Below are 144179 nucleotides of genomic sequence, written 5' to 3'. Positions count from 1 at the left end.
ATTTATTGATGCAAAGTGTAAGATGAAAGTCAATTTTTACCTGGTAATTATTTTATTTCCTGTTTCCAGAAAACCAGTGAACCAAAATAGGAAAAAAAAAATCCAAATTGAGGAAATTTATTGTATTGAATTCACTTTAGTAATTAACATACCTCCTGTTCCATAATGGATTTGAGGTGACTTACAAAGAAAAAAAACATACAAGCTAAGAAAATGAAGTTAGAAATAGAAGTTGCCTATTGCGTATCTTAAGGAAAGCAAACAGGACTTCTGAAAGAGTTTGGCTGAAAGGGGCACCTGGGTGGCTCAGTCGGTTAAGCACCGACTTCAGCTCAGGTCATGATCTCAAGGTTCCGGAGTTTGAGCCCCCGCCTTGGGCTCTGTGCTGACATCGCAGAGCCTGGATCCTGCCTCGGATTCTGCGTCTCCCTCTCTCTCTGCTCCTTTCCCACTTGTGCTCTGTCTCTGTCTCTCAAAAATAAACAAACATTAAAAAAAAAAAAAAGAAGAAGGTTTGGCTGAAATACTACCCTTTACCAAACACAAACCTGATTCAGGAAGAGAACGAGGAGATTGGGGCATTACATTTTCCAAGGCATAAACAGTCAAGTATAAAGAACCTTGGTGCACTTCAGTGTAAGGTTAAGACCTGGGTTGGTCTGTTTCTGTCTTGGTGGCTGATCTCATTCCAATTACAACAGTCCTGATGATGAGACAGGGAGATGGTCCGCTAGGACCCTGGGACACCAAGAAGTGAGTCCTAGGTGGGGCCAGGTGAATTTTACTGGTACCTGTGCCCAACTCAATCCCCAGGGAAAAGTAATGAGGCAATTTTGGAGGTCATTACCCATGAGTTTTTAAAAAATGCCTTGCTTTCTAGTAAGCAGGTGTAAGCATCTAGGCAGAGGCCGTAGAAGCAAGTCTGACTTTCTCCGTGCACCTTGCCTACCTCAGCATCTTCCCTCATTGCCTCACAATTCGCCCCAATTCAGGGCCTATCACCCCTTCTTTCTCTCTCCCTCTTCCCTGCCACGCTTTTGGATCTACTGTCCAATCTCCGAACCCTATGTACCACCCAAGAACACCTTTCGAATACGGGATTCCATAGTTACGGAAGATTGAACCCAAGCATCCAACTTTGTTTCCCCACAACACAGAGGCTCTATCTCATGTCAATAAAGGTAATTTCGAGAGATGAAGGCAGAAGGAGAGAGCAAGACAGGAGACAACAACACACAGTTTGGTAGGTGAAACATGGGCATAGGTAAGTGGTAATCTCCTTAGGAAGCCTAAGCAATTCGAATTCTAAACCAGCAGAAAGCTAAAGCTAAAAAAAAAAAAAATAATAATAATAATCTGATTTAAAGCCCAGAATTCAAGAAATAATCAACAGAATTTTAAAGAGACTCAAATAGGTGGCACCAGGTACCTCTTCAGTAGGAGTGAAGAGGGGTGGGCTGATATACAAAATAAATTTCTTAAAGCTTTTTCCGTAGAAGCCTAGATCGCTTTCCTTGACACCAGTGGATGACTTCCCTTCTTCACTACTGTAAAAGGGGAAATTCTAGAGAGGGCAAAATGAAGGGCCTCTGCCTTGGCGTGCAGGAAGCACAGGTGAGGCCAACATACTTCACTGAAACCCAAAGGATTAAGTTTGAATGCTAATCCCCTCCGCGCTCCTTTCCCTGCTCCCGCTCTCCCACCCTTTACTTCCAGGTAGCAGATGGGGAAAAGCCTTCTCTAAGGAATGGGATTAGCCCGAGAGGAAAAAAGCCACTCTGATTATTTCCAACATTAGACTTTCCCAGAAGCTGTGTCCAACCTGATCACCCTACAGTCTCACTGCCAGTCGTATGTTTGGTCCTTCGCTCATATATGATCAGACAACTCATGATTACCGACATCTGGAGACGACCTCCAGCAGGGGAGAAAAGAAACAGACAAAAACAAAGGCAATAAGTAATGAGCACTTTGGAGAAAATATAAATTTCGCAGAGAAAGAAAACCTGAACAGCTAACTTAGGTCTTGAAAATGGTAAGCAAAGGTGTTAACATCCATCAGCTGAGAAGACAACGCAACAAAAAGACGGGAGCTCCATGATATAAAAACACCTCTTAGAACTTACAAGGGTTATGGCAGAAATGAAAACAATAGATATTAAAAAGTGAAACTGATGAAATGTCACATAAAATAGAGTAACAAATGAGAAAAAGAAGTGACATAAAAAAAAAAAAAATCAAAGGACCAGTCTAGGATATGTATCATCTGAATAACAAGTTCCAAAAAGAGAACAAAGACAATAGAGGGGGATATCTTGGTTTTTTGTTTGTTTGTTTTTGTTTTTGTTTTTGTTTTAATTCCAAAGCACTTCTGGCAGCATTGGCAGAGGAGGAGGATCCTAAGCTCACCTTGACCCACGGGTACATCTGGATAACACCCACATCAGCATAAATAACCCAGAAAATGACCAGAAGTCTGGCAGAACAGACTCTCCACAGTTAACAAAGGAGAGGCTATATCAAGGAGGGTAGGAGAGCAGAGGTAGCATCAGGAGCCGAATGGACCCAAAGGACTGTCCACGGGAGAGAAGGACACTGCAGGCAGGGAGAAGGGAGAGGAGCAGACCGCCTGACCCCATGCTAGGCACCCCAGGCACTGGGGACTCAGGCAAGGAAGACGAGTCTCCCTAACATTTGGCTTTGAAAACCAGGGGGTCCTGGCTTCCCAAGTTCTTAACAATCAGTGGGGCTCAACACCTGGAGCTTTAAAAACATCAGTGGGCTTGGCTCTGTGACAGCCAGAGGGACGTAGGAAACGGAGTTCCTGCCCTTAAAGAGACAGCATAACAAACAGCCCTGTGGAGCTAAAGCACAGAAGCAGCTGTTCGAAAAACTCCTGGGGTATGCCTGAGGGAGATGTGCTGAATAATCTCAGAGCTTGTGCGGGAGGGGCATGGATCTTAGGGAGACTTCTCCAGGAACAAGGAGGTGGCAGGTGCCATTTCCCCACCCTGTCCTCAGCCTAGACACCTGTGGGAACCAGCACCCTGTTAACACTCTCCATCTAGTTTGCCAACAGCATGCTCTGGCCCTGTCCCTATCCGCATACCAAACCTTCCAGCCCAGCTGGCCTCAGCAGGGGTTTTCCCAGGGGGCTACAGGTCCCACCTCCAACAGACCAGCTCAGACCTTGCCGGCACCACGGACCCCCGCCTCTGTGTTCTTCTGAGGGATCCCACCCTCCAGCACGCCTTTGACAGGAGTTCAACCAAAGCAGTGCCACAAGTCTGACAGTACGCAAAGAGCCCCAACAGGGGCTGGCACCACTCCAAACGACTCCTATCCTGCGGAGAGAGGAAGACAGGATTTCCTCTCTGTTCATCTTTGTTGAGGGCAAACAGCGAGTGGGACTGCAGGCCTCACCCACCAAAGAAAGCTTCTCAGGGCCCAACACAGGGAGAGCACCCTGCAGTCGGGGCGACCGCCATTCTGGAAAATGCCCAGTCGGACTCAAGCCCAAGGAGGCCCCAGTCTGGCCCACTAACAACGCAGGGACCAAATCCTGCCCACAGCAGACAACGGGAGACATTGTAGATGACTGGGCTCAACATAAACTTGACTCAGCCACAACAACAGGGCACATGCGACATGGATCGGAGACATTCCTAAAGCACCAGAGTCTGGTGAATAGGAGACATTGCACGGCAAGAACCTCTTCTTCATAAAGCCACTCCTTTCAAGAGTAGGCGAGGTAGCTGACTTTTCTAATACACTGAAACAGACACAGAGATTGGCCAAAATGGAGAGAGGGGGGAATATGCCCCAAATCAAAGGGTAGGATAAAATCAGGGCAAGACAAGTAAGTGAAATGGAGACAGTAAAATATGACTAATAAAGAATTGAAACTAATGGTCATGAAGATATTCATGGCACTTGAGAGTAATGGAAAGGAATCAAGCTGGAAGAAGAGAGAAAAATAATAATAACAAATGAAAACAGACTAAGGGAACTCAGCAATACCATCAAGCATAAATAACCAAGATCCCAGAAGCAGAACAGAGCAAACAAGGGGCTGCAATTTTATTTGAAGAAATCATAGCTGAAAACTTCCCAAATCTGAAGAAAACAAATCCAGATTCAGGAGGCACAGAGAGCCCTCACTAAAATTAACCCAAGGAGGACAGCACCAAGATACATAGGGATTAAGATGGCCAAAAGTAGTGATAAAGAGAATTTTAACCCAACAAGGTGATCGTTCAGTAAAGAAAGAGAAATAAAGAATTCCCCAGACAAACAAAAGTTAAAGGAGTTCATCACCCCTAAATCAGCGTTAGAAGAAATGTTAAAAGGAATTTTTTGGGCAGAGAGAAAAAGGCCATAATCAGGATAAGAAAATTATGAAAGGAAAAATTTTCACAGGTAAATGCAAACATAATGAAAGTATTAGATTATTTACTTACAAAAGCAGTAAAAGCAATTATATCTATAAAAATCAGTCAAGAGATTCACCAAATAAAAGGATGGAAAGTGTGACATCATATACGTAAAACATGGGGGGGGGGCAACAAAAGAGTTAGTGCTTTTATAATGGGTTCAAACTTAAATGACCATTAGCTTAAAATAGACTGCGATATGCATCAGATGTTATGTATAAGTCCAACGCTAACAATAAAATCTGGTAATATATTCACAAAAAATAAAAAGAAAGAAATCCAAGCCTATCACTAAAGAAAGCCATCACACCACAAGAGGGCAAGAGAAGAAAAAGACGAACAAAAAAGAACTACAAAAACAACTGTAAAACAAGTAACAGAATATTAGCAAGCCAAATCCAACAATGCATTAAAAAATCATTCAACACAACCAAGTAGGGTTTATTCTAGGGATGCAAGGATGGTTCAGTATTAATAAATTAATCAATGTGCTGCATCACATTAACAAGAGAAAAAAATAAAAATCATATGATCATCTCAGCAGGGGTGGAAAAAGCAACCGACAAAATACAACTTCCATTCACGTTAAAAAATTGCAGTAAGGTAAGAGGGGACATATCTCAACACAATCAAGGCCCAAAATGAAGCAGCCACAGCTAACATCATACGCAACGGTGGAAAACCGAAAGCTTTCTCCCCAAAGATCAGGAACAAGACAAGGATGCCCACTCTCCCAATTTTTATTCCCTTTAGTACTGGAAGTCCTAGCCACGACAATCAGACAACAAAAAGAAATCAAAGGCATCCAAATTGGTCAGGAAGGAGCAAAACTTTCACTGTTTAAAGACGACATGATAGGGACCCCTGGGTGGCTCAGTCGGTTCAACGTCTGACTTTGGTTCAGGTCATGATCTCACAGTTCATGAGTTCCAGCCCTGTGTCAGGCTCTCTGTGGACAGCTCAGAGCCTGGAGCCTGCTTTGGATTCTGTATCTCCCTCTCTCTCTGCCCTCCCCCCCACTCATATTCTCTCTTGCTCTCACACTCTCAAAAATTAAAAAAAAAATTTAAAAAATGTTTAAAAATATTAAAAATAATAAAGATGACATGATACTATATATAGGAAACCCTAAAGACTCCACCAAAAACCTACTAGAATTGGTAAAGGAATTCAATAAAGTCACAGGATATAATATCAATATACAGAAATCTGTTGCATTTCTATACATTAATAATGAAGTAGCAGAAATAGAAAATAAGCAGAAATAGAAAATAAGCCAATAGTCCCATTTACAATTGCACCCAAAAAGAATAAAATACCTAGGAATTTAATCAAGGAGGTCAAAGACCTATACTCTGACAACAGTAAAACACTGATGAAACAAACTGAAGACAATACAAAAACTCCAACAATATTCCATGCTTATGGATTGGGAGAATATTGTTAAAATGTCCATGTTACCCAAAGAAATTACAGATTGAATGTAATCCCTATCAACACTCCAACAGCATTCTTCCTACAAGTAGAACAAAGACTACCGAAATTTATATGAAACCACAGAAAACTCTGAATAGCCAAAGCAGTCTTTAAAAACAAGAACAAAACTGGAGGTATCACAATCTCACATTTCAAGATATACTACAAAGCTGCAGTAATCAAACCAGTACAGTACTGGCCCAAAAAGAGACAAATAGATCAAGAGAAGAGAATAGAAAATCCAGAAATAAGCCCGTGATTGTATGGTCAATTAATCTTCAGCAAAGGAGGCAAGAATATGCAAGGAGAAAAAGATAGTCTTCAACAAATGGTATTGGGAAAACTGGACAGCTACATGCAAAAGAAAGAAATTAGACCACTTTCTTACATCATACACAAAAATAAACTCAAAGTGGGAGACCTGAAACATGTAAATCCTAGAAGACAGCACAGGCAGTAATTTCCCTCCCATCAGTCATAGCCCTGTTTTTCTATATATGTCTCCTGAGACAAGGGAAACAAAAGCAAAAAGAAACTATTGGAATTACATCAAAATAAAAAGCTTCTGAACAACAAATGAAATGATCAACAAACTAAAAGAAAAACTACTGAGGAGGTATTTGCAGATAACCTATTCAATGAAGGGTTAGTATCCAAAATATATAAAGAACGTATACAACGTAACACCAAAAAACCCCAAATAATCCAATTAAAAGTCATGAATGTTTTTTCGAAGAAGACATCCAGATGGCCAACAGACACATGAAAAGATGCTGAATGTTACTAATTGTCAGGGAAATACAAATCAAAACCATAATGAGTTATTACCTCAGACCTGTCAGAAGAGCTAAAATCATAAACACTAGAAACAACAGGTGTTGGCAAGGATGTGGAATAAAAGGAACCCTCAAGCACTGTTGGTGGGAATGCAAACTGGGGAAGCCATTGTAGAAAACAGCATGGAAGTTCCTCAAAAAAATTCAAAATTCAATTACCGTATGATCCAGTAACTCTACTTTGGGGAATTATCCCAAGGATATAAAACACTAATTCCAAAAGATATATGCACCCCTCCTTCTTACTGCAACATTATTCACAAAAGCCAAATCATGGAAGCAACCCAAGTGTCCATTGTAAGGTGAATGGTAAAAAAAAGATGTGGTTTATATATAGAATATTACCTAGCCATAAAAAAGAATGAAATCTTGCCATTTCCAACAATATGGATGGAGCTAGACAATATAATGCCAAGGGAAGTCAGTTAAAGAAAAACAAACACCATATGATTTCACTCATGTAGAACTTAAGAAACTAAAGAGCAAAGTGGGAAAAAAAGAGACAAACCAAGAAACAGACTCTTAACAATCAGGAACTGATGGTTACCAGAGGGGAGGTTGGTGGGGGAATGGGGGAAGTAGGTGAAGGAGATTAAGGGTACACTTACCATGATGAGCACTGAGTAATGTAAAGAATGTTGAATCACTATATAGCACACCTGAAACTAATATACCATTGTATGTTAATGATACTGGAATTAAAAAATTTTTTTTTCCCAAAGCCGAGTAACAGGAGTGTCCAGATTCAATGAATCCGATATATGCTTAGGACAAAAGATGAAAAGACCCCTCTTAAGAATATCTCTAAGCAATTTCAGAACAGTAAGGGCAATCAGAAGATCTGACAAGCTTCCAGAGAAAGAAATATAGGTCACATCAAGAATCAGAATGTCTTCTGCAAAAAATAATATACAAACAGGGAGGGAGGGGCGCCGGGGTAGCTCAGTAGGTTAAGCATTCGACTCTTCCGCTCAGGTCACCATGTCGAAGCCCATGAATTCAAGCCCTGCGTCGGGCCTTGTGCTGACAGCTCAGAGCCTGGAGCCTGCTTGGGATTCTGTGTCCCCCTCTTTCTGCCCCTCCCCTGTTCGCACTCTGTCTCTCTCAGTCTCTGTCAAAAATAAACATTAAAAAGAATAAAAAATAAAAAAAACAGGGAGACAAACCATAAGAGACTCTTAAATACAGAGAACAAACTGAGGGTTGCTGGTGGGGTGTTGGGTAGGAGGATGGGCTAAATGGGCAAGGGGCATTAAGGAGAACCCTTGCTGGGATGAGCACTGGGTATTGTATGTAAGTGATGAACCACTGAATTCTACTCTTGAAATCATTATCACACCCTATGTTAAATAACTTGGATTTAAATTAAAAAAAAAAAAAAAAGAATCAGAATGGCTTCTGCTATCAGAGTTCCTGGGTGGCTCCGTCAGTTAAGCACCTAACTCTTGATTTCAGCTAAGGTCATGATTTCACAGTGAGTTTGAGCCCTGTATCAGGCTGACAGCACCCCAGCCTGCTTGGGATTCTGTCCCTCCCTCTGTCTGCCCCTCCCCCACGCACAGTTACGCATGTGCCTGCGTGCGCGCGCGCCCGCTCTCTCTCTCTCTCAAAATAAATAAACATTAAAAAAAAAAAAAGGAATGGCTTCTGGCTCTCAACTGCAATACTGTGAGCTAAAATATAATGAAACAATACCTTGAAAATTCTGAAGGAAAATTATGTTGTTATATATAAAATTTTACCTTTAGTCAAATATCAATCAAGTATGTACAGAATGAAGAGACAGGGAAAGGCATTTTCAGACATGGAAAATATGACTAGTAGTTTTTCAAGGAAGGAGACTCAAAATAATGGTGGAGTGTTTGGAAGTAAACCAGGGCAAGCAAGCAAGCCAAAGGAAAATGAAAAAATTAATTACAAGAAAACAAACAAAAAATTGCACAAAAAAGAATTATAATTACTCCCTATCTTATACGTAAATACCAGTTACAAAGTTGTAATTAGGTAAATGCTGAATACTGATCAAACCAAAATTACAAAACAACTAAGTATTAGCAAGATAAGAGCATGGAAAGTATACAGGTAGATAAGCAGAAAATACTATGACATATCAACATATCTTAACATATAATATCTAAAGTGGAAAAATAATAATATTAAATCATAAATGACCTAAATCCACCAGTTGAAAGAAATCGGCAAGGTGGATCAACAAACAGTCCCACTCTGTTTTCTACAAGATATCTGCTCCAAATATAATAAGGTAAGCAGTTTTAAAGTCAAAGGATAAAGATCATTTGAACACGAGTTAAAGGAAAAAATGAATTGGCTAGATTATCATCAGATAAAGTAGACTTCAGAGCAAAGACATTTCTCAGACACAGAGAGGGACATTTTGTAATTATAATGGTAACTTACAAACAATGTCTTCCAGCAACAAGATTCAGCAACACCACATGACTAAGTGTGTACAAACCAAATTAACTGGGAAATACATGATGCAAAACTGATACAGCTGAAAAGGAGAAAGGACATATCTAGGATTATGGTTGGAAACTTCAACGCACCTCTTACCATTGATAGAACAACTAGACAGAAAAATAGCAAAAAAACCCGAAGAACTCCATGATACCATCAATTAACAGGATCTAATTGATATTTATAGAACACTCTTCTCAACAACAGCAGGATATACATTCTTTTTAAGTGACTACACACCATTTACCAAGATAGACCCTATCTCTGGCCATCAGACAAACTTCAACACGTTCAAAATCATTTAAGTTATACAGAGTGTTGACTGACCACATTGCAATCAAATTAGAAATCAGTAACAGAAAGAGAACTCTCCAATCTTTGGAAACTAAACAACACACTTATAAATGATCCACAAGTGAAAAAGTCTCAGAGAAAATTAAAAAAAAAAATTATGAAACTGAAAATAGAACATGCCCAAATTTGTGAGACACAGCCAAGTAAGTGCCAAGAAGGAAATTTCTAGCATTAGCGCATATGCTAGTAAAGAGGAAGTCTCTAATAATCTAAACTCCCAGGGAAGAATCCAGAAAAAGTAAAACAAAATAAACATAAAGCAAGCTGAAGAAAATAAAGAACTAAAATAATTTAAACTGAAAACAGCAATAGAAAAAATTAATGAAATAAAGGGTGTTTCTTTAAAAAGATCATTAAACTGAAATGTTTCTAGCAAGAGTGGCAAAGACAAAAAGAGACAAATTACAATCAAGAAAGAAACATGGGGGGCACCTGGGTGGCGCAGTCGGTTAAGCGTCCGACTTCAGCTCAGGTCACTATCTCGCGGTCCGCGAGTTCGAGCCCCGCGTCAGGCTCTGGGCTGATGGCTCGGAGCCTGGAGCCTGTTTCCGATTCTGTGTCTCCCTCTCTCTCTGCCCCTCCCCCGTTCATGCTCTGTCTCTCTCTGTCCCAAAAATAAATAAACGTTGAAAAAAAAAATTAAAAAAAAAAAAAGAAACATGGGCTATTGCACACACCCTTTAGACATCAAAAGAGACTATTATAAATTGCCCTATACACATAAATACGAAAATGTAGACAAAATGGACCATTTCCTTGAATGAAACACAAACAACCCCAACACTTAACATCATTTAAATACACTATAACTATTAAAGAAAGTGAATTTTTATTTTGAACATACACACACACACACACACACAATTCTTAGGCCCAGATGGTTTTACTAGAGAATCCCATCAAACATTAAAAAATTTCCATAAATTCTAAACAATGTCTTCCAGAAAATAGAAGGGGAAACACTTTTTAATTCATTTTATAAAACTATTATTACTCTCATACCAAAACCAGACCAAAACAAAACTACAAATATTCCTCATTAATACAGAAGCAAAAACCCTTGACAAAGTATTAGCAAATAGAATTAAACAATACATAAAATGACCTATAAAAGAGGGTTTAAAAAGAGGGTTTATACCAGGGATACAAAGCTGGCTCAATAGTCAAAATTTAATCAGTATAATTTTTTATATTCTAGAAATATAATCTACCATATTACAAGCTAAAGAACAAAAATCATTTCAACTAAAACATTTGATAATATTCAACACCCATTCGGAATAAAAATTCTCAGAAAATATGAATACAAGAGAACTTCCTTAACTTGATCAAGAGTGTCTACAAAACACATACATCTAACATTATGTTCAAGATTTCAAAAGTGAATGCTTTCCCCCAAGATCAGGAACAAATCAAGAATGCTTACTCTCACCAGTGTTCAATACAGTACTAGAAGTTCTAGCCAGCACAACAGATGGAACAAAAGAAATAAACCTGCTCTTATTTGCAGAGAACGTGATTTTCCGTACAGAAAATCACAAGCAATCTATAAAAACAAAATTCCCAGAATAGGTGAGTTCAGTAAGTTCATCGGATACAAGACAAACATAGAAAAAAATCAGTTGCATTTCCATATACTGGCAGCAAACACACGGACGACAAAAATTTAACAATGGACACAGCACCGCTTACAATTACTCAGAAAGATTAAATACTTAGGTGTCAATCTAACCAAACAGGTCCAAGACTTGTATGCTCAAAACTACAGGATGCTGACAAAGAAATTTGACAAGATCCAAATACGAGAAGAAACATTTATGTTCGTGGACAGAAAGATCGAAAATAGTGAATACATTAAATTTTCCTAGATTTATATACAGGTTTACTTGAGATCCCTATCAAAACTCCAGCACAGCAGCACTCCGGTTGCCCAAACATCAGACTCTTGATCTCAGCTCAGGTCATGGCCTCACAGTTCATGAGATCGAGCCTCACATTGGACCCTGTGCTGACAGCATGGAGCCTGCTTGGAAATCTTTCTCTTCCCTCTCTCTGCCCTTCCCCTGTTCATACTCACTCACTTTCTCTCTCTCTCTCTCTCTCTAAATGAATGCATGAATGAATGAATATTATTTTTAGAAAATCCAGCACAACTTTTTGTATACACAAGCAAAATTATTCTAAAATTTCTATGGAAGAGTGAAGAATAAAACAATTTTGGAAAAAAAAAGTGGGAGGAATCCATCTACCCAATTTCAAAACTTGATGTAGTTACAGAAATCAAGACTATGTGGTGTTGGTAAAGAGATAGACACATAGATAGAATGGAATAACAAACCTTGAAAGAGATCCATACAAATACGCTCAACTGATTTTTGACAAAGGTGCAAAAGATAGCCTGGATAAAAGACGGTCTTTTCAGCAAATGATGGGCAATTGGGCATGCATCAGAGGAAAACAAAGAGAAAATCTTGATCTAAGTCTCACAATTTTATGCAAAACTACCTCAAAATGGATCATGCACTTAAATACGAAATGTAAATCTATAAACGTAAAGGAAAAAAGAAACATAAGAAAATCTTCAGAATTTAGGCATAAGCAAAAGAGTTATGAGACTTGGTACCAAAAACACAATCCATAAAAGGAAAAGTTGATAGATTAGACTTCATCAAAATTAAGTAATTTTGCTTTGCAGAAGACCCTGACAGGATGAAAAAGTTAGTTACAGAGTGGGAGAAAATATTTACAAACCACATATGCAACAAGGGAATAGTATCTAAAATATATCAAGAACTTTCAAAACTCAGCAGTAAAAATCCAAAAATCCAATCTGAAAATGGACAAAAGACACAAGGAGACATTTTGCTGAAGGCAGACGGGCATATGAAAAGATACTCAACAAGTTAGCACATTTAGGGAAATGCAAATTAAAATCACAATGAGAGATCACTATACACATACTAGAATGGAAGACATTTTTTCTTTGAAGAACACCAAATGCTGGCAAAATTATAGAGAAATTGGACCACCCGTTTGGGAGTTTTTTCATACACACACACACAAGCACATCATACAACGCAAAAATTATACCCTTGCGTATTTATACAGGAGAAATGAAGACTTATGTCTACAAAACAACCTGTACGTGAATGCTTACAGAAACTTTATTCGTTATACCCCAAACATTAAACAACTCAGATATCCCTCAATAGGTGAACAGTGGTACATCCACATTATAGACTACTACTAAGCAATAAAAAGGGATGAACTATTGATACATGGAAAGAACCCGGATCAATATCTAGAGAATTATGACGGGTGAAAAAAAGTCAACCCCAAAAGGTCACATACTTTATGATTCCATTAAAACAGCATTGTTGAAATGACAAAAAAAAAAATGGAAATGGAGAATAGATTAGTGGTTGGCAGGGGTTAAGTAGTGGATGGGGGGCAGATGGATGGTGGGTTGGGCCATAAAAGGGCAACATGAAGGATCACTGCGTTGATGGAACGTTCTGTGTCTTAACTGTATCAATGTCAATATCCTGGTTGTGATATTGCACTATAGTTTTACAAGGTATTACCACTGGAAGAAACTGGGTAAAGAGTACATCTGTTCTCCTTGTATTATTTTGCAAAACTATGGGGCGCCTGTATAGCTCACTCAGTTGAGCATCAGACTCTTGATTTCAGCTCAGGTCATGTTCCCAGGGTCATGGGATCGAGCCCTGCATCAGACTCTGTGCAAAGCATGAGGCCTGCTTAAGATTCTCTCTCTTTCTCTGCCCCTCTCCCCAACTCATTCTCATTCTCTCTCTCTTTAAAACAACAACACCACCACAACTGCATAAGAATATACCATTATCTCAAAATAATAAGTTGCATTAAAAAAATAGAAAAAGTACACTTGGGCTAAACATTTTTTTCTCTTCACCTTCAAACTCTTAAATTTATTCGAAGCTCTTTCTAGAACCCATCAAATATCAATGCTAAATACACCAGGGATGTGTCTCTGAAGATGTTGGACTTCGTTGGAAATTATTAAAACCCACTGATGATCTACTCTTCATGTCTTGATCATGATTTATCATGACTTATTTGCCTTTGCAAGTTAGAGCTTCCACTTTTTGATCTATTTTTATGAGCCAATTTGCTCTGGTAAGTAAACACTTTTTAATTTATCTCAATAAAACCTCTAACAACCCTCTGAGGTAATTATGCCTAATTTGCAAAGAAGAAATGATTCTCTCAGAAGAAAATGCTTGTCAGACAAAACCCAGGAAGTGATGAGCCAGACTGTGAGGTTTTTTTTTTCTCATTGTGGCATACTGTACCCATAACCACTTTATCATGGTGTTCCTTCTGCCTGAAATGTTCCTGTTATGTTCCTCCTAGGAAACTCCTCCACATTTTTTTTCTGTTTCCTTTTGAACCAAATATAATTTCTTCTGCTGAGTCTCTCTTGACTGTCAAGCAGAATTCATTACTCTGTTACTGTCCTGAATATCTTGTATATACCTCTTTCAAAGCGCTTTGCACACTCTTACAACTGTCTTTTCCCGAAGACTCTGAGACCCTATAGGGCAGGTACCAGATTTCTTTCCTTTTATTATATTCCTAATATCCAGTGTAGTGTACACTTAGTAAAACCACAATAAACATCTGTTACTTGACAGAAAAACTGGTGAAAACATGTCACAAATTAAATAGGGTAGAATCCAAACTGTCTATGTGTGAAGTACACAATCAGGGAGGACACAGGCATGGGTGTTAATTAGGCCTGAAGTGGAGCTCACCTCCCTTATGAGCCTAATGAGTAACTTCCAGCTATGTTTCTGGCATTGACAATGAGATGGAATTAAACATCTACTGTCTAAGTCTATGTATTCCTGTAGGTGATGCTCTCCAAAATATGTGTTGGATGCTTCCACTTATCTGGTGTATTCCATAAGAGCTTTGTAAACGTATCTCTCTCTCTCTCTCTCACACACACACACACACACACACACACACACACACCAAGTTCACATTACTAGGTAGTGACGTGTCATATCTGTATTTAAACAGAATATATATCCAAGATCAAGCAGAAAACAAACATGCTATACTCTACTCCATCCTCCCATAATGAGGGCAGTCTTACCAGGCTAGGCGGTTAACATAGTGATGAATAAGGCAGTTCTTATTTCAAAGGTGATAGATGACAGGAACTCTTGGGGAAAGAGAGCCATCTCAAGTACTTAGGTCCCCACAAACAAAGGAGAACAGACAATATAGCAAGGTTGGAACACGATCACAACTAATGGCTTAGCTGGTTATTCCTAGGTCATGCCTGTCACATGCAGCCCTCACTGGAATTTGATAACCACTGGCAAGAATATTCTTCTAGCAAAAGTACACAAATAAGGTAAATTATAGGTCATATGACTTTATTTGGTACCCGTATGTGTTAATCATTCCCCAGAACATTGCTGTTTGACTGAAATATTCTCATTTTGCCACTCTCTGAATGGTAGATGTGGGGAAAAACAAAGAAGGCAGTGGCGGTGTGAAAGGATGACTAATTACTGTCCACTTCAAATAAATGTAGTCTCGGGGCGCCTGGGTGGTTCAGTCGGTTAAGCGTCCCACTTCGGCTCAGGTCATGAACTCGTGGTCTGTGGGTTCGAGCCCCGCGTCGGGCTCTGTGCTGACAGCTCAGAGCCTGGAGCCTGTTTCAGATTCTGAGTCTCCCTCTTTCTCTGACCCTCCCCATTCATGCTGTCTCAAAAATAAATAAATGTTAAAAAAAATCCAAATAAATATAGTCTCCAAAGAAAGATGCTTCTCAGCCAGCTTCCATCAGCTTCAATATCCATAAATTACTAATTTTATTTTTGTAGAAATGGGGAGTCATGAATGATGCTAATTAGTTTCCCAAGAATCAACCTTGAGACACTGATTTTTGGCAGAACAACAGACTAGATATTGAGGGACTTTTTGACTAGAAAACACCTACATCCTGCATAAGACATCTTTCAGAGTTATAAGTACTAAATATTATTCACATAAAAGCAAAATTTCTCTGAGGCCCAGATGCCAGTACAGCAATCTAGGGCCAGCAGAACCTATAGAAAGGTGGGTGTGACCCTCAAGGATTATACTCCTCCCTAAAGGAGCTGAAGTGGTTCTAGGTCAGAAGTGCTCCCTGGCTCCCAACAGAAGAAAATCTATTTTATCTCTAGATGAAAATATTTTAATCACTCAAGCTCTTAGAATATTGAATTAAAACATTTTTCCATTAAAATGATTGCCTCTACAATTCAAAATTCTTTGCACAGAGATGTCAAGAGGATCAGACAATTTTACAAGTAAAACCTACTACAAAAATGAAACGCTCAGAAATAAATCCAGCACGAGATGTTTAAAATGGTATGGAGAAACCTAAAACACAATAATAAAAATAAATGAAGATATTCTATGTTCATGGATAGGAAATCTCAATGTTATAAAGCTCCAAGCAGTATACTCAACAGTATTCCCTCTCCAAATCAATCTAGAATCAATCCAATTTCAGTCTAAGTGCCACAGGTTCTTTTTTTTCCCCCTTTGAGAAACTTCCTTTTTTGAGAAATTGGATTCTAAAATTAACATGGAATAGCAAACACATAAGAATTAACAACATGCTGATGGAAGAGAATTTGAGAAATCACTCCCCACCAATGATGATGACATATTGTTAAGCAATAGTTAACGAAGACAGTGTGGTACAGACACTAAAATTAAACTGGTAAAAGAACTGAATAAAGAGTCAAGAGATAGACTAACACACCTACGAAAAATTCAAATAGGAATGTGGTGGTGGCATTGTAGATAACTGAGGAAAAGATCAAGTTTTCAAAACATAATACTGGAACAATAGGCTATCCATGAGAGGGTGGGGTGGAGGGAGATGGATCTCTTCTACATTCCTGACACCACAAAAAATTGAAGAAGGGCTTTTTTTTTTTAAGTTTATTTATTTTTGAGACAGAGACAGAGCATGAACGGGGGAGGGGCAGAGAGAGAGGGAGACACAGAATCTGAAACAGGCTCCAGGCTCTGAGCTGTCAGCACAGAGCCCGACGCGGGTCTCGAACTCATGGACCGCGAGATCATGACCTGAGCCGAAGTCGGATGCTTAACCGACTGAGCCACCCAGGCGCCCCAAGAAGGGCTTTTAAAAGCACCTAAAAATGCTAATCATAAAAAAAAGATTGGTCATCATAATTCTCTTAAAATATTTATTTGAGTACATCAAGACTTTGTAAAGAACATTAAATGACAACCCATCAACTGGGAGAAGACACATAAAATACACGTAATTGACAAAAGACTGGTATTCCAACCTGCTACCTATCTAAAGAAAAATGAACAAATAGAATGATGGGTAAAAGTTATGAAGAGTTATTTCAAAGAGAATGAAGCCAAATTATAAATAAGCACAAAAAAATTCACCCTCATAAGCTTTTCAGGAATTATATTTGAAGATAGCAATGAAATACCATTTTATAAACATTAGCCTGGAAAAGATTAAGACCTGATCAAATTATTATAACAATTTCAAACCAAGAAGGAAGTATGTCATAAATTTGAATACTTGCCTACGAGATAAGCATAAAAATACCACGGTATCATTGTTCACAACAGAAAAAATGTTGGCAGCAACCTGAATGTCCACGGATAGAAAAAGTAATAAATATATTGAGTGATTTTGCATAGAATATGATTTGTCAGAAAATGAACTAACTGCTGTTATATGAAACAAAACAAGAATTTTGGAAACATTGGGTAAAAAGAGAAATTTTCTGTAGACAGCATACATCCCAGAAAAAAAAATGTCATGTTACTTAAGAACAAACAAAACTGAATGTACTGTTAGAGGTACCCAAGATTTTGTGACATTTTTTTTTTAAGTTTTTCAAAGAGGTAATTCAAAGATGAAGCAAACACACAGGTAAAGTCAAGGTATTTGGGGAGGAAGAATTCACAGATGTTTCTTCTATTGTACTTTGTAAGAGGTAAAATATATCTATGTTCTTTTGTCTATATCAAATACTATGCAATATATTTCAATAGTATTAAGATCCTACTGGTTCAACTGAGCAAAGACTTTGAATCCAGTGTTTTTATTAAGTAATTCCAGTCATACTTCATTTGTGCTTTGCTTTTTTTTTTTTATTTTTTTTTTCAACGTTTACTTATTTTTGGGACAGAGAGAGACAGAGCATGAACGGGGGAGGGGCAGAGAGAGAGGGAGACACAGAATCGGAAACAGGCTCCAGGCTCCGAGCCATCAGCCCAGACCTTGACGCGGGGCTCGAACTCACGGACCGCGAGATCGTGACCTGGCTGAAGTCGGACGCTTAACCGACTGCGCCACCCAGGCGCCCCTGATTTTGTTATTCTTGAGAGAGAGAGAGAGAGAGAGAGAGAGAGAGAGAGAGAGAGAATTCCACAAGGAGCAGAGAAAGAGGGAGAGAGAGAAAATCCCCAGTGGGGCTTGAGCTCACACCCAACGTGGGGCTCAAACTCACGAACGGTGAGGCTATTACCTGACTCAAAGTTGGATGCTCAAACTTGGGAGCCCAACAGGTGAAAAAAGGTGTCTCAATGTAGTTTTATTTTTGCAATTTTCTTGATATGAAAGTCACCAAACATCACATGTATAAGGCTGTCAACTTACTAACAGCTTAATTTCTTATTTAACTGTTAAAATTAGTCGTTACCATGTTGACAAAAATAGAGCATGATCCTTGCCACCCAGGCGCCCCATGTGCTTTGCTTTTATAGTGCTTTACAGATAATAGGTTTTTTATAAAGTGAAGAATTGTGACCACACTGCATCGAGCAGGTCTATTGGCACCATTTTTTTCCAACAGAATTCGTTCACTTGGGGTCTCATAGCCAAAATATCAACATTAATGGGAGTGTGGAAGAAGTTGGTTCCAATCCTCATGGAGGACTTCAAGGGGTTCATGACTCCAGGGGAAGAAGTAACTGCAGATGTGGTGGAAACAGCAAGAGAATTAGAATCTTAAGTGGAACCTGAAGATGGGTTTGAACTGCCGCAATCTCATGATAAATAAAACCTTAATGGATGAGGAGTTGCTTCTTAAGGCTGAACGACGACGACAGCGACAAATGGTTCCTGAGATGGAAATCTATTCTTGATCCTGCGAAAATTGTTGAGATGACCACCAATGATTTAGAGTATCACACACACTTGTCTATTACATAAATTCAGTGGCAGGGTTCGAGAGGATTGACTCCAAATTTGAAAGGACTCCTACTATGGGGAAAATGCTATCAACAGCATCACATGTTACAGAGAAATTATTCATAAAAGGAAGAGTCAACGGTCGTGGCAGGCCCTGGCCTTCAGCAACCACCACCCCCATCAGTCAGCCATCAACATTGAGGTAAGAGGCTCCACCAGCAAAAAGATGCTGAATTGCTGAAAGCTCAGATGATGGTTAGCATATTTTAGCAACCAAGTATTTTAAAATTAAAGTAAATACATTGGTTTTCAGACATATCCTATTAAATAGACTACAGCACAGTGTAAATATAACTTTTATATGTACTGGGAAACCAAAAAAAATTTTTTTTTTTTTGCAATATTTGCTTTATTGTGGTGGTCCGGAACCAAAGCCGCGGTATCTCTTAGATGTGCTGCACAAGACCACTTTGTTTCCCAATAACAGCAGCAGGTAGAACACCACCAGGTTAGGGGTCACAAGACACGTGTCCAAATCCCCTTCGTCAGTGAACCAGCTCTGTGAATCTGAGTGAGTCATGAAATTTCTCCGAGTCCCTGTTTCCTATCTAGGAAGTGAAGATTAAAATAAAACCCCGTCCTGCCAATTTCGCAAGCCTATTAAAAGAGGTAATATGATAGCGATTTGAAAATTGTTCAGTGTGAAGGTAGGTAAAGGTCATCGCCCACATGTTGGCGATACTAAAATTCTGATTTTCAGTATTGTAGAAATAGAAAGAACAGCCAATGGGAGGAACTTCTGCACCGAGCAGCAGCTGGAAACGCTCTCCCATAAAAAGGTGATGATTATGAGCTTTGAGGAGACACTTCAAAAAGAAAGAACAAAGTTTTCTTTGTTCTAATGTAAGTAAGAATGTTGAAAATGTTGAAAATGTTACTCTAACTGGAAAGAATGATGGCAGAAAGTATGAAAAAATGAAGCCTGAACCAAGGGTTAGAATCATAAACTCAGCTTCATCAACGAATTAGTTTTGTGATCGTGGGGAAATCACTTAATCTCTTGCGCCTCCTATTCTGCATCTGTAGAATGTGGTTGAAATTAGAACGCTGATGTCTTCTGCAACTTTGACTATTTAATTGCAAGGTTATGGAGAAATTTCTTTGACAATAAGCTGAAATATGCAGTAAAACTGGAGACACTACAAATGGTATCTTGAATGTTTGGCTGTTATAATTTCCTAAGTGGCTTTACACACATCACCTCCTGTCAGAGGTCCTGAAAATTTCAATATTGAAAGGGATATTAAATGGCATACTATCTGATTATCCCTTTACTGATGTGTTTCTTTTCAAAATCAATACTAAATGTACAATCAATCAGTCTATACTTGAATATTCCGGGGACGTGGAACTATTTCACTAAACAGCCCAGTCTCATTTTGAGAATTTCTGATTAGGGAAATTTCCTCAAAAGAATTGTATCTAGTAATGCTGTTAAAACTCAGCCATGTATATGTTCCCTGTAGATTATCTCACCTGATCCTCAAATCAGCCCTGTGATCAAGGCACCATGTTAAAAAATAAACTTTCTTTTGTTCACCAGATATCAGGTTACAGAAAAACCCAGCAGAAAATACAAGAGAGTTCCCATATGCCCTCCATCTGTCCCCTCCACAGATTCCCCTACTATTAATATTTTGCTTTAGTGGAGAACATTTGTTACAGCTGATGAACCATATTGACACATTATTATTAACTACAGTTTATAGTTTACATCAGGGCTCACTCTTGGGGGTACACATTGTATGCATTTTGACAAAGCTATAATGCTAGCTGCCTCCCCTCCCCCCCCCCCCCCCCCCCCCGCCATGAAGCACTTTACAGAATAGCTTCATTGCTCTACAAATCTCCTGTCTTCCCCCCATTTGTCCTCTCCCTCCCTCACCCTGAACTCTTGGAAATCACTGATCGTTTTCCTGTCTCCATAACGTCGAGTTTTGCTTTTTCCAGAACGTCGTAGAGAGTCACGAGGTTGCCTTTTCAGATCGGCTTTTCACTTAATTATAAACGTTTAAGTCTCCTTCCGATCTTTTCATGACTTGACAGCTTGTTTGCTTTTATTGATAGAGAATATTCCACTTTCCAGATGTACTACAGTTTGTGTTTTTATCCATGCACCCACTGAAGGACATTTTGGTTGCTTCTAAGTTTTGGCAGTGATGAATAAAGCTTCCATAAACCTTCATGCACAGGTTTTTGTGTGGACATAGGGTTTTCTGATAGATTTTTTTTCCAGCTTTATTGAAATATGTTTGACATAGAACATTCGGTAAGTTTAAGGTGTACAACCTCGTTATTTCATATACATGTATGTTGCAAAATGATTACAATAAGAGTAGTTAACACATCCGTTACCTTCACATAGTTACCTTTGGTGTGACTGTGGTAATAACATTGAAGATGTACCATCAGCAACTTGCAATTGTACTATACAAAATTGTTAACTATAGTCACCGTGCTGAACGCTAGGTCCCAGAACGTATTTGTCTCATAACTGGAAGTTTGTGCCCTTTGACCGACATCTCATTTCCCCCCACCGCTTAGCAAGTACCATTCTACTCTATTTCTATCAGTTTGGCTTTTTTAGATTCCACATAGAAGTGAGAAAATTCAGCAATTGTCTTTCTCTGTTTTATTTAACTTAGTATAAGGCCTTCCAGGTTCATCCGTGTGGATGCAAATGATAGGATTTCCTTCTTTATATGGCTAAATAATATTCTATTGTATACGTGTTTTCCTTTTCCATTCATCTGTTGATGGACGTGGGTTATTTCATGTCTGAGTATTGTCAACAATGCTTCCATACACAAGGGGATACAGGTATCTCTTTGAGATAGTGATTTCATTTCCTTGAGATATACAGCCAGAAGTGGGATTGCGGGATCATAGAGTAATTCTGTTTTTAACTCTTTGAGCAAGCTCAATAATGTTTTCCATAGTGGCTGCACCAATTTACATTCTCATCAACAATGAACAAGGGTTCCCTTTTCTCCACATCCTCACCCACACTTTTTTTTTTTTTCTGTAGCCATTCCGACAGGTGTGAAGGGCTATCTTACTGTGGTTTTGATTTCCATTTCCCTGGTAAGTGATGTTGAGGACCTTTTCGTGTGTTTGTTGGCCATTTGGGTCTCGTCTTTGGAAAAAATATTTGTTCAGGTCCTTTGCCATTTTTAACTAGGATTATGTGGGGTTTTGCTATTGAGCTGTGTGACTTCCTTGTATATTTTGAAGATTAACCCCCTTATCAGATACATAGTTTGAAAAGGTTTTCTCTAATCCATAGGTGGCATTTTCATTTTGTTCACTGTTTCTTTCGCTGCACAGAAAAATTTCAATTTGATACAGTCCTATTTGTTATTTTTTTTTTTTTTTTTTTGCTTTGGTTCTGGTCTTATCCAAAATACAATTTTCAAGACCAACGTCAGAAAGCCTTTTTCCTAGGTGTTATTAGTTTTATCGTTTCAAAAGTCTTATGTTTAAGTCTTTAATCCATTTCAAGCTAATTTTTGTGACTGCTGTAATATGGGGACCCGATTTCCTTCTTTTCTTCATGAATATCTAGTTTTCCCAACACTTTGATCTTCTTACATGCTGGATTGGATGCCAGAAGTCTGGTGTACAGTTTTAAAAATCTAATTTCTCAGTGAAACAAGCAGGCATATTTTTAAATTCAATAAAAGTTTCTTTAAAGTCTGCTTCAGTAAACTCGGTACCTTTCATATTATGTCTTTTAAGTTGTATTCACTGCTATTTCTTTTTATTAATGAAGCAAAATATATAGTCATTGAATATTTTCTTTAGGCACTTGGGTGGCTCAGTTAGTTGAGCATCCAACTCTTGATTTTGGCTCAGGTCATGATCCCAGGCTTGTGGGATACGAGCCCTTTATCAGGTGTGGAGCCTGCTTAAGACTCTCTTTCCCCCTTTCCCTCACTCATACTCTCGCTCTCTCAAAACAATTTTTAAACATTTATTTTTGAAAGAAATAATGTCTGTAATTTCACCATCAATCGTCTGTCAATATTTTATTGCATTTTGTTTCAGTATATATCTAATTTTCTCCTTTCTCTTCCCCGTCCCCTCCTCTCTCCCTCCTTCCCTCCCTGATTCATTCTGCTTTCCCTCCCCTATACATTTAAAATACTGTTTCACATACCTATGTGTATATGTGTGTATATTTAAATATGTATACATAAAAATATATTTAATTTTAATCTAACATATATAGATTAAAAACAAGTTTAATATATAATTATATACATTACCAAATGTACCTAATTCCTTCTATTTTTATCAATATCTGTAATTTTGACTTAATCCCTGGTTGGATGGCATCCACACTTCCCTGGGAGTTTGAAGTTTCCAACTGTTCAAACTGCATTCACCTTAACTTAAGCCAAAGACCACTCTTCTGAGACGGTCACACGCCTATTATTCTCTCTGGTGTCTCTCCTCCTAGCTTTTCTTCCCTTCAATCCCAAAAGGGAGAAAAAGAAGCTAACACATTTGTGCAATGGCTGTTCTTTCAAATAGCATGAACCTGTGGACTGTCCTTTCTCCAGAGAAGTAACTAACCCTTTCAAATTTTCTACTATTGCCTTCATTATTTTGAGATTTTCTTCTTCTATTTCATCAAAAATGTTTTCCAGTTGTCTCCTTTATGATCACACATAGTTTGAAAATTTATCTGTGTAAAAGAATGTCCCTTTTATAGAATCTAAGTTTAAATCATGTAAGTATGTTAAGGGTTTTTTTTTTTAACACATAATTGTTAAAAATAAAAAGTAGTAAATGTAAAACTGAAGTTGTTCAGAAAATTCATCAAGCCGATTTTTTTGTATTTAATAATGTGAATTTCATGAAGAGTCAAGCTACAATGTCATTTCATTAAAATGGCCAAGGTATCTATGTATATATGCATTTCTTTTACCAGAACATTTAAGACTTCCTAAAATTTGACCCTTGTCACTATTACAGTTGTTGAGTGACATCCCACCGAACCTCAGCACAGGAAATCAATGAATAAATAGCATTAAACTTCTATCCCTCCCAATAAACCCCCTAAGAAGGCCTCACTGTTATGCTGGCGTGAATCCCTGCTTCCTGAAAATGAGCGAAGAAAAAAAGCTAAGTCTCGCTAATTTTGTTACAGTGAATGAGCTCAAGTAACACTTTCCTCTTTCTCATCTTTGGTATTGAAGAAAAGTAAGTAAGAATTACCTCCGAAGTGCCCAGAAACACTTGAGCTCCCGTCCAAGTCCTCAATAACCAGAGGTGACAGAATCCATTTCCAAACTGTTCGCTGTGGTAGGCACGGTGTGAACACCTAACTCCTTCACATTAAATGAAATAAGAAGAACCCCATGAAAAATTATGGCTGGTGCTTACTTTTATTGGGAATTTTCAACTTCTAGGCTGCAAGAAATGCTAACAGCCTTTTCAAAGAAATCTGAATGCTTTAAAAAAGAATCTAAGTTGTCAGCGTGGGCTTTAAGAGAGAACACGTAGTAGTCGTAGGACTGGTCGCTGAAACAAGATAATAAGGAAATGAGAGTCCATTAGCCAGGCTAGCTTATGCCACATTAACAAGCAATCCCTAAATCTCTGTGGCTTAAAACCAAAGAGCTGGTTTCCTATTTGGGCGAAATCCCTTGCGAGTCTGGGCAACGCTCCAGCCCATTGGCTCCCGGGTCATCTCCAGCACGTGTCCTCCCTATCAATTCAAGCTTCCACAATTCCTCAACTGGAGGCAAAGATTCTAGACAGTTCTATACCTGCAAGTACATGCTCCTCCCTGTAAGTGATACACATTATTTCTGGTGCTACACGTTGTTCCCCCATTGCAACAGGGTGGGGGATGGGAGTCCCCCGATGGAGAGGCGGCAGATACAGGGTTAACACTGCCATAAGGTTAACACCCTCATAAGGTGAGCCCCAGAACAGGCCGCACGTTCCCACTCCTGATTTTTGCAAGTGAACCTCCCCCGTTATAGATTCAGTCTCTATATTGGCAACTCACAGTAACAAACCTAAGTGAAATAATTCAGTTTAGCTCACTTTCAAACTTGACTCTTCATGCAGAAAATAAAAATTTAGCAGATGGATTGTAGATCCCTCCAAAGCCAGCAGAAGCAGGGACCATGACCCTGCGAGTGGACAATATGGCTACTACCCAGCTCTGCTTTTCAGTGACTGAGTTCTCACAAGCCAATTACCTAAGCGGGGTCGGTCTGTTTGTTTGAGCCGTCTGAAGATTCCAGTTCTACTTTATTCTTCCATTTATGAGGTTACAAGGATACAAAAGGCAGGCCTAGAAAGGTGCTGGGCTCTCCACATAGGACCACTTCGCAGCATGGGGCCACCTCTCAGATCATGGCACAGGGTGGGAGGGACTGGGTGACCAGGGGGCTGCCATCAGCGGGAGCTGCAGTTGTCACAGCCTTTTACCTATGTGCTTTCATGCAACAATTAAGATAACGTATTACTAACAAAAATGTCAGAATCCTCATTCTCGGGCATCCTAAAACCATTAGTCTCACGTATCAATGGTTTAAGGTTTAGATTATTGACAACGGGGGTGCTTATGCTTCCACTCTTCCAAAACTAGCCTGGACGAGTTACTGTTTGCTTTGGTCTCCTTTTCAAATGCGCTTTTAGTTTATTTATTTCTTTTGAGAGGGCAGGGGGAGGGGTGGGGGGAGAGAGAATTCCAAGCAGGCTCCATGCTGACAGTGGGGCCGGATCTTTCGAACTGGGAGATCATGACCTGGGCCAAAGTCAAGAGTTGGAGGCTTAACCAACTGAGCCACCCAGTCACCCTGAAATTCACTTTTCAGTGTCCTTTTCCTTCCTACCTCTTCCCACAGGTACCCAAGCCCTCAGGGCGTCCTCTGGTTATACGCTACCACGCCACCCAAACTTGTCCCAATGGAGAAGTAGTCAAGGGCAAGAGCTTTGAGAAGAACATTTTAGGAGACAGGACATTGCCAACCTGCCTCAAATATGCCCATGTATCATGGCTGGTCTTGTGCTCCCAGACACACAAAATCTCTTTTTCTTCTGGATAGTAATGCGGTAGTGGTTAAGCCTCTGTTTCCACCCCTGTATCAGTTGTTTTCTTTTAAAAAGGATTAGCAAATTCCAGAGATCTGCTGTACAACCTCGTGTCTATAGTCAACAATACTGTGCTGTGTGCTTAAAAACTGCTTGAGAGGGTAGCTTTCCTGTTAAGTGTATTGACCACAGGGGCGGGATGGTGGTGGTGGTGGCTTCAGAAACTATGTAGGAGCTTGGATTGAACCCTTTGCTCTCACTGTCAAGGACAACTGGTGTGCTTCAAGCCTTTAGAAGCAAGGAAATTAGAGACTTGAGGATTTGTCAACACTCACTTTTCTATTAATATCCATGATTCTTAGAATCCTCATTCCTATTTTCTCCGTATCCTTTACAATTTTTCATTAGGTATTACTTCATAAACATTTCTTCTCCCAGCTACTTCATACATATCAGCTCCTCTTTTGCCTTATACGGAAAAGTAAAAGATCTGTAATATAGCAGCAGGCTCATCACAAGGCTACAGTCACACACAGTAATTGCCAACGCAATCCTGCTCAAGACCAACAAAGTTGGAGGATACCTTATCTGATTTCAGAAAGCATACACTCAAGGCGTGCGACACTGGCAACAGAACAGACACAGAGATCAATGAAACAGAATAGAGAACCCAGAAATAGATCCATACAGATATAGCCCACAGAGTTTTTGAAAAAGGCACAAAGGCAATTTGATGGAAAAAGGAGGTTTTTCGACAAATGGGGCTGGCACAATTGGACATTCGTAGGAAAAAAAGAAAAAAAAAGAACCTACACCTAGACCTTAGATCTTTCACAAACATTAACTCAAGGTGGGTCATAGATCAGATCACTAAACAATACAATTTCCAGAAGAAAACATAAAATACATCTATAGGAGTTTGGGTGTGTTGATGAGGTTTTAGATTTAACACCAAAAGCGCAATCCATGAAACAGCATATTGATAAATTAGACTTAATTCAAAGTAAAAACTTCTGTTCTGCAAAAGACACTGTTAAGAGAATGAAGAGACAAGCCACAGGTGGGGAGAAGATCTTTGCTGCAGTGCATAGCTCTGATGAAGAACTTGAATCCAAAATAGACCAAGAACTTTCAAACCTCAACAGGAAGAAGACAACCCGATTTTTATGAAGGGGAAAGCACTGAACACACACCCCATCAGCAAATAAGCATATGAAATGATCTCTGATATCCTATGTTTTGAGGGAAACAAATTAAAGAATAACTCCACCACCACTAGCATAGCTAAAAATTAAACTGATGATACCAATTGCTGGCGAGGATGTGAAGCGACATTACTGATGAGAAAGCAAGTGGCATGGCCCCTTAGGAAGACTCTCTGGCAGTTTCTCACAAAGCAGAACACAGTCCTACTGTATGACCCGGCCATCTTGCTCCTGGGTATTTACCCAATGGATCTGAAGACAGCCTACTAGAAAAACCTGCAGGCAAATATGTTCATAGCGGCTTTACTCGAAATCACCAAGAAACTGGAAGTAACAGAAATGTCCTTCCATAGAATAAACTGCGATACATCTGTATGATGGGATATCAACCTGTAATCAAGAATGAACCATGAAGGAGCACCAAGACAGATAAATCTTAAGTAAATATTGCAAAAGACATCAGTCTGTGAAGACTACATACTACCTGATTCCAACCATTTGACTTTCTGGAAGAGACAAAATTGTCAGCCAGTCAACAGATGGGGGGTTGCCAGGGGGTTGTGGGAAGTTTGAGGGAAGGGGGTAGTATTCAACAAGAGAAGCAGAGAGGTATTTTGCCAGCAACGCTCTTCTGTATGATCCTGCAAAGTCAAATGCGTGACACTAAGTTTGTCCAATGCTACAGCAATTAACCTCGCAAAGAGTAAACTTTAATGGACTGTTAGAGAAAATGAGGCACACTAAAATTTATGAGTTTATCTGTGCAGCCATGGGTTCAAACTGGGCAGCGCCTCACTGGGAGTGGCTGCGAGCCCTCCACCGACAGAAACCACAGGAAAGGTTTTTATAGAGGAGACGCGGAAACAAGTCAAGGAAATTATTTGATTGCTTATAGCTTAAGGGGAGTGATGCTTTCCTCCATTATTGCTAAGGGAACTTAGCTATGTCCCCTGCATGTGACAGGTATCAAATGGGAGTAAAAATCCACTGCAAAGCGGAAGGGCGGGCTAATAAAGTAATGAAATGAATACGGAGATACTTTATTTTTACTTCGCCATTAGACCAACTCTTGGGAGCAGGATGTGGCCAAGGCCATAGCTGGAAAGACGGCTGTGTGCCTGCACCCCGGGCAGAGCCCACTGGCAACGCTTTGGGAGGAGAGGTGCTACCTTGTACAGGGCAGGGCAGGGGCAGGACGGGCTGAATGGAGAGACTGGACAAACGTCCACGCGGGAAAACAAATGGAAAGGTTATTACCCTGCAAAGGAAGTTCCTCCTGTGCTCTGCTCCTCGATTCACCTCACTGGAGTTGGGCAATCTTTTTTTCCTTTCCAAGAGGAGAGAAACTGGTTCTGTTCCATCCTAAACCGTCTTGATAATGTTCTGTTGTGATGGACCCCAAGCGAGGGAGTGGGAAGAGGGTCTCTGCCTCTGCAAATCAGCCTGTCAGCTCCAGCGGGTGAGGTGTGGAGGGGATCTGCAGTTCAGGGCAGTTTTCTAGGGTAGCCAAGTGGGAGGCTGGCAGCAAAGCACCTGAAATCCTATCATCAGGCTCTCGCCAGCCGACAGTCAACGTCCCACACTTTCTCTCTAGGTGTGAACACAAGTTGGAATTAGTTCAGTATCATCTCCCGTTTTGCAGCAAAATCTAGCCAGAGCTGGTTTTAAATTGGATTTTCTGTCTCTTCCGTTGAGACAGGAATTCACAGTGTCCTCTCGTCTCGTCAGGTCACTGGCACCGCCAGAAGCCAGAGTCTTGCTCCCTGGAAGTCAGCCTCTCCTTTCTTCTTCTGTGTGGATCACTACATCATCCTCTGCAGGCAAAGGCACACAGGCTCTTTTCCGCGATCAACACCCACTGTTTCTACAGATCTTTCTGGCGCGTTAGGGTCATGCAAAGAGGGGAAAGGGGCTCAGTGAGGGCCAGAATGAGAAAGGAAAGCGGACGAATGGGCATGACCTGTTCTCGAAGATCAAAATAAATAATTTAGGAGACGATTAATTACCGATAGGCCGGCTGCTGAGAAAAGGAGCTTATTTTTAGTTTACAATGTAACCGTGCAAGACAATAATTGGAACCCCTGACTTGGTGTGTGTAGGCTACATGCTCTTCTGGTGACTTTTGGACGCTTATATTAACTTTCGTAATAACCACAATGTAGGTATTGTCAGGGACGGCACAGCATAGTGCAGGGGTGAGCAAAGGCGGAAAGGGCCGGATACTGAAGTATTTTAGGTTTTGTGAGCTATAGGGCCCCTGTTGCAGCTCCTCAACTGTGACCTTAGAGCGCAAAAGCAGACATAGGTGGCACGTCGATGAGTGGTTCGGGTTGTGTTCCGATACAACTTTACAAAAACAGGACGTGGGCCAGATTTGGCCCAGATCAGTCATTTGAGAATCCCTCGTGTAGTAGCGAAAAGCTGAGATCCATGAGCCAGACACAATGGATTTGATTTGCTAGTCTACCTCTTACTAACTCTAGTATTTCCTCTCTCTTTGCCTCAGTTTTCTCATCGGTAAAAACAGAACTTAGCCTGCACAGTAAGGGCCTCGTACATTGTTGGTAATCCATCCACATTTGATACCCGATTCCGAATTAGGCTAAATATTTCTATTTTCAAGTACATTCTGTTTTTCAACTAAAAATGGGAATACAGGGATGGGATTGGGATTCAGACACGTTAACACAGATCTAGTGAAATCTCTTTCCAAGTGTTATTCCACCTTCATTCTCACCGAGGACAAAAATCTCCCTGAAATATATTCAACTATATTCAGAGGAAAAGTAAACAAACCATTTTTAACACAGAAGATGACGAGTCAGGAGTCCGCTTTCATAGGCCATCAGAATGGGTAGTTGGATGGTCAAGACGTTTATTAAAGGGAAACCAAACAAAAGGTTGCCTGCATGACCACTGCATTTGTTGGAGAGAAAGCTAAACAAAAGCAAACAACAAGGAGGAAAAGTAAGAACAGAACTAGAGCAGAAATAAATAAAGAGAAAAATAAAAGAATCAACAAAAATATTTATTTGAAAATATCAATCAAACCAACAAACCATTAGGGCAACCAGAAAAAAAGTGAAAAACTCAAGTTACTAAAATCAGGACTGAGAGAGGAAACATCACTACTAATCTTACAGACCAAAAAAAAATACATTATAATGGAATATTATGAACTATATGCAACAAACTAAATAATAGAAGATATGGACAAATTCCCAGAAGGATATAGAGTACTGAAATTGACTCAAGAAGAAATGCATAATCTTAACAGACCTCTAAATCAAGGCATCAGCAGTTTTTATTTTTTTAATGTTCTTAATGTTTATTATTTTTGAGAGAGACAGAGTTTGAGTGGGGGAAGGGCAGAGAAAGAGGGAGACACAGAATCCCAAGCAGGTTCTAGGCTCCAAGCCATCAGCACAGAGCCTGACATAGGGCTTGAACTCAGGGACCAAGAGATCATGACCTGAGCCAAAGTCAGACGCTCAACCGATTGGGCCACCCAGGTGCCCCAAGGCATCAGCAATTCTTAAACTTTGACAAAACCTAAAGCAAGCTACAGATTCAATACAATCTCTATCAAAATTCCAATGGCATCTTTTACACAGAAATAGAACAAATAATCTTAAAATTTTGTACGGAACCACAGAAGATCCCAAATAGCCAAAGCCATCTTGAGAGAGAACAAAGCTAAAGGCATACAAACCTACAGTCATCAAAATAGTGTCATGTTGGCACAAAAACAGACACACAGATCAAGGGAACAGAACAGAAACCCAAAATAAACCCACATACACAATCAATTTATAACAAAGGAGCCAAGAACACACAATGGGGAAACAATAGCCTCTTAAATAAATGGTGTTGGGAGAAGTGGACAGTCACATGCAAAAGAATAAAACTGGACCTGTATCCTACACCATACACAAAAATTAACTCAAAATAAAGACTTAAATATAAGACCTGAAACCATAAAACTTTTTTCTAGAAAACATAGGCAGTAAGCTCCTTGGTATCAGTCTTGGTGATGCTTTTTTGGATTTGACACCAAAAGAAAAGGCAACTAAAGCTAAAATAAGTAAATGGGACTACATCAAACTAAAGTGTTTGCATAGCAAAAGAAACCATCAACAAAGTGAAAAGGCAACCTGTAGAGTGGGAGAAAATATTTGCAAATCACATATCTGATCAGGGGCATTAATAGCCAAAATATATAAAGAACTCCTAGAAAATGACTGGCGTAGGAGGACGCTGGTCTCAACGCTCATCTCGCTGATCACTTAGATTCCACCCACATCTGCCTAAATCACCCAGAAAACCTCCAGAAGACTAGCAGAACGGAGTCTCCGGAGCCAAGCCCAGACGAGAGGCCCACGGAAGAGGGTAGGAAGGGCGGCGAGGTGATGTGCACTCCATGGACTGGCGGGAGGGAGCCGGGCGGAGGGGCGGCCCGCCTGCCAAGCAGAGCCCCCGAGTCTGGCTGGCAAAAGCGGAGGGGCCGGACTGAGTGTGTTACGACAGCGAGCGGGACTTAACATCTGGAAGGTTATAAGCTAACAGCTCTGCTCGGAGAATGGGAGGGCTGGAGGACAACGGGAGGGAGAGGTGTTGAGCCCCGGATGACAAAGCTCAGCTTGGCGGGGAACAAAGGCGCTCACCAGCGCCATCTCCCTCGCCCATCCCCCAGCCAAAATCCCAAAGGGAACCAGTTCCTGCCAGGGAACTTGCTTCCACCGCGCAAACACCCAATGCTGGCTTCTGCGGATCCATCCCTCCTGCGGATCTGACTCCCTCCCGCTGCCACAGGACCCCTCCCAAAGTGGATCACCTAAGGAGAAGCGAGCTAAGCCTGCCCCTCCTGCCACGGTGCACCTGGCCTACCCACCCCAGCTAATACACCAGATCCCCAGCACCACAAGCCTGGCAGTGTGCAAGTAGCCCAGACGGGCCACGCCACCCCACAGTGAATCCCGCCCCTAGGAGAGGGGAAGAGAAGGCACACACCAGTCTGACTGTGGCCCCAGTGGTGGGCTGGGGGCAGATGTCAGGTCTGACTGTGGCCCCGCCCACCAACACAAGTTATTCAAGACAGCACAGGGGAAGTGCCCTGCAGGTCCGCACCACTCCAGGGACTATCCAAAATGACCAAACGGAAGAATTCCCCTCAGAAAAACGTCCAGGAAATAACAAAAGCTAATGAACCAATAAAAAATGATTTAAACAATATAACAGAAAATGAATTCAGAATAATAGTCATAAAATTAATCGCTGGGCTTGAAAACAGTATAAAGGACAGCAGAGAATCTCTTGCTACAGAGATCAAGGGACTAAGGAACAGCCAGGAGGAGCTAAAAAATGCTATCAATGAGTTGCAAAATAAAATGGAGACAACTACAGCTTGGATTGAAGAGGCAGAGGAGAGAATAGGTGAACTCGAAGATAAAATTATGGAACAAGAAGAAGCTGAGAAAAAGAGAGATAAAAAAAAATCCAGGAGTATGAGGGGAAAATTAGAGAACTAAGTGATGCACTAAAGAGAAATAATATACACATAATTAGTATTCCAGAGGAGGAAGAGAGAGGGAAAAGTGCTGAAGGTGTACTTGAAGAAATAATAGCTGAGAACTTCCCTGAACTGGGGAAGGAAAAAGGCACTGAAATCCAAGAGGCACAGAGAACTCCCTTCAGACGGAACTTGAATCGATCTTCTGCATGACATATCATAGTGAAACTGGCAAAATACAAGGAAAAGAGAAAATTCTGAAAGCAGCTAGGGATAAACACGCTCTAACATATAAAGGGAGACCGATAAGACTCTACTGAAAGTTGGCAGGCCAGAAAGGAATGGCAGGAGATCTTCAATGTGATGAACAGAACAAATATGCAGCTGAGAATCCTTTATCCAGCAAGTCTATCATTTAGAATAGGAGGAGAGATAAAGGTCTTCACAAACAAACAAAAACTGAAGGAATTCGTCACCACTAAACCAGCCCTACAAGAGATCCTAAGGGGGATCCCGTGAGACAAAGTACCAGAGACATTGCTACAAGCATGAAACCTACAGACATCACAATGACTCTAAACCCATATCTTTCTATAATAACACTGAATGTAAATGGACTAAATGCCCCAACCAAAAGACATAGGGTATCAGAATGGATAAAAAAACAAGACCCATCTATTTGCTGTCTACAAGAGACTCATTTTAGACCTGAGGACACCTTCAGATTGAGAGTGCGGGGATGGAGAACTATTTATCATGCCACTGGAAGTCAAAAGAAAGCTGGAGTAGCCATACTTATATCAGACAAACTAGACTTTAAATTAAAGGCTGTAACAAGAGATGAAGAAGGGCATTATATAATAATTACAGGGTCTATCCATCAGGAAGAGCTAACAATTATAAATGTCTATGCGCCGAATACCGGAGCCCCCAAATATATAAAACAATTACTCATAAACATAAGCAACCTTATTGATAAGAATGTGGTCATTGCAGGGGACTTTAACACCCCACTTACAGAAATGGATAGATCATCTAGACACATGGTCAATAAAGAAACAAGGGCCCTGAATGACACATTGGATCAGATGGACTTGACAGATATATTTAGAAGTCTGCATCCCAAAGCAACAGAATATACTTTCTTCTCGAGTCCACATAGAACATTCTCCAAGATAGATCACATACTGGGTCACAAAACAGCCCTTCATAAGTATACAGAATTGAAATCATACCATGCATACTTTCCGACTACAATGCTATGAAGCTTGAAATCAACCACAGGAAAAAGTCTGGAAAACCTCCAAAAGCATGGAGGTTAAAGAACACCCTACTAACGAATGAGTGGGTCAACCAGGCAATTAGAGAAGAAATCAAAAAATATATGGAAACAAACGAAAATGAAAATACAACAATCCAAATGCTTTGGCATGCAGCGAAGGCAGTCCTGAGAGGAAAATACATTGCAATCCAGGCCTATCTCAAGAAACAAGAAAAATCCCAAATACAAAATCTAACAGCACACCTAAAGGAAATAGAAGCAGAACAGCAAAGGCAGCCTAAACCCAGCAGAAGAAGAGAAATAATAAAGATCAGAGCAGAAATAAACAATATAGAATCTAAAAAAACTGTAGAGCAGATAAACGAAACCAAGAGTTGGTTTTTTGAAAAAATAAACAAAATTGATAAACCTCTAGCCAGGCTTCTCAAAAAGAAAAGGGAGATGACCCAAATAGATAAAATCATGAATGAAAAAGTAATTATTACAACCAATCCCTCAGAGATACAAGCAATTATCAGGGAATATTATGAAAAATTATATGCCAACAAACTGGACAACCTGGAAGAAATGGAAAAATTCCTAAACACCCACACGCTTCCAAAACTCAATCAGGAGGAAATAGAAAGCTTGAACAGACCCATAACCAGCGAAGAAATTGAGTCAGTCATGAAAAATCTCCCAACAAATAAGAGTCCAGGACCAGATGGCTTCCCAGGGGAGTTCTACCAGACGTTTAAAGCAGAGATAATACCTATCCTTCTCAAGCTATTCCAAGAAATAGAAAGGGAAGGAAAACTTCCAGACTCATTCTATGAAGCCAGTATTACTTTGATTCCTAAACCAGACAGAGACCCAGTAAAAAAAGAGAACTACAGGCCAATATCCCTGATGCAAAGATTCTCAATAAGATACTAGCAAATCGAATTCAACAGCATATAAAAAGAATTATTAACCATGATCAAGTGGGATTCATTCCTAGGATGCAGGGCTGGTTCAACATTTGCAAATCAATCAATGTGAAACATCACATTAATAAAAGAAAAGAACCATGTAATCCTGTCAATCGATGCAGAAAAGGCCTTTGACAAAATTCAGCACCCTCTCTTAATAAAAACCCTTGAGAAAGTCGGGATAGAAGGAACATACTTAAAGATCATAAAAGCCATTTATGAAAAGCCCACAGCTAACATCATCCTCAATGGGGAAAAACTGAGAGCTTTTTCCCTGAGATCAAGAACATGACAGGGATGTCCACTCTCACCGCTGTGGTTTAACATAGTGATCGAAGTTCTAGAATCAGCAATCAGACAACAAAAGGAAATCAAAGGCATCAAAATTGGCAAAGATGAAGTTAAGCTTTCACTTTTTGCAGAAGACATGATATTATGCATGGAAAATCCGATAGACTCCACCAGAAGTCTGCTAGAACTGATACAGGAATTCAGCAAAGTTGCAGGATACAAAATCAATGTACAGAAATCAGTTGCATTCTTACACACTAACAATGAAGCAACAGAAGACAAATAAAGAAACTGATCCCCTTTACAATTGCACCAGGAAGCATAAAATACCTAGGGATAAATCTAACCAAAGATGTAAAAGATCTGTATGCTGAAAACTACAGAAAGCTTATGAAGGCAATTGAAGAAGATATAAAGAAATGGAAAAACATTCTGTGCTCATGGATTGGAAGAATAAATATTGTCAAAATGTCAATACTACCTAAAGCTATCTACACATTCAATGCAATCCCAATTAAAATTGCACCAGCATTCTCAAAACTAGAACAAGCAATCCTAAAATTCCTATGGAACCACAAAAGACCCTGAAGAGCCAAAGTTATTTTGAAGAAGAAGACCAAAGCAGGAGGCATCATAATCCCAGACTTAGCCTCTACTACAAAGCTGTAATTATCAACACAGCATGGTATTGGCACAAAAACAGACACATAGACCAATGGAATAGAATAGAAACCCCAGAACTAGACCCACAAACATAAGGCCAACTAATCTTTGACAAAGCAGGAGAGAATATCCAATGGAAAAAAGACAGTCTCTTTAACAAATGGTGCTGGGAGTACTGGACAGAAACATGCAGAAGATTGAAACTAGACCACTTTCTCACACCATTCACAAAAATAAACTCAAAATGGATTAAGGACCTGAATGTGAGACAGGAAACCATCAAAACCCTAGAGGAGAAAGCAGGAAAAGACCTCTCTGACCTCAGCCGTAGCAATCTCTTACTTGACACATCCCCAAAGGCAAGGGAATTAAAAGCAAAAATGAACTACTGGGACCTCATGAAGATAAAAAGCTTCTGCACAGCAAAGGAAACAACCAACAAAACTAAAAGGCAACCAAAGGAATGGGAAAAGATATTTGCAAATGACATACCGGACAAAGGGCTAGTATCCAAAATCTATAAAAGCTCACCAAACTCCACACCCGAAAAACAAATAACCCAGTGAAGAAATGGGCAGAAAACATGAATAGATACTTCTCTAAAGAAGACATCCGGATGGCCAACAGGCACATGAAAAGGTGCTCAACGTCGCTCATCAGGGAAATACAAATCAAAACCATACTCAGATATCACCTCATGCCAGTCAGAGTGGCCAAAATGAACAAATCAGAAGACTATAGATGCTGGAGAGGATGTGGAGAAACGGGAACCCTCTTGCACTGTTGGTGGGAATGCAAATTGGTGCAGCCTTTCTGGAAAACAGTGTGGAGGTTCCTCAAAAAATTAAAAATAGACCTACCCTATGACCCAGCAGTAGCACTGCTAGGAATTTACCCAAGGGATACAGGAGTGCTGATGCATAAGGGCACTTGCACCCCAATGTTTATAGCAGCACTCTCAACAATAGCCAAATTATGGAAAGAGCCTAAATGTCCATCAACTGATGAGTGGATAAAGAAATTGTGGTTTATATACACAATGGAGTACTACGTGGCAATGAGAAAGAATGAAATATGGCCCTTTGTAGCAACATGGATGGAACTGGAGAGTGTGATGCTAAGTAAAATAAGCCATACAGAGAAAGACAGATACCATATGGTTTCACTGTTATGTGGATCCTGAGAAACTTAACAGAAACCCATGGGGGAGGGGAAGAAAAAAAAAAAAGAGGTTAGAGTGGGAGAGAGCCAAAGCCTAAGAGACTCTTAAAAACTGAGAACAAACTGAGGGTTGATGGGGGTGGGAGGGAGGGGAGGGTGGGTGATGGGTATTGAGGAGGGCACCTTTTGGGATGAGCACTGGGTGTTGTATGGAAACCAATTTGACAATAAACTTCATATATTGAAAAAAATAAAAATAAAAGAAAATTTAAAAAATTAAACAAAAATAAAAAATGCATAATTATGTTGCCCCCTAATTATAACAACTCTATGCCCAATGACAGTTATTTAGTTTGATCTCTCTACTTTTTCTTAGTATTATTCTGTAATTCAGTAGACTTCCCCATTGTTGACTTTCACGTTATTTTTTAATTTATTTTGTATGTATTGAGTAAATATTGGTAAGAGAGGCAGATTGTAATTTCTAGTTTAACTTTTTTATTAGATACCTCCAGTATGTAATAAATTTAAAAGATTAGGAAATTAAAAAAAAAACTCCTACATTTGAATAGAGAGAAATCTGATTTTTAGAATGGGCAGATAATCTGAATGGGTCTTTTTTTAGAGAAGACACATGGATGGCCAACAGGTACATGAAATACTCAACATCACTAATCATCAGGGAAATGCAATTCAAAACCACAATGAGATATCACCTCACACTTACTAGAATATTATGAGAAAGACAAGAAGTAACAAGTGTTGATGGAAATATGGAGAAAAGGGAACCTTTACGCTGATAGCAATGTAAATTGGTGCAGCCACTGTGGTAAACAGTATGGAATGGAAGTTTCTAAAAAAATAAAAATAGAAATACCGTATGATCCAGCAATTCCATTTCTGGATATTCAAAGGAAAAAAAAGGCATTAATTCAAGAAGATATCTGTACTCCCACATTTATTGCCTTATTTATGAAAGTCAAGTATGGAAGCAACCTAGGTGTCCATTGAAAGACGAATGGGTAATAATGTGGTATACATACACAGTGGAGTATTATTCAGCCATAAAGAAGAATTCCTGCCATTTAAAACATGGGTGGATCATGAAGTCATTACACTAAATGAAATCAGATAAAGACAAATACTGTATGAGCTGACTCCTATATGGAGTCTAAAATAAAAAGAAACCCATAAAACAAAAAACTAAACTCATTGATTCAGAGAACAGATTGGTGGTTGCCAGAGGGAAAAATTGGTGGTTTAGGGGGTGGGAAGTTGGCAAAATGGGGGAAGGTGGTCAAAAGGTACAAACTTTCCACTGCAATACAAACAAGTCATGGGGATGTAACATACAGCATGGTGACTATGGCTAAGTAACACCATATTGCTTATTTGTAAGTTGCTAACAGAGATCTTAAAAGTTCTTAACACACACACACACACACAATTTGCAGTTATGTGTGGTGATGGATGTGAACTAGATCTATCATGGTGATCATTTCACAATATATATAAATTGTAAATTTCTACGCTGTTCACTTGAAAATAACACAATGCTATAGGTCAATTATATTTTAATTTAAAAGTTTGTCAGGGGGCGCCTGGGTGGCGCAGTCGGTTAAGCATCCGACTTCAGCCAGGTCACGATCTCGCGGTCCGTGAGTTCGAGCCCCGCGACGGGCTCTGGGCTGATGGCTCAGAGCCTGGAGCCTGTTTCCAATTCTGTGTCTCCCTCTCTCTCTGCCCCTCCCCCGTTCATGCTCTGTCTCTCTCTGTCCCAAAAAAAATAAACTTTGAAAAAAAAAATTAAAAGATTTTCAGTTCTTCAAAACATTCAACATACTTTTACTGTACAACCCAGCTATTCCACTTCTAGGTATACATCTAAGAGAAAGAGAAACATACATCAGCACAAAATCTTCTACACAAATATTAATAGCATCATTATTCACGGTAGCTAAAATGTGGAAGCAATCCAAATTTCATCCACTGATGTATAAACAAAATGCACGTCTATACGGTGGAATATTATTCAGTCATAAAAAGTAACCAAGTACTGATACATGCTGCAACATGGATGAAACTTGAAAACACTGTGGCAAGTGGATGAAGCCAGGCACAAAAAATTTACATATTGCAGGATTCCATTTATGTGAAATGCTCAGAATAGGCAAACATATAGGGATTCAAAGTACATTAGTGGTTGCCTTGGGCTAGGGTAGATGGGGAGAACAGAGGTGGGATGGTAAATGGCTGCTAATAGGTATGAGGTTTCTTTTTTAGAGTGATGAAAATGTTCAGAAATTATATTGATGGCTGGACTACCCTGTGGATATACTAATCGTCACTGAAATGTACACTTTAAATGGGTGTATTCTGTGAATTATCTCTCAATAAATTTTTTTTCTTAAAGAATCCATATTATCACTGATGACTTATTAAGAGGACCCATCACTGATTATGATAAACTCATTCACCTGGCTGGTTTTGAACTGTGAAACTACCTTCTCATTCTTCTCCATACTCTACCCACCAGAAGAAATTTCTATGACAGGAGGAGTAGCTCCATAAGTTATCTGGAGATTTGCCTCTTCTCATTTTTATATTTATTCAACAATTTTTTTAATCATTCTGAACTCATGAATGTTTTTTTTTTTTTGCTTTGGGATATAATTCAATACTATATGATTCATTTCATTACTCAAATTGTTCCAGCTTCGGTCCTGGGAACTCTTTTGGTTGGGGCGTTTGGAATTGTAAGTAAACGACTTCTTTACAGTAACTAGTTAAAGTGATCTGGACATGAAAACAAACAGCTGATTCAGAAGCTGCCATTCAACTGAACGGAATAGAATCTCATGTGTGCACTACAAAGTAGCCTGGAAGCCATGAGCATTTCATGCGTGGCGGAATCAGTGAGGGATGTTTTACAGTAGGTGTGGGGAGTGCTTGATGTGAGTCTGAAAGTCATTAAAGAACTTCAACTCGGGGAGGGGCCAAGATGACAGAGCAACATGGAAGTTTTCTGCTTCTCTCATCCCTGAAATGCAGCTAGATCAACACCAAACCATTCTGCACACCTAGAATATCGATCTGAGGATTAACACAACCATCTGCATAAATTGACCCACAGAACTCGGCAGGTATGGGCGTGGAGAAGGGAACTGGAGGAGAGAGAAGTCGTGGAGGGCGGGGCACTGTTTTGGGGCCAAGAGGACAAGCAAGGGGGCAGAGTGCAGGAAAAGCGCTCCTCCCAAAAGTAGCTGGAGAGAAAGAGTGGAAACACCCGCAAGTGACTGAACAAGAAAGGAGGAAGGAGAAAGGAGAGGGTTTTAATACCACTAGGACTCTATAAACAGGGCAGAGAAGCATTGGAAATTCCACAGCCCAATACCTGGCAGCGTTCTGGTGGGAAGGGTGAATTCCCAGGAGCAGGCAGCAAGGTCTAAGGGGTCTGCAAACCATACAGGGAGAAGCAGTGTCCCTGTTAGGAGGGCATTTTGTAGAGGCCCTATGGCCTCCCCACAGGCAAAATTCCCAGCACACCCCAGATAACAGCCATGTTTGCTGGTATTGGAACAAAGACAGCAGGGTGTGGTGAAACCCGGCACCAGCTCTGTGTTGTGATTCACCTTAATCCCAGAACTGCTGCTGCTATGCAGTCTCATGAACTTTTTCTGGGGCAAACTGGCCCCCAACCACAATATCTGAGCCTCTGTGGCAGTACAATTGCAAGAATATTCCCGGGGGCAAGCTGGCACCTGGCCAATGCGTGGGAAGACCCTTCCCCAGAGGGTCAGAGTGGGTCCAAGCCACAGGGCCCTCAGAAGTGAGAGATCCGGAAACACAGCCCCATCTGAGATAAAATTTGGGAGGGAGGTACCGCCTGGCAGGCTGATGGCTTGGACACGGACAGTGTAGAAGCAGGAAGTGGACAGAAACCTGAGACAAAGGAGAGGTGTTTGATTGCTGGTTGGTGAGAGCACAGAGTTCTGGCACTAGAGACTGGGAAGCTGTGTGATGCCATTTGCACCTTTCCCAAACATGCGCATACACATGAATGCACACCGCAATGGTCCACCCTAGTAACCTGAGCAGTACCTAAGCAATAACCTGGTGGAGAATGAAGCCCTTACACCAAGCCATGTCCAACTGCACCAACCAAGTCATGGAGGACCAACACAAGTCTCTCCACCTGCAAAGTGTACAGACTATCAAGTGCTTCATAGTTATCTTCAGCTTCCTCTAGACGTCAAACTTCATTCAGACTTCATTCTGTTCACTTGTCCATCTACTAGTTCTTTTTTTCTTATTCTTAGATACAGGAAAAGAAAAAAAAATATTTTTATTTTCCATTTTTATAAAAAAGTTTTTAATTTTTACTATATTTTATTCTTTCTCTTTTCTGTACATTTTTTATTCTATTTTACTTTTTCTTTGCATTTTATTCTATTTTATTGTATACATTTTAATTTTTACATGTTTTCTTACTTCTTTCTTTTCTTTCTTTCCCTTTTTTCTCTATTCTATCAACCTTCTTTCAACAACCAGACCAAAACACATCTAGGATCTAGCTTCCTTTATTTTATCTTGCATGTGCTGTTTTTAATTTTTTATTTTATTAATTTGTTTTCCTCCAAAATGAGGAAATGCAGGAATTAACCCCAAAAGCAAAAACAAGAAGAAAGGACAACCAGAGACTGAATCAGCACAGATATTAGCAAGATGTCTGAAGTAGAATTTAGAATCACAATGAGAGAATTAGCTGGCATTGAAAAAGCATACAATCCCTTTCTGCAGAGATAAAAGAAGTAAAACCTAGTCAGGACAAAATTAAAAATGCTATAACTGAGATACAATCTCGAAAGGATGCCACAGCAGCAAGGATGGATGAAGCAGTCAATCAGCGGTATAGAAGACAAAATCATGGAGAATAATAAAGCAGGAAAAAGAGAGGGAAACTAAGGCAAAAGAGCACAATACAAGAATTAGAGAACTCAGTGACTCATTAAAAAAGGAATAACATCTGAATCATAGGAGTTCCAGAAGATGAAGAGGAATAAAAAGGGGTAGAAGGTTTATGTGAGTAAATCATAGCAGGGAAAACTTTCCTAACCTGTGAAAAGACATATATATCAAAATCCAAGAAGCACAGAAAACTGTTAAATTCAACAAAAACCAACCATCAACAAGGCATATCCCTCGTCAAATTCACAAAATACACAGACAAGAAAGAATTATGAAAGCAGCAAGGGAAAAATGTCCTTAACCTATAAGGGAAGACAGAGCAGGTTCATAGCAGACCTATCCACAGAAATTTGGCAGGATATATTCAATATGCTGCATCGGAAAATTATGCCGTCAAGAATTCTTTATCCAGCAAAGCTGTCATTCAAAATAAAAGGAGAGATTACAAGTTTCCTAGGCAAACAAAAAGTAAAGGAGTTGAGACCATTAAACCAGCCCTGCAAGAAATTTTAAGGGGGGGCTCTCTGAGGGGAGAAAAGACAGGGATAAAGGAAAAAAAATACCAAAGACAACAAAGACTAGAAAGGACCAGAGAACACCACCAGAAACTCCAACTCTACAAGCAACATAATGGCAATAAACTCTATCAGTACTCACTCTAAACATCAATGGACTAAATTCCCCAATCAGAAGGCATAGGGTATCAGAATGGATAAGAAAATAAGATCCATCTATATGCGGTCTACAAGAGACCCACTTTAGACCTAAAGACACCTTCAGATTTCAAGTAAGGGGATGGAGAACCATCTATGATGCTAATGGTCAACCAAAGAAAGACGGAGTAGCCATACTTATATCGGACGATCTAGACTTTAAAGACTGCAACAAGAAATGAAGAAGGGCATTATATCATAATTAAGGGGTCTATCCACCAAGAGTACCTAACAATTATAAACATTTATGCCCCCAATGTGAAAGAACCCGAATATATAAATTGATTAATCAAAAACATACAGAAACTCAACAATACCACAATAGTAAAGGACTTCAACACCCCACTTACAGCAATGGACAGATCATCTAACAGAAAATCAACAAGGAAACAATGGCTTTGAATGACACTGGACTGGATGGACTTAACATATATTCAGAACATTTCATCCTAAAGAAGAACACACAGTCTTCTCGAGTCCACATGGAACATTCTCCAGATCAGATCACATATTGGGACACGAATCAGCCCTCAACAAGTACAGTGAGATCGAGATTATACCATGCATATTTTCAGACCACAATGCTATGAAACTTGAAATCAACCACAAGAAAAAAATTGGAAAGACAACAAATACTTGGAGATTAAAGAACATCCTACTAAAGAATGAATAGGTTAACCAAGAAGTTAAAAGAGGAGATTAAAAAGTACATGGAAGCCAACGAAAATGATCACACCACAGCCTAAAACCTCAGGGATGCAGCAAAGTGGGTCATAAGAGGAAAGTATATAGCAATCCAGGCCTTCCTAAAGAAGGAGGAAATATCTCAGATACACAAACTAACCTTATACTTTAAAAAGCAGGAAAAAAAATGGCAAATAAAACTCAAAACCAGGAGAAGACAGGAAAGAGTAAGATTACGGCAGATATCAATGCTAACAAAACAAAACAAAACAAAAACAAACAGAAGAGATCAATGAAACCAGGTGCTGGTTCTTAGAATTAACAAAATTGATAAACCCCTAGTCAGTTTGATCAAAAAGAAAAAGGAAAGGACCCAAATAAATAAAATCAAGAATGAAAGAGGAGAAATACAAACAATATTAAGAGGATATTATGAGCAATTATATGCCAATAAATTGGGAAATCTCAAAGAGAGGGATTAACTACCAAAACTAAAACAGGGAGAAATAGAAAATTTGAACAGACCCATAACCAGTGAAGAAATTCAATTAGTAATCAAAAACCTCCCAAAAAACAAGAGTCTAGGGCTGGATGGTTTTCCAGGGGAATTCTACCAGACACTTAAACATGAGTTAACTCCTATTCTTTTGAAGCTGTTCCAAAAAAATAGAAATGGAAGGAAAACCCAAACTCATTCTATGAAACCAGCATTACCTTGATTCCAAAACCAGACAAAGACCCCACTAAAAAAAAGAGAACTATGGACCAATTTCCCTGATGAATATGGATGCAAAAATTCAACAAAATACTAACCAACCAGATCCAACAACACATTAAACGAATTATTCCCCACAATCAAGTGGGATTTGTACCTGGGATGCAGGGCTGGTTCAATATCCACAAATCAATCGATGGGGTACGTTACATTAAGAGAAGAACAGATAAGAACCGCATGATCCTCTCAATAGAGGCAGAGAAAGCATTTGACAAAATACAGCATCCTTTCTTGATAAATACCCTCAAGAAAGTAGGGATAGAAGGAGCATACCTCAAGATCATAAAAGCCATATACAAAAGATCCACCACTAATATCATCCTCAATGGGGAAAAACAGACCTTTCCCCCTAAGGTCAGGAACATGACAGGGATGTCCACTCTCACCACTGTTATTCAACATAGTATTGGAAGTCCTAGCCTCAGCAACCAGACAACACAAAGAAATAAAAGGCATCCAAATCGGCCAGGAGGAGGTCAAACTTTCTCTCTTCACAGATGACATGATACTCTACATGGAAAACCCAAAAGATTCCACATGAAAACTGTTAGAACCAATCCATGAATTCAGTAAAAGAGCAGGATATAAAATTAATGCACAGAAATTGGTTGTATTCCAATATACCAATAATGAAGCAGCAGAAATCAAGGAATCGGTCCCATTTACAGTTGCACCAAAAACCATAAAATACCTAGGAATAAACCTAACCAAAGTAGTAAAAGATCTGTATGTTAAAGACCATAGAAAGCTCATGAAAGAAATTGGAGACACAAAAAATGGAAAAGTGTTCCATGCTCCTGATAGGAAGAATATTGTTAAAATGTCGATACTATCCAAAGCAATCTACATATTCAACACAATCCCTATCAAAATGCCACCATCATTCTTCACCCCACTGGAACCAACCATCCTAAAATTTGTATGGAACCACAAAAGACCCCAAATAGCCAAAGCAATCCTGAAAACAGAAAACCCAAGCTGCAGGCATCCCAATTCCAGACTCAAGATGTATTACAAAGCTGTAATCATCAAGACAGTATACGGTACTGGCACAAAAACAGACACTTAGATCAATGGAACCAAGTCGACAACCCAGAAATGGACCCACAAACATACGGCCAACTCATCTTTGACCAAGCAGGAAAGAATATCCAATGGAATAAAGACTGTCTCTTCAGCAAGTGGTGCTGGGAAAACTAGAGAACAACATGCAGAAGAATGAACCTGGACCACTTTCTTACACCGTACACAAAATAAACTCAAAACGGATGAAAGACCTAAATGTAAGACAGGAAGCCATCAAAATCCTCGAGGAGAAAGCAGGCAAAAACCTCTTTAATCTTGGCCGCACCAACTTCTTATTCAACACATCTCTGGAGGCAAGGGAAACAAAAGCAAAAACGAACTATTGGGACCTCATCAAAATAAAGAGCTTCTGCACAGTGAAGGAAACAAAAAAATAAACAAATAAACAAAAAAATCAGCAAAACTAAAAGGCAACCGACGCAATGGGAGAAGATATTTGCAAACGACATATCAGATAAAGGATTAATACCCCAAATCTATAAAGAACTTATCAAACTCAACACCCAAAAAACAAATAATGCAGTGAAGAAATGGGCAAAAGACATGAATAGACACTTTTCCAATAGACACATGAAAAGACGGTCACATCACTCATCATCAGGGAAATACAAAGCAAAACCACAACGAGATACCACCTCACACCTGTCAGAATGGCTAACATTCACAACTCAGGCGACAACAGATGTTGGGGAGGATGTGCAGAGAGAGGAACACTTTTGCTCTGCCGGTGGGAATGCCATCTAGTGCAGCCACTCTGGAAAACAGTATGGAGGTTCCTCAAAAAATTAAAAATAGAACTACCCTACGATCCAACAATTGCATTACTAGGCATTTATCCGTGGGATACAGGTGTGCTGTTTCGAAGGGACCCATGCACCCCAATGAGTATAGCAGCACTATTGACAATAGCCAAAGTATGTAAAGAGCCCAAGTGTCCACTGACAGATGAATGGATAAAGACGACGGGGTGTATATTTACAATGGAGTATTATTCAGTGATCAAAAAGAATGCAATCTTGCCATTTGCGACACTGTGGATAAACCAGACTGTATTATGCGAAGCTAAATTAGTCAGACAAAGACAAATGTCCCATGACTTCACTCGCATGTAGAATTTAAGATACAAAACAGATGAACCTAAGGGAAGGGAAGCAAAATAATCTAAAAACGGGGGGCGGGGACAAAACAAATTCTTCAATATATAGAACTGAGGGTTGCTGGAGGGGTTGTGGGGGGGATGGGTTAAAAGGGCAAAGGGCATGTAGGAATACACTTGTTGGGATGACCACGGGGTATTAGAAATAGGGGATGAATCACTGGATTCTACTCCTGAAATTATTGCACTAGAGGCTAAGTAACTTGGACGTAAATTAAAAAATAATTTAAAAAAAAAGAGCTTCCCCTCAAATGTTGACTCCTAAAACAAGGTCTACCATGCAGAGAAAAAGTACTGATGCCCCCCAATGCAATTGTCCAATTCTCCTCAGACATGATTGGTTATTACCCAGGCAAAGCATCCTAGGCTTTCACACCACACCTCCTTTTCTCCCCTCTCCTGGACGGCAAAGGACTCAGATCTTCAACAATCCAGACAAACTAACAAGACTTTTGCATTAACGCAACCTCTTTCTAGAACTACAGGTATTATCTTGGGTGAAGAGCACAGCCTGGGCTCCAGAGAGAGTTATTATTCTACTCTGCTTTGTTTCTAAGCACATTTCAGACCCACCCCAAGCTTTAAACAGCAATTTATTAAAGAATCTAAGTAAATCTCAACATCTGGTTGACCTTTGATAAAGTCCCTCTTGGAGAACAGAAGAACCTACTCGGTTGTTTGTTTAGCACGTTAACAGTAATGCTTTCATTTTCGACAGATGCCTGTTCCAGGGGACAGATCTTTCAGGGCAATTATGTTCTATTAGGGAAAATTACACAGAAACTTGAATTTCTGGTACCCAGCATGGGAAAACAGAAGAGCATTGTGAATTAAAATGTTATGTTTCTCTGGTTTTATAAATGTATGTTTATGATAAACCAGCAAGAAGCAATTGGCTTTCTGCATGTTAACTCATTCATGGATTCAGCAGTTATTGAAAATGAACTTTATTTTAGATGCAAGTAGAAATTCTAGTCTACGATAGAAAATAAACCCACGTAAAATATATATTTTTAGGTTTATTTGGAGAGCAAGAGAAAGGGAGGGAGGGACAGAGGGAGAAGGAGAGAATCCCAAGCAGGCTCTGCCCTGTCAGCCCAGGGCCTGATGCGAGGTTCAGACTCATGAGCCATGAGGTCATTACCTGAGCCAAAATCAAGAGTCAGATGCTTAACTGACTGAGCCACCCAGGTACCCCAACAGAAGATATATTTTACCGTGATAAGGTCATGTATCACTGAGGATTCCTGTCATGGTTCAGTTTGTGTGGATGAGCAAGACTTCTCTATAGCCGTGGGTTTGGAGCGGAGCCTTAAAATCTTAAGATCCACTCAAGTGAAAACTGAGAATGGTACCTTCCAGAAAGAGAAGCCAGTACCCAAGGCCTAAGCAAAGTGCACTGGTGCGGAGCGGTGACCAGGATGGGGAGTGATAGGTAATGTTCGAGAGGGAGGAGCCCGACACATCAGGCTTTAGGAGTCTCAGGTAATGAGTCGGGATTTAGGTAAAAATCAAAGACCTAGAGGGACTTGATCTAGAAGTCCAATAATCTGCTTTCTATATTGAAAAGCTCTGCTTACTTGCAGAGAACAAACTGTAGGAAATCAAGAAGAGATGGCAAGGACACCCCTTCACAGACTTGCATTCGTTCAGGCAGGAAAGAGGTGATTGCGGCTTGGTGTTGTCTGACAGAAAAGATGTACTGAAATTGAAAGCAGAGACCTTGCTGATCCATCAGATGTGAAAAGAAGCTCAGAGCTCCTGATTCCGGGGGAATGGCCTTGCACCTTCTAAGATTACCATATCTTCAACCCAGAGTACAGAAAATATCAGAAGTGGGTGGCCACACGGACTGCAGGCGAGGTAGGACCACTTTGCCCAGATTTCCTCACTCCCTAAGAGAGAAATTTACAGTTTTACTAAATGTCCACCATATTTTTCTTGCAGGAAGGGAAGAGGCTCTATTTGAAAGAAGTTATTTTTCCTCAGAAGCTGTACATTCATGAATGTGGGAAACAGAGAGAGCAAAGCCAAATCTGTCCGGGCCAGCATTGTCTTCCCACAGTTGAGCAAAATCAGCTGTGCACTCACCCGGGTGCATAAATAATGCCAACAAGTGCTTGGGGGACAAAAGCAATGAAGCAACAACATGGCTGACCTTCGCTCCATCAGCTGCCCACAGGATAGTTCAGAGTGGAGGCTGAGCCCTCTCCACTGCCTCCCTTTGCTTACCCTGCACACAGGGGAGCCTCACACAACTTTGACAACATCATTATTCTTGGGACATTTAAGAAAAATTTGCCGGTACAGAGGGTGTCCTTGCATAATAGGGGTTTGGACTCAGGGCAGACTCTTAGCAGCAATAGAAATTTGCCCCCATTAAGCAAATTTTTTTTTAATATATGCATTTGCACTTTTAATTATCTTCTACAATAAAGCAGCCATCTCCACCTACAGGGAGGTTCTTCAAGCCATTTGCATTAATTTCCTATTGCTGCTCTAACAAATTACCGCAAACTTAGTAGCTTAAGACAACACGAATTTATCATCTAACTTTTCTCGAGGTCAGAAGACTCCATTCAGTCACACTGGATTAAAGTCAAGGCATCAGGAAGGCTGCAGTGTTTCTGGAGGCTCCGAGGGGAATATCCCTTTCCCTGCCTTTTCCAGCTTCTAGAGGCACCTGCACTTCTTGGCTGGTGGCCCTTCAATCTCTCCAACCTGTTGCTTCCAAGGTCACATCTATTACCGGCTCTGGTCCTCCTGTGGTCGTTCTTATGAGGACCTCGTGATTGCATTGGGCCCACTGGGATAATACAGGACAACCTCCACATCACAAGATGCTTAACCACCTCAGCGACATCCCTTTGCTATCTAAGTTAACACAGTAACACGTTCTGACATGTTTAGGAGGGGGAGACAGTACCCAGCCCTCCGCACCCCCTACAGTCAAATTTCACATCCTGGTCTCTGCAAGGTCCCAGAACTCCGAGAGGTCAGGCAAATACAACTGGAAGTTTCCAACTTTACAAAACCCCAACTTATCAGAAGTAAAAATAAGTCAACAGACAAGAAATTTTAAAATGTGTTCCTCCTGTGTTTAAATTATCTTCAGATTAATTCAGGAGCCCCTTTAGGGCAGTCGGGAAGTTTTTTCTTCTGCCAATTTATCAAAGCTAGGGAATTAAGAGTATTAGAGAAAGGGGTTAAAAAAGAAACTCATCGGGAAATGTAACAAAAACTCTACTATGTTGCCTAGATGGTAGTTTATATTAAAATTCTTTCCATATCCATCGGCTCTTTTGTTCGGTTATTCATACAAAAATATTTGAGTCGTTCCCCCGTGTAGGCCGGGTGTGTGATGTTTAGGGTCCGATAGGCCATTACATGATGGGGCCCTCTGCTCGGAGTTTGATGGGGAGAGTCACTGGAGGCTTTGGAGCAAAAAAAGTAACATGATTAGATGTAGGTTTTAATGGGGTCACCTTGCCTCTTGGGTTGAAACCGGATAAAGGGCGGGAAAGATTAAATGGAAGAGACTCGTGTCAACGGTGTGATGTGTGACAGGTTACCCTCAACAATAACAGGAGTGCTTACTTAGCATATGATGTACTCTCATCAAAAATCAGTGACCCACATGATCTCATGGTTTGTGAGGTCAGGTCCCACCTCGGGCTCCCGGTTGACAGCACAGAGCCTGCTTGGGATTCTCTCCCTCTTTCTGCCTGCTCCCCATTTTCTCTTTCTCAAAATATGTAAAAACTTAAAAAAAAAAAAAAAAGAAATCAGTGACCCAGAGGTGGTTAAATAGCATTTCAAAGGATGCTGTCACAATCTATACCAGAGCGTTTGGTTCCTTAGCAAAATTAACAAAGAAGCAGGATTGTGTTTGTTTAGGATGAGGGAAGGCTAGTTAGAAACATCTGCACAGGCCCCTTACCCTCGCCTGAGTAGAGCAGAAGCCGGCAGGTCCCACACCTGTGTCTTGTGTTGCCTTCAAGGTCCGGAGCTGGAGCCCCACTGAACCCCAATTCAAGGTTGACTAGTCCTTCTACCAGAATTCTATGTTCCCCTTGCAGTAAACCTAAAGACACCCCAAAACTACAAGGATAGGTTGTGTAACTTTTTGTTCCTGTTTGCTAATTAACAGTCATATGTTTGGTAGAATTTGGTCTAAGACTTGCTTTCTCTGTAACAGACCATCTTAATAGGCAGTTATTCAGAGAAGAGAATGTAACACCGCCAACCTTCCACTAAGCAACGAGAAACTATTTACTAAAAGCACGTGGCATTTTTGGAGCGGTCAAGTCAGTTTAGATCCATTTCCATCTAATAAAATGATTCACCTTTTTTTTTTTTTTAAAGCCAAATCTGGATTCTGAGGGCTTGTGTCCCACATTGGAAATTTCTATCTATACTCAAATACAACAATGCTCTGAAGTCTCCCTTTCAAGCCATCTTTACTAGGTCCTAGAAATATAAAAATGACGCATAGAGTTCAGTCCGAGTGTGAACAGTGCATTGGGATGATGGGTGAGTTTTATTCGTATCTCTGTATTTTGATTTTACAAATTTCCTTCAATAAACAGATCTTAAGTTTATGGTCATAAAATACCACTGCCAATTCTTAAACATTTTAAAGAGCAGTAAGTCATTGTTTGTGGAGGTGCCTGGGTAGCTCAGTCGGTTCAGCATCGCACTTCAGCTCAGGTCATGATCACGTGGTTCATGAGTTCGAGCCCCACAGCAGCCTGCTGCTGTCCGTGCAGAGCCTGCTTGGGATCCTCTGTTCCCCTGTGCCTCTCCCCCGCTCACACTTTCTCTCTCAAAAATGAGTTTTTAAAAATAAAAAATAATTCATTTTTGGTCACTTGAAAGTGAACTTAGGCCAAAAGCTTCCATTAGAAGATGACAGAGCTTTTCAGATAACAAAGTATTTAACAGAAAGTTTAGATGATTTTACTTAACTACTTTTTTAGATATAGAACATCAACAAAACATCTTTAAAGAATTATGATATTTTAATATTAGTTATATTTTAAATCCATCCATTGATTTTTAGAGAAAAAATATAAATATATGAACACATTTTCAATTAGTTCTCCTGATAAAACACCATTTAACATTTCTCATAAAATTACCAATTGTGTCTTACAAGTTTCTTTCCCACCTCCCACCCTCCATAAGAGGTCACTTCCTATTAAATCATTTTTAATTTTTAATTAAAATTTTTAACTTTAATAACCATTTAAATCAATTTTAATGATTCTTGTTGGAGGAAGTGGATAATGGGTGAGACAGTTTTGTTAGTTTTTCTCTGAGAATTTGAATACTTTTGATGTTTGCATCTTTGAGTCCTCATCCCTTAAGTTTAGAAAGAAATGGTTGAGGTGAAATTTACTCCAAGATAAAACTTTTGTGTAGAAGTGGGCTCTTTATGCTGATAGAGACTATGATCTTGTCTTTAGGTACACAATTTAAAGGTTACGTTTGAATAAAGCAGGACATCTTTTTTTTAATTTTTTTTTTTTAACATTTATTTATTTTTGAGACAGAGAGACAGAGCATGAACGGGGAAGGGTCAGAGAGAGGGAGACACAGAATCCGAAACAGGCTCCAGGCTCTGAGCTGTCAGCACAGAGCCCGACGCGGGGCTAGAACCCACAGACCGTGAGATCATGACCTGAGCCGAAGTCGGCTGCCCAACCGACTGAGCCACCCAGGCGCCCCTAAAGTAAGACTTCTAAAGCTTCATTTCCCGTCCCTTTCCCCCCCCAGCCCCCAGCCCCACACACAAATTATGTGGCTCTCCAACAACTCTCTGCCCATCAGGCACCTTTTACCAGAGGGGCATCACCTGAACTCACTTTCCAAAGGGGCCTTAAAAAAAAAAAAAAGATTCCACAGGTGATTTTAACTTAATGGCTTAATGGTTGAACTGGGGAAGCGTTTCAAGCACATTCCAGCAATGGCCAGAGTGGCAGGATTCTCTCACCAGGCTTCACGGGGGCCAGATGAGAACGCATGGGCTCTGCAAATTTTCAGGGGCTCTGCACATGACCTCCCGCAACACCTAGCTATCTCCGGGGGGGGGGGGGGGGGGGGGGGTAGCGCTGAATTATCATCTTGTTGTAGGGAGTCCAAGGCGAGCCCTTTTGGTGAAAGCATGAGGGCCACAGACTGAAGACCTGGTCAGGTGGGACTGAGGGGGGGATGTCATTTTGAGGCTACCAGCAGTTTCTCACGCTCTGGAAGCTCTGGAGCCCGGCGTTGGCCTGCAGTTCACGGGGTAACTGCACCCTCTGCTGGGCCCCTTTGGAAGCTATGAAGATTTCACATTGAGCCCCTTCAAGAACTGCATCCTTTTTTGCGGTTCTTGTTTATTCTGCGAGTTTGCATGCACGAGCTGGGGGGGAGGGGAGGGGGGACAAAGAGAGAGAGAGACTCCCAAGCGGGCTCCCAGGTGGGACACGACCCGAGCAGGTATCCAGAGACTGTGGCCCAACCAACCGAACCCCCCAGGCGCCCCCCAAGAGCTGCATCCTTAATCCCCCTCGCCCGCACTCTTTCCGCTGGTTTTTCATTTTTTTCTTTTTTACTTTTATTTTTTTCAAGCTCCCAGGCCGGCTGGCCAATACCTTAGACATTGTGCCCGAGGCAGGGAAGAGCCACACCTCAGGCCTTTGCTCCGTTCCCACGAAGGGGACCAACCCAGTACAGATGAACGTTCTGGCCCCAAGAGGCTTTCTGGGGCACACAGTCGTATCCCCAACCGCGGGGGTCATTGCCACACCTCCAGGGGACGCCTGAAACCGCAGCTGGTACCAAACCCTCCGTATACGATGTTTTTTCCTGTACGTGCCTACCTGCGATCAAGTTTGCTTTACAGACGAGGCACAGGAAGAGACCAACAGTAACCAATAAGCTACGACGACGATAACAACATACTGAAATAAACGTTACGTGACCGTGGCCTCCCTCTCTCTAAACATATCGCCCGCGGGTACTCACCCTTCTGCCTGGGATGCTGCGAGAGGATAAAATGCAGACCGGAGCGGAGGACGTGAGGTGAATAAATACCTGAGGCTTCCTGACCGAACGCAGCGTCGTGACGCAGAGTCAAACGAGGGGCACCTGCTTCCAGGCCAAGGGTAACCGCGGGTAACGGGACTACTGCGGTCCCTGAGCAGTATACCCCACAAAAGCTGGTTCTGCCCCCGGAGGATCTGTGGTTGGGGTGTCCTTAAGCCGGGCCTTGCAACACACAGCCAGTAGGGAAGCCTCCATGAAGGAACTTGACCAGTGGAGAAAATGATAGTGTCCTTGTCTACTTGGGAATGGGGGGAGAGGGGGAGGGGAGGGTGCCTGTATGTGTGCTTGTGTGTGTTTGTGGAGGTGGCATTCTGTTTTCTCCTGTTATCATCAAGCCTCTAGTATTCAAAGACTTTGTTTTAAATATTGCCACTTGATGGTAACAGCCCGAGCAATCAAGGGAGGAGATTCCGTTCAGGTGTTCGGCAGCGCAGGGGTGAGGGAGAGGCAGGGGGTGACCGGAGGGTTGGTGAGTGGTGGAAAGGTGGGGAGGCAGGAGGGGCTTGGAGGAAGCCACAAAGAAATGGCAACAAGCGGTGCTGAGCCCTGTGACTCAGCAGGGAGTGACCCTGCTAAATGACAGCAGGGATGGGTTGGTGGGACCGAGAGAGGACCCCACCCTGCAGTCGTAGAGGTGCCCGAGGAGGACACCTGGTACGCTTGGACCCCACTGTTGGGGACTCACAATAGCCACTGAAAGGAAGCGAGGTCCCCAAAGCTGAGGAGCCTGGGACATATTGTTTTAGGGACAACTACTGTCTACAGACAAGCGATTTATAACAGTTCTATTGGAAAACGCAAGCATATTTGAACGGAAGCAGCTGAATTGATCTAATGTTTCCAGATATTGTATGTACATAGGATTTGTTTAGATAAATGAAGTGCATTCGGTCTGCATGCTATGGTTTAAAATGTGAACAAAAAGAGGTAAAAAGGGCCATCTAGTGGGACAATGGAGAATTAACTTGAAAATATTTACAAGCTGATGTTTCTCTCCCCCCCACCCACCCCCTGCGTGAATGCACAAATAACACGATATTCTGTTGTAACGGAGGTAATAATACCTTATCATACATGGTGGTGATAAGGGCAATGAGGTGATACCAGGGGTAGAGCAGACAGGACCCTCTACAACAGGTAGATGTTGTAATTTCTTATTTGTATTCTTGTTCTTGTTTTTGTTGATCAACATGATATTACTATTACTAATATGACCGATCACTGAATGTTGGCCTCCTGAATTTCATGTTCATGATATCCATTGACAATAAGCCGTTCGCTTAACTCTAGGACGTCAATTTTTACTCCGGGGATAGGATGAAATGATAATGATGTGATAGCCTTCCCTGGGGATTGTTTAAAAGTCTGCTCAAGAAGGTCCTAATTTATTTCAACACACACTTTTCCCCAACACTGAACTAGGAGGTGGACTTTGGAGGAAAGAGGGAGAAGAACATACACCTCCTGAGAAAGGCAGCCTACCCTCGAGGCCGATGGTGTAAAGTGCCTGTGGGTAACGTGTAACACCTCCGAAATGTTTCTAATATGTATGTAGCAGCAGAGGGACATGCTGTGACCAAGGGACCGCCTTCCCATCTGTTATCTGACTTCCTTTCGCGTCCGAAATGGCACCGGGAGAACCAGGCCTTGAAGTGAGAAGATCTGGGTTTTCCAGGCTCCGCTCTTGCTGTAACTCGCGGTGTCAGCCAAGGGAGATCTCTTCACACGCTGGGCTTCACTGCTGCGCAGATGATCACTAGCCTTCCGCCCTCACTATTGTGGGTCCCCAAGAGTTCGTGTGCCAGATGTGACCTTCCACTGGGCTCAAGCATACAGACCCTAGAGCGACTTGGAACTTGATCTTCTGATCCCGCAAGGCAGCAGAGATGGTGCTCTTCACGTGAGGTTTAGTAGGCTGAGCAGCTTGGGGAGGGGGTGAGGCGGGACTGGAAACATAGATATCAATGTAAAAATGCTCGGAATTCGGATAAATTGGAAGAATGAGCAAACTGAGTGCCTGAGCCTGGAATGGAGCTGCACAACGTTTTTATAACCTCCAGCATGGCCGTCAATATGCTGCTCAACTCATGTACTGGTGGCAGGAGGTGAAAGCGGCCGGTCATACCTCTGATTTTTCATTTCATTTCTCATCTATGAAGTAGAATCTGAATAAATAAAAATTAATTTCCAAGTCTGAAAAATAGACCTACCTGGATTGCTGCCACTTTATAGACACATTGAAATATATATAACGCAGTAATATCATTCTTTAATTTTTTTTTTTTTTTTGAGAGAGAGAGAGCACACAAGTGGGGGAGGGTCAGAGACAGGGAGGGAGACACAGAATCCGAAGCAGGCTCCAGGCTCTGAGTGGCCAGCACGGAGCCCGACACTGGGCTCGAACTCACGGACCACAAGATCGTGACCTGAGCCGAAGTTGGACGCTTAACCGACTGAACCCCTCAGGCACCCCCCAGAAATATCATTTTAAAATAGCTTCATTAGGGGCGCCTGGGTGGCTCAGTCGGTTAAGTGTCCGACTTCGGCTCGGGTCATGATCTCACAGTTAGTGAGTTCGAGCCCCGTGTCGGACTCTGTGCTGACCGCTCGGAGCCTGGAGCCGGCTTCAGATTCTGTGTCTCCCTCTCTCTCTGCCCCTTCCCCACTCATGCTGCCTTTCTCTCTCTTTCTCAAAAATAAACATTAAAAAAAAAAAATAAAATAGCTTCATTAATCCTTCCTTTAACTAAGTGAAGTAATGACTTGAAAAATACATCCAAGTCCACCAAGCCAAGTGCAAATCAATAGTTTGTTTATACAGATATTACTGAGGAAGGAATTCTTTGTCTTGGTTTCTCTTCACTGTTTGACCATTCTTATCATGGGGAAAATTATTTTAAGTAGTGGCAGCAGAGACCTGTCAGGAAAACCCCTCCTACATGGTGGTTGATGCTGTTTTCCACGTAATGACGAAGGTTTCGTATTTTGTAGACTTTGTTAAGGTATCTTGCCAAGCAAGATTGTGACCGTGAGCGCCACCCTGGCTGTTCGGACAACCTCCAAGCATTGACCTTACCTACAAATCCTCACAAACGTTACAAATTCCTGCCTGGGCACAGCACAGCGTGCTTTGAGAGTTTCAGTGTGGTTACAAAGTGGGTGCACGGTCGCTGGGGAAGGGCATGATGGGAGAGGTGGGAAATCGGCCTCGGGGAATAAAAGACAACACCGTGTTAGGTAACACACACACACACACACACACACACTTGGACAATTATCATCTCCATCTGGAAAGCCCACCATATAGTAATACATTCGCGACCAAATTGCCCGATACAAGGGAAAAGGGGAGGGAACTACGGAGTAATGACTGGGCTGAGTATCTGTTCACTGAGTATCTGTTTGGTGCCAGTTACTGTAGGACTCATTTGAATAGAGTCTCTCCTCTGAACGTTTGGATGAAATGGATACTGACAGTAAACGATACACTATTCGCGGTATATACTCAACCCGGGAGGCGGGCTCCTAATGCGACAGGACTGGTGTCCTTATGAGAAGAGGGGAAGAGACACGGGGGCAGGAGGCCACGTGAGGACGGAGGCAGAGATTGGAGGGGTGCAGCCAGAGGCCGGGGGCCACCTGGGGCCACCGGCGGCTGGAAGAGGCAAGGAAGGAGCCGCCCCTGATGGCCTCAGAGGGAGTGAGGCCCTGCCGACACCTTCATTGTAGGCTTCCAGTCTTCAGAACCATGAGGGAAGACATTTCTGCTGTTTCACAACAGTTTGTGGCAATTTGTTACAGAAGCCCTGGTAAACAAAAGCCACATGTGAAGAAGGGGAAGCTTGGAGACCCAGAGAGGCAGTGAAGCTGAAGGGAGTGTTAAATATTCATTACATTCTCTCTCTCTCTCTCTCACACACACACACACAACACACACAGAGGTACATCCCTATGGGATGGCTTTGGAAATGGCAGAAATGTTCTCCCAGGAGGGAAGAGAAAGAAGCTGGGACTGCTCTGGTTAACGGGCATTGCACGCACACCCGAGTCAGAGTCGGGAAGAGCCCGAGGACCCCCTGTTCCTGACACAGAGAGAAGCCCTCCCGAGGGCAACAGGCAGGCCCACAGACGTCACATAGGAAGGCCCACTGACAGAGGAACCTACCGTGATGACACGGCGGTCACCATCAAGCGCAGCTGGAACGTCAGTGTGGCTGGTGACCTCTCTGAAGGTGACCTTCGAGTCACTGCTAACCAGGATGTGGAAAATCCTCGGGGCGGCCGGGTGGCTCCATCAGTCAGGGGTCCGACTCTTGGTTTCGGCTCAGGTCACGATCTCATGGTTCGCGGGTTCGAGCCCCGCATCAGGCTCGGTGCCGCTGGTGGGGAGCCTGCCTGGGATTCTCTCTCTCCCTCCCTCTCGGCCCCTCCCTCACTCACGCTGTCCCTCTCTCAAAATAAGTGAATAAACTTGCAAATATAAATTAATTTATTAAATGTTTAAAAAATTGTGGAAAATCCTCTCACAGAAGGAAAGGGGAAGGCCCGTTCTAACCCAGGCTGGTAGAGGGTGTGGAAAAGCACACAGGTAAGGGATGTCAGCACAACAGAGAGCCCAGAGAATGAACAGAGAAAAGGGACTGAACAGGACCAGAGGGAAAAATGCCTCCTTATCAAAAGGGATCAATTTCCCCGATGCTTTAATGCGGCCGAACAACAGGTAAGGCCATAAGTGTGTCATATATAATAATGTATTTTTTGTAAAATCTTTCATAAATCAATGCCTTAATATTATACACGATCCTCATTCCAAAGTAGGGGTTCACGTCCCAGAGTCTGTGATAATGGCAGCCTATGGCCGCCTATGAGAACCAGAGTAGGCCTGGCCGGGTGTGGCCTCATTACCGGCTGTGCAGGAGAGCCACTCATCTGAGAAAGCCAGACAGCTCTAACAAGAGTCGCAACCAACCTTTCTTTGAATGTTCAGAATCAAAATTATTCAAGAAAAGAGAACTTTTAAAATTAGAAGGAATACACCAAACTCTGTTCCACAGAAGAGTACAGCTCCACATGCTTAATATATGTGGGTTAAACCGAATTGAATCAGGGTAATACTACTACTTTAGGTCATTAAGTGCCAGTGCATTCCAGTGTTTCCATTGCAAGGAATAGAAAACCCAATTTGAACTGGCTTAAACACGCAAGGGGATTTATTGCTATAAAACAGGAAAGCCCAGGGCTGGGTCAGGCCTCAGGCCTTCTTTCTCCATGTCTCCGTGGGCCCCAGGCTGGCTTTTCAAGAGTGCTTGACCACAACCGAGATCAGTGCCTCCTCCTTCACGTGGAGGGGGAGGAGAAAGGCATCCTCTGGACAAAATCTTTTTTTTTTTTTTAATTTTTTTTAAGTTTATTTATTTACTTTGAGAGAGAAAGAGTGTGAGCTGGTGAGAGGCAGAGAGAAAGAGAGAATCTCAGGCAGGCTCTGCAGAGTCAGCTCGGAGCCCGACGTGGGGCTCGAACCCACGAAACCATGAGATCGTGACCTAAGCCGAAATCAAGAGTCGGACGCTTCACCAACTGAGCCTCCCAGGTGCCCTGGACAAAGTCTTAAATGTTGCTCAGAGTGACATCTCTGAGCCAATCACAGTAGCGGGGGGGACGTCACGTGCCAGCTGTCTGGAACCTGCTGACTAGTAGACTGACTCCCAAGGCAAGGATACCTCACCAGAGGCACCCAAATCAGGATCCATACCTGGAACTGAGTTAATTCTACCCCCAAATTAATGTCTGTAACATGCAGGGAGGATAGGCAACCAATATTTTCACAGCACGAAGTCACTGTCCAGTTTGAGCCAGAGAAGCTCTGGAACTTTTATTTTCTTGCAAGAATTCTTAACATGTTTATAAAACCGCAAGGATCATGCTCTATTTTTGTCAACATGGTAACGACTAATTTTAACAGTTAAATAAGAAATTAAGCTGTTAGTAAGTTGACAGCCTTATACATGTGATGTTTGGTGACTTTCATATCAAGAAAATTGCAAAAATAAAACTACATTGAGACACCTTTTTTCACCTGTTGGGCCCCCAAGTTTGAGCATCCAACTTTGAGTCAGGTAATAGCCTCACCGTTCGTGAGTTTGAGCCCCACTTGTTGGGTGTGAGCTCAAGCCCCACTGGGGATTTTCTCTCTCTCCCTCTTTCTCTGCTCCTTGTGGAATTCTCTCTCTCTCTCTCTCTCTCTCTTAAGAATAACAAAATCAGGGGTGCCTGGGTGGCGCAGTCGGTTAAGCCTCCGACTTCAGCCAGGTCACGATCTCGCGGTCCGGGAGTTCGAGCCCCGCGTCGGGCTCTAGGCTGACCGCTCAGAGCCTGGAGCCTGTTTCCGATTCTGTGTCTCCCTCTCTCTCTGCCCCTCCCCCGTTCGTGCTCTGTCTCTCTCTGTCCCAAAAATAAATAAACGTTGGAAAAAAAAATTAAAAAAAAAAAACAAAATCAAAAAATTAAAAAGCAAATTCCCAAGTGTAATTTCATAACGTTAGCCAAAGCGGGACCCTCTCCTACGTTGCTAATGGCAGAGACAATTGCCGCAAGTTTTCGAAGAAAAATTGGATAATATGTATCAAATTACAAATTGCAGTCATGCTTTTGGTTTTGTTTTCAGAAATTCTACTTCTGGAATACATGCTGTAAATTTACCTGCATGCATGTGGATGAGTGAAAAAAACTGGAAACCACCCAAGCGTCCATCTGGAGGGGCTGGTGTGTGGAATCCCCGCCCTGGGATACCATATTTTTGTAAAATCACAGACTGAGGAAGCCCTGTCCGTCCCGATCAGAACTATTTCCAAGGCAAAACACTACATGGAAAAGAGAGCAGTGCTGAACAGTATACAGAGCGTGTCATCTTTTGGTGCGGACCAGGGAACCTTCTCGCTGTATTTTTTAGACCTTCTTTCCACGATTTCATTTGTGAACCGTGGGCATATATATACCCACTGTTCAAAGACTGAGGTCTTTTGCAACGTTAAGTCTGACAAAACTAACGTGTGTGCTTTTCTCAAATACTTTCCAGGAAAGACTCTGCAGAAAGCTCTTTCCTCTCTGTCTCTCTTTTAAAGAACACCAAACGTTTATTCAGAAATGGATCAGTGACACGTGTTCCCCTCCAACTTGAAGGCTTCTTCCTCTCCTTTGGAACAACAAAAAGACACAAATGGGGAATGTAAAGGAAAGATGTCTTCTTCCGAGGAATTATATCCTAACGTTTTTTTTTTTTCTTTACTGTGAAGTGTTAGATCAAGACTACTAAGGTAAATAAACAGATAATGAGACGATTATTAGTGCTGTTTGGTAATCTCAATGGCATTCAAGCTTCCGTTCCAGTCCTGTTTGAATCTGCAAGTGTTTCAGATCTGGCCCCCTTATACCACCCTGGCCTTTTTGATGTGGGGTTTTGTTTGTCCTTGGTTGTGTTTTGTCTTCCTCAGCACAAACTCCTTCTTGCCCCAATCTTTGAGCCCGCCCCCAAATGCTCTTTCTCTCTCGTCATAGAGCCCTGTGCATCCCTCTCGGGCCAGTGTAAAATCATTTTATACTTGTGTAATTGGCTTATTTTCACTGTTCATGCTAACTAGACGGGGGCTCCGTGAAAGGAGGGACATAGTTACATATGCTAACCACGGTGTCCTCATGGTTCAGTGTGCTCAATAGATATTTTTCATCTTGGACGAGACGTATCGTTGTTGACACAGGGTGAAAATTGCAGTGGAGACAGTGCAGATTCTGGTCCTTGCACCTCATCAGAAACCATCACCGGGCAAATACTCACACTAAAGGGAAAACCCCAGTACGTAGTATACAGGGAGCTGTTTTGAAGGTAACGAGGGCTCTGTGATAACCATCCACTTGTTCCCAAAGTGGTTTTTCCCTGTAGTATGGATGTATTTTGTATTGAATTCTGTCCAATCCCTTTGTTATCTGTAAAGGTCAATTTGTAAACTTACACCCACAGTGGCAGCTTCTCTTAGGAAGGTTCTAGCTTGCTCCCTTCATCTCTATCAGCCTCCCTGACCCAGAATCATACCGACTAAGTATACAATCCACACACCTATAATTTTCTAGGCAAGTACAACTTTTAAGATCCGTCCCCTAAGACGGGGTGGCTGGGTTACTCGGTTGAATGACCAACTTCGGCTCAGGTCATGACCTCACGGTTTGTGAGTTTGAGCCCCTCGTCGGGCTCTGTGCTGACAGCTTAGACCCTGGAGCCTGCTTCGGATTCTGTGTCTCCCTCTCTCTCTGCCCCTCCCCCACTCATGCTCTGTCTCTCGAAAACGAATAAATGTTTAAAAAAATTAAAAAAAAAAAAGATCCTTCCCCTAAGCTACCACTTCCAGGTAAACTACTACCTTTAATCCTTTCCCATACGGAAATTCTGGAGTCCACATTCATGCTCGCTGATGGCTTATGTCTACCCAAAACTAATTCAGAAACATACTAAAAGGTGAAATGGCACAGATTCCTGATCATTCTGAAAACATGCCATTGAATCTCTCATCAAGTTCCTCCTTTACAGAAGGAGGATACTCACGTAGGCAGAGTACGGATTCTTGGAAGTTGACGGTGACGGTCCTTGTCCCCATTTTCTCCAGCCCCCATTTCTCACCTAACAAACCTCTTTATGGTGGTTGCTTTGGCCATTCTACCCGAGCCTCCGGTGACACAACTCGCTTCTTTCCTGGTATATCTGGCAATCCCTTAATCTTAAAAAAATACCACCGTCTCGGATTTCTTTGGCTCAGTAAGGTGTGATCAAAAGGCAAGAGACTGGATGCTGAAAACAGACTATGATTATCATACAAGGGGAATTGCGGAAATGACAGCTTGTGTCTTTTGACGTGTGGCTCACAAATACCGAGGCCCCTCAACGCCTTACTGTCTTGACCCTGGATCCCGCGGAGGAACATGGCGGCTCGGTGTCTGTCTCCTTCAGTCAAATCAAAACCCTGCTCCCGGGAAGCCTCTGGTTTCCCTTTCAGGGGTCACATGACATCTGGGGACTCTTTCACACCGCTTGAGTTTTCTCCAAAATCCAGTCCACGTACTCAACCACATTGGTGTAAACCCCGGGCCGTTCCCTCTGACCGCAGCCTTCTCCCCAGCTGGTGATGCCCACCAAGTGCCAGACGTCGTTGTGTTTACAGGACAGGGGGCCCCCCGAGTCTCCCTGTGATGGGGGGGAGGGGGCAGAAAAAAAAAAAGGTGCACGGATCGGTTCAGATGCTTCTCGTCTTCAATGCATGGGTCTCAGAGTGATTTCATTTAAAATTCTGTTCTTGGCTCTTTGATAAACTTCAGTGTAAGCAAAACAAATTGCTTACAAATTTACAAAAGCAAAACAAATTGCCCCGTGGTTCCCTGCTCCGGGGCAGAAGACTCCTTCTTAAATGCATTAAACATTCTCATGTGACTATATTCAATGGCCGAAAACACTCTTACCTTACAAGCATCCTTCCCTCCTTCTCGGTAGCCTGCACAGAGCATCTTATTGGTTATTTTGTGCCCTCTGTATCTTGTCTGGCACTCTTCGGTTGTCACCAAGGGCACGTTAGCTTTCTGGAGAGTATTTTGTATTTTGTCTGAAAAAAATTTTCGGTTTGTGACTGGAATAATCATATATATAGTACAAACACGTATGTTTAAAATCAAAAGCGTACCGATACAAAAATCTAGAAAGAAAAAAAAAATACTAGGTTTACCTCCTTGACCTTTTATAACTAGAGTTATAGAGAATATATTGTTTATTAACATTCCGTTTAAAACGAAGCCTGGCTCTGACTGGAATTACCTCCCAGAGAAAATAATTCGATAACAGGCTATGACATTTAATAAAAAGTCCTAGGTTTCACACTAAACTTTCATTACAGGAAATGAGTCATTAAAGAGATTGTCATATTTAAAATTTCCAATCAAACAGACATGGGATCCTCCTCACTTGGGTCATTTTGTCTCTTCATTCTTCATCAGCATGCTTTCTGTAGCTGAAGAATGTGATTATTTTACTCACATTTTAGCTGTGGGACTTGATAGAGCAGAAAAGGTTAAGACGAAACCACGTTCTTTATCTTTAGGGTGGAGCACACACAGAAACATGGTTTCTTACCTCCTAATTTTCTGTACCCCCATCCAGTCACCCAGCACTCAGCATATATTATGCTTCGATCTCCTTTGGAAGGTAGACATATGGGTCTCTGAGCATCTAAATTTTAAAAGTCATAGTTTAGTCATCAGAAACAAAATACATCTTCTCTCCCAGGAGAGACTCTCTTCTTTCACTTTCTATTATGCAGTGTGTTCTCTATTATATTCGGGCTGTGCCTCATCGTCATTCACTTTCACTCCTTGTGTTCAGCATTCTATCACGTATCCTGGGAGGAGGGAACAAGGAAGAGAAAAGGCACAGCCCTCCCTCCTAACTTCATCTCTTTAACCAGGTCTGTTGACCCTGTAGAAATTGCCTACTCATTCTGACCCTTGCCCCTAAAAGGGAGATATAGGTCATCTTTAATATTCCAATATATTATAGAGTTGGGTCATTCTGTGAACCTGAAGAAACCTGGAGAAAACTTAGCGCTTCACCCACACCCCATAGTAAGATTTAACGATCAGGGAACAGCGCCGGTCTCAGCAGACTAAAAGAGTAGCTTAGTAGCCCCTCTCTCATGATCATACCACCTGGAGATTGTGGGGCTCAGGCCATGAACCTGGCAGTGTTAAACAATACATCTAGGCCATCATTGTAGAGAACATTCCATTTAAAATTCGACACACCTGTGTAATTCATTGCCGTTTCCAGTTTCAACAAGGCAATATCATACCCACTTTCTGCCATTTCATATTGATCATGAATTATTATTTCTTGAACCCCAAAGAAAGCCGTGTCCTTTTTAACTTCTGATTGATTTAAAATGCCACTATAGACACGCAAGATTTTAGGTGACTCTAACCTAAGGAATAAACAATAGAGGAAAAGAAATTTTCATTACCAAATGATTCCCAAACATTTGAGCTATACTGTTATTTACCTAGCTATTACTAATATTTTCTGCCGGCGGCAGGCTTTTTGTCGGAAAGAAGTGATTTCATGCTAAAATTTTTCACTCACATATTCCTCCTGTAGAAGGTCCTGGGTGAGCATTTACTATATTAAACACATAAAAATGAATGAATGCTCTTTTCACCCTCCAACACACACACACACACACACACACACACACACACACTCGCGCTCTCTCTCTCTCCTCCTCCCTTCCTCCCCCTGACTCCCCCCCCCCCGCCCCATGAAGAGTTCCGGGTGTCAGTTTCAACCCTACCATTGATTACCTATCAACCTGAGAAATTCACTTGGATTTTCTTGTACTCCATTTTCCCATATGGAAAAAGGAAAAGGTAAAGGAGGCTATTGACTTCAAACATATCTTTGAGTTATAACGTATGTATCAACAAAAACAAACACACAAAACCATGTCCGGAAGCTCTCCTGATGGAGCTTTTAGGTTTGACCAATATTAAAGTTGACCTAAGTAGGGAATCCAATCTGAGGATACGTAATGAACTCTTCCTTCTGTATTTGGAAACATGGCAGTGGGGTTGGGGGGTGGAGAGAGAGAGAGGAGACAGGAGAGAGGAGAGAGGAGAGGAGGAGGGCAAGAAGGAGAAGGAGGGGAGGGGAAGGGAGCAGAGGGAGAGGGGAGAGGAGAGGAGAGAGTGGAAAGATGAAGGAGAGAGAGAACGACGAATTTAGAGAAGGGGAAATTTTCTTTGTGTTTGGCTCTGGACCTGATGCCAAGACAAGCACAGATGATATGTTCTGATGGGAAACAACAAGAACACCCCTGGGCATGTGGATGCATTTAAATGGGAAAGCAGAATAGTATGCCATCATATTCCTACACCTAATCTGATGCTGGTAGACCGTAACTGTTCTTTCTTTTTGCCTTTTTTTTTTAACTACAGAGATTTAATGTAGCAAATGGGGTAATTTACATTTTTAAAATATTTACTAAAATGCTAATGACAGATTCGGTATAGGGGTGACCCCCGGGGAACTAATACAATCAGTAATGGTACTGACCCAATCAAACAGTGAGCAGCTGTTAGTATCCACTGGTTTCCAATGATGGAGCCTCCACACAGGTGTCTCTGGGCAGGTGATGTGATGTGCAGAGTTATCTGCCATGGCCACTCACCATGAACAGATGCCTCTCCTCCAACAATTCTGGGCTTGATTTTGGTCGTACACACTACAACAGAAGGGTTGTAATGAGTGGCTTCCTAAGTCTTCCTTTTCTTTTTTTTAATTAATTAATTTTTTTTTAATTTGTTTTTTCAACGTTTATTTATTTTTGGGGGACAGAGAGAGACAGAGCATGAACGGGGGAGGGGCAGAGAGAGAAGGAGACACAGAATCGGAAACAGGCTCCAGGCTCCGAGCCATCAGCCCAGAGCCCGACGCGGGGCTCGAACTCCCGGACCGCGAGATCGTGACCTGGCTGAAGTCGGACGCTTAACCAACTGCGCCACCCAGGCGCCCATAAGTCTTCCTTTTCCATCAGCAGTTACGTCCCTTCAGGCAGAAAGAGAAGCAAACCTGCCCTCGATTCAGTATCTTATCACGACCTTGACTTGAAGAAATTTTATAATCAACTCAGCAAGCAGAGCTTGCACAGGAAAATTGCATGACTAAGTCACCTTCTAATGACATGCTCCCAAAGAATGTCTCATCCGGTCCTGCGTGGCAGTCTTCTCCTCCCTCATCTGCTAACCCTGATGGTTCTCTTAAAGCAGTTGTCAAGTGTGGCCCTTGGACCCATCACGCCACTCGGGAATTTCTTAGAAATGCAACTTCTTGAGCTCCCCTCAGACCCAGTAGATCAGAAACTTGGACAATGGAGCCTAGTAATCTGAATGTCAACCCGCCCTGCTGAAGTTGGAGAAATACTGTCATAAAGAAAAGTGAGCACCCTCCTCTCAGTTTACAGCTTTCGTCCAATTCCTATCTTCTTCCGCTCAGGCTGACCTTTGGTCCCAGAGTCTCCTGCTCCAGCTGGGCACCGTCCAAGCATGGGCTGCTCTTCTGTCTGTGAACTGCTTCTCCTTTTGGCTTTGTTGACAGTTTGGGGTTCTCCCGGTCCAACCCTTGATACTTTCCAAGCACTTTGATTCACATTTACCCCCTCTGTTTCCTCCTGTCTTAGCTGCCCTGGGCAGGATGGTCGTTTTTGCTCCTACTTCCTGGCACGCCAAATGAGAACCCACCCTCCCAATGGGAGCCCTGGCCAGATCTGCTCCAGTAACCTAGGTGGAATTGGAATGAGGTGTTCCGGGACAACAGTATTCTAGAGCAATGCTTCTCCTACTTTAATGTGCATATGGATCACCTGGTTATCTTTTAAAATGCTGATTCTGATCCAGTTTGGGGGCAGGAGGTTGCTGAAATTCTTTCTAGCAGGCTCACTGCTGATTTCAACATGCTACACCCAGACCACACTTAGACTAGCATGGCTCAGAGGACCAGGGAGGCTTCATGTCCTTAGCTAGAGGAGGAGGAGTGTGAAGTTAGCAAAAGGGTCAGCAGTCAAAAGCCAAGTCCTTGGGGCGCCTGGGTGGCTCAGTCGGTTAAGCGTCCGACTTCGGCTCAGGTCATGAGCTCACAGTTCGTGAGTGCGAGCCCTGCGTCGGGCTCTGTGCTGACAGCTCAGAGCCTGGAGCCTGCTTCAGCTTCTGTGCCTCCCTCTCTCTCTGCCCCTCCCCTGCCCATGCTCTGTCTCTCTCTGTCTCAAAAATAAACATTAAAAAAATTTTGTTTAAAAAGCCAAGTCTTTGATGGTTTGTTCCCTGGTTTTGTGCGGGTGTAGAACAATCTCTCTAGGACTTTCTTTTCTGAACAGGAAAATAGACGTATAATCCTGGGGCAAACGTCAAATAGGAAGAGAGGAGTCTTGAAGAAAACTCTAGTTGGTAGCAAGCAGAGGCAGGAACAAGCTGGGTGTGTTTGTGAAAGCTTAAACAGGCTGGCACATTGAGAAAAGCGTTCTCACCTGAGGGTGGATGGGGTGAGATTCGTTTCAGAGCAACGTTTTGAAGATTTTGACTAGATTCTGGAATTACAGGGAAGCCCTTGTGATTTACGAGGAAAGGCAAAGTTTAGGAAAATGAATGGGTATACAGTAACTAAAATATGTTATAAACAATTCAATAGTGCCTTTCTTAGGGACAAATGATAGGTCTTGATGTTCATTCTATTTTGTCTCTCGGTTCAAACAAAATGCTGCAAATATCTGTGTTTAACATTAGATTTTGTGTTAGGAAACATCTCTTTTGATAGCAATTCCTCTGTATCTTCAGAAAGTTATGTTGAAGACCAATGATGGTGTAAGATATGAGAGTCACCTCAGTTATATATCCCCTCCCATTAGGGTATTATTTCATCAGACGTCGTGCAGGAAAACCTAATTATCTAGTTTCAGAAGGTGCACCAAAATGTCTTAAGATTTTATTTTCCTTTATCTTGTATTCTCTGCCTCAGCTATCAATCTCCACCTGATACATTCTGTAGCCTTCATACACCAGAATCCATACATTCATCAGAGAAGAACGTAGTGAAAGGAAAATGGGGAATGGGTTCAAGTGTTGAGTGCTGGTTCCCATTTTAGAAACTACATCAACATCACTGACAACAACATCTGCCAAGCGTCCCTTCTTGTGCTTCGCAGAACGAAGGCAACAGAATTATCATAAATGCTCCTTCTTAGATAAATATATTGTAAGGAAAACAGAATATAGGAGATACAACTTAATTGGCTGGCTTTTTAAAGGAGTTTGGGCCATCAGATCCCTCTGTACTCCAGGAAGGCATGGTTTCCTCGTTAGGATGTTAGATCGGACACAATATCGTACATGCTACAAAACAAGTTCTCAGAAGTTAAGGATTTACTCTCCTCTCAGTAGAGAACTAATTCTGACACAGAAGATTTTTATACTCTGAAAACTGTTATAAATTATAATCATCACTTCTATATTACTCATTAAATCTCAGTTGAATCTTAAATTCATAATCCATTGTAATATCGGACATTAAGCAAGCAAAAAGTCTAAAACATGTAGTTTTATGTGAATTAGTAAGCACTAAAGTCATCATAGGTTATTATGGTAATTTAGGGAAAAGTGCGATAATGTTCTTTCCTGTTGGAGATTCTGTCTGGAGATCGTTCTATTTGCCTACAAACCATCCCTCAGTACTAGGCTCAGAAATTAGCCCCTAGAATTGGCCACTGCTGATCTTATTTTCAGGGTAATTTGTATCACATTTTACACATATTGTAGGTCTTGTTTAATCTAGAGAATCTTTTTATTTTCTTTCCACCCTGTCATACTCATTGTTCTAAATAAATAGAGTTTTACTGTAAATTTTTGCCAATATTCATAAGTATGTAGAATACTTGCAGGGGATCTGAAAGAATGAAGACCCCTGAAGGGGAGCTACTTTATTTCTTGAATACATACACATTTTTTCAAACATATGGTAGTTGTTTATGTTTCAACTAAATACCAAGTAATGGCCAATGGACAGAAAACAAATAATCTGATTAACCAAATTCCTGACCGATATTCAATCGTCAAGGATTATAAGAAAGATAGTTAGCCTTTGTAGTAGGAATTAAACATAAAAGTGTTGACTGAGCCTGAGTCTCATCATAAACTGTATACATGTGTCCAGTTAAAACCCATACTCAATATTAGGTAATGCAGAGTTTAGTTGAGGCCCAATATTTACCACTAAAACATGGTCAGCCTGGATGACAGGAGTAAAACTAACAGAAAATTGTATCTAAGTTGGTTATTGTACTAATTTTCTCCCCTTTGCGGCTACTATTGACACTGACAGTCATGATATATTTGGTATAAAAATAACTTCTTCAGATGTATTTTCTCGCGTGCCGTTAAACTCACCATTATCCATTTTACATAACCTTAATGTATATCCAGAGACGCCTCCTCTCCCATGAAGTATTTTCGTTGGGGATCCATTTGAAGAGAGTTTTAAGTAACATTTACCCCTGCAGGTGGGAAACAGAAGAGTATAAACATAACACCCCCCCTCAAGGAGACGGGACGGGAGTATCCGTGTAACTCTTTGTACGTCTTACTTCCCTCCGTCGCAAGACTCTGGAGAGGGCGAATAGGTAAAAAACTGGCAGCGGATGGAGTCGGTACACATTTTCTGGCAGGCTTCGTGCCCTTTCACGTCAACAATGTCCAGTTCTTCTCCCAAGAAATCAGTGTCGTGGTAAAATGAGGAATGACAGAACACTAGGCAGGAAAGCACACATCAGGTACGAGACACCAAACTCACCACTAGTCGACCTAGGTTTGTTGACCTTGATCAGGAGACAGTGGCTCCATTGTTTACCTGGGACACTGTGCCTGCAGGTTTGCAGACTGAAACCGGACAGAGCTCTGTCCTTCTTAATGCGTGTACTTGGTAATCCACTTTCAGATGTTTTCAGGAGACAAAGATTTCTAACAGAAAAAAAAAGGGGGGGGGGGAGGAGGGAATATAAATGGATCACGTAACACATATCAAAGAAAAGAACCATTTTTATAACACGTACAGAGTCAATTCATGTTGGTGTGTTTAAGAGTGAACAATTTCTCATTTTGTAAGTGCTCTTCATACATCACTGGGTCAGACCCCATGATCCATAGGTTGTAGACAGGTCTTCAACAGGATACCACTTGCCTCCATAAAAGTTTTCGGAGCTGTTTCTATCGCCAGTGTTCCTACCGTCTTCCTTCTTTCTCTCCTTTCTTTCAACACTCCTCGCCCATTTCAAAGATTCCATAACTTTCATGCTCTGGAGAAATCTGCTATCCAGAGTTGCTTCGGGCTCAGACACGGATAAATGGCATTCATCACAGGCTCCATACAAGCAGACTCTTCTTGGAACAAAACAACTTTTCCTGATTAGCCCCAAATCACAGTCTAGAGCAGTGCTGTCCAATAGAGTTTTCTGCAATGATGGACACGGTCCATGCCCGTGCCACCCAGTTCAATAGCCCCTAATCACATGGGGCTACTGAGCACTTGAAATGTGGCTGATACAGCTGAGGAGATGAATATTTAGTTCTATTTAATTTTAATTAATTTCAATTTAAAAAGCCAAGTCTTGGCTTCTAGCACTCCTGTTCCTCTCTCACCCTGTATTGAGGATCCAGTGTTTTACCCCTCTTATAGGTATTGACCGGGAATGTTATAAAAGGAGTAAAAAAAGAAAATGAGCAGTGATTAGGCATCTTTCTAATTTGTGCCATTTGTAATGCGGTCTTTGAACCCCCTTTCTTCTCTGACTGCATTCAGTCCCTTCAATTACCAGCGGTATGCTAGTGATACCCAGACACAGATCCAGAACACAAACCTCTCCTCTTAGTTCAAGATTTCCCTTTCCAACTTCCAGATCAACATTTCTCTCTGGATGTCCACTGGGCATCTCTTCCCTCTTGAAATCTGCGCCTCATGAAATCTGCATCCCAGTCATGGGTAGTTTTATCCTTTTGATTCCTTGGGCCAAAAGTCTTAGAGCTCTCACTGACTCTTTCCTTCAGAGCAGACAACCAGTCAACAGATTTTATTGCCTCCCCATTGGACAATATATCCCAACCTGATGACTTCTCTATCACTTCCACTCTTGTCCAGGTAAGGCAGGGTTTTCATCTCTTTCGTTCACTAGTGGTATCCCTGGTGTTTAGAACAGTGCCTCGTATGCAGTAGGCACCAAATAAAGTATATCATTGAGTAAATGAAAGTAACAGATATATTTTCATGGGACCAAACTAGTACTTCCAAAAGTCACTCAATGGAAAACCAGGCTTGCTTGATGGACAAGGACCTCAAGGGCCTAACCCAGCTGGATTCTGGGGGACCCATTCCTCACGCAAACAGCCAAGTCAGGCAAATACCGGGGGGGCTCTGAGAATTCCCATTCAGATAATATAGAGTATCGAGATTCTGAAGCACTCTTAAGTGGGGTTTTTGGTTTCTTGTTTTTGTTTGTTTGTTTGTTTTGGTGAATCTTATTAATGAGTAACGACAACCCCAGCAGACATCCCTGTAATGATCAAAGACCTTTCCCACGTTTCAGCATGGTTTCCTGTATTGGTACCCATCGGTAGGAAAACAGCATCTCAATTCTCAACACCCCTCCACAATTATCCCCAATTCCATTCATATAGGCCTTCCTTTCCACCTCTCTTCACTTCGGATTTGACATTGCCGTGATACTCCCAGCCCTTTCTACTCTAGGTTCACTGATCTCCAACTGGGCACTGGACTAAGTTGCCCCTTGAGGGTCATCCTTATGTTCTTTACTCCGTTCAGAACGAGGCAACCCTCCCTTTGCTGCAGGCAGAGACCTCCCTCAGCTCAAGAAAACAAGAGTCCTCGGTAACCTCAGATTTGCGGTCATCAGGTGGCGAATGCAAAGAGAGAGGGGCTAGGCATTCTTCCCGGCAACTTTGGCCTGTCCTCTGCAGACATTTCGATTAAATGTGTAGCTGCTCAGAATTTTTTAAAGGATGGACCTTGATCGGCCGTCTTAAGGCATGAATCTTCATCTTAATTCCTTACCTTTCAGATTCTTTTGGCCATTCTTGGGAAAGGAAGGTAAAAAACAAACAACTGGGGTGGTGAGTACAAATGCGGCGACAGACAAAGACATCCGGAGCCATGACACTGTCGATGTTACTGTCCGCAAATGCCGTACTAGGGAAAATGTCCCTGATACAAGCTGTACAACAGAAGAAACCATGTTTAAGAAATCAACTCCCCAATATAATCAGCAAAATCCCAGCTAGAGTATTTGTAGATTCCATATAAAAAGTTTGTTGCGGGGTGAAGAGGGATGAGTAGGCCCAGCACGGAGGAGGTTTTTAGGGCAGTAGAAATTCTCTGCACGATACCGGGAAGATAGATAGATATCATTATACACTTATCCCAACCCATGGAATACACAACACCAAGAGTGAACTGGAACGTAAGCTGCAGGCTTTGGGGTGATTATGATGAGTCAATGGATGTCAATCGATTGTAACAAATGTACCACTCTGGTGGGGGCGGGGGGTGTTGATAATAAGGGAACCTGTGCATGTGCCCCGGGGCAGGGGTCTATGGGACACCCATACTTTCCCCTCCATTTTGCAGTGAACCTAAAATCTTAATAACAATTCTTTTTACAGTTTGTTTATCCCAAGCTCTTTAAATTTTTTTCATTCGGAAAACTGGAGTGATTATTTTAAACTTTAAATTCAAATAGAGCTCTAATTACATGGGGCATAACGACATTTTTTCACACGAAGAAGGTAAAAGATCATTTGGTCCATTTCACCAGGGAGCGCACATGGGTGTCCTAAGTCAGGCCCCTCATTCATACCAACCGCACCTACTATTTAATGGTTAAACCACCTCGCCGAGAAAGTAACGGTTACCCAGCTTAGAAAGCGCACAGGATTTTAGTGAAAATCCAGACACCACTTTAGTGAGCTTCATTATTCTGGTTGGTGTCCCCATGTGGGTGTACTTCAGCAGACAAATGTTTCTGAATGAAAACAAAAATGGGAAAATGTTTTACTCATCTAAATACATGTAGGAAACAACATGAGACGATACGAATTTCCAGTCTAGAGACTTCCTGGGCTGACAGCTGAGGATCTGCTCTGAAAAGCATCAAGCTGATGCTGGACAGCAGGACTTGAGTCCTTCCTCTGCCAGGACCCGGAGGGCCCCTGAATTTTGTCAATTCTAGTTTTCATCACTTAAATGACAGCTTTGGAGAGATGACGGCCTGAAGAATCGGAGGTAGGAAGTAATGAATTCTCAAGCCCTTCTCTACTCCCCATTTCCTGGCTTGCTGTCCCTGTCGTGTTAAGTCTCAGACATGAAATATGTTAAGAAGATGTAGCTTGCGCTGAGCCAAACACAAAACGTGAAAACTTACTTCTAAATCTGAGCATTCGGTTTTATCGTCGTCGTTTTTGAAAGGAGTGACAGATGCTTTATTATTATTTATATTATTCACCTCCTTGTGAATGTGGAGAGGGGAATGGAAAAACCCAAAGGGGAATCCAAATAATGGTCATTTAAACTTCGTTCTCCTTTTTTTGTTGGGTTCTAGATCAGTGTGGTTTCCTATACAACCCTAGAACATCTCAGAAATTTCTAAATATAAAAGTTAGTGATATTTTTTTCCCTAAAAATTTTTTTTTTTTAACGAGAACACCGATTCATCATTAGAGATCAAGCCATTTCTACATTCTCACACATTTATCTCCAGAATATTTCAAAATCCAGTTTGGGGTGGATTTTAAAACACTTCACATGGGCTTCAGTTATTCTGTCTTAGATAAGGAACTCTTACTTAGAGAGGTCTGAGTAGGTTTTCCCCTCGGTCCTATAATCCTTAGGCTGGGAATGACGCAGTCAGATCAACTGTAACTGTCTCAAAACTTCCAGTTAAGAAACGTATCACTTTTTAAATTAGCCAGGCGATGGGTGAAGCAGATACAACAATGTCAGTAAAAAGACAGAGTCCTTAACATAAAGGGAATGCATTTCTGCTACTTTCTGTGAAGAAAACTATTAGCACTGTACTTATTCTAGAAATGTCGTTTGGGGGCTGAAAACAAAAATTCTGGCATCAAGTCGAGGAGAAATTTTGTTTTCCATCAGACAAGGCGACGATCTACTCACTGTCCGCGGGCTCAGCCTCCGGGTCACTCACCGATGCTCCGTGCTTGGAAACTGCTTCGTTGCATATGTGAAAAAGTGACAGTGCACATCATTTGTGCATCTCTCTTGGCATTCCTGGGCATCCCTGGTCATCAAGCTATTATAGTTCATGCCCTTCATGTCCAGGTCCACGTACAAATTCCTGTGGCAAGCTGGAGACAAAAGCAGACAACGTGGCGGTCTTCCAGACTCCAGAGCCAACCTGAACGGTGCTACGTTAGCAACTGCCCTTCCTGACTTACTCTTTCAACTCTTCCAGTCACTTTTTCTCAGAAGTCCTTTGTTTTCATCTTCATCTGCTTAACTTCTACGCTCACATGGAAGCAGAAAAAGAATGAAAATGCCCTTCTTACGGCGCAATAATATTAGACTTGTAAATTGCTGTGTTAACTTTCTGCCCTGGCCTCCCTTGTCTCCTTAACTCCACTGACTGATTGACCCACTAACCTATTGGAGGATCTTTTGACGGTTAGGTGTCGTCTCAACCTTCCTAGTTGCTCCTTTGATTCGAAGTAATATGTCTAGTATGGACTCCCAGGGGCGCCTGGGTGGCTCAGCTGGTTAAGCGTCTGACTTTGGCTCAGGTCGTGATCTCACGGCACGTGAGTTCGAGCCCCGCGTCGGGCTCTGTGCTGACGGCTCAGAGCCTGGAGCCCGCTTCGGAGTCTGTGTCTCCCTCTCTCCCTGCCCTTCCCCTGCTCAGGCTCCAGGCTCTGTCTCTCTCTCTGTCTCACAAATAAATAAACATTACAAAAATATGGACTTCTATGTAAAACTTTAAGCTGGGAAGAGGAAGATGAATGATGAGAACTGATACAGTAAGGCGTGTCCTTCTAGTTGGGTACATTTTAATGAAGGGGGGACAGAGTGTGCGTGCTAGTTTTGACTCTTCCCTGAAAGAACTTCATTAGGACACTCTAAGTCCACACCGCAGGGTTTTGTTTCATAGCCATAAAAGCATATGTGATATAACTATATATATATATCATAGTAACTAAGTGTTTACGAATTCTAATAGGACATCTTACCACTTATTTGATGTGGGCATTGCTTGAAAGAATATCCAGAAATTGCTCCTGTCATATTCACCCTTGGCAGTGTTTCTGTTACACTGTCTTTCAGGATACAAGTAAACCTGCGTGAGAACTTACGTTTTAAAATAATGGATCTTAAAAGTCAGCACACAGAAAATCAGAGAGAAAGAAACAAACTGCTCTATCTGATGCCAAAACAAATATTTTCTTAGCAAAGCTGTTTGTTTGTTTTTTTCCATTCTAACATCCCTTCACTTAAGAGCTCACGTACAGTTTTCCCTACTAACTGGAAACAGGAGTGAACTATGGCCCGTTGGTCAAGCAGCCCTCTGCCTGTTTTTTGCAGCCCATCAGCTGAGAATGGCGTCTTATTGCTAAATGGTTACATTTTAAATAGTTATAGAAGTACTTCTATAATATCTTTGACTTTGCTTCTGGATCCATCATTGCTAAAATATTCAACCCTGGCTTTGTCACGAAAAAGTTTGCCAACCCTTGTTGTAGACTCTAGAGTAGTAATTTTTTAAGTTCAGGATACTATGTAAATATCTATGAATGCAGCAATAATACACAAACATGTTGATTACTTACCTCTGTAGTAAAGCTTCATCATTGAATGTTCAAGTTCAACATGGAAACAAAAGTGGTGGATGGAATGTCCTAAAAGTTTTTTTAATGTTTTTATCTATTTGTTTTGAGAGAGAGAGAGAGAGAAAGCAGAAGCAGAGGAGGGACAGAGAGAGAGAGAGAGAGAGAGGGAGAGAAACCCAAGCAGGCTCCATACTGTCAGCATACAGCCCAATGTGGGGCTCAGTCTCATGAAAGCATGAGATCATGACGTGAGTCAAAATCAAGAGTCGGACACTTAACCGACCGAGCCAGCCAGGTGTCCCCAAGTGTCCTAAAATTTTTAAAAATATGACTATAGACACAAAACCACTAAATGCAGTTGTGAATCCGGAGCAGACACGGGTTAATAGCTATAAATTATATTTGGGGGACACCTGAGATGTTATAAAGGGGTTCTTGTTACAATCGTTTCCTTTATGTAGGAAAAGGTATGTTGAAAGATTTAGGAGTAAAATGTTATAATGTTTTCAAATTATTTCAAATGGTTAAATAGAAAGATAGAAAGATAGATAGACGGACAGACAGATGATAGATAGACATAGATAAGGCACAAATGGCGAACAAAAAACTTGGCGGTGACAGGGGATCACTGTGCTGTTCTTTCAAACTACATTTATAAATATTTATTTCCTAATAAACTAATTGAAGGAAAAGCACCGGTTGGAATAACATCAAATATCAATAATGAATCAAAAAGCAAGGAACAAAATGATTAAGAGGCGTAATAACAGCGGAGAGAAATAAGTATACCGCTAAAATTCAGACCACAGAGGAGCTAGAAAGTCCACACTGAGAGGCATGTCTGCTCCTCCCTGATCTGCCTGGGCACGATTTTTTTTTTTCCTGCAATACTCAATATTTCAATTGAAGGACCACATGTTTTCCCATCATTAACCTTCCATTTTATAAAATGGTAGATGAATACTTATTGGTAAGTAATCATCCCGGAAAGCTACTCCCTCTGTGCAGAAACGCGAACATTTTACCATCTGGTAGGATCTTCCGACGACGAGTCAGCCATGAAGGTGAAAAGCAGACATCTCGGATGGTGGGTGCAGATAAGCTGACAGTGCGTGGCGCTTGGCGTGAAAATGGTAGTCACGTCTCCGCCTTGAAAGCCGGTATCTGTGAACAGCTTAGTCACACATTCTGTGATGTAATACGTGGCAGGAATTATTGGGGGCTTTAGTTGCACGTATCGAATTAGATAACAATCTCACAAAGGCAAGCCAAGTAGGTCTGCCTCCCAGGAAATGCGCCCGAACTTGGAAATCAGAGCAATCGACCCTTTGATGTTGGTTGATTGGATGAGCAGCCTCAGACAGAAAAAGAAATCGCAAAATGGCACATTTGCCTCGATGGAACTGTGCTTCTGAGGGATTATCTTGGAGATGAGGGTGCTTTGCGGGTAAATGAATAGTTTCTCAGAGCTTTCCTGGCCAAAGATGTTCCTCAGGGTCACATCCAAGTCTGGAACGGGCCGCCTGCTTTTCCCTTTCCCTGTTGCTTGTTTGTCAAAACTCCTTGTTTATATGAAACAGAGGATCCAGAGTGATGGTTTTTCAATAGTGTTTGATGGCCCTGGCTGTGATACACTGTATCACCTCACTATTTAAAATGGGCCCGTTTAGGAATAGGAACTGTAGATTCTCAGAAAAATATCCGAATTCCCATTCCAGCTGAAACCACACACAGGTATTTTTTTAAAACCTAAGTTGGATAAAACCCATTTTTTTTTTTCTGTTTCTACACTTGATCTTAGCTAAAAGGCCAAGAAGCGATTTTTTTTTCCGTCTCTAGAAAGAGATGTTTAATATTCCAGATTATGGCTCTTTGGGTCATTATTACTCAGTCACTGAATAAAAGGTTGTAGTTTTTAATCTTAGTACACTGCCATTAAGAAGACTTCTTAATATCTTTCATATACGTAGCATATGCATGCTATATATATATATATATATATATATATATATAAATGTATACATACACTTACAGTAAAAATGAAATACTTTGGGAAGGATAAAATATAACTCAAATATTTATCGTAGTAACAAACATACCAATGAGTATGTGGGAAAGTACGTAGGTACAGAGCAGTGAAAACTATCACTAAAACTATCACTAGATTTAGCCAGGGTCTTGGAGGGGGAAAATTCCAACTTTATTTTCACTAACCTCTACCCAAAACGTGATACAGCCTTCCATCATTAATGTAACAAACCACAATGTTCATAGTATCTGCTTTGTCATACTAAGATTACAGATTTAAAAAGAAAACATGACAGCTGCCGATATCCTCAAATAACATCACCAGCTTGGTGGTGGTTATTACTTTGCAGTTTTAGACCCACCACTAAATCTTGTTACATCATGTGTCAATAAGAAGGACATCTATTTTTGTATCAGGTTTTGTTTCGTTTCGTTTTTACATTTTCACTAACGATATTGCAATACAATTGATTTTCTTGGCAATCCTTTGTATTTTTACTTTACGCTTTCGAAAACATGACTCTGAGAACGCAGTCCAAAGAGATCTCTGGGGAAAAAGAGGCAAGGATCCCTGCCACAGCCTGTGCTCAAAACCCACCACATACGCCTTCTAACTTACCCAACTATAACCTCTGCATATAGGATAATTTTCTCCAAGATTAGCAGCTACCCAAGAGTGACCCAGAGGTGAGCAGAAACCTGCCCCCTCTCCCCAAGCTCCGGGCAGCTCCCTTGGAGTTGCAAGGCGGCCCCTCATTAGTTAAGGGTCTGTTTGCACCTAGAAGTGTTCTCATGGTCCACGGAAATCCCCCCATGCGATGCAAAGAAAGTAATAATTACCACCAAACTTGTCATGACTGATGCAGATTTGGATATAAACAGAGGTACAGATTTGGATGTGACTTCTACATATGGACCCAGATTACTACTATTATGACCAATTCCTGTTCTTTAATTGCCCTCCCTGTTTTGAAAACCCCTGGAGCCCTTAAGTGAAAAATAAAATGATTTAATGTCCTTCCGTGGAGTAGATGGTATGGGCCTGTAGATCAGCCCTTCTGTTTTCCAGTCTTCAAAACAGGAAATTAAGCTGTTTCCAATTCTTATCTGAGCTTAGGCTCTACTTACCACTGGAAACTGAGGCAAATAAAATGAAATGTACCACTCGATATAATAAAATCATCCTACAAAAAGAAAAATGTGTATGTATTTAGAGCATGCAAAGTGAATTTATAAGTAGTTCACTGACATCAGGGCTCACAAGAAACAGGGAGGGAGAGGAGTGGTGAATTCTACGGTATTTGCAGGTTGTTACGTTAATGCTGAATTTTACCTTCCCCAAATCCTAGGACACTCCCCAGGATGAGTTCAAGACTTTCCTAGTTCTGAAGAACCCAGAGCGGACGGGGGGAGTCCCCCCATCTCTGCTTCCCCAGTGCCTCCAGCTCACCGTTAACCAGATATTTTTCATTGCTGTCATCCGAGCCCTCCCCAATTCCAGTTTTTCCATTTTTGTGTTCTTTTCCAATTTGTTTCCTTTCTTTCCATCTTTGAAGTCTCTCTCTGTACCTCTTGGAAGCTCTAAATGACTTTCTACTTACGACGTTACCATTTAGAAAAGTCTGCTGCAAGTATATTCATAGACCGTCTTCATTACCTATAAACGTACTTATGCTCACAAAGCATTGAACTAACTGCTCTGTGAAAAACTCACTATCAGTGAGACGCACCAAGACTTGCTATTGTTTTAACCTCGATCTTGAAAATCTTTCTAATTTGTAAAATTCTCTATTGTAAAAGATTTGTAAGACCTCCCCCCACCCCCCATGGTAGGGAAAGGCACTTCAAGGAAAATTTGCTGGAGAGAAATCAAAGAATTTTTGAAATCGTACCTGGAAATATTTTGTTGGCCTGTTTGCCACCTTCTCAACAACAGGGTTTCTCTTCTTCCAAAATGGTCTTCATCCTCCTCTAAATGAGCTTGGGCAGGACACGTTCACTCAACTTTAATATTTACTTTTCCCGATTCCTGATGTTGTGTAACGGTGTCTTTTAGTACATCAGTGTCTGCGAGAGCTCTCAAAATCTCGGCGTATCTAAAGCGGTCCAGTTGCTCGCTCTTTCAAGGCAATACATCTTTTTGTCTTATTTCACCGTGTATTTTTCAAAACTTCCCCCCAGAGAGACTGAGAACTTAAATTTGTGTGGCTTAGCAACTGGCCCCTCACACTGGGATGCCTGGTAACCACGGCTGCCCTTAACCACACTGACAAACATCGGCTGTTAATCATTAATTCTCGCCCAACTCGAGGCTCACAGTCTACAAAGAAAACGGGGAAGGTCTGGTGGCTTCTTGATGCGCGGTGTGGCCCCGGGGAACGTCACCTGTTGGGGATGGGGACAAAGGAAGGCGCGGACTGCAGGTGCCCAGCACTCCTAGACTCAGTTTCCCTTTGTATCAAGTCGCCTCCTCCGGGGGTTATGTCGATATGGTCAGTTCCAAGACGCCAACCCCTTTTTTATTCATCTTGCAAACACTGAAAGTCTGACTTAATTTTTTTTAAAGAAAGGGAGAAACATGGGGCTTTCCTGTCTTTCTTTAGAGTCCGCAATCGGAGACAAAAGGGGAGCTAGGAAGTCACGTGTCTCGCTTTTGCAAGCAATCCAAACCCGTCAATTCTCTTTGCCTTTTTTTTTTTAATGTTTTAATCTTTATTTATTTTTGAGAGAGAGAGAGAGAGAGAGAGAGCATGAGCAGGGGAGGAACAGAGAGAGAGGGAGACACGGAATCTGACGCAGGCTTCAGGCTCTGAGCTGTCAGCCCAGAGCCTGATGTGGGGCTCGAACTCACAATCCGTGAGCTCATGACCTGAGGCGAAGGGGGATGCTTAACTTACCGAGCCACCCAGGCCCCTCCCCCCAAAAAATCTGTTTTAAAAGTCCAATTTACATAAATTTTAGTTCCCTTGCAAAACTAAAACCAAAAAAAGTACATCAATTTTTGAGAGATAATTTTATGGTTCAGAGAAGACTTCTAATTCTTCATAGGAAAGCAAAGTACGATTTTAGGTTTACAAATGCAGTCATAAATTAAAAAAAAAACATTCTTGGGGTGCCTGGGTGGCTCAGTCGGTTGGGCGTCCAACTTTGGCTCAGGTCGTGATTTCACAGCCCGTGAGTTTAAGCCCCACGTCAGTCTCTGTGCTGACAGCTCAGAGCCTGAGCCTGCTTTGGATTCTGTGTCTCCCTCTCTCTGCCTCTCCATCCCTCGCGCTCTCTTTCTCCTTCAAAAGATAAATAAACATTAACAAGAAATGAAAAAGGAACATTCTGAAGATGAAAGGAGAAATAAACCTGGAGACAGGTTTGCCTCCATTCGAGATCCTTCTGAAGTTATTGGTATCAGAGGGGATACCAGACTTCGTTCAGTGACAATGCGGTGATAGGAGTGAGATCTTTGGAGCTTAGAAAACGCCACCAGCTTCCTTTGAGCTTTTTAATATTTGGAGACAGAGACCCTCTCATTCCATGTCTGTTACACGTAGGTTGCCATTATCTGAACCGATTCTGAAAGTGTGGAAGACCTAATCCCCAGTGGCCAAGTGCCTGTGAGGAGAGGTGACCCAGGATTAGGAACACTGGACACCGTTTTCCAAATTCTTATGGAAATGGAACTATGGAAAAAGAGAACTTACTGAAGGAGACAGTGAGAGAATAATTAGTGAAGTAATGTAGCTTTGAAGTTTAGCTCCGTATAAACTAATTGGACACTTTTTGAAAAGAAGAGAGAAGACAGCGTTGTGTCCCATGGGGCAGAAAATTAAGGGGGATTTGGACTCAGAAGAGGCGTTCACGCAGAGTGCTAAGGACTACTGTGGCATTCTATCAGGAAGGCGGTTCTTCAGCCATTTTTATTCCATCTGTTGCCAAGATTGGGTGACCTGTCTTGGCAGAAAGAGTCCTTAGTTGCTTTCTTGAGTTTCCCACTTAAACTGAATTACATTCCAGTTACACAAAAAGTGCATATTTATGACACACTGCTTTCTATGAAGCTCAAACACAGCAGGGCAATTTTATGCCAAGGCAGGTTTTCATGGAAAACCGATATGTGGAGTTATATAAGGTCCTTACATCCCTGTATTGTTTACTCCATGAAACCCCATCTCTATCCTAAAGCTTCAATGAAAAGACCATAATGATAACCTTCCAACCCTATTCAGAGAAACAGAAAGACTCTAATGAGAGCAATACTTCATTGGGAAACCAAATAACAGCATCCCAAGTTGGGTTTAGCTAGTTAGTGAAATCTCTAAAGCTTTTGAAATGATATAAAAATTCCAAACTATCTTTGTCCATCCAGGTAAAAGTGGAATAAGGGTCTTACTTGCATAGAAATTCTTTGAGATTAAATAGACCTTCCTTTCAAACTAACAGAAAGTATTCTAAAGACTTCTTTCAACCAATGCCATTGCAGTCTAGAATTTTAATGTCAACTACTTTTATCTTAAAGGCAAAGCCCCCCCCCCCAAACCCAAATAAAATGCTTTTGAAGGCTAATGGAAATGGGGAATTACTAGACAAAATCTTAGGAAGAATCCAGAACTTAGTCTGCAGAGACCCAAGTGCAAGTCAGAACTTAGCAGCATTGATGACCTACAATCCCGTCTGGGACAAAGAAAACCACACAGGCGCACTGCAGTGGAGACCTCTCTTCTCAGTCACGGCCACAGTCAGCTTTCTCTCGGAGCTCCTCTCTCTCTCATCAAGATTTGCTTTGAAAGAGGGCATAGCTTCCCACATCCAACAGCCCCATTCTTGATGTCCCTGAAATATCCCCTTTTCATTATAATGTATCAATGCTGACCTTCGATGGGAGTTTCTCAACCCTGCCATTATCGATATCTGGACCAGATAATTCTTTGTCACGAGGGGCTGTCCTGTGCCCTGGCTTCTATCCACTGGATGTCTGTAGCACCCCCTTGCCCAGGTGTGACAACCAAAAATGTCTCTAAACGTTGCCACATGTCCCCTGAGCGGGGATTGTCTCCAGGTGAGACACTGCTTTAGAGGATAATGAAAATAATGAATGGTGGTTATAATTGCTCCCATGACCCTTTATGAGGCACCCTGATAGGGGCTGGAGACCCAATCTGGGATCTATGAATGCCACGCGCAGTCTGGCTCTGTCCTCGCCAGTGGCCTTGAGTTCATCTGTTCACCTCCTCAAGCCTCCGCTTTAGAATAAAGATGCATTTATTCATTAGACATTTACCGAAAGCCCACTTATATGCTATATGAATGAAAGACAGCCTCCTTCAAATTCGTTCATGATTTGGTGAGGAAACAGTAGTCAACAATAACTAAAAGTTGCAAACTTAAGTTAGAGGTTTTGCACACCTTGGGGAGAACGAGACAGACGCCGGAGGCATGGGCTGACCTCGGATGAGGCGTGTGCCTGTGCTGTGTGTTCCACGCGTGTGGATGAGGCATGTGCCTGTGCTGTGTGTTCCACGCGTGCAAATGCTGGAGTAACAGGGACCATTCCAGTACCCCTGGCTCCGATCAGCAACTTTTAACACAATCATCACACCCCAGGGGAAGTCCACATTTCCAAACCCTCTTCCCGGTTTTGCCGAAAGGAGGTCATCCCCTGACCAGTGGTTGCCCAGCAAGCATTCCAAAGTCCTATTGAAACACCCGTTAGAATTAATCCTAAAAGCCAGAGATGAAAGGTTCTGGTAGCAAGCCACTTATTTTTCCTTTTAAAGATAAAATGACACCCACACAGAGCGAGGACCACTGTGTTTATTGCACGCCAAACTAAACATTGAAGCTGTCTTTATTTTTAATTGTTTCGTGGAACCCAGCCAGCCTTGACAACGTCTAGAACATTTACTTCCGGAGTAAACACTTCCCTATCGGAGGCGGTTGTGAGGAAGGCGCACCTCACGGTTTTCCTCCAGCCCTTCGCCTTTAGCCCTTTCTACTACTTAGCGTGTCTTTCGGTGGGGAGGGAAAAAATATTTTTAGAAACTTCACTTTTCCGTCTTTCTACTTGTTTTGCACAATAGTTTGTAAATGGGCAGCTCTCTGTAAGTGTGAAGTCAGTGTAACTGACTTGGATCCCAGCTACCTGGTGCCGGCTGTGGTCATCGCCGGCACGGCTGGAATTTGGGTCTCATACGGACTTAGGTCACATTTTTCCCAGGGTGACTCCCTGCTACCGTGAATTTACGAGACTGGATTTACGAAACGCTGCATACCTCACGCGTCTTGAATTACCACCGCAGAGCCCCAGAGCCACGGACACCCCCCCACCCAGCCCCGAATAGCAGATTCCTTGCCCTGCTGGAAGGCTGTGTGATACTCGTGTTATAGGAGCTGCAGGCCTGCGAGCCTCTCCTGCACACCCAGCCCGGGGCCGTGTGCCAGTGCCAGGTAACAAGGTAGGAGGCCCAGATGAAAAGGTGCGCTATTCGTGATCTCATGGTTCGCGAGTTCGAGCCCCACGTCAGGCTCCACGCTGATGTGCCGAGTCTGTTTGCGATTCTCTCGCTCTCTGCCCCTCCCCTGCTCACTCTCTCCAGGTCTCTCTCAAAATAAGTAAATGAACATTAAAAAAAAAAAAGAAAAAGAAAAAGAAGAGATGCACTGTTATTCTCCCAGGTTCAGAAAACTCTTTCTTAGAAAAGTGAGTCTTATACAGGTTCCTTCCCTTCCACTTGGCAGAACAAAATGCAAGCTTGCTGGAACTTCACCCCAAGGGAGGCGACCAGTGGTAGGTTTCAATGACCATGCAGATGGGGAAGAGTAGAAATTTCTGTCTCTAAGATATACTGTGATCCAGAGGAGGCAGTTAGACAAGAGTGATGGCAGCACAAGCACTGTGCTAGAATCTGGAGTCCCTTCCCTTCTGTTTCACAGTCAGAAGAAAACACTGCATTTATTTACTTATTTTAACGTTTATTTATTTTTGAGAGAGACAGAGACAGAATGCGAGTGGGTTAGGGGCAGAGAGAGAGGGAGACCCAGAATCCGAAGCGGGCTCCAGGCTCTGAGCCGTCAGCACAGAGCCCGACGCGGGGCTCGAACCCACAAGCTGTGAGATCATGACCTGAGCCGAAGTCGGACCTGAGCTCAACCGACGGAGCCACCCAGGCGCCCCAGAAGAAAGCACTTTAAAATCACATTCTTTTGCCATTTTATGGCACAACAAATAATCACGGAAATGTTCATTTGTTATCTCCCGGTACTCGCGTTATGACTGAATGCCGAACGCCTACTGGTGCAAGACCTTGTCCTCAGCAGCTGCGTATACATTGTCCCTTTTTACCCTCAGGACAAGGACACGAGGTAGATACCACTCTCCATGATTTGGCACATGAGGACCCCACGGCTCAGGACTTGAAGTGAACCTAGGATGTAAAAGCGTAGGCTACAAACTGGGCTCTCTCCCACCTCCAGAAAGCTTCGTCATGCCCGTGACTTCATCAGAGACTGGTGAGCCCATCACCGACCTGTGTTTTCTCTAAAATCCAGTCCACATACTCAGCGACTTTGGTGTAGACACCCGGTTGTTCTCTGCGGCCACAGCCTTCACCCCAACTGGTGATACCGACCAAATGCCATATTCCATTGTGTTTACAAACTAAGGGACCGCCTGAATCGCCCTGTGGCACAGCGGGTGGAAAAATAAAATCACAGAAAAGTATGACAGACGTGCCTTTAAAATTCTCTGGTCACACTGCACGCACCCCACACATACGGTTTCTTATACTTTTGTCGTATGTTCCTCATTGGCTGCTGATGGGATGAAAATGATTTAATTCAGTAGCGTATGCGTGCATTTTCCGTTTTTTCCAACAAGGAAATGTTGACATCATAATCTCAATGTCAAATACATCTAATGCTCTATATGTTAGTACAGTTGTTATATGTACAACTGTGCTCCTTAAACATAGTATATATATATATATGTATACACACTATATTATATTTATATTATATATATTATATATTATTATATATTTATATGATAAAAATATAAATATATATAAATAAAAAATATAAATATATATAAATAAATATAATCAAAATGATATACACTCACTAAAGGTTATTTATGAAATTGCCAGGTTATGTGGCTCAGAATTTTTTAAGAAAAATATAATGAAACATACTATGAGAAATGTATTTTGGAGCTAACTTTCTCAAGCAGGTTACTGTGTGTTCTTTGCGCAATCTAATGTATTACCTTACAGGCATCTTTGCCTCCTTCTTTATAGCCAGCACAGATCATCTGTTTGGTTACTTCATAATCTCTATATTTTTTCTGGCATTCTTCACTTGACACCAAAGGAATATTTGCCTTTTGTAGGATATTTTGGATTTTGCCTAGAAGGTCACCAATATGTAACTTCAGAAGGAAGAAGTAAGATAAATAGGAAACATACTAACGTCTTAAAGCAGATCAGAATAATGAGCTTTTCGTTCAGGTCATTTCTTTGGATTAAAAACAGTAGGGTGAGAAAGTAGCGTTAATCGCACAAACAGCGAGTAACAGAGAAGGAAAATTGAGAAACAAAGAGACAGAGAGACAGAGAGAGCGCGCACGCCATGTTTTGGCCTCTGACATGTAATATTAGGACAACCCTTCCATATCTTCTGTCATTTCATCTCAGTCGATGTCTCTCAGAAATTCCCTCTTATCTCCTCCAACCCAAAAGCTGGAAGTTCTTACCTCTCGGTTTTTGTTTTATATATTCAACATGATCATTCTAAAATATATCGTTTCAGGGGGAGGGGACCACCAGACCTCTGACAGCAGAGGAGTATTTTGCTCTTTGAGTAAGTCCAAATATTTTCCACAAAGAACAATTTATTGAAAAATAACTAAATTTCCACCACTCTCCAGGTTCTCCTTGAGCGTACACTGGGAGCCTTCCTTGTTTAGTTAAGGTGACTTTTACAATTTCTTCCTGTCTTCAGGCACTTATCAAAAATTGGAAAAATTTGAATTCATCGAGTAAAGGAGTAAGTCAGGAAAGAAGGAAAGAGCATGACAAGCTTAAATAGGTAAAGAATGCTGCAAATATTACTCCCTATAATGTCTATCAGGAACATAGTTTTGGAAAGGGAGAATAGTCTGTTTCCTGGAAAATTCAAGGCCAGTTGAAATACACCAACAACCCATGAACAGGGGCTCTTAAATGGGGTTGCACCGAAAGAAGTCACTTGTTCTATTAACTTGCATTGGAAAATACATCTTTACTTTCACCGATATCCAACTGCAGTCTAACTCCTTTCAATTAGGAAGGCAAGCCCCAAGCAAGGGAGTGTTAGCAGAATCTACGGCCTTGCCATCAATAGAGAGCCCAGATATTTGCATGTCACGGTCGCGATATTTGCACATTACAGTTGTGGCAGATAACGGTAAATATCACTTGTGCTCATTACAATTTCTAAATTATGGCAGTTACCTGAACAACTTGCTATTTCATATATTAACAGAGAAACTCATGCATTACTATAGCACATCCTTTGAGAAGTATTTTGAGAGCTCATTTGCAATTTCACTGCTGTCCTTCGGGTTTCTGTGTGTTTTAAGTATTTAAAAGTGGTTCATGGGCTACATCAGATTGCAAGAAGGATGTATTAAAAAAAAAAAAAACCAACAAGATTGACAGCCTGTCAGAGAGATGGTTTGCCTGCCTGTGCTCCAGGTCCTTAACATCAAGGCACAGAGAGATGGGAACACTATTAATACTGAGGACAGGATGGGCTTGAGCAGTCTTGTTAGCCCTGTATGGGACCAGTCCTTTTATGAAGTCCCACAAGTGATCTTTATTATAAAGTAAGATGCTTAAAAGGTTGCCTGATACATTTCCCCAGACCCAAACAAAAATACAGCTCAAAAATCACCGAGTGGGGCGCCTGGGTGGCTCAGTCGGTTAAGCATCCGACCTCGGCTCAGGTCATGAACTAATGGTTCATGGATTCGAGCCCCACACAGGGCTCTCTGCTGACAGCTCGGAGCCTGGAGCCTGCTTTGGATTCTGTGTCTCCCTCTCTCTCTGCCCCTCCCCTGCTCATGCTCTGTCTCTCTCTGTCTCAAAAATAAATAAAAACATTAAACAAAATTTTTTAAAAATCACTGAGTAAATATTTGAGGCAAGAGAAGACTTCTCGTAAGAACATTTAAAATGTCACGCCGTACCTTTTTCTTTCGTGAAGCCCCATCCAGTCACCCAACAATTAGTATACATTGTGTTTGTATCATCTTTGGAAGGCAGGCATATTGGTTTTTGGAATTCTGAAAGGTAAGTTTTAAATTAGAGTTTGGTTACACAAAGGTATGGATATTGACTTTAAAAATACACACCTTCCTCTTCCTGGATTCTCTTTCTATAGGGCAGCACCAAGGAAAATGACCCTTTTGCTTTCTGCTCAGTTGCTAAGGGCAACGATTCAAGAAACTTTCTCATCTCCCGAGTCATTTTCCCATGACGTGTTTGGTGTCACGTCTTCTGGATTCAATCTTAAACCTCAGAACACAAGTTTCTGCCAAAAGCATTAGAGGTTCTCGCGTTTTATCCTGTGGGTGATACTTTGCAGAGTGATAATGGAGAATCTCCAGGCACGATTTTAAGCGCGTTAAAGTATTAACTGACAATTTTTATGACAAACCAATGGGTCATTATCACACTCATTTTACAGATGAGGAGATTTGAGGTGCAAAGAGGTGAGGGCAACGTGCCCGAGGTCATGGGATCGTTACTGGGCGCAGTGGGCATTCACCAACCGTGGACACTATTCCTCCAAAGGCCACACCTCCAACCATCACACTACCGGCTTCCCAGAACCTCCTTCTGCGCACATTCGACCTGGGAATTAGGATCTGGCCCCGTCTGCCTTCCTGTATTCCTAATATGCCCCAGGCAGTGGTAATTCCGCTACTTGTGTCAAAGCGAGCCAGGCTTCCCAAATGGCCATTTCCGATGTTGCATTATTTCAATAACGTGTCAGTGGTCGTATTCCTCCCTGAAGAAGCCAATTGATGTTTCTTGACCCTTAAGTAGAAGCTATTTATCCAGATCACAGATGTTCCCTTCCTTGGCAGTTCTCACCTTTCCTCCAGCCCCACCCACCAGGAAATAAAGACAATCTGTCCGCACGCATTCTGCCCTCTCATTCAAACGGGTGTGAAAATGTAAACCGCTGAACTCAGATGTCTAGCTTCTCCTTGATCGAATACGGCCGCGTACCTGTGTAATTCAAAGGAGGCTCAAGTCTTATCAAGGCAAGATCATCACCACTGTCTGACATTTTGTAATTTGGGTGAATAATCATCTCCTTTATTCGTGAGAAAGGCGTTTCTGTTGTTATCTCGGACAGATTAAAAATGCCACTGTAAACACGCCAAACGTCCTGCAGGGGGAGCCTGGGAGAAAAAAGGAAATACCTATTTGACCCCAGAAAGACTGGCCTTTGATACTGGTCCTTTCTCCTGCCGCTTCACCTTTCAAAAAAAGAACTGGGAAGAAAATACTACGGGTTATCTTTACTCATCTAATTTCGCTTCCTGGCAATTTGTCATCCCCACCAGCAGCGGTACGGAAACTCTGAAGATTTTAGTTAAAAACACTGAGAATGGACATTTCTGTAGTTATTCCATGCTTACTCTAAGTCAAGATAGAAGAATGTTGCTGTCCCAGTTCTGAGAGAAACTGGTTGGGAGAGACTCACAGGTGATTGTGGGAAAATCCTGCTCAGTTCACCAAACCTGAAAGCAGTTGCTTCCATGAAATCCAGAATCCTCAAGAGGTCGGACCCGTGTTACACAAGCCCCCCTACCCCGGCCGCCCCCGCCGCTGGGCAAATTAGGGAGGCTTCAGTGTTATTTAAAATGTATCTATCTAGGGGCGCCTGGGTGGCTCAGTCGGTTAAGCGTCCGACCTCGGCTCAGGTCACGATCTCACGGTTCGTGAGTTCGAGCCCCGCGTCGGGCTCTGTGCTGACGGCTCAGAGCCTGGAGCCTGTTTCAGATTCTGTGTCTCCCTCTCTCTGCCCCTCCCCTGCTTGTGCCCTCTCTCTTTCCCTCTCTCTGTCTCTCAAAATAAATGCACTTGAAAAATAATTATCTGTCTAGGTCTCTGGCTGCAGTAAGGCGAGTGGGAGCCCCAGGCATGGGGCTCAGAGTGGACCTCCAAGGTGGCTTAAGAAAACAGCAGACAAGCCGCCGGGCTTCCCCAAGGTCAAGCTGGAGAACAGAGGGACGCAGGAGAACACCTGCTCACCCGAGACCACGGAGCAGGAGAGGCGGAGTGAAATTTCCTGGAGGATTCCCCACCCCTGTCATCTTGGAGACACCTCAGTCCTGACTTGGAGGACAGCCTCCTGCCAGGTGAACATGAGCGACAAGCTGCGTTGTGAACCCACACCCGGAGCTGAGGCAACCAGCCTGTGGGGCTCTCAGGGGACCCCCGCTCCTACAGCCAATCCTCCAGCTTGCCCTGGGCTGTCAGAGAAAATTATTTGTAAGATTAATGAAAATAAAGCACACCTTGGGGGCAGGGCCAAAGAAAAACCCCACAAAAGTATAATAAAACATAAAAATAAATATAAAATATAAAATAGTAAATTAAAATAGATTTTGAGAAGTATGAACATTTAAATTAACTCTTTAAAATAGAAGTATCTACAGGGGCGCCTGGGTGGCTCAGTTGGTTGAGCACTGACGTCGGCTCAGGTCATGATCTCGCGGTCCGTGAGTTCAAGCCCCGCGATGGGCTCTGTGCTGACAGCCCAGAGCCTACAGCCTGCTTCAGATTCTGTGTCTCCCTCTCTCTCTGCCCTCTCCCACTTGCGCTCTCTCTCTCTCTCTCTCTCTCAAACATAAAATAAACCTAAGACAATAATAATAAATAAAATATGAGTATATACAAAGGAAGTCTAAAACTGTGATCAAAAGCTAAGTCTTATCTTGTGTAAAGATTGGGACATTCTTATCACCATTAAGTGAGAGATACAAGATATATTTGCATAAAACTCTAGAGGAAACCATGCAGATAGGGGCAGAGTGGTTTTCTTTCAATTAAATCCGTGTTTCCGTGGATATTATCTCTTATAAACTTAACAACACTGAGTCTTCAAGAAGGAAGGTTCTTTTTTTTATTATTGTTTTTAATGTTTATTTATTTTTTTTTAATTTTTTTTCAACGTTTTTATTTATTTTTGGGACAGAGAGAGACAGAGCATGAACGGGGGAGGGGCAGAGAGAGAGGGAGACACAGAATCGGAAACAGGCTCCAGGCTCCGAGCCATCAGCCCAGAGCCCGACGCGGGGCTCGAACTCACGGACCGCGAGATCGTGACCTGGCTGAAGTCGGACGCTTAACCGACTGCGCCACCCAGGCGCCCCAATGTTTATTTATTTTTGAGAGAGAGAGACAGAATGTGAGGGGCTAGTGCCCAGAGAAAGAGGGAGACACAGAATTCAAAGCAGGCTCCAGGCTCCAAGCTGTCAGCACAGAGCCCCATGCAGGGCTTGAACTCACGAACCACGAAATCATGACCTGAGAGGAAGTTGGACACTTAACCAACTGAGTTACCCAAGAATGAAAGTTCTTAATGTAAAGTGCTACAGTCACTGTGGAAGACAGTATGGGGGTTCCTCAAAAATGAAAAAATAGAACTACCTTAAGATCCAACAATTCTGCTTCTGGTTATATATTCAAAGAAAATGAAAATACTACTTTGAGAGATATCTGTACTCCCTTCATAACAGCATTATTTACAGTAGCCAAAACATGGAAACAACCTAAGTGTCCCTCAATGGATGAATGCATAAAGAAAATGTGGCATAATATATGTACTATGTCTCCATATACACATACATATACATAAATGTATTATACATAGGCATATAAGTGCATATACACATTTAGGCATGTGTTTGTGTGCGTATGTATACATATACTTATATATAGATATATGATGGAATATTATTCAGCCATAAAAAGAAGGAAATCCTGCAATTTGTAACAACATGGATGAGACTTGAGGGTATTATGTTAAATGAAATAAGTCCGAGAAAGACAAATGTTACACGTTTTCACTTGTATGTGGAATCTAAAAAACTGAACTCATAGATGCAGAGAACAGATTGGTGGTTTTCAGGACAGTGTCATGGCAGGAATGAGTCAAAGTGGCCAAAGGATACAGTCTTCCAGTTATAACACGAATGAAGTCTAGGGACCTAATGTACACCATGGTGACTAGAGTTAACAATACTTGAAATATTTGAAAGCTGCTGAGAGTGTGAATCGTAAAAGTTCTCACCACACACACACACACACACACACACACACACACACAAAGTATTTCTGTGTGGTGATGGATGGATGGACGTGTTACCTAACCTTAATATGCTAATCATTTTGCAATACATGCATATGTGAAATCATTACATTGCACACCTTACATTTATTCAAGGTTATGTATCAATTATATCTCAGCAAAGCTGGAAAAAAAAAAGACGAAAATTCCTGACCCCCAATTGCATGCATTTAGTAAAAAAGGGGACCTACCATTTCCCTTCTCAGGGTCTTTCTTTTCAGGCCAGTAGCTTTCCCCTTAGCAACGCCCATGCTCCGCTAACTGGGGGCCCATGCTGCTAATTGGCAACCAAGAAGGAGCCTTGCTCTGCCCATCCCTGCCACTGACCCTTATTTCAGCAACTGTATCCTCAATCCTGATACATGCAACCCGGGCCCCACCCTTTAGACAGGGGAAGAGGGAGAATTTTACGAAAACAAAACACTTGTTGAGAGACATCAACTATCTTTTATTCTAGAGCTGTTAGTATTTCTTGCTTATTCCTATGCTTTGTCCATTTTTACATTTCTTATTTAATTATAGCTTATTTTTTAAAAACGTTTTATGTTCCAAGTATAGTACTTAGCATTTTAAGTCTGTCACTTCATCTAACAACCTTGTGAATTAGATACTATTCTTATTCATATTTCACAGATAGGAAAATAAAGCTAAGAGAGATTTACAAACCGCCCAGGGTCATTCCTACTTCTGGTAATTGTGAGAGCTGCCCTGTTCTAACTGCAAAGCCTAAGTGTTTTAAAACTTTAAAACCCTGCCACATGTACAATTTGCCCAATAAAGTAGAAAGGTTGCATCAGATTTTATCCTCTGAAATATAGAGGTTACAAACCATCGCATTTTTTGTTTTCACTATTAATGTTATTTAGCGTATTTGTGAATCAGAGGGCTGAAAGTAAATCTCTACAGGCCTGAAAACAAAGTCTTTGAAGAATACATTTAGGGAGCGGTAGATGCAGGTAGCAGCAGACAGGGCATTTTTCGTTTTGCTTTAAAGCAGGAGTGACACCCCCCCAGGAATGTCAGGCATTCCTGCAAAGAGGCCACACTGCGTGCTGATGGCTCAGGTCTTTCAGTGCTCAGACAGGCCCTACCTCGTTGTTCACCATTGTGGATACAAGCCCTCGCTTGAAATGTCTTTTATTCACGAAGAATAAACTTCGATCAATAAACGGACATGATGATCTAGACCCTGAACTTAGAGTTTTCAAAACGAAAAGGCAAGATAAGACCCTGGATAGGACGCACCCAAAACTTACCCATCAAAGCAATGGGCGGCAGTTAGGACCCACTGGTGTCCGATGATTGACCCTCCACACAGGTGGCTCCGGGCTGTCAGCTTCACTTGCAGGCTAACTTGCCAAGGCCACTCTCCCCAGGAGGAGTTGGTCCCTCCAACAACGCGTGTGTCTGTTTTTGCTGAGCAGACTGAAAAGAGAGTGTTAAAGTTAATGGTTGGAATTAGAGGTGAATCAGAGTTCTCTGGAGCCAAGGGAAACAAAGTACACCGTTCTATTGTTTAAGACTAAGCAAGCTATCAAAATAACACAGACAAGCCTTTACAGTTCCATGAAAAAGTGAGGCTTACTCACCAGAACCGTCCCCACTTTTACACAGCCTCAAAGAATAACCAGAGCTCGCTCGTGTCCCGTGCGTAATCCTAGTTGGGGACCCATCCAAAGATAATCGTAAGGAACACTTACACCTAGATAAAAGGATCGGTATAAAGATTAAACCTTCACACAGGAGGATCATTCATGAAGTTGGCTTGCCGACTGTCTGTGAAAAATGAATGTTCACTAACTTCTTTCTTCTACAGTCTTCTGGGAGTAAAGAATAAGTAAAAAACTGACAGCGGATCGTCTTGGTACAAGTCTCTTGGCAAACATTCACTCCTTCAACAAAGGTTACATTCAACTCTTCCCCTTCAAAAGCAACTCCTGAGTAAATTTTGGAATGGCAGGGCTCTGTGTGAATTAGAGACATAAAAAGGCATTAAATGAAAGCAGCAGTTAAGCCACATCTACACAAGTCGTTGGTACACTGAGGATTGTTTCGTTGCTATTACTTGTTAAAAGATCACTATCATCATTGAATCACATTACCAGGCAAACTTTGCTTGCAGGTTAAAAGGCTGTATCCAGATATGGTGTTTTCCTGAGGAGTAGGGGAACTTGGTGTCCCGCTTTTGGAAGTCTTAAGAAAGCAAACGTTTCTATTAACAAAAAAAAAAAAAAAAAGCAAAAGACAGAGAAACAAAATTGCATTAAAGGCAAACACCAGGGGCGCCTGGGTGGCGCAGTTGGTTAAGCGTCCGACTTCAGCCAGGTCACGATCTCGCGGTCCGGGAGTTCACGATCTCGCGAGATCTCGAGTGATCTCGCGTGAGTTCGAGCCCCGCGTCGGGCTCTGGGCTGATGGCTCGGAGCCTGGAGCCTGTTTCCGATTCTGTGTCTCCCTCTCTCTCTGCCCCTCCCCCGTTCATGCTCTGTCTCTCTCTGTCCCAAAAATAAATAAACATTGAAAAAAAAAATTAAAAAAAAAAAAAAAGGCAAACACCAAACAAAGCACCTCGTGTTTTGAAAAGCACCTCTGTAAAATTTATTCTTCTGAGAAACTCCTCTGTTTTTTTAAAAAAAAACAACAACTTTATGTTTTATTTTTGAGAGAGTGAGCAAGAGAGTGAGATCAAGTAGGGGAAGGACAGAGAGAGAGGGAGACATAGAATCCAAAGCAGGGTCCAGGTTCTGAGCTGTCAGCACAGAGCCCGACTCAGGTCTCGAACCCATGAGCCATGAGACCATAATCTGAGGTGAAGTCAGATGCTTAACCGAATGAGCCACCCAGGCGCCCCATAGGATTTTTTTAAGTCCAAGATTTGTGTGCTTTTGTTAATATCCTCAGTGTAGAACCATGAAGCCTGAGTCTCATAAAATTTGAATTGAATAATGGAAAAAAGTAGGCAACATGATTACATTTCAGTGTATTTAGTAATTTTTTAAATGTTTTTATTTATTTTTGAGACAGAGAGAGACAGAGCATGAACGGGAGAGGGGCAGAGAGAGAGGGAGACACAGAACTCAAAGCAAGCTCCAGGCTCTGAGCTGTCAACACAGAGCCCGATGCGGGGCTCGAACTCACGGAGTGTGAGATCATGACCTGAGCTGAAGTCAGATGCTTAACTGACTGAGCCGCCCAGGTGCCCATTTTCAATGAGTTTTAAAAAGAGGGAACACAAAGGCCTTAATTGTCAACAGCCCGACATGGGACTCGAACCCCTGAACGGCGAGATCATAACCTGAGCCGAAGCTGGACACTTAACCAACTGAGTGACCCAGGCGCCCCCAAGTGTCTGACTTTTGGTTTTGAGTTGGTTTCGGCTCACGTCATGCTCTATTGTTCGTGAATTTGAGCCCCACGTCGGGCTCTGGGGAGCCTGCTTGGGAATCTCTATCTCCCGGTCTCCTCTCTGCCCCTCCCCCACTTGCACACGCTCTCTCTCCGTCTCTCTCAAAAATAAACAAACATTACAAAAAAAAAAAAAAGAAAAAAAGAACATAGGTGGAAAAGTCCATGAAGTTCCTAACTAACCTGCACCTGGCGGAAAAGGGCTTGCTGCGGCTTGGAGCGCTCTGCGCGAAATTCCCAGAAGTTCTCAAACACTCAAACTAGAAAATGACAGCGATGACCGGACGGTAGCAAACGTCGCACATTCTTACCTTTGCGGTTCCAGATGCCATGCCTTTGTGTGGAACGTAAAGAAGAGGCAGTTAGGATGATAGGTGCAAATGGTTTGGCATACAAAAGCATCCGGGGTAACGACTCTGGCAACGTCCACATCCGAGAAGGCGAGATGCTGGAAAATGTTCCTGCGGCAACCTGGGAACTCACAGAGGGAAGACAGTCCTCAAACCGCACGATGCTCAGGTGACTGTACTTTGTCATCGTAACGAAAGGACATGATGACTGTTTGTTATGCATAACGCTAGACATCCTCGAGGGGGGAGACTGTCTGTTGAAATACCCTCGGACTCGTTTGTCATTCGGAAGAAGGAAAAATTGGGCTAAATCCGATAAAAGATCGACTCCCATGTCAGAGAAATGAAACAGCTCAACCTGTGTGTCCAGCTCCAGGCCGACCAGTGCAAAATATTTAGGTTACTCAGCCTATCCTCACATTCTCTTTGTGGTACCTCGACCCTGAATTCCAGGCCTTAGGAGCAGAAGGTTTTGTGTGGTATTTTCCCGAATATTATGAAAAAGATCTTAATAAAAAGCATTAACAAAAATATCAGGTGACAAAAAAATAAAAATAAGAGAAAACCCACCTTCATTATCCTTATATAATCTTTTTTTTTTAATGTTTATTTATTTTTGAGAGAGAGACAGAGTGCAAGCAGGGGAGGGCAGAGAGAGAGGGAGACGCAGAATCTGAAGCAGGCTCCCGGCTCTGAACCGTCAGCACAGAGCCCGATGTGGGGCTTGAACCCACAAGCTGCGAGATCATGACCTGAGCTGAAGTCCGGCGATTAACCGACTGAGCCACCCAGTTGCCCCAATATAATCTTAATTCTAAATTACATTTTTATTTGTGTTCATATTATTTACTAAGTTTACTCAATTTGATAACATAAATTTTATTAAAATGATGGGAGCCTGAAGAATAATTATAGCATTTGCAGGAAGGACAAAAGGAGTCCTGGTTTAAATGAACATAGTTTTATCAGGAGAAAGTACCTCCCATGACATAATACCTACATGGGGGCAGTCTAGGAAATGAGGCTTCAACTAATTAAATCTTCAAAAACAAACAAACAAACAAACAACAACAACAAAAAAACCCAAAACACAGATTCTGGAAGCTGAAAGAAAACTTGTGCCAACCTACAACTATATCCCCTGAAGGATGTACGTGACAAGTTGTTCAACTTTTCTGAGATATTTATAGTGATAAGAGCTCACTTCCTCATGACAAGGTCCAATTCTTTTTCTTTAAAAATTTTTTTAATATTTATTTATTTTTGAGAGAGAGAGAGAGAGACAGAGCGTGAGTGGGGGATAGGCAGAGAGAGAGAGAGAGAGAGAGAGACAGAATTGAAATCAGGTTCCAGGCTCTGAGCTGTTGGCACAGAACCCGACAAAGGGCTCGAATTCATGAACCGTGAGATCGTGACCTGAGTCGAAGCTGGGGCGCTTAATTGACCGAGCCACCCAGGCACCCCCGACAAGGCCTAATTCTTTTCTGGACCGTTCTAGGTGTTAGGATTGTTTTTTCTTTCCTTATTTCCTTCATGGTAGCTTCTACCTACATCTGCCTAATGGAGCCACACACATTAGTCTAATCCTTTCTCCAAAGACAGCCCTTTATAAACAAAGAATTCAGGTAGTCATCCTGACTCTTTTTCAGGTTAAATACCTTTAACCTGTCCCTTGAGCCACTTTTTGTTTTCCATTGCTTCTAGATTTCTTACAGTCCTGGTACCCCCTTTTGAAGTGCCCCGGGCATCCATCGCTGCAGAGGAAGTAGGCAACACAGAACTGAATACAATTTGAGTCCCTATCTGACCCATCCAGATGATAACAAGCCAGGGGCTATCTTGTTTGAAAGACCGTTTTCTTTTTCAGAGCTACTTTTCCTGTGTGTTTCATTTGTTTTATCAAAAGCATACAGGATCGATGTGGGAATGGCAGACGAAGGGCCTCTGAAAATCCTCTCTTCCATAAAAGTGATGGGCGCACCGGCCTATTCGTCAAAATCAATGTTTTCGGAACTCTAGAAATTGATCAAATTATAACCGTCCAGGGAGCATTGGTTCAAGAAGAACAGCTGACTCTCTATAAGAACAGTAAGTTTGGGGGCCCCCGGGGGGGTGCTCAGTCGGCTCAGCATCTGACCCTTGATTTCGGCTCACGTCACGATCTCACAGTTCCGAGAGATCGAGCCTCAAGTCAGGCTCTGTGCTGACAGTCCAGAGACTGCTTGGGATTCTCTTTCCCTCTCTCTCTCTGCCCCTCCCCTAAAATAAATTAAATAAACATTAAGAAAAAAGGATAGTTGCATAAGGCTTTGGGCTGACGGCTCAGAGCCTGGAGCCTGCTTCGGATTCTGTGTCTCCCTCTCTCTGTGTTCCTCCCCTCCCCCGCTAGCATTCTGTCTCTCTCCCTCTCAAAAATAAATAAAAAATAAAAAATAAAATTTTAAATGGGGCGCCTGGGTGGCTCAGGTCAGTTAAGCGTCCAGCTTTGGCTCAGGTCATGATCTTGCAGTTCATGAGTTCAAGACCCGCAGTGGGGGTCTTATGCTGACAGCTCAGAGCTTGGAGCCTGCTTCAGATTCTGTGTTTCCCTCTCTCTTGGTTCCTCTTCCACTCTCTCTCTCTCTCTCTCTCTCTCTCTCTCTCAAAAATAAATGAAGGTTAGAAAGAATTTTAAAAACAGAAGGATGAGTTTCGTGGGGTTTTAGTTTGCCCTGTTCCAGTTCTCCCCTCCCCAGCTCCATGAAAGCCGTGAAAACAGCCTCACAATCATGCGGAAAAGAGACCAGCAGTCCCGCAGCCCTGGAGCGGGCAGAATGGGGCTGGGGCTGCTCCAATGTCCCATCTGCATCCCCAGGCAAATGCCATTATTTGACTTGTCTGGAAATTCTTGGGAAAATCCCACTCGCAAGGACTGAGTTTATTTTCCATGGCTCAGAGCTTCTTCAGTGTTAACTAACAGCCTTTTCCTTGCAAATGTTTGTCTAGAACAAACAAACAGGGGCGATTATGTAACATTGCAGCTTCCTAGGGCATTAATCACAGCTGGAACAAACAACAGGCTCATAAAAGATCTTAAAAGGGAAACCAGGGGAAAGAAGGTGGTGGTGAAAATCTTGGACATATTCCTGGGAATCTGGAAGGCCACGTGCAAGTACAGGGCTGTGTGGCATAACCAGGGCTGTGCTTGTGCCCCCCAAAGATTTGAGAAAGTCCTAGGCTCTCAGGCTGGCTGACGTTTCGCCCTGCGTCAGCAGAAAGAAAAGGCCCTGGTAAAGTTGTGAAACGCCTGTCTGAACGTTGAAAGCATGATCCAAAATTCGCAAAAAGCCCCTTCTCAAAGACTGAGAAACTTATTGACTGCAGGCATCTAAGGAAATCCTCGTCCAATCATTAGATAACTATTAAGAAAACTAAGTGGAAACATCAGTCAGTGGTCATATACTCCAAAGAATAAATACTTTACAGAGTTAGTTCAGAAAAGTCACCAAACAAATAGTAACAACAAAAAGCAGTAACAACAGCAGACTCTGGGGAAGGAGGGAACCTGATTTCCAGGGTGACCATATGCTGTTATTTAAAAGGTCTCGGGGCACCTGGGTGGCTCAGTCGGTCAAGCTTCCGACTTCAGCTCAGGTCATGATCTCGAGCCCTAGGTCGGGCTCTGTACTGACAACTCAGGGCCTGGAGCCTGCTTTGGATTCTGTGTCTCCCTCTCTCTCTCCCCTTCCCCACTTGCACTCTGGGTCTCTCTCTTTTTTTTTTTTTTTAATTTATTTTTTTAACATTTATTTATTTTTGAGACAGAGAGAGACAGAGCATGAACGGGGGAGGGTCAGAGAGAGGGAGACAGAGAATCTGAAACAGGCTCCAGGCTCTGAGCTGTCAGCACAGAGCCCGACTCGGGGCTCGAACTCACGGACCGTGAGATCATGACCTGAGCCAAAGTTGGCCGCTCAACTGGCTGAGCCACCCAGGTGCCCCTCTCTTAAAAATAAATAAACATTTAAAAAAAGTTGTAAAAAAAAAGGTCTCAATTTTTTTCAAAAAATTACAAGCCATGCAAAGAATCAAGAAAGAATGGCCCATACGCAAAAAAAAAAAAAAAAAAAGGCAGTTAATATAAACCCTTGCTGAGGAAGTACAAACTTCCTCTTGTACTGTACAAAGACTTCAAGCGAGCTATTTTAAATATGTTCGAAAAACTAGAGGAAGCCGTGTTTAAAAAACTGAAGAAAGTATGAAAACATTGTCTTGCCAAAGAAAGGATATCGATAAAGAGATAGAAATTATACTTTTTTTTAAAAAAAAAAAAAAAGGACCGAATATGAATGTTAAAAGTGAAATATTCAGTAAATTTGAACTGGAAATATGGTACACACCATGGAGGGGGGTGTGCCCGAGGGAAAAGGAAACAGAGAAAGAAACAGGAAAAGGAAAAGGGAAACAGGAAAAGAGATGCACTGTTGACAAGTTCTTAACCTCCTGCAGAGGGGACCTAGCCCAGCACCTGACGCCGATCCTGGCACAGAGTTGGCACTGGATGCCGTGTGGCATTGGCCATTGGTGATTTGGTTTCAGCAACATCTTACCGTTAACGCTCTTGATACGCTAAATCTGGTGGAAGGTCATGACAATTTTCTGGATAATTCCATCGAAATTACCTGAATGTCTGAAACTATAGCACTTTGCTGATTCATTATGGTAGAGTGGGTTCACTAGACAGTGGACACTGCCCGGAAATGACCTTCTTGTTTTCCCCGCAATGTAACTGTACTGGTTTTCTATTGCTGCTGTGACCACTTATCACAAGCCCAGTGGCTTCAAACAACCCAAATATATTAGCTCACAGTTCTGGAAATCAGAAGGCCGAAATGGGTCTCACTGGGATGAAATCAAGATGTCGGCAGGATTTTGTTCCTTCGGGAAGCTCTATAGGAGGACCTGTTTCCTTGCCTTTTCCAGCTTCTAAAGGTTACCATCATTCCTTGGCTTGTGGATCCTTTCTCTATCTTGAAAGCCAGTGGTACAACATCTTCAAATCTCTCTCCCTCTCTCCGATGCTTCTGTCTTCCTTTTTCTCTTATAGGGACTCCTGTGACTACATTGAGCCCACGCACATAATGTAGAACCATCTCCCATCTCAAAATCACATCTACAAACCTCTTTTGACACGTAAGGTGACATATTCATGTGTTGCAGGAAATAAGTGGGGACATCTTTGGGTGACTCTAAGTCTGCTTACTACAATCACACAGGGAACTGGTAGCCACACACTCGTGAGTTCGAGCCCCGCGTCGGGCTCTGTGCTGATGGCTCAGAGCCTGCAACCTGCTTCGGATTCTGTGTCTCCCTCTCTCTCTGCCCCTCTCCCACTCACACTCTGTCTCTCTGTCTTTTAAAAATAAATAAACGTTAAAATTTTTTTTTAGAAAAGAAAAAGAAATAGGAGGCATACAATTACCAATTTCTGAGAGTGCACAGGGCTTCAGGGAGAATCCAGATGCCACGTTAGCCAGGAGCTTTATACTGGTGGGTGTTCCTCCTGCACTGTGCTTTAAAAGGCAGGTGTTCCTGAATGTGAAGAAAAGAGGTTACTTCTCTCCCCAAACTGCAAGGTGCACGCAGAAGCCCATTTTGCGTTGAAAGGATCTATGGTCGGTGGGAAATGAAGCAATCAGAACAATGACTTTGAAAATGAGTGGGTTCGGGGTTTGTATTATTAATCAGAGAGACATCTTTCCGCTCTTACCCAAGGAAGCTTTGGGTGAGAATGGGGTGGGAGACATTATTCAACCAAACCCTCATTCCCCAAGAGATGGAAGTTACTCTCCTTAGAAAAACTGGCAACAAAACTGAGCAAATAAATAAGTGGAGTGGTTAGGTCTAAAAGCCCTGTTTGGTTTTCCACTGGGGGGAGAAAAAAGTTATGAAGCGTACAATTAAATCTCAAAAGCACCATCGGAAAGGACAGACGCAATGAATTTTACTCACCGGTACTCTGCATTGTAAAACGTGTGAGTGGCGTACGTGAAAAATTGGCAGTGAATGCTGTTGGTGCACTTTTTTTGGCATTCTTCAACACTTTCAACCTTAGAGACGTTAAAATTGACTCCTCTCATATCAATTCCTTTATGAATGTCTCGATGGCAAGCTGTACACACAAGATGCACAGAGCAAATTCAGTCCGTTTCCTTCTAGAAGTAGATCATCAGTTAGGGTAGTTTTGAAGGATGATACTCTGTTTTTCACAACTGCCCCGTTAGTTGGGGGATTTGGAGTTTTTGTTACATCCCTAGATGATCAAACTCTGCTTGAAATAAACACATTCCAGTATGTTTTAGAGCACTACCATGGAGAAGGGGTAACTTTGCTTCCCAAATTGTAAAGTACGTGCAAAAGAATACGGGTAATAGTTCACCCTGAAATTAACAATAAGCAGAGGAAGGCAAACGAGGCAAAAAATGGGGGCCCTGGTGATTGTTCTAGGAATTTGCATTGTTATACTAACTGATGTGCCTTTGACTTCCTGCACTGAATGAAGAAGCTTCTCACTTTGCTTACTTCTTGGCTTTCAACCACTCCTGCCTGATGGCGAATTTCCTCCGTAAGCCCTGCCACTGACATCCATGTGTCAAACCGTTATCATAAAAGGTGAACAGTTCTTGTATATTCATGAGGAATCCAATTTTATTCTTGCTTTAAAATTTTGTTAAATTCCACTTAAGCATCCTTTCAGTTGGAATGTATCTTATATACAAAAAATATAGATAATTATTTTAACAGACAGTGAACCAAATTTGTGATTTAGGCTTTTTTTAATTTATTTTTTTATAAAACTTTTTTTTAATGATTACTTATTTTTGAGAGGGAGAGAGAGAGACAGAGTGCAGGCAGGAGAGGGGCAGAGAGGGAGGGAGATACACAATCCGAAGCAGGCGCTAGGCTCTGAGCTGTCAGCACAGAGCCCGACACAGGGCTCAAACCCACGAACCTGTGAGATCATGACCCGAGCCGAAGTCGGCCACTCAATTGACTGAGCCACCCAGGCGCCCCTAGGCCTTTTTTTTTTTTTTTTTTAAAGCGCTCAAATACATTAGTTAGAACCTTGGATAAAGAAACCAGCAGTGTAAACCATAATGTATTGGATGTAATGTTCCACTCCTCAGGGGGATGGTGAAAAAAGGCATAAAACTACATTTAATGGTGGGAAAGACAGAAAATGTACAAACTAGTAGGAAAACAATATATGGAGGTGGGTGGAGCAGTGGATAATCCACAGTGATTCATGCACACAAGAGTCTGTAGATTCTAGAAACGAAGTCTCTTTCCAGTTCTGGTGCGCATGACAAAAGAAACTCACTGAGTTGGAATGGGTTAATTGTAAACTAAAACTTTTCTTTATGATCAACTGAAAGCTATAAATCTACCAATAACTGTTTAAAATTTTTTTTTCAACGTTTATTTATTTTTTGGGGGACAGAGAGAGACAGAGCATGAACGGGGGAGGGGCAGAGAGAGAGGGAGACACAGAATCAGAAAACAGGCTCCAGGCTCTGAGCCATCAGCCCAGAGCCTGACGCGGGGCTCGAACTCACGGACCTCGAGATCGTGACCTGGCTGAAGTCGGACGCTTAACCGGCTGCGCCACCCAGGCGCCCCTACCAATAACTGTTTTAAATGAAAATTGGTCCTGAGCTTAGGGACTTTCTGTCCTTGGGAGCAATTATTCACTTTAATTTGAGATACTTGGGGAGAGTTAGAAGGGAACATTAAATCAAGTTCTCTAAGACTGAGTTTGGGAAAAAATTAACAATGACTACTAGTTATTGAGAAAAGCAAAATATTGTTCTTTAAATTTTATTATGATAACATAATGAAAAATAATGCTTAATTGAATAATTTACATTAAGTTGTATGAGGACATAAATTTGATCTTATAAAATGGGAGAGGTACTCGTCCTCAGGTAAGCCACATATTGGCTAAGTCAGATCCCCATGTTTATAACGAAGGACTGGATACTATACAAACTGCGGATGCATATGCATGAGTATTGAGGGAGTGGTTGGTGGTAACTGGGGAAGGAAGGATAAAAAAAAAAACCCAAAAACTTTAGGGGGCCCCTGGGTGGCTCAGTCAGTTAAGCCTCCAACTTCGGCTCAGGTCATGATCTCACCGTTCATGCGTTCCAGCCCTGCCTCGGGCTCTGTACTAGTAGCTCAGACCCTGGAGCCTGCTTGGGAGTCTGTGTCTCCCTCTCTCTCTGCCCCTCCCCTGCTCATGCTCTGTCTCTCTGTCTCTCTGTCTCTCTCAAAAGTAAATAAACATTTAAAAAAAATTTTAAAAACTTTAAAACACCTGAAATATGAAAGTACAGAATTAACTGTAAGCAGTAAAGGTAAAACAGCAGTGATACATAGTCACAACATGGTTATCTGAAGGTTCTGCCAGCCCATCAATTGAGAGATTCTTTTCTGTACCTTTCACTTTCAGATCAGCTATGTCAGGCAAATGGTTCATTTGCCTTAAATTAGGATAGGGTTGGAAATGTTTCACAAGACATTAGTAGCAATAAGTGTTAGAATTTAAATTTCCTGGCCTCTTAGTCCTCACATTTTTTTTGAAGAAGTCTTATTCTTTTTTTTTTTTTTAAGTTTCTTTATTTATTTTGAGAAAGAGAGAGAGAGCACACATACATGAGCAAGTGGGAGGAGGAGAGAGAGAGGTAGAGAGGATGAGAGAGAGAGAGAGAGAGAGAGAGAGAGAGAGAGAATCCCAAGCAGGCTCCACACCATCAGTATAGAGCCTGATGTGGGGCTTGAACCCACAAACCGCAAGATCATGACCTGAGCAGAAATCAAGAATCAGACGCTTAACCGACTGAGCCACCCAGGTACCCTAGAGGTATTATTCTTATTAGCAAGGTTTACAGAGCCCAGGCCTTCAGGTGGGGGGCGTAATGGGGTTTTGTAACCTCTGCGTTATTGACATTTGGGACCAGAAAATCTTTGTCATAGGGGGTTTCCCTATGTGGAATCTTTAGCAGCATCTCTGACCTCCGTCCAATGCCAGTAGCATCCCCCCACGTTGTGACAAATGTCCCATGGAGGAAGAACAAAGTCACCCCTGGTTGAGAACTGTTGAGAACCACTGGGGCACAAATTATCTCAAGTAACACGGGAATAGAGACACTGTCCGTGTTCTCTTAAAGAGCCTTATCTGCAACTGGAGGTGGGGGAAGGAGGCAATTATTTGAATGTGGTTCACTTTCTGCAAATCTTATACTGTAGGGCTAACCTCGTAAAGAATAGAGGCTCCTTAAGCACGTAACTGGTAAAGGCAAGAGGGAGGCCACATCCAGAACAGTGCCCCATCTCTGTTATCCTTCTGAGTACTCCCTCCCAAAAGTCCAAGGCAGTACAGAGATTGAACAGAAGCTATTTTAAGGTGAACCCCTTACTCATTCAAATAAGAAATCAAGAAATCAAGAGCTTACCACTTATTTGATGGCCGCATTGCTTTAAGGAGTGTCCAGAAATTGTATTTGCCCATGACATTTTTGGCAGGGTTCCCGTAACACTGTCTTTCAAGAAGCAACCAAACCTGTTTTTAAAAGTACTGTCAGTTAGAGAGTAGAATAATAAACACACACTGGTGAGATGTCTAACGTTTTCTATACACTAATAAATGTGGCCAGGAATAAGGAAAATAATAGAGCTTCCCTGACGCTTGCTAGAAAGAACATTCTTAGAGGCAATTGCATAAAATCTAACAGGCTTTGTAATACCTAACCTCAGCATTATTTCTCTTTAAAAAAAAAAAAAAACATTTTTAAGTACGGAAAGTCAATCATATTAAAGAGGTAATGATTTTTTTCCCATGTAACACTTCTGTCTTTGATGCCAATCTTCTTGGTAATCTTTCACAAGGATTCTGGAACCTAACTCAACTTTTTATTTGAAAAGTTGATGCCTGTCACATACAGTCTGGGTTTTCTGTACACGCTTAACATGTTGAATCAGGGGATGTTTACCTAGTTTCTAGTTTCTAAATTCAAATGGTGTTAAGATAAAAGGCTTCTGGAAATGGAGCAACACAGAAATGTTCCTGCTGTATTTTGAACAAAATGAAAGCAAATGATTATGAAACCATGGCTGCATGACCTCATAAGATTTTTAGTGACTATTTTTTCCAGTGCTCTTACTTTCCCCAAATGCCAGTAATATGTATTTTCACGTATGCGCATCCCCCCCTCCACACACACATAATGTATGTACCACAGGTGCCCAAAGTCATTCACTACGGGCCCCTTCAGTCCAGAACTTTCCTGAGGTCACAAGCTCTGGAAACGCCTCAACTTTATCGTCAACAACATGTTTGCCTTGTGTTGTATTTTCTTAAGACCGTGTTATCCACCAACACGATCACGAGTCAGGCAATAAGTATGTTTCCTTGTTCAGGTGAAACATTCACCTGTTTTTAGACCCTTTCTTGAGACAATCGCTTAACCCAATGGTTTTCAAGCATTTTCCTCGAGGCCTTGGGTAGGCAATGCCTCATTTCTACTACTTTAGGCGAAGGCAACAGTTGTTCTAGCATGTGTATTTCCAGGCCCAAGCCACTCTGGTTCAGTAGGCCAAACAGTTTGGGGTCTAAGGCTATAGCCTAAGACTCTGCTAATGTAAGAACCAACCGCTCCAGGTGACCCCAGTGAAGCTGGCCCTCGGACCCCATTTGGGAAACATAACCCTGAAATAGCTACACCTTTTTTGCACGTCACTGGCTCTAGTTTGAAGCATGGATGGCTTCTCCAATAATGAAATATCAGCTTTTACCTTTTGTCTGTGTCATTAGTGGAACTTTCAGGAAGAAAGCTGAAGAGCAAGCACCTCGGATGAAACGTGCACATCATCTGACAGTGCTCGGCATTCGGGGTATACATGGCAGTTAGGTCCCCACCTTTGAAGAAGGTATTTTTATATAGTTGAGTCAGGCAGCCTGTGGTATAATCATCAAAAAGAGACATTAACTTGGAATGAATGCAAATAAGTATCTTGATAGAAATACATCTGTGCTGTGAACCTTCTTACTTCCTCCACTAACTATCCAAAGAGCTTCACAACAGGACTTTCATTAGAGAGGTGGAATGACACATATTGAGGTGGCTATTTGAACAAGGTGTCGTGTTATTGAAGAGTCACTCGATGGGTACTTCCATATAAAAAAGCTTGGTTGATTTTTATCAAATCAAACAATAATTTTCCCATAAATTGTCCCCAAGAAAATACAATTCTAGCTTGGTTTCTCCCTGTTGCCTAACATGCTATGGAAATACCATGCCTTGAAAATAACAGGCTTCCAGTTACGGAATGAATAATTCACAGGCGTAAAAGGCACAGCATAGCTAATACAGTCAATGGTATTGTAATAGTGTTGTACGTATGGTGACAGACGGTAGATAGACTTGTGGTTGAGCCCAGCCTAACTAGAGAGAGGCTGAAGCACTATGTGGGACGCCTGAAACTAAGGTAACATTATGTGTCAACTATAGTCAAATATGAAACTTAAGGGGAAAAAAAAAAACCCACAACAACGTATGATCTCTTTTTCAAAACCCTTTCATAACAACCGTTCCTGCTAGATTCTCACAACAGCTCTGTAAGGGAAGTTAGGGACAGACCTCATTATATGCCTCTGACTTTAACTGAGTCTCAGAGCAGTACACATTTGCCCAAGATCCACGTAGCTAACGAACGTCCAGGAAGAGAAACCGAATTCTTCTCACTACCAGCCCTGTTCCTTTTCCCAGCGTGCGATGTTCAGTGTTGTTCCCCATCTCAGTTTACTGTCAGCAAACTACGAGTTATTGGGTATTTAGTCGGCTCGTACAGAGGACACACTTATTCGCTTGGTTTCTACGAGCAAATGCAAAGGCAGGCCTATGCTACCCTGAACATCCATTCTGAACTATTTGCTGTCTGCAATTGGTCACCGTTCAAAAGGACGCCACATCTCACGTGTTATGAGAATATCAAGGGATACCTTTATTGCTCTACTGTTTCATATATTAAAAGTAAACCTTTAATGCATGAATCTGGGTTTACCTTGAACGACCCGCTTTCTTTTTTTTAATGTTTATTTTTGAGAAAGAGAGAGAGAACAGAGGCAGAGCAAGAGTGGGGGGAGGGGGAGAGAGAGAGAGGGAGACACAGAATCCGAAGCAGCCTCCAGACTCTGAGCTGCCACACAGAGCCCGACGCGGGGCTCGAACCCATGGACGGGGAGATCGTGACCTGAGCTGAAGTTGGAAGCTTAACTGACTGAGCCACCCAGGTGCACCTGCCCCCCCCACCCCCTTTTTTAATGTTTATTTATTTTTGATGAAAGGCTCGTTTTAAAGTCAGCTTAATAAGCTTTTCCAGCTAGATAGCACACTTGCTTGCCAGTCAATCGTCCGTTAACCACAAGATACGCCAATGATAACTTTGTTCATCCTCCAGGACATCTATTTTCGTACTGACCTCCAGGGAATGGGCAGCTTAGACACATGTGTTTCATTACGCACTGAAGATTAAAATGTCCTCTTACACTATCCCACCCCTCTGGGGATTCTGGCCCTGAGCTCTATTACGATGACCTAACGCAGCAAGATCGCGTCTCGCTTCTCTTCCTCTCGGTGGTGTGGCTAAGATGACTATCCCTTGGGCAAGTTTTATATTTAGAAAAGCAGACATCTCTTCGGGTGGAAGCTCATGGGAATACAAGTTGCCAAGTGTACAGGCCCAGATTTCAGAGACACCCAAAACACTGAGCGGCCAGTCCGGTGACAGTGTTACCTGCAAAGTGACCTGTGTTTCAGACAACTGGTGCATGTGGCTGATGCGCAGTTATCAAGCGGCCATCCTCCCCCTTCGCGGCGCACAAACGTGCATGCGAACAACGGCCTGTGCCAGCCTGGGAGTTCCCATTCGGCCACGTGACTCGGCTGATGGGAAGGTGCAACTGGAAACCGACCAACATTGGAGCAGACTGCGGGGAAAGTTCTAATAGGTGTTCTTGCTTATCCTCAAAAATTGGTAAGGATGATGATGATAACGGTGATAGGCTTGTTTGTATCATGTTTTAGAGTTTTAAAGCAGTTACACAAGTTATCCCATAACATAAACTATGTCACGCTGTCCTCTGTGTCCACAGACTTCGGGCGGGTTATTTGGTCTTGTTAAAAAAAAAAAAAAATACATCATCAATAAGAAGAAAAATACCCTATTTTTAAAAAAATTGGGCAAAGGAAATGAGAAGGTAATTTACAAAAGAAACATAAATAGTATATGGAAAAGTGGTAAGGATCATAAAGATTAGGCAAGTTAAAACAACAGATGCCATTTTACTCACCAGCTTAGCAAAAAAATTTGATTGTGTAAGTTCCCAGTGTTGATGTGCTGATTTTGGCTCCAAATGATGAAAAACCTAGCTCAATGGGACTCAGTATAAATTAAATGTATTGGTCCAGAAGCCGAGTCCATGGTGGATTTGGCTTCAGGAGTAACCGAACAGCGTACTTGGCTGATCCCATCAAGGTACAATTCCCCTTCATACATGTGCTCTGTTCCATGGCTTTGCTGTCGCTCTCAAGCTCCACATAGTGACAAGGTGGTACCAGAAGCCCAGGCCTTTGTGTTCCCCAGTGGTTCAAGTCCAATTGGAAATAATAAGAAGAAAACTCTTATTTCTAGAAGTGTAAGCAAAGGTCTTGCTCTAGGGCTTTGGCTCTCGTCAGGTCACTGTAGCTAGCAGGATGTGTAGACCTACTTACTGGTCCAGGCCTGCCTGGGTCACAAGTTCATAGACCCAAACTTGGAGGCAGAAGTTTCCCAGAAACAAATTAGGATACTGTTTCCAGAAAGGTGACTATATGTCCAGTCACAAAACAATGGTTCACTACTGGAGTTGACCTAATTGGGGTATGTGATTACTCTTACCTGCTGGTGGAGACGGCTAACTGGAGAGTCACCCTTGTGAAAGATTATTCCATTACGTATATCACAAAACCTTCTAAAATATTCACACACCCTCGTACCTAACATTGCGTATTTCCAAAATGTTGTTCTACAGAAATAACTGAATGTGTATAAGCATGTGCATACAAAAATACCACGAGTAAGGAAGATTACTAGGCTGCAAAAAATGTCATGTATATAAAAAGATAGCTATAAATGGAAAGGTGAGTTATAAAAAAGTATCTATAATTAATAACATCTTCGTTAAAGGTGTAAATAGATGTGTAGAAAAATATCTCAAGGACTAAAAAAGATTTTTAACAGTGGCCATTTCTGTAACGTAGGACTTCAGACAATGTGCGCTTTCTCGTTTGCTGCTTACCTGCACCTCTAATTTTCCTAGAATAATTTTTTTGTCAAAAAGATAAAATTGAAGTGGCCATAGTCCATAGCATCTCTGGCTTCTTACTCCTCAGTATTCAGTGGATTTGTATATGGTAATGATCATGGTAAAAGCAATTAGACATGGGGGCAGATTTCCATTTAGAAGGGGGGGGGGTCAGCTTCTTTCTGAAGAAATTATATTCCTTTACAAATGTAACCCTTACCCAAGAGGTATTTATATCTTAGCCACACATCTGGGGGGTAAGTAAATAACCAGTGAGGTGTGGTCTTTTTAAGTGAACATAGACTCAAAATCTACCCATAATGGTGGCTCAGAGAAAACAACATTCTATAACAATGAATGATAAACAGTGTCCAGAATCATCTGTATTCCCTGAACACTTAATGGAATGGATAGAAAGGGAAACAAGTTCAAAACCCAACACTGAAACCAGAACTACTCAAATGGATGATTTACTAATTTAAATTTAAACCCAATACTTTCATTTCTGAAGTAGTTCCCCAGTGGACTGAAAGAGTACAAATACGCACCGGGGACTTAGGACACGACTTGGGTCGGACCCAGACCCTACAAAATGCCTACCCTGAATATTTAGATCAAGCTGATTTGTAGAATATGGTAATAATACAAATTGAGGGCTGAGTGTTTAAGACCTGCTTTGTAGAGAGCCATTTACAAATAGAAGTTTCTGTTAACACAGGCCCAAAGACATTCTCACTTCTGGGCTCCCCAGCACCCATGTGTCTAAGGCATTGCGTCTGAAAAGTAGCAGTTGCCTCTGAATATTAAAAGGATTTGTGTCCTGACTTTTGGGGTCTGCCTCCTTCCCGAAGCTGTATGTTCAGTGGCCTTCTCTGGGGCTGGCATTCTTGTTACCTACTCCTTTCCCACACACAACCTTAGGTCTTAGAGATAATCCACTCACCACAGGAAACTGTAGCAAACAAGCAAGTGAAGTAAGCAGCTTGCCTGAATGAAATCATCCTAAAAGAGAAAGCAACACAGGCATAATCCTGCTGGTTACAGCTCATAGTTGACATGAAGCCTAATTTACGGTGATAGAGATTTTCTTATCAATGTCTGCCTTGCAAATCTAAGCACATAATGACCAGTACAGGGAACAGGAGCTTTCTGTATATTTCATGCCGGGGACTTCGCACAAGATTCCCACTGAGACCTCTAGACTACCGCTGTGTTTGTCCCTCACTTGCCACCTATGTGGCTGATAATTACCGAAAGGGAGTCGGTAGACGGAAACCTCTTGATTGGAGCAAGAGGAAAATTATTGTAAATAATGGCAATAATGTCGGCCCAGAGTCCCTACGTAAAGAAAAGCACTCACTCAGCATGATCAAACTCATTTAAATTTTAAAGCTGTCAATATTCTCTTTGCTTTTAAAATGGCCTGAGACTAAAAGGTTTCATGTATAAGAACATCGAGTTTCTTCTACACTCACTAAATAGGCCGGAAATTACAACATAAACTGAGAGCTTCTTCTCAAAGTAGAAATAAGCTTATACACTTAATTAAAAATACACACACACACACACACACACACACACAGAAATTATTTGGAAGCAATCAGAATAATAGAAATTCTCTACCTGAAAGCGAAATTGCTTCCGTGGTTCTGGAAGTGAGGATGTCTCTCGCCACTTAAAAATGGGTGGTTCAAGGCCTCCTAATGGAGCACTGCAGGCAGTATTTGCTTGGCTCCAATATTGACTTTGGTTTTTGGCCAACAGTTCCAACTTTTTGTCCTGTCAACATATTCTATGAACATCCGTTTCCTGTGTTCAGCTATCTGATATGTTAACTATTTCATGTTAGGGCCACCCTATGCATGCACAGACTTCCATTTTCAGAAATGTTCACAACCACCCCAGTTATCTGGAGTCATGCAGCCTAAATCTCATCTAACTGAACTTTTTCCATCACAGTCACCTGGATGACAGCTGACTAAAGGATGCATAGCTCCTTCTGGAAGGATCTTTTGGCAAACGATATCTACGCTTTTCCAAACTCTAGTCAAAGAAGCATGTTAAGTAATTGTGTCAAACAGCACGGCCTGCAAGCAGAAAAAGATTTACTCTCTGGTCCTTTTCAGAGAAAGTAATCTGAAACCTGCTATAAAGCACTCGTGGCAGGGGCGCCTGGGTGGCTCAGTCCGTTAGGCGTCCGACTTCGGCCAGGTCACGATCTCGTGGTCCGTGAGTTTGAGCCCTGCATCGGGCTCTGGGCTGATGGCTCCGAGCCTGGAGCCTGTTTCCGATTCTGTGTCTCCCTCTCTCTCTGCCCCTCCCCCGTTCATGCTCTGTCTCTCTCTGTCCCAAAAATAAATAAAAAATGTTGAAAAAAAAAAAAAGCATTCGTGGCAGAGTTTAGACTTCCCTGTCAGGATGCCTCATCTGGGAAAAAAAACAAAAACAAAACATACTGCTTTTCCCAGACGTCTGCTCCTGCTCAGGGAGCTCTATTTTTATTCTTATATTTAATAAAAATTCTCCTTGTATACGGAGATATACCTTCTTTGCAACCTCTATCCTTCAGTCCTAGATTTACCTACTCGATCTACATAAAATAATTCATTCTTTTTTGTGTGCTTTTTAAACTGCCTAAAGACCATAATCACTTGCCCACGAAATCTCCTTTGTCTTCCAACCCTCCAAGTTACAGTACATCATTCTGGCTAGTAAATCAGATTTTTAGGGAGTTGAGCCTTATGTAAATATTTTATGCATATTACTGCAGTGCAGAGCCGTGTTTCTTAAAAATGTAGCATAATGTTGCCGGTAAGATATTTTCTGGCTGTAACGAAGTGGCATATTTCAAATATGCATGCTGTGCTGCCTTGTAGATTCAGGGCATTAACTAGCACACCAGCGGTCAACAGAAAGGAATGTTCTACCCCGTGCAGTATAAGAGAATTTAAATAGGGGATCTCACCTGTTACCAGCCTCAGCAGAAAAATGACCAGTGGAACACATCCACCTTTGCCTCCAAAGCACAGCAGAAACCCTCAGAGGTTGTCTCCCTAAAAGGTGCGATTACAGGTTTTAACCTACTCGCGTCGACTTCGGTGTTCCATTTTAATATCTCTTACAGCAAAACGCAAGTCATGCTCTAGCAAGGCAAGAAAACTCAAAATTTTCTTCTTGGAAGAACCAAATGAGAAATAACTCGAAGAGGGGCAGGGGTAGGCCGAATTCTAAAATGTCCCCCAAGATTTCCCAGTCTAATCCCGGGGACCGAACGCAGGAGGAGACACCCTGTCTGTCCCCAATGACGTTGCGTTGCGTGACACCTGCGATTTCGCAGGTGTAATTAGGATCGCTGAACAGCTGATTTGGGGCTAATCAAAACGGAGATGATGCGGGGGCCTAATCCCATCACGGAGGCTCTTTAAAAGCAGAGCTTGCTTCTGTGGTTAGCCTAAGGAGAAGGCAGACACCAAGGGCGAGAGGGACTTCGTTGGCTTTGACACCGATGGGGCCTGCGGCAAGGACCCCAGAGTGGCCTCTACTACTTCCAACAAATGTGTAATGACCTTGATAGAGGATTCTTCCCACAACACCCACACCGTGGTTTGGGGCTTGTGAGACACGAAACAGGGAACCCAGCTAAGCCCACCTACTGACCCACAGAACACAGAAGGATACATTAGGGTTGTTTTAAACTGCTAAGATCGCAGTCGGTTGTCACATGGCAAAAGGACACTAATATAGGTTTATTTATCTGAAGTGAAAGTGGCTTGGAGAGAGGGGGGGTTTGCAGTGGGACACTTTGGGGAGAGGGGAATGGAGGAGAGTCCCTAGTGGAACACAGGGTGCTGGATGGGAGGCTGGGCTGGAGACAGGGTGGTGATCTGCCCTGGGAGCTTTCAGAGAACCTGGGTTTTTTTTTTTTTTTTTTTTTTTAATTTTTTTTTAGTGTTTGTTTATTTTTAAGAGAGAGGGAGAGAGAGACAGAGGACAAGCAGGGGGAGAGCGAGAGAGAGAGACAGAATCTGAAGCAGGCTCCAGGCTCTGAGCTGCCAGCACAGAGCCCTGATGCAGGGCTGGAACTTGCGGACCCCGAGATCATAAACCCAGCCAAAGTCAGATGCTTAACTGAGCCACCCAGAAGTACCCCCTCCACACTTTTTTTTTTTTTTTTTTAAGAGAAAAGCCTTGAATTTCTCATGAAGCTGTTGTGGGGCCAGGAGAAGGGCGGACCAGGAAAGAGGCAGATGAACAAAAGCTACATTGTGCAGCTCAGTAAGAATCTCAGTTCACTGAGAGCTGAGAAAGGTCTTGGGAGGTGCACCTTGGACGCCTGAGAGATTTCTGCGGTCCGCATCGCTGTGGCATTAAGTGTCCCTGAGAAGGGCCCGACTTTAGGCTCTGTCCTTCCCGGTGCACTTCAGTGAGATAGTGTTTTACACATGTAGTACCATTATTAGAAACACATATGTAAGTAAAAGATATAGGAACAGAATCAATTACAAAATAAATAATTTAACAGAACTGCCGTGACTGCCCTTGTGGTGAGCCTTCAGCTGGAAGGGGAGAGTAATCTGCTCTTTGTAAGGGATCTGGAAGAGGAAAGGGGGCAGTAGCAAACAGGAGAGGCCATCCTTCAGCATCTCATTTAAAAAGAGATCTTCTGGGGCGCCTGGGTGGCGCAGTCGGTTAAGCGCCCGACTTCAGCCAGGTCACGATCTCGCAGTCCGTGAGTTCGAGCCCCGCGTCAGGCTCTGGGCTGATGGCTCAGAGCCTGGAGCCTATTTCTGATTCTGTGTCTCCCTCTCTCTCTGCCCCTCCCCGGTTCATGCTCTGTCTCCCGCTGTCCCAAAAATAAATAAACGTTGAAAAAAAAAAATTAAAAAAAAAAAAAATAAAATAAAAAAATAAAAAGAGATCTTCTATCCCTCCTGGGTCTTTACTATGCTTCTTTTTCTTCCTAGCACCTACCACTAGCTGACAACACGCTACCCATTTGCTCATTTTTATGTTGTGTTTCTGCGGCACACCAGCTCCCACCTTGCTGTTAGGCTTGGGTCTCTAGCTCCGGAGCCCTGAGGAGTTCTTGGCAGACAATTATTGAAGGAGAGAGTGAAGTGGTGAATAAATAAGAAATTAAATGTTTTTAAAAGAAGGAAGGAAAGAAGGAAGGGAGGGAGGGAAGGTGGGAGAGAGAGGAAAGAAGGGAGGGAAAGAAAGAGGGGGGGAGGGAGGAAGGGTAAGGAAGGGGAGAGGAGGCGACGGGAGGGGAGGGGAGGGAGGAAGGGAGAAAGAGAAAGAGGAAGGAAGGAGGGAAAAGAAAGAGAGGGGGCAGGAAGGGAAGAGAAGGAAAAAAAAAGAAAGAAAAAGAAAAAAGAAAGAAAAGAGAGAAAGAAAAAAACAATTGAGGACAGGGTGGTCCTTTTACCCACAGTTGTGGACCATCTAAGTCACGTACGAGAGTCACTGTCACTCTCGTAAGCAAAGTTCAGCTGCCGGTCACTGATAACACTGACAATCATTGGACTAAGAGGCAGACTGGCTCCAACCCTGTGAACGTCCCCTGTGGGGAGCAGGTGTCCTCTTGAGGCTCCATCCAATTGCTCAGGAGGAGACACTGCCACCCTCGGCTTTCATCAACAACTTTGTTTCTGGTGGTAACGGATCGACAGTAGATACAACGTCGAGCGTTACCAACCGAGTAACAATTAATTATGAAGGCACAGGAGGCCGTGAACCCAGAAGCACCTTCACAGGCTTGCGGAGCTGTGGCCACATGAAAACAATTAGTTGTGCCTGAGCGGATTCAAAGTTTTAATTTTTTTTTATGTTTATTTAGTTTTGAGACAGAGAGAGACAGAGCATGAGTGGAGGAGGACAGAGAGAGAGAGGGAGACACAGAATCCGAAGCAGGCTCCAGGCTCCAAGCTGTCAGCACAGAGCCCGACGCGGGGCTCGAACTCACGAGCTGTGAGATCATGACCTGAGCCGAAGTCGGACGCCCAACCGACTGAGCCACCCAGGCGCCCCGAAAAGTTTTAATTCACTCTATGTCCCTAAGAATAAAACTTCAGACCTGAGCTAAAAAAGAGACCAAGAGTACAAACAGTAGGATCAAGGAGTTAGGCCTGCATCCTGGGAGAAGATTCCTGTGCCAGCACGCCCTTTACTATCCAACTAAAACATATAGATTTAAATGATATACAGTATTTAAAAATAAAACATTCTAGAAATAAGATAAATAATGTCTAAATACAGTAATAATTTTTTCTTTTGAGGAAAAGGCTGTCCTATGTTTTTTTTTTTTAATTTATTTTTTTTTCAACGTTTATTTATTTTTGGGACAGAGAGAGACAGAGCATGAACGGGGGAGGGGCAGAGAGAGAGGGAGACACAGAATCGGAAACAGGCTCCAGGCTCTGAGCCATCAGCCCAGAGCCCGACGCGGGGCTCGAACTCACGGACCGCAAGATCGTGACCTGGCTGAAGTCGGACGCTTAACCGACTGCACCACCCAGGCACCCCTGTCCTATGTTTTTTATATAGGAGTTTGAGCATCTCTATTTCCAAGAGACCTACATTGACTAATACCAGGAAAGATAGGAAGGAGTTCACGTCCACTGTCCACTACAACAACAAGAAAATGCTGGGTAAGAGGAGACAGTAAGTGACGGGAAGGAAAAAGAAAGTGCCAAGGAGTTATCTCCTGGGAGCACGAGAGCAGGAGTAGGGACAGCTACAGGCCGGGAGTTAGTTGAGAGACTGAATTCAGTGCAAAAGGCCCAAAGAAATAACCCATTTGGCGAATTTCTGGACAAGAAGCAGAGGAGAGAATACACAGTCCTTTTGTAGGAATCACGGGTGAGAGATTTATCCCTGGAATTTGGAATACAGCTAGCCAGAAGGAAAATGGGGGTGAATCTGGCTTAATGAAAGCAAGGAAAAAAAAAAAGACAAATTAGCCTGGGGAATACATCAGGATGGGGCTAAGAAAGTAGACCCTTGTGTTAGGCTAATCCCAATTCGTTCTAAGATAAAGCAGGGGACTTTTAATGTTCCTACCATCTAGAAACGATGGGAACTCTGCATTTCCTCAAACGCTATTGCATTTTTCACTTCGTACACATACAAATATCAAACCACTGTTATACACCTGCAATTAATATGTCAATTAAATCTTAATGTTTAAAAATTCTATCACATTTCAATGACTAGCAGACATATGTTATCGGCTGAGGTTATCCAGCCTGGAGGAGAAGGAGTGAGCAGGAGAAGGAGCACAAAGGAAAGAGGATGAGGACAGAAGATCACGTCCGAAGAATAGAGCACCTTTCTCCTTCCTGCAGCTGAGCTCACAAACACTAACTGGCTTTGGGTTAGAAATGAAAGACGAGCAACCTAAACAAAATGGCAGTAGCCTGGCGCCTGGGCTCCAGCGTGCAGGTGAACAATTGAACAGTGCACAGGGCGGGCATGTAGCTGAACTTGCCCATCCCCGGGAATGTGGGACTCAGAGCCTCCAGGATTCTCTCCGTTTCTTTTCTGTGCATCTTCTCTCCTGCACCTTCTTCCCAGAGCTTCAACTGCCAACTGATCCCCAGTCCCACAACCTGAAACCTCCACCGATTCCCAAGGAGAGAATCTGAGCGGACCCTGCTTGGGTCAGTCCACTTAAGACGGTGGGATTGCCTGAGAACATGGCGTCATCAACGAGAACTGTACATTTACAGCGTGTAGATATGTTGGGGAAGCAAAAAGGCGAGAAACAGAAGAAAATTGGGGGAGGTATTGATCATGGGACAGTTTCAGAGATAAAGGGGGTACTGTTCCTAAAAGAAGGAGGGAGGTTTCTAGGCAGACTCAAAAATTTGTCATGTTCCTACCAGCACCCCTTTAGATGCTGGAAAGCAAAACGTTTTGATCTTCTAGATACAGTGTGCGTGTGTGTGTGTGTGTGTGTGTGTGTGTGTGTGTGCGCACGCGCGTGCCACACAGGCAGCACCTCTTTCGTTGTAAGACAGGTCGTTTGGTCCAGAAACTGACATTCTTTTGTTGTCTGTGACAATGAACACAGCATCAATCAGTTCACTAGCCCGTCACCTGGAGAGGTTTCCAGCCTGCAATGCTGGGTTCCAATGATGCTTGTGGTTTTGCGGATTCCCAGGCCCCTCTAGGAGATTTCACTTGCTGCTCTCAGCCGAGCAAACTGTGCTGGGATCTCTACTTCGTGTCCAGTTAATTCTTCAGACCCAGGAAAACTCAGCATCAGTCTATGACGAGGGCACAAGGAACATTTTGTTGGAACGTCTGCGTAGCAGTGATGATACCAGTTCAAAAGTGCTATTTCCTTTATTACTCATTACGAATCAGTCACCCGCTAATGTGTCCTTTAAAGCTATCTACGTTCCAGGGCGCCTGGGTGGCACAGTCGGTTAAGCGTCCGACTTCAGCCAGGTCACGATCTCGCGGTCCGTGAGTTCGAGCCCCACGTCGGGCTCTGGGCTGATGGCTCAGAGCCTGGAGCCTGTTTCCGATTCTGTGTCTCCCTCTCTCTCTGCCCCTCCCCCGTTCATGCTCTGTCTCTCTCTGTCCCAAAAAATAAACGTTGAAAAAAAAAAAATAAAGCTATCTATGTTCCAAGATAACATCAATTCTCAGAATAAAATATAGCACCCATGATTAAAATGTAATTTATTTTTCTTGAGATACCTCTTTCAAGCAGCAGTTAGACGAGTAATAGGGTCATAGATACTTGATTATTCTCTTATTTAAAAAAAAAATCAGCGTCTGCTTTTGATATACAGTCCATTCTCCCTCTAACATGGTTACGAGAATTTTCAATTAAAACACAAGTAACAAATTATTCTGGAGCTACATGAAGATCTCAGGCCAAAAGGTAACATTAAGCAATGTTTTGCTTTAATTTCACATCCAGGGCAGGGCCACTGAAGAGAGAGAGAGAGAGAGAGAGAGAGAGAGAGAGAGAGAGAGAGAGAGAGAGAGAGAGAGGAGAGGGAGAAAGAAAGGAAGAGAAAAAGAGGAAGAAGCAAGTTTTCAATCTAAATGCATACAATTGAGAAATAATACTAATTTCCATGAATAAAACTTTGATTATCCATAGTCATCTGGAAATAAGATTTTGTACATATATCCACTTTCTTTTTTTTTTTTTAATTTTTTTTTCAACGTTTATTTATTTTTGGGACAGAGAGAGACAGAGCATGAACGGGGGAGGGGCAGAGAGAGAGGGAGACACAGAATCGGAAACAGGCTCCAGGCTCTGAGCCATCAGCCCAGAGCCCGACGCGGGGCTCGAACTCCCGGACCGCGAGATCGTGACCTGAGCTGAAGTTGGACGCTTAACCGACTGCGCCACCCAGGCGCCCCAATATATCCGCTTTCTAGCTAACAAAGTTAAGCATATGCTATGAACCTTTTTCAACTGTATCATATACTTCCTTGACTTTTTCTCATCAACTAAGCCACTGGGTTGTCCGCACTGGGGTTCCCTGGGATAGTAAAGTGGGTAGAGCTGCTGACCCTGCCCTAAATGACTCAGCCTGAAGCGCTTGCAAATGGCTTTGGTTTGCAATCTCTCCCTGGGACAGCCATTGGAGAAGAGAAATTCCATCCTCTTACTCTGTTGCTTCTCTCTGCTATTGCCTTGGGAAAACTGAAGCAACAATGATACTATGTTCATTAAAAGTCACTTTTTAAAGGCACCGGTTGAGGGGATACAGATATTGCCTACGGAATTAGAACTCAGAGAAAGTCAGTTATCAGCTTGGGAGGTATGTTCCGGAGGACTGAATTTACTGGAAGTCTAACCCTAAACTAAGTGAGATATTCCTGAGTTACTAAATACAGATGGGTGGCTTCTCTTTTCCTTTAATGATGGAAGAGCTCTAGAAGAAATATCCCAAAATCGGAGGCAGAAAGAGCTGTGTTCTAAGGACACATCTAGCTACAGACCTGAGTTCCATCAAATAAGAGCATAACACAGCGCAGTCCATCACGGTGGGAATGGAGAGATGCGCAGACCTCCGTTTCCAGCCCTGTCACCCACCAGCGGCGTGACTCTGGGCAGAAACTTACCTTCTCACTGATTTCAGACGCTTCGAATAAAAGGGAGTATAACTAGTTAAGTTCTCAGGTCCTCCCAGCCCCAAGAGCCATTACTCAAACCTCTGAGGCACTGTGGGGGATTGGAAATTACCGAGAGGAGTCTTTCCCAACTGTGTATGATATATAAGGCTAGTTGTGATGCTAAGGATAATGAAGTCACGGCTATCGGCACCTGGTCAAAAGGGAAACAGGAACAGAACTTATGAGTCAACTTAAAAAATTATCAAGTCCAGGCAATATAATCTGAAAAGTGCCATAATAATTCTTCTTCTCATATTTGATGTCACTCATATAATTTTAAAACTTGAGCTTCTTAGGTCTAAGTACTTAATTACCCACCCTTTTCAAATTAAATGCGTATGTATACATGCATATACATGTTCCCCAGTCAGTAAGAATACCTTTAAAAAATTCTGGAATCTCCATTAAATTATATTCTTTCGGTGTGCCAATTGAATTGAATTGGCCTGTGGATCCCTCTGCTGAGAAACCTATCATATGTTTACTTGGGTGTTGTCACTGGTTAACTCTACTTTGGGGATCGAGACCAGGGCTAAGACCTATGGTCGTGATGCAAATATAAAAACTCTTTGGGGAGCTTGATCCCAACAGAAGTGGGGACAAGAAAAAAATAGGTCTAGGGACTCAGAATATTGAACCCAGATCTAGAAATCGTAAATCCAGCTCCCTTCAAGAAAGACCGTTCACGTGACAAGGGCACAGCCAAGGACTATGGTTAGGACGCATCTCCGTTTCTCCTCGTCAGCTTGATCCAGATGCCACTGGTTGGACGAAGAATCAGCTCTCCCGCCAGACCAAGTTCTTCTCTTTTCTGGTTGGATTCTACCCAAAAATGTCTCAGGATGCAGGAGAGGACGACCTTTTCTTCCATTGTGGCATATTTTTGACCTTCAAGTTAATGAAAATGGCATTACTTTAAATATACATAGATCTCAAAGGTGAGGAATCACCGGTCCTATTAGAGGAAGCAAGCAATCTTATATTTTCACAATAAGGAGAAGCAGAGTTACTTGAGGTCTTGGTTAAAAATGAAGATTCTTAAGCCCCCTTCCCCGCCCCTACCCAGTGCAGCCCAATAGCTGGGGTGGGGCACGTATCTGTATTTTGGCAGTAATCCCAGATGAATTCTAGGGTCATTGAAGCATGAGATCACTACAGTACTGTAGATGGCTTATTGGGCCTTTAATTTAATTTACTACAGAGTCACCAGATAGGCTTCAGATTCGTCCATTTAAATCTGACCTCATTTTGCTAACACCTGCATTTACATCCTCATAAAATGCTAGAGATCCTAAAGCCAAAGTGTGTATAATGCACGGTGATGTGCATCCATTTTGTTTAAGTACTTCAGCTGGCCATATGGTAAACATTCTTTGCTTCTGTTTTGCCAAATGCGATTCTTAAAAGCAACAAACGTAGATGTTAGGTTAAATAAAACTGCTACGAATACATTTTCTACCATATAAAATACATCCAACATGGACCCCAAATCTACAGTATTTTAAAACTCTACCATGAAACTGATTGCGCTGTATGTTATGAACTGAATTCTGTCCCGGTAAATTTGCATGTTGAAGCCCTACCCCACCCTGTACCTCAGAATGTGACTGTGTTTGCAGACAGAATATTTACAGAGCCTAATTAACTTAAAATGAGCTCATACGGATGGACCCTAATCCAATCTAATGTTTTCATACAAAGAAGAGATCAGGATACGACACACACAGGAAAGACCGGGAAGATACAGGAAGATACGGGAGAAGACGACCATCTATAAGCCAAGGTTTAGAATGATCTCTGAAGAAACCAACCTTGTTCATATCTCAATTTCAGACTTGCAGCCTCCAGAATATGAGAAAATGAGTATCTGTTGTTGAAGCCACCCAGTTGGGAGTACTTTGTTATGGTGGCCCTAGCAAACTATTCTACTTTACGACAATCTTTTTTCGAGACAATAATGTAGAGTGAAGTGGAAGAAAAAAGAAACCAATTTTTAAGAGACCGTAGCCTAGGAGACATGACATCTCAAAGAAATTATTGTGAGGGGGCGCCTGGGTGGCTCAGTCGGTTGAGCGTCCGACTTCAGCTCGGGTCACGATCTCGCAGTTTGTGGGTTCGAGCCCCATGTTGGACTCTGTGCTGACAGCTCAGAGCCTGGAGCCTGCTTCGGATTCTGTGTCTCCCTCTCTGCCCCTCCCCCACTTGTGTGTGTGTTCTCTCTCTCAAAAATAAATAAACGTTAAAAAATTTAAAAAAGAAAAAGAAAGTATTCTGAGAAACCCACTACCACATGGGCTGGAAAGATCAAACCAATTCTGATGGATACAAACCTATACAGTTTCTGGGTCCAGCAGAGAAAGGCACATATGCGAATGGGTGGCGTCCTTGCGAATTCTCGGGAAAGAACCGTTCCGGCTGGAATTCCTCAGGATTTGGGAAGTATCTTGGATCTCTATGCAGTGCATAGGGAACGATGATTGCTTGAGAGCCTTTCACAATTTTGTACCCCGCTGTCAAGAAATAGGCAATATGCCATAAGAATGGAGCAAGACAGATGTTAAAAAAAATCCATCTTCCCTATTATTCTAATCATAGAGTTCTTACCAACTTCACAATCTTCAGTAAGATTGCGGGCAAATAAGGGGACAGAAGGAAAAAGGCGGAGGCTCTCCTTAATGACACATTCCAGGTATCTAAGTTTCTTCAGGTCTTCTACGGTAGCAGGACGATCAGACTTCCCTGATCAAAGTAAATACACGAGATGACCATGAAAGAACCATATGGGCTTGGGGAATGGGACATCAACAAGGAATTAATCCAAGCGCCGGATGTTAAATACCTACAGCCAAAGTAGGATTTCTAATATTATACATAATCAAAATAAAATTAGACAACGTGTTAAGTGAAAGAAACAAGACACAAAAGGCCACGTACCGAATGATAGAACTTATAGGAAGGGCTCAGAACAGGTATATCCACAGAGACAGAGAGGCTGACAGAGACAGGGGCTGGAGGAAGAGGGAATGGGATGTGGCTGATTAACGGTGCAGGGTTTCCTTTTGGGGTGCTGAACATGCTTTGGAATTAGAGTAAAAGTGGTGCAACACTGTGAATGTACGAACTCATCTACTTTAAAATGGTTAATTTTGGGGCGCCTGGGTGGCGCAGTCGGTTAAGCGTCCGACTTCAGCCAGGTCACGATCTCACGGTCCGTGAGTTCGAGCCCCGCGTCGGGCTCTGGGCTGATGGCTCAGAGCCTGGAGCCTGTTTCCGATTCTGTGTCTCCCTCTCTCTCTGCCCCTCCCCCGTTCATGCTCTGTCTCTCTCTGTCCCAAAAATAAATAAACGTTGAAAAAAAATTAAAAAAAAAAATGGTTAATTTTGAGTTCTCAGAGCTTCCAGATGTGCATCTTCTCTTGAGCCAGATTCTTGGACTTTCCCCACAGCATGGCCCCTAATCGCCTTTTGCTCCTGTGTCCAACAAAGAAACTAAGATGGTCTTGCCTTCCGGCCAGAAGAGACATCAACCTCCCTGGACTTACCAAAGGAAGAATGAGAATAGCAAGGAGCAGCTGGAATGAAATCAGTACAGACGGACTTAAGGAACAAGCCAGTGGAGAGATTTTGAAAGTAGAACAGAAATATAACAAACGCCACCGAGCATGTTTTCAAAGCAAGCTGGAAATGATTGCCAAGATCCCAAATTCTGCGGTAACAACAGTTGGGGTAACAGCCATCCACAGATCTGTATTCCTTGGAGAGGAAGACAAAGAGGCATTGCATTATCTGACCAGAGTTGAAGTGACAGATTTGGAAGATATTAAATCAGGTTATGGAACAGATGTTCACTTTGATAAAAACCCTTCCTTCAAAAACAAAGCTCTCTCCAAAGAATTTCATCTAGATGAGAGCGTGATCCATCTTCAAAATCTACTGAAATCAAATGGGAATTGGAAAGGATTGGATAAAACATTCAAGTCAAATGCAAAATAAAGCCATAGGAAGAGGGAGCATGAGGAACCAGGGAGCTTCATTCTCTGGCTTACTGGCCATCTTGATGCAGGTACAGATGAGTAAGGAAGGGACGTCTAAGATGATGTTTGGTAAAACCCATCGCAATACTACTTGGTTCCTGCCATGGATGATGGAGAAGGGGGTGGTGGTGGTGGTGGTGGTGGTGGTGGTGGTGGTGGTGGTGGAGGACGAGGAGAACACACTAATGAAGAATAGAATGAAGATGATGGATTCCAATCTCCTGTCTTAATTTTCTCCAGCCCCCTTGTACTCAGCCATGCTGTTCTTGAAGTCTCTTTCTCCTCCTTTACACAATGATTCTCAACTTATTGGGATGGGGGGCGGGGGGCAATACCTTGAGCATAATACAGTAGGAAGAGAAACTCTACCATTTTCTGTTCTTAATTCATTCTTATCTTTTTCTGTCTCAACCAAAACTTCATATAAACAACACATGGGGAAAAAAGAAAAACCTTCAGCTGTCTTAGCTCTGCTGGAAGCTGGTGGGTGCCCGGGCCCCACGTGAGAGTGCCTAGAATTCTAGCTCTTTTCCTCCTTTTCCTCAGTACTGGGCTCAGAGATTACTTTGTGTCTCTACGTGATTATGGACACAGTTAGCATTTACCAAAATGTATCTGGTTACTTTCTCTTGGTTTTAATTTTTAAAAAAATGCATTTCTAGATCAGGGAAGGGTGGGTTTCAGATGTTTGGGTCGGTGAAGTGGGCATCTTGACAACGTGGCTTCTCCTTCAGCCATGTTTAATTGTGATGTTTAATGGAAATCTTTACAGTTTAACATGACACTTTGGAAATAAAATTCTCTCCTAGTGCCTTGAGCCCTACCGCTCCATGGGAGACTCGGCGAGCCTGTAAGACCGTATTTGGGATTGACATTCTCTATTGTAATTTTGTTCCTGTTTATTTTTAAATTTTCTTTTTGTTTCACTGGAGGGAAAAGATGACGCTTGACTTTAAACATGAACAGGGCACAAGTGGCTTTGTTACAATAAAACTAAATACACACCGATAAATGGTTAATTTTATGTGTAACAAGAGGAATTTATACCTGCAACTCAATACCCAAAGATGAGTTGCTCATGAAATTTTAGAACTAATACTGGGGATAGAAGAAAAAGTGAGGGACAATCAGTAGAAAACATGAGAAGTGGCCAAATAAGCCATCTACTAATAATGATGCTTTAATCACGTGAGATCAACAGCAACGAGCTGGACATCGTAGAGGTTACGAAATGTGAACATGTTCCAAAAACACTTGTGAGCTTCTGAAAAACCAAGTTTACTCACCACAGGCAATATGAGAGAATTGAAATCAATACAGAAAAAAATAAATAAAATGACGATAGAAACAGAGCCAAAAAGTTAAGATTGCCTCCAGTCTACAAAATAAAGTCTTCCTTCTTGAGATGTCTAGGCCTCACACAATCCGAACTCAAAACTACTTGTCCAACCTCATCTCTCAATACATTGTACCACATGTGTTAAATTCTAGCTGCCCCTCACGATTCACTACTGTCCTCCAAACTTTTCCATTTCTGTGCCATTGTCCATCTGGACATTCTCCTCTTTCTAGAATGTCTTCCCTCTCCTGTTTTTTCCTTCCCCACTTCTCTTCTCTATGAAGAGACACCATTTTGTTGGCCGGCTGACCCAATCTTTCATTTTCTCCTTCCAGCTATGGGAGCCACATGATGTGTGAATCAGCAAAGGATAAAGTTGATGGCACAATGCATAGCCTCTGTGTGGTAGGCTGGTAATGGCTCCTATATATGTCAGGTGCTAATCCCTGGAACCGGTGAATATTACCTTATTTGGGGAAAAGGTACCTTTACAGATTTGATTCAGTTAATGATATAAAAACGGGGAGATTATTCTGGATTATTCATCTGGGCTCCGAATGCCATCACAAATGTCTTTATAGGAGAGGATGAGAGAGATTACACAGACACACAGACACAGACACACACACACACACACACACACACACACACACACACACACACAGAGTGAAGAGAAGGGGGTGTGAAAATAGAAGCTGAGATCTGAGTGATGTGGCCACCAGAAGTGGGAAGGAACAGATTCTCTCCTAGAGCTTCCAGGAGGAGTACAACCCCACCGACACATTGACTTCGGCTCAGCAATACTGATCTTGGATTTCTGGTGTTCAGAACTGTGAAAAAAATAAATTTCTGTTGTTTTAAGCCACCCAGCTTGTAGAGTGTATTACAGAAGGCACAGGAAACTAATACATCCTTCATCCCCTCCTCCCCTTCCTTTTCGTCTTGAAGATACACACGAGACCTCCAACAACAACCAAGGGCACAAAAGCCAAGATGGTGAAGAACAGAGAGAAAAAAAAGAGCAAGACTGAGACTCTGTGACATCCCTGTTGACCTCAGCCTAGGACTCCTCACCTGTTGATTGCTGGTTGTGTAATAGAAATAATGGCCTCGGAACTGGAGAGTGTGATGCTAAGTGAAATAAGTCCTACAGAGAAAGACAGATACCGTATGTTTTCACTCTTATGTGGATCCTGAGAAACTTAGCAGAAGTCCATGGGGGAGGGGAAGAAAAAAAAAAGGTTAGAGAGGGAGGGAGCCAAAGCATAAGAGACTCTTATAAACTGAGAACAAACTGAGGGTTGATGGGGGGGTGGGAGAGGGGGGAGGGGGATGGGTATTGAGGAGGGCTCCTTTTGGGATGAGCACTGGGTGTTGTATGGAAACCAGTTTGACAATAAATTTCATATTAAAAAAATAAAAAATAATAAATTAAAAAAAAGAAAGGATGGCCTCTCCGCTTCACCCAACTTTCCTCTCATTTGTGGCCATATGCAATCCTATGGGAAACACCTCTCCTGGATCCCCTCTCACTAACATCACCTGCTCCCCACTGCTCCCAAATATCACCTTCTTCTTATCACTCAAGTGCACAGCCAGGACTCCATACTTTATGGACAATAGCTGGTTCATCTAGTAAGCAGTGAGGTCCTTGGAGACAGTAGCATTTATCTATGCACCCCCAGTGTCTAGCCTAGGGCAGTCACACACCAGGTGGTTGGCCAATGCCTGTAAGTGAACAGGGGAGGCCTTGCAAAGGAGACAGTACTGGAAGGGATCCCATAAGGGAGGCTTCCTGCTTATTACACTGACTTTACAACAGGTCCTACAGCACATCCTGAATGAGCATGAATGGCGTCTGTTTCGGCGGACGTGGGACCCCCAGAGCCGCTAATGTTGGGGCCAAACATACCAAACACTTCCTCCAGTTCACTGTCCACGTGTTTCTGGACTTCTGGGTAAGAACCCAATAGATACAAGGACAAGTTTATTGCTGCTGCAGTCGTGTCATGGCCCTACAAAGGTGAGAAGAAACAACGGCTTAAAGAGCAGAGCTATATCGAGAAGATAGGACAGGATGACTCCATTTTGAATTGGATCTGACAGTTGCAATCTGACTCCAGAACATAACAAATTAATCCCATTCAGCATCTCACCTTGGTGACAAACAAACCTATAAAACAATCCCTTCCTGCGTAGACGGACACTTGACCATGACATGGAGCTGTCTACTTGGTAAGAAGTGGCTCAGCTGTGCTGATAAGGGGGCGGGCGTTCCAAGCAACGGGGTAGGCCAGACAGTTTTGAAGTGGGGGGCGGGGGGAGGAAGTCCGGCTTTTCTGAGCCAACTTGCCAGAACTGTACTTCTCCACTTCCCCTATTTGCAAGGTAGGCTTTACCCATTGAGTATGGATATGTACCCAGGGAGTACATATGCAGTTCTGAGTAATTCTCCAGGGCAAGAAGTTGATTAACAGCTTCATTTAATTTTGCCAAGTTCTAGGCAAAACACTAAGCACTAACTAGGTGCAGAAACTAACATGACTGTTCTTCCCCAGAGCTTCATGAAATACTTGGTACTATAATTCACATTTTAGAGATCAAATACCGAGACAGAGCTTCCCATTTTGTTTTATCTGCTACCCAGAGCGAAACTAAGCATGGAATTCACAGGAGCGTGCTGCTGGGAGGGGGTAGGGGTAAAAATCTTCATATGTAATGACTGGCTCCCAGGCAGTTAAAGGCATGGCCCCAAGAGCCTGCATCCACGTTATGGAGGATGTCACGTTAGGTCACGATGTGATAGTTTGTGGTATGCCTATTTGATGCAAAGGAGAAAAAAAATGTAGAATTTCAGGCTGTTAAAACTGGAAGAAAAAGATCATCAGGCTGGTTGTCTTCACGAAGGTGAGAGGGATGTTTGCATGCCCTACACACGTATGTATGTGTACGTGTAGGTGCATGCATGACAATGCATGTGTGTGCACTTGTATGCATGTACATGTGTGTGCGCATGTACGTGTGTGTGCGCATGTGTGTGCCTACGGGGTGGAGATGTGAGAAGGTCTCTCCACTTCAACATCAAATAATAATAGCCAAGATCTACGGTATGGTTCCTGGGCACAATTGTTGGTACACTTGAAAACATCATTCATCTAATCCGTGAGGCCCGTGCTCGAACAATGAGGACACCGAGGCCCAGAAAGGCTCGATGAGGTGCCCAAGGTTACACCTCTAGGACAGCTTATGGCGGGGGATCTGGCCCCAGAGCCTACGTGCGTATCACCTCTCCACTTTTTAGCTCCGTGGGTGTCCATTTTCCACATAAAATTTCTTTCCGGTAAAGCCCTCTGCTTAAAAAAAGAAGTTTAAAAATCACTGCCCTAGCCCATCTCTCTGTCGTACACATAGGAAAGCGATGACAGAGATCGGGGATGATTGGAAGCATCTCACAGGGCCAGTGAGCACAGAGCCGGGAAGAGAGCTCAAGCCTACAGACGCTTAACGCGACCCGCTTTCAGCTACAGGACACAGACCGACCTCCCTCGGGACAAAAGGACGGATGTGCTCTAGCACTGCATCTAGACGGCCCCGGGGGTGCAGCTAACACACCCGTGAGCATGTGCTGAGCCATCGGAAATGGTGGATGCCTTTTGCTCTCCTCCGTTTCCAATATATTACCACGCGGTGCTTAAAAAAACCATTTCTTTATCCGGCAATCCACATATGTTGAGAGACTCACCCCTCATGATATTTAATACAGTTAGAATTCTCTTTGTCAAAAACTGCATCTTTTATTATTACTATTATTACTGGAAGACCGGAGATCTTTTTTTTTTTTTTTTTAAATCTCAAACTGGTTAAATTGTCCATGGGGCGGCTCTTGTTCTCTTTCTAAGGTAGGGCAGCTCAGGGCAGTAGCTAAGGACTCAGGAAGCAAACGGGCTTCTTTCAAAGGACGTAGTGAAGAAACAGACTAGGGGGTTTCACAGACTAAAAAGAACACAGCAATCGCTGGCCGCTCTTCTTCTTGGAAAAGTCTGACAGATCTTAGATTTTCTTGAGGGGGAAAAAAAAAATGTGTCTATGCCGTACCCACCATGACTCAAAGGTTTTTCTGAACACGGAAGTTGACCTGATACTTAATCAGGTTCTTAAATTGTGTAAATTTTAATGCTAGCCTGATGACCCTTTCTTAGCTCTATGAAGCTACTTAAAAATTTCATTACACTTTAAAAAAATAATGTTATAGGGGCGCCTGGGTGGCGCAGTCGGTTAAGCGTCCGACTTCAGCCAGGTCATGACCTCGTGGTCCGGGAGTTCGAGCCCCACGTCGGGCTCTGGGCTGATGGCTCAGAGCCTGGAGCCTGTTTCTGATTCTGTGTCTCCCTCTCTCTCTGCCCCTCCCCCGTTCATGCTCTGTCTCTCTCTGTCCCAAAAATAAATAAACGTTGAAAAAAAATTTAAAAAAATAATAAATAATGTTATAGATTCTAAAAAAATAGCTGGAATTTATTTAATGATACCTGAAAATAACATGATGACATACAATACCTCAAACATGAAAGTGTCCACTTCTTCTCGAACCTCTTCGTGACTTAGCTTGTTCCCTTCATCATCAGTCACATTTAAAAGCAAGTCAAGAAAAGCCCTGCGTTTATTCTTGGAGGGGGAAGAGTCCTTGTCACCACTTCTCTGTTCTTCGTCTCTCTTCAGTTCCTTGGCCCGTTCAGAGATGACCTGTGATTTAAACCATCATATGCTTTGCTTTGGAATGTGTTATAATCTAACAATACACTCTCCTGTGCAAATATCCCAGCTTCTTTAACTTATTTTTTCTAAACCTTTCCTATCCTCAATCACAACTTAGGCTCTTGTAAAAATATAGTCAAGCTGCCTGTTACCATTTTATGGCATTCTTTGATAAGACTCGTAAACATGAATTTAATTGTCAGACAGCTTCAGAATTTTCAAGTGCCGTTTTCACAGACTTTCCAACGGGGTGTAACGGTCTACTAGATGGTACCCTAGAGATCTGACTGAGCCATCGAGAAAAAAAGTATAGGTGCTGGAGAAAACTCAATCGTTATATAGTAGACTAATTACACGTCGCTCTAATTACCTGTTGTATTGGAGTAAAGAAATGGCAGGTTGATGGTAAGTTCACCTGTTTGCTTGCTGTGGCTTCTGGCTAGACTGCTCCTTCCTCGGCATGGCTGGCTCCGCCTTCCTTTCAAGTCTCTGCTCATGGTAGCACTAACAGAAAGACCTTCCCTGATCACTGCTATGCCAGTCCCTAGCACTATCTTCCTAACCCTACTTCATGTCTTACTTCCCTTGCCATCTGGGATTATGTTATACTCGCTATTTAGTGCCTTTCTCTTCTGATTCCAATGTCTGACCACGTGGCAGTAAATTTGTCTTGGCTTATCGATATCTTTCCAACCTCTAGAACACTACACCTGGCATTTTAAGAACGTTCATTATCTGTTGAATGAATGGAAGCATTACAGCCCGCACACTCCGTTTGGCTCCACATTTCAACTTGTTGTCTCCTATCAGGCAACTGACCGAACCTGCTACTAAGTGGTTTGAATGAACGGATCCTAAGTTCTTGGAAGGCAAGCCTTCGTGATGGAACCCCCTAGTGCCTAGCATTCAGAACGTAGTTTTCAATATTTATCAAATGAATAATATTGTTCATCCAGTTTGGAATTCATTAATTACTGATATTGATATTAATGCATGACGTCTGAGGACAAATTCAATTACACCCATAAAATATAAACTGTTGGCCATTCTCCTACAGCCTGGTTGATTGCCCTATCTGCATCTTTAACACAGACTGGCATCCTATATCCAAAACAACATCACGATCGCTTTGTAATCTTTGAATTGGAAATAGGAACATCCAGTTAACTTTAATCTTTTCTAAGTTAAAATGATACTAGAAAGGCCCTTTGCCTTTGAAAACTACTGTCTAATACGAACATCTTCCAGAAGACCCTCATAATACTTGTCTCTATGTTCTTTTAACATAGCACCTTGTTTGTTAATAAATATTCATAGCTCATACCTCATTTTGCCATTTTAATAAACTCCCTTACTAAACTAACCTACTTTAGAGTAGGGAACATACGTGTCTTACTCGTTACTATATCTCTAACACTTGGCAAAGTTTTAGCACTTAGCAACTGCTTAATTAATATTTACTAAAGCGCACCCGGGTAGCTCAGTCGGTTAAGCATCTGACTTCAGCTCAGGTCACGATCTCACACTCCGTGAGTTCGAGCCCCACGTCAGGCTCTGTGCTGACAGCTCGGAACCTGGAGCCTGCTTCAGATTCTGTGTCTCCCTCTCTCTCTCTGCCCCTCCCCTGTTCCTGTTCTGTCTCTCTCTGTCTCAAAAATAAATAAAAACGTTAAAAAAATTACTAAATACATTGAAATGTGATCAGGTTGCCTACTTTTTTCCATTATTCAATTCAAATTTTATGAGACTCAGGCTTCATGGTCCTACACTGAGGATATTAACAAAAGCACAAAAATCTCGGACTTAAAAAAGTCCTATGGGGCGCCTGGGTGGCTCATTCGGTTAAGGATCTGACTTCGCCTCAGGTCATGGTCTCACGGCTCATGGGTTCGAGCCCCGCATCAGGCTCTGTGCTGAGTGCTCAGAGCCTGGAGCCTGCTTCAGATTCTGTGACTCCCTCTCTCTCTGCCCCTCCCTCTCCCGTGCTCTGTTTGTATCTCTCTCAAAAATAAATAAACATTAAAACAAAATTTTTTTAAGTCCTAGAAATGGATAGTAGCAATGGTTGCATAGCAACTTGAATGTACTTAAAGCCCCCCAAATTGGACATTGAAAACGGCCCTAAGGGCAAATTTTTATATTATACCACACTAAAAAAAATGAATTGAGGACTTACCTTATTGGTAAAATTATGTAGGATCTTTAGGTTCCTTTTGTGTTCCCATCCTACTTTACACATAAGAAACAAAAAGTCAAGCCAGAGCCACGGCATCCTCATTCTTCGAGATATCAAATCACTCATCCTGTAAATGGGATAAAAATACGGTAGCCGATACACCGGAAATGTCTCTTTCCCCAGCACCTATTCAATGCCTGCTCTTAACGAGGGAAATATACGGGAATGAGGAGGACTTATCCGAAAGGCTACTAAGAGCCCTGTGCTTCATGCTCAACAATGAATGCACGGGCTTTTACACGTCCAGTGAAGCTTAACATTTTAATGGTTTCATTAGCAGAAGGAAGAATTTGTTATAACACATCCGGACTAGATGGGCACCTGAGGCCTGCTTCTCCTTCTCCAGAAAGAGTTCCTGACCTCCCAAGGCTGCTGTGGCTCTGGGATCACCCACTGGGATGAAATCTGCCAGTTTTTAATAGCCACTCATTAGCTTAATCACGCCTCCGGAGTGACAGAAAAGCAACTGATCATCCCCTTCTGCAGAGAAGTGCTCGCTGAATACCCATGTGTCACACAGCTGTCCCGAGTGCCTCCCTTGTCATGTCCGGCAAGATAGCAGCCAGACCTCTAGCGTGATCTCCTCCTTCGAGACAGGCTTAGACACCAATTCTTTAGAGAGGCTCTTGCCGACCACTCACCCGTAGGGCATAGCCCTCTTTCCCTCTCTAATGTCAACTTGGTCGTTTCTTTCTAAGCAATTATTAGAATTTATGTTTACATTCATCTGTTTCACTGTGTGTGTCCCTGCTTTCTTCCTATTTGTGTGAGGCGACACAAGTAGTCAGGACTAGTGCAGTGGATGGCAGGTTATAGACGCTCAGTACGCATTTATTAAAATAAGGTGAAATCAGCAGTGAACTTCAAGATAGGATGTGTCAGATCAAATCCTGGCCCTGACTCTTAATAGCTGAATAACTGCCAGCCAGTTTCAAGGTAAAAATTGATGATTTCCACGAAGAAATAATACATACTCAGCAGAAAATATGGGAAAGGAGAATGAACAGCCACAAAAACAAAACACGGTAAGAAAAAGAGACGCACGCACGCAAACAGTAATAACCGCAACTGATATTTTGGTATAGTGCCTTCCAGTGTTTTCTTCCTATAAATCGTGTTTTTCAAATGTTTACTCATTTATTTTGAGAGAGGGAGAGAGAGAGAGGGAGAGAGAGAGAATCCCGAGCAGGCTCTGCTCTGTCAGTGCAGAGCCTGATGCAGGGCTCGAACTCACAAACCGTGAGATCATGACCGGAGCGGAAATCAAGAGTCAGACGCTTAACTGACTGAGCCACCCAGGTATCCCTCCTTCTATAAATAATTCTTTATACCTGGTGGTTATCATACCAAAAATCTGGTTTTGCCTTTAGCACTTAGTGTCATAATGTAATCCCTCAACATATTATAAAATAATCGTCGTAACTTACGGCATCATCTGGGTGTGTTATCATTTACAAAACCGTTCCTCTACTGCTCAAATACATGCTTAAACGACTGGGTTAATTTCAGCATAAAGTTTCCTTTTGAAACAATGAAAAAGACACTCACAAATTATCAGCAATCCTTTTCAAAGCCCTAATCAAGAACCATTTTAAAGACAATCCAAAGGACTTCGTTTACCTATAAATTGCACGGACGTACTCGGAATCATCATTACTTTGAGCACCAATGTTCTTCCCCATGGCTGTTTCTGTACAATAGAAGCAAGAAGCAACCATTCAATTCCATCACCTATCCTGCGTTCGTTTTCCAGTGACCACCCCTTAAAAAGAAGACGTAGGTCCTGCTCGGTTCTTATAGGTTTTGAAATTGTTCTCTCCCCCTTTTCTCTTGTACCTTCTATTCCCTGTTCCTGCTTGCTGCTTCTTCCTTCCCTCTGACCTTCCTGGCATGTGGGCTCTGTGACAATCCTGCCCAAAGCCTTAGCAGGGGCTGCTGCTACTCAGGCGGCTTAGCAACAGGACCATCCTGAACAATCCAGGAGCCTTTCCAATCCCCTCCTTGGCCTTCCCAATGGAATGTTAGTGTCTGTGTGGGCCAGTCTACGCTACAGCGTACCTTTAGAAACAAATCATTGAGACTTACCACAAATTATATCTAAGGCACAAAGAGTGATGTAAAAAAAGCAGTTAAAGGCTTCTTGGTTAACATGTTTTTCAAGCTTATTAACCAATACGTTTGCTTGTTCATTCATGACATCTAAGAAATCTTCCAGAATTGTAAAATGGAAAGTGGGTGTTAACAATTTTCTCCTAGATCGCCACTTGTTTCCAGTACTAGAAATACAATACATGGTTACAAATAAAAGAGGAGAAACAGAGTGTAAATTTAGCCAGTTCAACAAAATTCTCCCGAAACAGCTTAATCTATAGGTTCTCACGTGCTTTGGTCAGCATGACAAAGACTCATATATAGTCACAGAATGTGGGTATTTCAGATCTTTTTCTAAATTGGGTCGTATTTAAAGGAGCCCTCATAAAACTTGACAAATGGAAGAATTTGTCTCAATTTCTGAGTTTCTAAGTTAGAATATTTTGTCTCCCCTCGATTACTACCTTAGTCCTCAGCTGATCCTGATGGTCTGTGATTCTCCTTTGATCTCTATTCTCTTCAGATTCTTCACAGACCCACAAGGGTCCCGCCTCTCTCTTGGTAGGCCCCCTCCCAGAGGATGGAGTCCTATTTTTGGACGCCAGCCCCAGGACTGAGGTTTTTGTGCTCCCTATACTTGGCTGGGGCTGACTTCCCTCTTCACTGGATTTTCAAGATTTGCCTGTTCCAAACACTTTCCTTTACTCCATTCACACACCAGGACCTGAGTCTTCTCAGGACACCGGTCATCACCATTACCGAGTACCATGGCTACAGGTTACCATACACGCTGGACTCCTGTCCGTCAGAGCCCAGTGTTCTCCAGTCCTTTCCTTCCAGCTTCTCCCCAGCTTCCTGGTAGCACAGTCTCGGGATGGGAAGATTACTTTGTGCCAATTCCTGACATCACAAGTTACCAATAGAAGTAACTGATTCTACGAGACGGCTTTACAAAGTGACGACGACGTACCTGGTAAGGAGTCCCAGGCCAAGCCATGGTTCTAGGAACTTGTACACACAGGATTTGTCAATTTGACTTGAACTACTTAAAATTACCTTGGAAAGAGGGGAAAATAAATTGAGAGATATATAGATATCAAAATAATTTCAATTGTAAGAGTACAGGACCACCTTTTAACAAAATTTAGCATCTTATCTTTTTTTTTCTTGATGTGTATTTATTTTTGAGAAAGAGAGAAAGCGTGCATACACACACACACACACACACACACACACACACACACACACACACAGAAAAGCAGGGGAGAGGCAGAAAGAGAGGGAGACAGAGGATCTGAAGTGGGCTCTGTGCTGACAGCAGAGAGCCTGATTCGGGACTCGAACTCATGAAGCATGAGATCATGAACCGAGCCGAAGCCAAATGCTTCACCGGGCCATCCAGGTGCCCAGAACACTACTTTTTAAAGTAACGTCTCAGAACTATTTCTCAGCGATTCATTTTTATTCCTGGGCCTCTAAAAAAGTCAAGTAGAGTGTTGAACATCCAAGTGTCATTCGGTCTTGGGGACCAAATGGAGCTGAGAGAAAGGAAAATGTCCAAGACGATACCCTGGCTCCTACCATGAACTAGGAACCAAGAGGAGTCATTGACTGTGGGTAGGGGGACGGGGGAGAGGAGCTAGGTGAATCCAAGGACGACCATGTCTAGGAAGATAAAAGTCACAAGTTCATTTGTGGGCATGTTGACTTGGAGACATTCAAGTCGCTATGGTCTGAAAGCAGGTAGGTGAGATGCTCAGGCTAAGACTTGAACTAGAAGTGCATATTTGAGTGTCCCCAGCATGTAGGCAACACTGAAGGCCCTGAGTATGATTAGACCCCCTGGAATCCAAGTGAGGTAGCAAGGATGAGCATTTAGGTCTGAGCACAAAGTGCTGCCTGGGCTCGTTGTTCCAGTCCTGCATTCTGGATAGATCTCCACCCACACATATCAAGCCTGCTCACACCAAGTCAGCCATGGCTGAAATCCTATGCCTGTCTCCTCATTATCTACTCGGAACCAGGCTGCTACAGTGCGGTACAAGACGAAGCACACATTTTCACGGCAATATCTAAGAAAGACATATCCCAGCGCCATCGCCTAGGAAATTCTGTTTTTCATTTTGTTCCATGCAAAGAAACCCTGCTCACCCCATTTTTACTCCCTGACCCAAATCCTTTGCTCATCAAACCACAAGATAGTCTCCCCAGAGTCATAATGATAAGTAAAACGTATTCTTTGGGAGTATATTCCCAATTTCAATAGCATGGATTAACGATATCTGCCCTATCAATATCAGATGAGCATTCTTTTTTAAGAAAATTAACTTGGAGTAATACATTTGTAATGGATAGGAGACTCAGAGCATCTTGAGAGAAACACTCATACTTTATTAGTCCTATATTTTTAGACTGAGAAAACAATGTCTGGCAGGTAACATGTGCTCACCTTGTGGAATAACCTACTTGTGGCTCTATGAAACTGTATCCTTGTGTAGACTTTTCAAAAAAGGAGAATGTATTAGACTTGATATCAGATGCGCACAGACATCTAGAGGCTACTACCCACCCCCCATATTTACACTATATCTGGAAAGCATTAAATGGCACCCACATAGCCAAAAATATTTAGTGAAATGCTCAATATACTAAATTCAATTAAATGTAAGAACATTTTTGGGGCGCCTGGGTGGCTCAGTAGGTTGAGCATCCGACTTCGGTTCAGGTCATGAGCACATGGTTCATGAGTTCAAGCCCCGCGTCGGGCTCTGTGCTGATGGCTCAGAGCCTGGAGCCTGCTTCGGATTCTGTGTCTCCTTCTTTCTCCGCTCCTCCCCCACTTGGGCTCCGTCTCTCAAAAATAAATAAATGTTCAAACAAAAATTTTTTTTCATGTAAGAACATTTTTGCTATCTTTATTTGGATGAGACTCTCACACCATCGAATATACAGTGGAAAAGTGATCCTATTTCCCACACACTCACCTCCACGTTTTCTGCATTATAAATGGCCAAGAGTGGTACTGGTCCAAGCCAGAGTTTCAGCACTGGAAAATGCCGATATTCTTCTGTGTAACAAATTAGCTGCTGAAAAAATTCTGGGAGGAGAGATTTAATTTTAAGTGAGTTTCTTATTGTGCCTTTTGGGTTGTTTACTTTGGGCAAGTCATTTAATATTTGCCAAGTCTCTCACATCTTCGAGGTCCACCACACTGTCCCTGTTGAAGGCTATAATGACTGAATTGTGAGGGTAATTTAATTATGAGTAAGATAATGTACAAGAAACATGTACTTCCAAAGGACCCAATCCTGACTCTCAGGGAGCTGCTAGCTATGGGAGATGGTCACTTCTGTAATACCAGACAAAATAAAATGGTTGCTAAGATAGAAGTTTAGGTCTGAGGAGTTACTGGTCCTCATGGACAGGACTGAAAAAAAAAAAAATCATGAAGGAGATGGTATTCGAGCATTAAAACATGAGTTGTATTTTTATAGGCAGAAAAGGGGAAGTAGGAGTCGAGAGAGAATGTCAACCAAACAGCAGAAACAGCAGAGCAGAAGCGTGAAACTCTGAAAATTCCCTGTAGGTGCAGCCACAACATTAGATGGGGTGATATCATCGGGAGGGGAGATTGGAGCACTGGAGGGTTTGATTTGCTTTTATACACTCATTGGCAGTTTCTGATGAGGATTGGCAAGACTGGAATCGTATTTTAGGACAGTAACACCAGGGTGTGTGAGATCTGTGAATCACCTGGGTATATGGGGGCCACAGGAAGCCGCTGGGGGTGGGGAAAAGGCTGGAGTTCGATGCAGCCAGGGTTAGGGGCATTGGCTGCGCTTTCTGGCTGGCGTTTGCATCAGGTTTGGGGAAATGGTGACCATCAATCCCAACTCCAGCATCAAAGTAGTGTGGAAAACTCGGGAGTCAACACTTTCCGTGTAGAAATCCATGAAGCCCCTGTCTGGGGAATGCAGCATGGCCTCAGGAGAGATCAAGCCATTGCAAAATTCTCAGTGAAGAAATGCCATGTCGATGAGTGCCATCTGGGTAGAAACAAACGACAGCAGGTGACCGAAGAATTGAGACACAGGGTCCAGGCCTCAGATAAAAACCTGGCAAAGGTGAGGCATGTTTTCGGAACACAAGTCAAACAAGATGAGGTTAAGGGAGGATTTGAGTCCCAGCTGGCCAAGTGATTACATGTTAGGAAATGGACCAGAAGCCTCCTTCCACTGCTGGGAAAATCCAGCTAGGGAGGGGTGAGGAGAGGCAGGCTAGCGGGTAGGCAGATGTGGATGCAGGACTTCTCCTGGGCAAAGGGAAAGCCTGATTGACAACAGCAAGGCTAATTTCAACCTCACTGTGAGGCTACTAATGCGGTACTTAAGGTACTTTGACAGAGTTGTTTCGACATGGGAATTTGGGCACCAGGGACAAATTGATACGGCATAAAAAACAAACTATTCAACTTTTCAGCACTTTTTCAGTGTCAATAATGTGCACAGGCTCGGCCCATCCCTGCTCTTCATCCATCATTAAGCTTCACCCGATCCCAGGCTTCACCCAATCCCAGGTCAGGTTGTGCACAGTACAGGACAGGAGCTCACGGATGTCCACTCCATATAATACTAAATACATAGTAATGACTTTTTTAAGTGTTTGCAGGTTTCAGCACATCGAAACCTAGTAATAATTACCCTAAAAGAGCTAACATCCATTATGTCCTATTCCTTTACAGCAGCAAGTTATTCTTTTTTTTTTAATTTTTTTTAAGGTTTTTATTTATTTTTGAGACAGAGAGAGACAGAGCATGAACAGGGGAGGGTCAGAGAGAGAGGGAGACAGAATCTGGAACAGGCTCCAGGCTCTGAGCAGTCAGCACAGAGCCCGACGCGGGGCTCGAACTCACGGACTGTGAGATCGTGACCTGAGCCGAAGTCGGACGCTTAACCGACTGAGCCACCCAGGCGCCCCTACAGCAGCAAATTATTCTATGTCTGAGCTAGAGTTAGCGTTTTTGATGCACTGTCTTTTACGCCTCACCATAGTTAAATGAAAGGCATGATTACTGTCACAATTGACGAAACTTGCCCACTATCACAGAGAGTAAATGATGGAACCTGGCTTTGTACTTAAGGCGGTAAGACACTACAGTGCTCCATCTTGACCATTACGCCATATTGCTTTCAAATGTCGCCTGGTCTAAATGGTTGTCAAAATTGCTATGAGAAGAGCTGGGTCAAGTCAACGGTGTCAGAATGCCATGTCTCACGATAACTTCCTGCCTTGTGTGACCTGATAGAGGAGACAGGGAAATCTGAGCCTGTGGTTGGAAGGTAACAGGTCCGATATCAGAGAACAGTTAGGGCAGGCAGGTGTTGACATAATGGACTAAAAAAGCAAGAAATTGGTTTGAAACGCCAATGGAAAGTCAAGGGCAGAACTCCAGGTGAGATTATCGAGGCTGGAGTTTGAACAGTGGCCACAAAATCAGAAGCACAGCCTCCTGCCTAAGAGACAAGGTCAATGAGAACAAGCAACGTATGTTGGACTATTCTGACACCAGCCACTTTGTTTAGCCCAATGTTGGGCACCAGGGAGGGCCCCGTGTTTGACTGACAATTAAGGAACTTACTCTAACCGAGCTCTAGACAGCGATCTGGAAATAGCATGCATTGAATTTAACCTTAAAATAACTGTCATACAATTAACTTACAAGTTAAGGGTAAAAACTCTAACTTAGAAAATTTTAATATTGGCTTTACACATCTTGGTACTTCTGTGTCGGGTACATTTACATTTATAAAGGCCGTATCTTCTTATTGGATTGACCCCTTTATTATCATGAATACCCTGTTGGTCTTTGATTTCAGTCATCGTTTTAAACTCTATTTTGTCTGGTGTAAGCGTAGCTTCCCAGTTTTCTTTCGGTTTCCATTTGCATGAAACATCGTTTTCCAACCCTTCGCTTTCAGTCTGTGTGTGTCCTTATGTCTGAAGCGAGTCTCTTGTAAGCACCATAAAAATGGGTCTTGTTTTCCTATCCATGCAGCCACACTATGTGTTCTTATTGGAGGATTCAGTCCATTTACATTTCAAGAAATAATCGATACTGCCATTTTGTTCAATGTCTTCTGGCCGTTGCTGTAGTTCTCCTCTTGCTCTTTTCCCTTTAGAGAGTTTTAAACAACTCCTCAAATTAAAACAACTCGGTTGCAAAGCCGGAAACGGAGCAAAGCTTTGCCTGATGCCAAAACCCAGTACTTGTGGATGGATTAAAAAGTCCTTTCGTCAAAGCCAGTATGTTGTCACTCTTTTCACTTAGAAAGTAACTCCAGGGAGACTTGCTTTAAATATTCCAATCAGGGGGCGCCTGGGTGGCGCAGTCGGTTAAGCGTCCGACTTCAACCAGGTCACAATCTCGCGGTCCGTGAGTTCGAGCCCCGCGTCAGGCTCTGGGCTGATGGCTCAGAGCCTGGAGCCTGTTTCCGATTCTGTGTCTCCCTCTCTCTCTGCCCCTCCCCCGTTCATGCTCTGTCTCTCTCTGTCCCAAAAATAAATAAAACGTTGAAAAAATATATATATTCCAATCGACTCACAAGTTTATTTTGAAACAGGTCTCATTCACTAGAGATTTCAATGTTTAGAATAAATTCCCAAAAGAATATGATGAGATTTCTTAAGCATATTATTTCTTGCTGGGAAATGGGAGCCCTATATGTCGACACAGTGACTCTTTAATGCTATAAAGTCTCAGGGTAGAAGAAGAGGTTAGCTCTGCTGTTAGTATCAACCTAGATGATTTCTACAAACACGATTTTCAGACATCTAGATGCGGTGTCGGATAACTTGTAACATTAGTCACATTGATGTTTAATTGGTGAAAGGTTAACTTGGATTTCTTCTGCCAGGGAACATTTCCGATATTTTGATAAACACCCCCCAGGTCACTCCCGCCCCATGAGGCCTTATCTATTTCTGTGGGGATGCAATGACAGCATGAGGGTTAGGGGTGGGGGGAGGGGAGAGCTAGAAAAGAAATAATACATCAAGTTTTGGAGTTAATGTTCAACTTGTGAAACAATTAATCTGAGGCGAAACTGGATTGTGGTCCTAGGCTCATTTTAGAACCTGTCATTTGGGGCCAATCTTTTGAACCCTGGGTATCCCCATTTGCACACCCATGAAAATGGAGTGCTAAGATCTAATTCACTGTCTCTGATGGGAGACTGTGAAACCAGGTGCTTCTGAGAACTTTCTCACTCACAGTGATTTTTCCCCTCATCCATGAAACCTAACAAAAACAAGAAACAAAAACAAAAAACAAAAACAATGCACTGTTTCATAAAGAAGGCTTTTAAAACCTGGTGTGTTAAGTTTGCCAGACGGCCCTGCCCTTGTAGTTCACTGTTAGCACCTAACCTCCTCAAAAGAACTAAAATAAGAAGGTCAAGAAGGCTATAAAGTTGTGGTCAAATGTGATGCGGGGAGGGAGGGAAGCCTCAGATGAAATCTCTAGTCCCTAATTTTCCGAGGGCAGGGGGTGGGTGGAGGATGATGGGACTGTTTTCAGGTGCATTCCCCGCTCCAGGGAAGTTTCTGCTCTTAGGCTTTAACAGCCAAGAAAGAAGACAGGCAGTGTTTAGAGATAGGAACAGCTCTCAAGTGGGAAAAGAAGAGAAGAGGAAGAAGGACAGCTTACACATACTGCGTTCCAGCCTATACATAAAGAAAAACTTGATGTGAAACAGAGGCAGGAGCAATTTTATCAGGGGTCGTAAGGGCAAACCGGATAGAACTGGGAACCCACTCTCCAGCAGGGGACAGATTCTTGTTTCTCCAAAGCGGCCCTCAAGTCGTGGTGCTCTAGGCTGATGAGCAGGGGGGCTGGCGGGGAGCAGCTGTGGACCGGCTGAGCCCGGGGCGGGTAGGGGGGAGGTGGGGGGGCAGGGAAGCTCCTGCACCCTGGGCCTTCCTGCTGGCGGGTCCGCGCAGGCTAGGAAGCCCACCGGCCCCCGCGTCTCTTACCTTTCCCCTCTGGCTTCATCATCAGCGCGTGTCCCACCAAGGGGTAGCAGCCGGGCAACGTGGGGAGGCCCCTCATCTGCTGCCATTGCCGCGCGCACCTCGCCACCATCTGCAGGAGGCTCAGGAGAAGAGTGGCTCCCGCCACGGAGAAGGCGCCCAGCGCGCCCCAGATCAGCAGCTTCTGCCCCAGGCCCACCAGCCACAGCGCCAGCATCGCGCCGGCGGGCCGCTCCGCACTGGGACGGAGACTGGCAGGACGGCGGGGCGAGGTGCTGGGCCAACTCCCGGAGTTCAAGTGCGCCGGTCCTGGGAGGAGTTCCGGGACTCCGGGAGCCCCCGAGCCGCGGCCGCCGCGAGGATGCCAGCGCCCTCCCCCAAGGGGAAAGAGGTGGCGCCCGGGCCGCTCGCTTCTTCCTCCTCCGGCAGGAGACAGGCCCGGCCTCCCTACGGCGGGGACCCGGAGACCGGGGCTTCTCCCTGCGGCGGCCGCCCTGGGCCTCGGGACTAGACTGGAGCCTCCCAGGCTCCCCAAACAGCAGCAGCCGGGTTGTTACTGCGCTGGGCACAAACCTACGCCGTGCACTCCGGCCTCCGTGTTTGGTCCAGCGGAAACTGACAGAGGGGAACACAGCTCCCAGCTGCTATGGGGTGTTGCTGAATGTAAGTGAAGGCACTTGAGTGGGGAGGAGAAGAATGGGGGTGGAATTTGAGGCAGCTGCGTGTGGCCAGGGCGGGGCAGGGCTTTGGGCTTTAGGTCCCCGCTGCTGGTCACGCACGGGGGAACCGCAGCTACAGAGAACCGGCTATTTGAACATTGAAATAAAGAGGCATTTGGTTTGAAAGGCAGCCTTTGGGGCTTATTTTTTTCCTGGCTGCGTCCCTGACCTCATGCTTCCTCGCGCAACGGGCAGGGTTCTACCCTTTGGGGCCTGGCTGCTTGCCTGCCTGCCTGCCTGCGGGGCTGCACCCCGGCTTCTCCATCACGCCGAGCGGCCTTCCGCTTTGATCTTCGGGCAGCTTTAGGGGCAACATCCTTGGGAGCGGCGGCTTC

The 144179-nt window shown here is 42.6% G+C and overlaps 4 protein-coding genes and 1 pseudogene across 12 annotated transcripts; 1 reads left to right on the top strand and 4 right to left on the bottom strand.

Annotated features, from left to right (window-relative positions):
* Positions 1 to 62300: 62300 nt before the first annotated feature.
* LOC125164435 (coagulation factor XI-like) lies at positions 62301 to 74342 on the bottom strand. The gene is made up of 11 exons (XM_047857150.1): positions 74304 to 74342; positions 72155 to 73121; positions 69941 to 70050; positions 69678 to 69840; positions 69481 to 69587; positions 67569 to 67628; positions 65603 to 65771; positions 64300 to 64475; positions 63632 to 63727; positions 62968 to 63107; positions 62301 to 62695 (listed from the first exon to the last, which is right to left on the bottom strand). The coding sequence occupies exons 2-11, from the start codon at positions 72253 to 72255 to the stop codon at positions 62534 to 62536; spliced, it is 1284 nt and encodes a 427-aa protein (XP_047713106.1). The 5' UTR covers positions 72256 to 73121; positions 74304 to 74342; the 3' UTR covers positions 62301 to 62533.
* Positions 73830 to 80704, bottom strand: LOC125164436 (coagulation factor XI-like). Its single transcript, XM_047857151.1, has 4 exons — positions 79093 to 80704; positions 76962 to 77124; positions 75340 to 75446; positions 73830 to 74463 (listed from the first exon to the last, which is right to left on the bottom strand). The coding sequence occupies exons 1-4, from the start codon at positions 79145 to 79147 to the stop codon at positions 74300 to 74302; spliced, it is 489 nt and encodes a 162-aa protein (XP_047713107.1). The 5' UTR covers positions 79148 to 80704; the 3' UTR covers positions 73830 to 74299.
* A 4444-nt stretch (positions 80705 to 85148) lies between these two features.
* On the bottom strand, positions 85149 to 118737 carry KLKB1 (kallikrein B1). 8 transcript variants are annotated; one of them, XM_047855097.1, is made up of 18 exons: positions 118600 to 118722; positions 113465 to 113552; positions 112123 to 112278; positions 111443 to 111501; positions 106950 to 107112; positions 105611 to 105717; positions 102108 to 102267; positions 101578 to 101687; positions 96078 to 96237; positions 94464 to 94573; positions 94163 to 94325; positions 93951 to 94063; positions 93618 to 93786; positions 89229 to 89404; positions 88181 to 88276; positions 86219 to 86358; positions 85482 to 85634; positions 85149 to 85379 (listed from the first exon to the last, which is right to left on the bottom strand). In XM_047855097.1, exons 4-18 carry the CDS (start codon positions 111498 to 111500, stop codon positions 85362 to 85364), a joined length of 1896 nt encoding a protein of 631 aa, XP_047711053.1. In that variant the 5' UTR covers position 111501; positions 112123 to 112278; positions 113465 to 113552; positions 118600 to 118722; the 3' UTR covers positions 85149 to 85361. The 8 variants fall into 8 exon arrangements, with proteins under 8 accessions (XP_047711053.1, XP_047711052.1, XP_047711054.1 ...); XM_047855096.1 differs by having other exon boundaries at positions 85149 to 85634; XM_047855098.1 differs by lacking the exon at positions 111443 to 111501 and having other exon boundaries at positions 85149 to 85634.
* A 2623-nt stretch (positions 118738 to 121360) lies between these two features.
* Positions 121361 to 143811, bottom strand: LOC125163421 (cytochrome P450 4V2). Of its 2 annotated transcripts, XM_047855104.1 has the most exons (11): positions 143129 to 143811; positions 138082 to 138194; positions 136068 to 136153; positions 135092 to 135282; positions 134627 to 134696; positions 132947 to 133073; positions 130573 to 130758; positions 127931 to 128033; positions 123250 to 123384; positions 122976 to 123155; positions 121361 to 121533 (listed from the first exon to the last, which is right to left on the bottom strand). In XM_047855104.1, exons 1-11 carry the CDS (start codon positions 143340 to 143342, stop codon positions 121361 to 121363), a joined length of 1578 nt encoding a protein of 525 aa, XP_047711060.1. In that variant the 5' UTR covers positions 143343 to 143811. The 2 variants fall into 2 exon arrangements, with proteins under 2 accessions (XP_047711060.1, XP_047711061.1); XM_047855105.1 differs by lacking the exons at positions 134627 to 134696; positions 135092 to 135282 and having other exon boundaries at positions 143129 to 143810.
* LOC125163729 (protein SET-like) lies at positions 123407 to 126370 on the top strand (annotated as a pseudogene).
* Positions 143812 to 144179: the final 368 nt, after the last annotated feature.

This window comes from Prionailurus viverrinus, chromosome B1 (assembly GCF_022837055.1).
Source record: "Prionailurus viverrinus isolate Anna chromosome B1, UM_Priviv_1.0, whole genome shotgun sequence".
NCBI lineage: Eukaryota > Metazoa > Chordata > Mammalia > Carnivora > Felidae > Prionailurus > Prionailurus viverrinus.
The sequence above is the reverse complement of the archived record's forward strand: the minus strand, read 5'-3'. Positions and strand labels throughout refer to the sequence as shown.

What these genes read in the sequence shown, in the direction of transcription:
- LOC125164436 (XM_047857151.1), bottom strand. Translation starts at nt 79,147, where the DNA reads ATGATTTTATTATATCGAGTGGTACATTTCATTTTATTTGCCTCAGTT. An exon ending in TCGGAAGATCCTACCAGATG is followed by an intron (nt 75,447 to 76,961) that starts GTAAAATGTTCG and finishes GTTCTCACGCAG; the next exon opens with GTTTACTTGTATCCTGAAAG. An exon ending in ATGCCCACATCAAATAAGTG is followed by an intron (nt 74,464 to 75,339) that starts GTAAGATGTCCT and finishes TTTTGTCTCCAG; the next exon opens with CTTGCCACAGGAATTTGTAC.
- KLKB1 (XM_047855096.1), bottom strand. Translation starts at nt 111,500, where the DNA reads ATGATTTCATTCAGGCAAGCTGCTTACTTCACTTGCTTGTTTGCTACA. An exon ending in TAAAAGTGGGGACGGTTCTG is followed by an intron (nt 93,787 to 93,950) that starts GTGAGTAAGCCT and finishes CTCTCTTTTCAG; the next exon opens with TCTGCTCAGCAAAAACAGAC. An exon ending in GGGCTTCACGAAAGAAAAAG is followed by an intron (nt 86,359 to 88,180) that starts GTACGGCGTGAC and finishes GTGACCTTCTAG; the next exon opens with GCAAAATCCAAAATATCCTA.
- LOC125163421 (XM_047855104.1), bottom strand. Translation starts at nt 143,342, where the DNA reads ATGCTGGCGCTGTGGCTGGTGGGCCTGGGGCAGAAGCTGCTGATCTGG. An exon ending in GATGAAGCCAGAGGGGAAAG is followed by an intron (nt 138,195 to 143,128) that starts GTAAGAGACGCG and finishes CTCTCCTCCCAG; the next exon opens with AATTTTTTCAGCAGCTAATT. An exon ending in TGCCTTAGATATAATTTGTG is followed by an intron (nt 134,697 to 135,091) that starts GTAAGTCTCAAT and finishes TCTATTGTACAG; the next exon opens with AAACAGCCATGGGGAAGAAC.
- LOC125164435 (XM_047857150.1), bottom strand. Translation starts at nt 72,255, where the DNA reads ATGGCTCCGGATGTCTTTGTCTGTCGCCGCATTTGTACTCACCACCCC. An exon ending in CTGCAGGCACAGTGTCCCAG is followed by an intron (nt 69,841 to 69,940) that starts GTAAACAATGGA and finishes TTTCCTGCCTAG; the next exon opens with TGTTCTGTCATTCCTCATTT. An exon ending in GCTGCTCACTGTTTGATTGG is followed by an intron (nt 64,476 to 65,602) that starts GTCAGTACCATT and finishes TTTATTCCTTAG; the next exon opens with GTTAGAGTCACCTAAAATCT.